Raw genomic sequence first — 142,920 nt, 5'->3', positions numbered from 1 at the left:
TAATTTGGTTCCCGTTAATTTGACTTTCTTGCCTACATTAGCTTAACCTAACCCAACTCAACTTGATTTCACGTAATTCTCTTTTTACACGATAGATCATAGATACGTTCCCAAAAACTTGGTGTAGCAAAAAAAAAAAGAAAGTGTAAAAAGAGAGTTAGGTGAAAAAAATTAAAAAAAAAAAATGTTTAAAGTTCAATTAAGAAATTATTTCGTACTTACACATTTTAATTCATTAAATATATTATAAGAAATAAACTATTAAATTATTATTACTATTTTTATTATAATCTTAATTATTGGTTTATATCACGAATGAAACCAAGGTATATTAAATTGATCTAACTAACATTATAAATAATATAAATAAAATAGGATTGTAGTTAATTATAACATTTGATTTGCATTCAAAAAGTATTGAATTTTCAATCTATCTTATTAAATCTATTTATTTAAAACTTCAAGAGAAAAGAAATAACTTTATCATTAATCCCCAAAATTAATATTTTAAATAAACTACCTCCTGATATTATACAATTAACTTTATATTCAACAACATTGATTTCTAGTCTTATTTTTATTCAAATAAATCATCCATTAGCAATAGGATTAATATTATTAATTCAAACATTACACATTTGTCTTCTAACTGGATTAATGGCTAAAAGATTCTGATTCTCATATGTATATTATTATTTTTAATTTTCCTAGGAGGAGTATTAGTATTATTCATTTACATTACATCCCTAGCATCAAATGAAATATTTTCAGTTTCAATGAAAACAGCCTATTCATTTATATTAATTTTCATTTTATTAATAAGTAAGAGCAAAATCTACTGGGTCTCAGTGAAATGTTGATGGATCTGTAAAAAGTAAAAAAAAATCTTGTAAAATAAAGTTTTAATTATAGTCTGAATGAATTTTTGAATTTCGAAAAATTTTGCAATTTTCGGCATTTAAAAAAAAAGTATGCGCTTTAAGTAATAAATGTCACACTTTAATTATGTTTATAAAATTTTTTAATAGAATATAATTAATAAAAATAAAAATATTTAATAAAAATATCAAAAATCCGGCTCGACAGACTATAGTGAAAACACATTCGAATATTTTAAAAATTGTATGAGTTATCATGCAGACCACGCCGGAAAAAGTAGTTTCTTGAAAAACGAGTTTAAACTTTCAAGTGCATTTTCGCTCGAGGTCGTCAGGCTGTTACATTTTCTACCATAACTTTGTATATTGTATGTGGGGAATTTTTACAATCGACTTCCACAGAAATACGCCTAAAACTATAAAGAATATGGTAATAATCTAATAATAAATAAAAAAAAAATCTATTTTTCTTGGAAATTCTGGACGTATGTAACCCCTTAAATCAAATTCGTGTAAAAAGAGAATTAGGTGTATTTACAATATTTTTCTAATAATAACCTGTTAATCAAATTCGTGTAAAGAAAACTCATGTAAAAAGGGAATTTTTGTTTACAATTTTTTTCTAATAATAATCTGTAAAAAATGGATTTTTTGAAAAATCTGGACGTATGTGACCCTTAAATCAAAAAAACTTATGTAAAAAGAGAATTATGTGTATTTACTACTTTTTTTACAATATTAATAACCTGTAAAAAAATCGATTTTTTGAAAATTCTGGACATACGTAACCTCTTAAATCAAATTAGTGTAAAAAATTCGTGTAAAAAGAGAATTACTCCTACTTACTAATTTTTGTTTACAATATTTTTCTAATTTGGCACCCTTTTTATTAACTCTCTCTCGCGCATTTCATCTAAAATTGCGTCACATCAAAGTTATGCTCACTTTTACGTTTCACTCGGCTCAATCTTGCATTCTATTCGTATCATTCTTGGTGAATCAGTAGTGCTGCGGCACTCATTGGGTTCGAAGTGCTTAACGACAAGTGGAGGAGGTTGTTGGCGAAAAGTTAAGTGCATTTTAAATTTCAAAGCGAACTAAGGTGAATTATAAAGAGCAAACAGAAAGGAAAAAACATAACAAAAAGTTTATACAAATTCTTTAGAAATGTATGTTACAAAAATATATTTTTATTAAATAAAACTTAAGCAATCAACCAAATTATTTTATTTACTTTCATAACTCAAAATGTTGACAAGCCTTAAACAATCTTATATACGAGATTATACAACTATTTTAAACATATTTTAAACGTGTGTGTTGGTAAAAATCTGCGCGAGTAAATAAGTTAAAGAATAAAGTGAGGGTGATAGTTTAAATCCAAATTTAAAGGCACTAAGTTTACTTTTGAATCCAATTGATTTAAAAATCAACTTCCCTAATCGCTAGCAATCAAGGAAAAGTCTTTCGGTAATTTAGTAATCCATCATCATTAACAAATTTGTCTGTCTGTCTGTTATTAAAATAGTACTCGTGCTTAACACTGTATGCATGTATGTATGTATATCTATGCACGTGTATGCATGCCAATGTGAGTATTTACACACAAAGCTCGTTATCGATTTTTTTTAATGGTGACCAATGCCAATATTGACAATTAAGTACCTCTGTACTGTTGTAATGGTCACCGTAGCCGAATCTTTGTGCGTGTCTATTATTCGGTAGAGACCTGGTTCGAAAGCCACTGTACGCATGGCAAACCAAATGATGGAAAAAGTTTTCCTAATAACCAGGCCGGCAAGCAAACCTTCACGAAAAAGCATGTTTCCCATATGTGCCCATAATTATGAAAGTGGTCTAGGTCATGTATTTATTGTTTCGAGATATTTAATGAATTGCGCTTGGATAAGTTAAAAAATATTTTTATATTTTGCGAGATTATAATTTATAATTTTCTTAGTCTTGATAATGGAAATTTATTATCAAAATTAAATTTTGTATGAATTTTATACGAAAATATTGGTTTTAAAGTATAATTGACTTAGACCATTTTCAAAATTAATTGAAGGTCCTGTAAATGACTTAATGCAACTCATAGTTCATGAGTTTTATTTGAAACAGTAACTTTAATGAAATAATTCATGAAAATTTATTAATAGTTTTGAAAAAGTAAACCATTTTATAATCTTTTCAAGTTTTTAAAATTCTTAAAATATTCATGTTAAAATGGATCCCGTACATCCCGTATGGTAGTAAACACATAATCTATAATACAAAAATGAATCGCAAAATGTGTTGGTAAGCGCACAACGCATGGACCAATCTTAACAATTCTTTTTTTAAAATGTTCCTTGCAATCCAAGGATGGTTTGTACGGCGAGAAAAAATCGAATAATTTCCGGGAAAACACTAAAACAGCCCTTTTCTTTTTCCCTTACAAATATTGCGCGTTCGTGTGTGTGCGTGGTAGAGTTGGAGGATCTAATGCGTTCACACAAGAGTGATAATATCGTGAACCCGACCAAATTGAAACGTCAAAAAATGTAAGAGCTATAGATTTGATTGGCCTCGCAATATTCTTTTTTTTGTTTCAGTTTCAGAATGAGTTAAGGAATGATTTCCTTCACTAATAATAAATGAAAATAGTTAAGTAAATTCTAAGAATAATCATGCAGGGCTGGACAAATCCAAACATATTTTAAGAACACCAAAAGAAAAACAAACATTATTAATTAATCTAGAAAACCCATGTTTCTCACATGGTCAATTGTATGTTGCCTGTTCCCGTGTTGGAAAACCATCAGATTTCTTTTTATATTCACCAGGTAATCAAATAAAAAACATTGTATATCATGAAGCACTGCAATAAAAATAAAATTGCAGCTGACCCTTTTCTTTAATTCTCCGTCAGAACAGAACCGTCACCATGATGATAGGGCGGTGTGTGAGGGTCAGCAGAGTAAAATCTATTTGACAGAACGAAGTCTGTCGGGTCAGCTAGTATCTTTATATTTTTCTTCCGTTACTGGCCTAGGGGTGCGATATAATGGAAGTAGTTTAATATCTTCGTATATTTTTGGTCTTCCTCTTTTGGGTGAAAGATCCAAAACGTGGAATTTATAACGTGGAACATTTTATGAGGTTAATTTTTCAAGAAACGCATCCATTGAATTTTCATTCAAGAGACAAATTCGCCCGCAGTATATTTTACAATACTATTTTTGTTTGTGGTTCTTCTAGTGACTTCGTCGAAATAAAATCCGGCTGTGAGATTCGTTTTACCGAAAATGGTTTTTTCCCTACACTTTTTTGTCAATTCATAATAATGCTTGTATAAGTAAGTTGTTTTTTTCTTTTCATTTCTATCAAACCGAAATCACGGTCGTTCGGTAGAAAGGAATATCCCGATACTAAAAATTTGTGGTCTACCGTTTCAACGTTATTATTATTTGACTGAGCAATTTTCGTCCATGTTAATGCTGCATTAATGTTACGATTTTGAGTTACGTCATTGTAAGCTATTACGTGTTTTTGAGTAATAATTGTAAAAGTTATCGCTGTTTGTAAGGAGTCCGTTTATCCAGAAGTTCCTTGTGGTGATCATCACAAGTCCTTGGAGATTCATCTAAAATCAATCGGGCAAGAGAATCTGGTGCTTGATCGAAGCTTTTCTTTTTTATTTGTTTCAAAATTATCAATATGGCGGCCTCAGGAAATATTTTTCAGATTTTCGAGACAACAACCGACAATTAATTGATTAAAAAAAATCGAAATTTTTGAAAAAAAGACCTTCGATCAGACAGGAGTGCTTATGTTTTTCAAAAGCAGTATACATTTTATTGAAATCTACCAAGTAGTTTGTAAGTTACAGTGATCACCAGTTCAAAAAACAAAGTTTTGAGAAAAACGAATTAAAAGTTTTGCTATCTGCTGCGGAGCTCCGAAGCGCCCTTCGTTAATTGTTGAATAACTCGAAAAGTATTTGTCGGATTCACTTCAAATTTTCACACAATATTTTTAAGAAAATGGAAAAAAATCCAATTTTCTGAAAATTCTGACTACACCTATGCAGTGTTAAAAATTCATGGCGCTATCTACAGGTATAGTTCACAAATTTAGGCATAGTAAATTAAGCACTTTGAAACCGTTTTTCTCACATTTTAGATTTTTTCGGTTAGTTTGAAAGTAGGACTTTGAGAGTAGGTAACACACAAGAATGATAGAAACAAGACTGAGAGTGCGTTACGTTGGTGCAGTTGCATGAGAGACTTATGAATATGCGAAAAAGAATGCTGGAAGAAGAAGAAGTTACACAAACACCGCACGAACAAATTGCACAAGTGCGACGTCACAGCAAGAATGATAGAAACAAGATTGCGCCCATTAGAGAGTGCGTGACGTCGTATTAGCTTAGTTGTGCAGTGTTGCCAACCGTTTGCTCTTCGCAATAAATGTAGTGGTTTTTTATACCCAAAATGCGATATTTTTTAAGTTTGGTGTTTGTTTCGTTTTTTTTATAATTCAAAGCTACCGAAACTGTAAGTTAAAATAAAAATGTATTATTAAACAAAAGAATGTTAAAAAAGGCCACTCTGTGAAGATTTTAGTGTTAATGAATATTTGTTGGTTCTTATAAAATTTGATATTTTGAAAGTGAAAATTAAACTTTTTGCTCCTTTTAAGGTTATGCAAGAATATTAAATCATCTTCTCTCGACTCTTCTTAACATTGAAGACCATTCTACCTTTTTAAAAAGCGTTTGAATTTACTGAATGCGAATAATTGTTCCACCGTTTCCACGGCAGTCGGTTCTACGTTACCGAAACGACCCTTAGTGGGACATAAGACATCAAGAGGTGTATTCATAGTTAAAATAAGCAACAAAATACCAGAAAATACTGAAGAAACCATAACGACATTTTTACAAAAAGAGTATCTTATCTTGTTACATAACCTCAAATATAGCAAAAAAGTTGTTCTCTTAACAAAAAACTTATTAATTAAATTGTACACAACCCTAATACATTTCTTAAAAAAAGCGCACATTTTTAAGACAATTTGTCGCGCATCCAAAGTTCTTTAAGAAATTCAATAAAGAGGTGGTATTTTATTTTCTTTAAATGTGCATTTTAGTGCGTTTTTATATCCAAAGCTAGGCAACATCTCAGTAGCGAGAGAGATATTTGCTTGCTGAAAGGAGAAGAATACCAACAATAACCGCAATCGCGAGCAATGCGACCAGATGTTACAAAAAAGTAAAGCTAAGCTGAGTGAATTATTGACCTAATGTTAAAAAAATGTATTTTTTACAAAATTATAAACATTACTTTTTAATTTGAACAGGCTCGAAAAATGTCATGAAGAAAGAAGTACAACTTCGAAACTAAATAACAAAAAAAAAAATGCTAGATCAAGTTACGAAAATGGTAATCTGGCCATACTGGTGCTAATATGACGTCACTCATTGTTAAATTCGCTGAGAGCAATGTAACGGTACCACGATAGGCGCCATCTCATTCTTTCCATCATGACGTCTCAGCGACAGCGATTCTGTTAAATTCGCTGAGAGCAAAGTAGCGGTACCACGATCGGCGCCACTTTAAACAAAATGTAATACTACATAGCTTTCACATGTAAAGTGCTTAACTCGATCGAACAAAAGACTCAAAAGCTGCGTACTGATGTAAAAACATGCTTTTTGTATTTATATAATATAAAGTTGGCCGAACTTATTCACATCTTTTGTTGTCATACATTTTTCATGCTTATAAAGATTAACATCACACCTGTTCGCCTTCAAACACTAAAAATTATGATTACTCACCTTAATGCGATGGTGGAATGTTAATAACAGCTTCTGTTGTTGAATTTGTTGAATTTTCAATTTTATCGCTCACATTAACTAGATCACTAATGCATCACCACCTTTCCAATTGTTGTCGAGTGGTCAATTGCTGAGGTGCATAGTTAGAATAAAAATAAAAAATAATAAAATTAGCAGACCTATACAATGGGTGCATGTCAACTGAAATGATTGCAATGAATAATAAATATGAAAATATGCAGATATCTAGAATTGTTGGACAATTGTGAAAGCAACAATCACTCCTCCGTGCGCGTATTACGTCCAAGTTTAAAAATAATGACCATTAGGTTCTAGTGCGCTTTTCACTGCACAAGATAACTAACCACATAGTCGCTTGCAAAGAATATTTAGTGAAATAAAATTACATATATTACATACATACATTTGTTTGTACTTTGGCCTTTTGAAGCATACAAAAGCTCTTGACTATTGACAATGTAGAATGAATGTACATATGTATGTAAATAACAAAAATAAAATCTATGAAAAGATAAACCGTGATAAAACACAAATCAGTCTCGAGGTAATTGTTCGTAGGCAAACATCGCCAGCCATTTAGTGCACAAAGCAGTTCGCTTGCTTTCTTTAGGCGTGCGGCAGTTTTTGTGCGTTCTATCAACAATATTTGCGTAACCGTTGAGTTGGTTAAATAAAATAAATAGTGAAAATAACTTTAATTAAAAAAAAAAAACATTTTTTATGTAAGTGTAAATAAGTGTATTTCTAGTAATAATGTAACATAAAAATAATTAAATGAACGTAAACGCAAAGCTAAGAAAAAACATCTTTGTGAGTCAGCTGTAGTAATTTATATATAGAATTTACATATGTATGCATGCACAGAGACACCTTATAGGCAAGTATGTTGAGGTAATCGCTGTGTGTAAGCTTAAACGGACCTCAAGGCTAACACCGGCCAAATTCCAGTTTGTATTAGGTAATTCCAATCTAGACTTATTTTTTTATACACATTAAAAATGTGTTTGATACGGAATCAGCACGCAATCAAGAGCGTGAACATATGTGTGTGTCAATGCACAAGTAATGTTTTAACTAATTGTTTTTATGTAAATATAAAGCACAAAGAAACATATGTTTTTAAATAAATATATACTCGTATACTTTAAGACCTAACGGGGCTTACATTGCAAAACTTTTGTTGTAAAGTTGTTTCTAAATAAGCTCTCAGTAAGCACAAGGAAATCCTAGAGAGCCCCAATTAAGTAAAATAAACTTTAAAAACCTTTATTCAAAAGAAAAATTTAAAATAAAAGCAGTGTAAGCAGACCTTCGTTGTAACAATCCAGCAGCGTCAGAGAGAATTTAAATTCTTAGATAAGGGGTTAGGTGTAGTTAGAGGCCGGCCCAAAAAATAATGATTTTCAAAAATTTGTTTTTTGCTAGATTGCTTTATTTTACAAAAATAAATACATAGCATTACTACTTCATATTACGACTTTAGTAAAATTTCAAACAAAAAAACTATCAATAATTGTAAAAGTTATCGCTGTTTGTGTGGAGCCCGTTTCTCCAGTGGTCCCTTGCGAGGATCATCACAAGTCCTTGGCGATTCATCAAAAATCAATCGCACAAGAGAAATTAGTTTTATTAATAGACAATCTTGTGCCTGATCGAAGCTTTTTTTCTAAATTAACAATATGGTGGCCTCAGGAAATATTTCTCAGATTTTCGAGAAAAAAACCGACAATTAATTGTTAAAAAAATCGAAATTTTTGAGAAAAATTCTTCGATCAGACACGAATTTTTTATGTTTTTCAAAAGCAGTATACATTTTAGTGAAATCTACCAAGCGATTTTTAAGTTACAGTGATCACCAGTTCAAAAAACATAGTTTTGAGAAAAACGCATTTAAAGTTTTACTATCTGCTCCGGAGCGCTCGAGCGCCCGCCCTTTGTTAATTGTTGAATAACTCGAAAAGTATTTGTCGGAATCACTTCAAATTTTCACACAATATTTTTAAGATATTATACTTTAAGAAAATCCAAATCAATTTAACAGTAAAAAATTTTGACTACCCCTCACTCCATAATTAAAAAAAATAAATAATTGGCACGTTAGGTGTTTGGTGTGCGTCTTGATGTTGTTCCACAAATGGAGGGACCTACAGTTTCATGTCGACTCCGACGGCAGATATTTTTTTTATGAGAAGCTTTTTCATGGTAGAAATAAACTAGGCTTGCCTTTGCCTGCTAAGGGGCGACGGTTATTAGAAACAACTTTTCTATTATTTGATGTTTGTGCCACGGAGATTTGAACCTACACACTCCCGAATGGTACTCACGCACCAACCCATTCAGCTACGGCAGCCGTCTTAGATAATTTGCTTGCTGTGGTGGCTGAGAGTACACAACGACCGCAAAGGGTTAAAGCGAAATCTGAAAAGTCATGCTCACGCACATCTACGTACTTCGGTTTTGCTTGATAACGAATTTGCTCATATCTCTGGCGAATCAGCTAACTTATTTCCAGTATTTTATAGTTAAAATTTTGGTTTACTTCATAGTTCATCTGAGGGGACGATTGTTATCAAACCTTCTAAGCAAACTGATGCAGGCTGGAGAGCTCAGTTGACATAATCTTTAATAAATGCTTCAATCCAGGTACTTTCCTGTTTTTTTGAGTGAGTTAGGTAGGGTTCTAAGTGCCTTCGCACCTACAGCGACCGTCATCTACTGCATTGAGTGGTGTGGTCACTAAAACAATCCCTGTGGTCACTAAAACAATCACTAAAACAATCCTCTCCTAGGTAGACACCCTTCCCGGAACTACTTTCTACATTACTTCGGGAGGGCCCAGAGCGGCGACTATAGAATGGGCCAGTTTCTTTCATCCACATCTGGGTCTACCATATTTGTAGCCAGCTGCATGCTATGAATCATCTTTTTATGTCTCTGCCTGTGTGGCTTCTCTTTGTTGTACTGCGTCGAGGTCTATCTTTTTTTTCGTAATACGTTTTCAATGTATCTCCACCGCATTCCAGCTGCCCTCGCGTTCAAGCACTTTACATATTAAGGGCAAACTGAGGTTTCTTTTGTTGCTCGACAGCCTCCCATCTATTTAGCTGTTAATAGTAAATTGTGATGGTATTTTTACAGGGTTTCAAGTTGAGTACGGAAGCTATGTAGAAACGATTAAAATAGATTAAGACATTTCATCGTCGATCTTTGACCAGGCAATTTTACTAAGATTCCATGAGGGAACTGCTTTCTTTCTTTAATGCGTGTTTTCAACCGTGCACCATGGATACCGTTATTTAAAGTATCATATTAGAGATATCTGGAATAATGAATCGCTTGAAGACAATGAGTGCACGGACTCAATCCTCTATACGAAACTGTTGACCCAAAATATTAGATCTACTGGATAAACCAGAATTCGGGAAGTTAAATTTGAATGAATATAAACACTGATTTCAAAGACAAATATTTGATTAAATTAAAATTTGCGAAAAACGGGCGTGATTGTATATAACCCCTTAATGCAATTCACTCGGAAGTGAAGAACAGAATCTGCCCGATTAACCAGCCTAACACTTGTGTGTTCTACTTCACTAAACACTTTTTAAAAGGCAAGGCGGATTGAGCCTTGCTTTCTTGGAGAACCCATGAACTTCCCATGACTAATCCTTCGAGAATTTTTTTTTAACGTGAAGGCATTAGAAATCCTGTGAAGATGCTAATCCGGTGAAGGTGCTAAATCCAATAAATATCGAGAAATCATCATTCTCGTTTCTTTTGGTATACTCAACAATTTTATTTAGCAAAAATTAGCACTCTAATTCGAACGAAAGCTATGGCTGTACTTATTTGCTTACAGAAGGGAGAGGAACACATTCGAAAGAGAAGACTTCACGCTAAACAGCTGGAGGTCACTGGGTATTGGGTACTTCCTTAGCAACGTTAGTTATTTAAGCGGTTATATACAGTTAGGAAGGATGGTTCCATGTGTAGAAGTCCACGCAAGTGGGGAAAGTTACTGATCGCCATTCACTTGGGAATGGCCAGGACGATTCTTCTACATATGGTTCAAGCAGCTCACAACGGCCGGGATTAGCCCACGTATCCTCTGGGTAGCTTCCGAACACCCGTTCGGGAGTGAGCTAACGTGAGAAGGCGAAACATTCCAGGATAGCTGGTTGTGTATTGGGTTTGGGACCCGCCACTTAAAAATCCCCCCCAATGAAAAGTTTAAAAAAGCCTTCACTTGGTGTGTCCAACTGGCGCCGGTTAGCACGAGAAAGAAACGACTGGCGTGCTTTGTTAAACTCGGCCAAAATCGCGTAAGCGGTTATAGCACCAATTAAGAAGAAGAAGAGATATACAGTTAGAAGGCCGAAAAAAGCGAATTTTCCAGAATTTTTTCTGAGAACCCATGAACTTCCCATTGATTATTGATCAAAAAATTTGTACACATATTATGTCATCTTTTAACTGTATTTTAAGACTTAGTATTGAGCGGCAGCCATAGCGGGATGGGTTGGTGCGTGTCTACCATTCGGAATTCACAGAGAGAACGTAGGTTCGAATCTCGGCGAAACACCAAAATTAAGAAAAACATTTTTCTAATAGCGGTCGCCCCTCGGCAGGAAATGGCAAACCTCCGAGTGTATTTGTGCCATGAAAAAGCTCCTCATAAAAATATCTGCCGTTCGGAGTCGGCTTAAAACAGTAGGTCCCTCCATTTGTGGAACAACATCAAAACGCACACCACAAATAGGAGGAGGAGCTCGGCCAAACACCCAAAAAGGGTGTACACGCCAATTATATATATATATATATATTAGTAGAACATATTTATTTGGAAAGGAGTTACAGCTGATCTCCGGAAGCTCCTCTCAGAAAAGACGTTTTGCGGTGACCACTATATCTCTGAACTGGATCCTCTGAATTTAAAACACCAAACAGATTTCGTTAAAGTAATGTTAAATCTAGTAATTAGTCGAAGGAATAGGCAAAATAATTTTTTTTGACAAAATGGCCGCTTCGCAAGAAAAATCGATTTTCGACCAACATTGTTTATAAAAAAAAATTATCCGTGAGAAAAAATCTTCGATTATTTACTAAAAATATATTTAAAGAGCACGTGTTAAAATTTGAGACTAATCGGTTTAGCCGTTTTCGAGTAATGTTGGTCACCGACTTTGAAAACACCATTCTGAGAAAAACGCGTTTAAAGTTTGAAAAGCACTTTACTTAGCATAATTTTTTTTTAACTTACATGGAGTTGTCTATTCCAGGACCATATAATACACCCTTCACCGCTTCGGTAGCTTCTAATAACTCGAGCTAATGTTGTGTGCGGAGCATTCTTCCATCTCGGGTGCTCTCACGCGCTCTGAGATCGAAAACGTTCACGCGCTGCTCAACTTCTTTTTCGGCATATGAATGCGCATTGGGCCCAAGCGTAATTTCTATTGCCTTCATATAATACAATAGTGATGCTATTTTGTCATTAAATATGCCGGCTGCTATGTTGGCAAGGATTTCCACGTATGTTAAGAGATTTTCTCTGTTCTCTGGAAGATTTCATTTTCACGAAAAAAATTACAGAAAAAAATGTGAACGAACTCACAAGTTTTGCTTGGCTTAGCTGCTTATACTGACTAACACTTTTAAATATTTTCTAGAGAGAGAGGGGAGAGAAAAATAAAAAAATACCTTTCAGGTATAAAAAAAAATAAAAAAACGCCTTTTCAAATTTGCGTGCAACTTCGAAAATATTCACCGGAACGATATTAAATTTTCTGTGCGTATTTTTAAATTTTTGTACATTAAGAAAATAAAAAAAAAATCGATTTTTTTAAAATTCTAACTGTATATAACCCCTTAATAGCCACAGATTGCAATTAGTGCACCTATAAAGTAAAAGTATTGACCTCTTTGGTTTACATTGGTTATTTTAAAAATATAGTGGTTTTTAGTGAAAAATGTTTTGTGTCATATTGATAAAAGTTATATACTAAATGCAATGGCTTCTACGATTCATAAACACTTCTGAATCGTCGAACATACAACACACATACACACTTCTGTTAGGTGTTTGTGCTGTGCGCCTTGATGTACCCTGTACCGGTTGCTGGCTCATAAAAACGAGCTATTACAATGGAACAAAAAATGGTCTACTTCTAATTACATAACGGCTTATGAAGAATGAAAAAAAAACTAATATTTAATCGCTTCCCCATAAAATCTCTCTTTCGCCTGAAATAATTTGCATTGCAATTAAATATTTGTATTCTATGCACTATTTATAAAATATAGACGCTGTAATACATATTTTTTCTTATAGATTCAGATATACTCCTATGAAAAACGTAAGCTTACCGCTCCGAGAGAGTTTCCACAAACAGACCAAACGCAACATGTTCTACCCAATGTACTGCTACCTATCGAATATTCCACGCTGGCATGCACTGGCTTTTGCGTTGGGTGCATACGTTGTCTACTACTTTATACAGGTGGTTAAGGTAAGTGTTTCAGATTCAAGATTTTAATAAGCATGCACTCACAAACAGCTCTCTCCTCTGCTGACAGCGTCCAATACTTGCCTGTGCCGATGGCCCATTCAAAGAGTTCCTACAGCGTAACGTGCCAACGTTAGAAATGAAATTTTGGCCCACATTCTGGTGTGTGGAGAGTCGAGCGCAAACTGTTTTTGCGAGTATACTAAGATCGCAAATTATTCCCAATATTAACTATAGAAGGTAATTTAGATCAAATATTTTATAAAATGTATTAGGTCAAGTAAAAAGTTCGGAGCGTTTTCTGCTAGATGTCTTTAGTGAGCCATACCAACGATGGGCATTGCATCGAAAGATTTGTGAAAAGATTTTAAGGGGTGTGCTCTTTAGCAGACCTTATTCAGCTCTGAGCGAATTAGCTGAGCAACAGAATCAGCTGATAGGCTGACATCACTTGGGATGTTTTTACAAAATAAACTGAGATCGTGTTGGTGATATACGAAAAAAATCAAGCAGTGACACTCCGTTGCTGTATGAACAACACCTGATTGGACGAGTGTGTGAATGCATGTGAAATGATCGTGCAGAATTCGGTTGAATCTCCCAAGAGACGTGGCACCCGAAGTTCCCCTCACAATTTGCTTTTTTACCATATGTACTTAAAGAGCAAATTTGGTAAATCTATTATACTTGTGCGAATATATGTGGAATGAACGTACAGAATTCCATGGTGAAAAGATTTAGCAGACCGTTATTCTGTTCTGAGCGAATTTGACAGAATCGGCTTCGGCATCTGAAGTGACGGGGCAGCAAAAAGTCCCATACAAAATTTTTTTTTCCATAGTTATCAAGCAAACCTTGATGTCTCTGACCATCCTTGGCTGAATTCGGCTGGCGAATGTCCCCGTGACGTGGCAGTCGAAGTTCCCCTCACAATTTTGTTTTTCACTATAGTTAAAGCTGGTAAAAGATACCTTACACTTAAAAAAAAATCGTTAGCGATTTTGTGTTTGGTGAAGCCAGTGGTTTCGATAGCACTACGACAAAGGGGTATTCATAAGGAGGTGACTTCATCAGACCAACAACAACACTTAGATTTATTTTGGTAGTTCGAATGTCAAAATTTCATTAAGAATGAGGCAACAACTAAGAAGCAGGGCAATTTAATATTCCAAACAGCAAATCGGAAGACATAAGCAAATCAGCTGCTCTAAAGTATAAACAGAACTCCGTCGGATGAAAGTTCGCTGGCAAAGCGACGACGAAGTTCGTTTGACGAATCGTGAATGGATTTATTTTTAATTTTGCCGCTGCCGCCGCTCGACAAAATCAGCTATCGGTGGAAAACAATGATGATAGAATCCAAGATTGTGCCGAATTCGCTGTGTCGTCAGGCACCATGAATAAACAAACAAAAGAAAGGGGAATTATGATACTTACTTGTGCGGCGCCTTCCGCATAAAAACGCAAACAAACTGCATTTGGAGGCTTTATATTAATTTGTGTTTTTACACTTTAACACACGGCACTTCGTTTTCATTAGTTTGATTAGTTTAAATCTCACAACATTACTAAGCCATCGCTGAATTTTCACAAACATTTAATTTCTCCTCATTTTTTGTTTCGTTCGTTTGTTTTGGATTGCGAAGGGAGCCTGACGTCAGACTTGTCAAAGTCGCAAAAAATGCGAAGTAACTGTTTTGGAAAGCCGCCATCTTCAGTACTCAAGTCGCCTTGAGTTGAAAGTGTAAACAAATCTTCTTGCAAATGTTGCCCTACTTGCAGAAATGCCTTGCACTTCATAAATAAAGAGTTTTTAATAAGAGGTGTTATTTTGATATTCAAAGAAAAATGCTAATTTTTAATAGAAATGATCGGATGTTTATTTCATTATAAAGAGGAAGGTATGCCGTTAATAGTGGAAAGTAACATAAGGCAAATGACCACCACGACCACGCTTACAGGACAATATCCTTTTCATGAAATTTTCCATAACCGTATTGCAAAGTTGCCCTATGTCCTCGATAGCCTCACGAATTCCATCTGTGAGGTCTTGAATCGACCCTGGGCTGTTGGCGTAGACCTTCTCTTTTACGTGGCCCAAAGAAAAAAGTCACAAGGTGTTAAATCACAAGATCTCGGTGGCTAATTGTGATCACCTCTTCGAGAGATAACACGGTCCGGAAATTTTTCCCGTAAAAGATCAATGGTTACGTTGCTTGTGTGGCACGTAGCGCCGTCTTGTTGAAAATAAACGTTGTTCAGACCAATACCATCCCATTCCGGCCATAAAAAATCGTTAATCATCTCTCAATAGCGCAATCTATTCACCGTAACTGTTGCTCCAGCTTCATTTTCGAAAAAGTAAGGTCCAATAGAGAGGCTTTTCAACAATAACTCTTGGATTTTCTGAGCCCCAGATCCGAAAATTTTGCTTGTTGACGAAGCTACCGAGGTGGAAATGGGCCCCATCACTCAAGATGATTTTTCGATGGAATTCCGGATCATTTTCATGCATTTCAACGACCCAATCAGCAAACACACGACCTTGTTGATGATCGGCCAGCTTGAGTTCTTCTGTTAACTGGAAGTTTTAAGTCCCAAATCTTTATGCAAAACACGGTGTAATGACGTTGGTGGAATGCCTAATTCCAAAGAACGACGAGGAAAGGGGCAAACCTGGGTTTTTTTTGCACTTTCGGCTACAACAGCAATATTTTAGGCTGTTCTTGAGCGACGTGCACGGGTTTTATTCTTCACATCACTAACTTGTACCAACAGTTCGAATTTTTCCACCAATTTCTGTATTGCGATCCGACAAGGTGCTTCACGATGACCCAAAAGTGTTCGAGTTTTACGAACTATCTCTACAAAATATTCACCATTTTTATAGAGAATTTTAATAATTTCAATGCGTTCTTTAAGCGTGTATCGTTCCATTTTTATTAATGGCGTAGTTTCTACTTGTCAAATATTAAAAAATGACAGTTTTAAAAGTGGCATCTACCGAAATAACGGGGTATCCAAAATAAGACCTGTTATTGGAAAACCCTTTAGTAGATTTTTTTTTCAAATTACTGTGAATACAATTTGTGAATTCAATTGTTTTTCAGGTGAACGGCAACCTGATTTTTTCTAAAAAAAAATTTAATTCAGTTTTTACATCAGCTAAATTATGTGTGAACGATAAAATTACTAGTACTACATAAATTGAAATTGTTTACAGTCGTGTATGCTCTGATCCTATTTTTGAGTTTTAGAAAACCCCCTACATATGATTTATTTCACAAATATTACTTCTATTCATATTCCTTGGTTAAATTATCTTTTTCATTCATCATAAAAATCTAATAAAGAAAATGACGTTTCAATTCAATAAATGTATTATTAATCATTCATCATGATAGTTCAAGAATTTATTTATCTATAAATTTAAAACTTGAATTAAAAAATTTAGTGTTCTATTACCATTAGGATTTATTGATTTAAATGTAAAAATAAGTTGATTCGACAAAAGTCCACAGAGATGTGCAATAACTCGTTAATTCTTATTTGTTATCATCACAGAGAAATTCTTACACTGAAAGATGGCGGTGAGGTCGCCTTGGATTGGATGGAAGAAAACTGTGGTGATGATGCGCCCTGCATTATTATTCTGCCCGGTTTGACAGGAGAATCGCAAGCAGAGTACATAAAATGCCTTGTCATAGCCGCAAATAATGTGGGTATGCGTGTAGTTGTGTTCAACAACCGTGGTTTGGGTGGCATAGAACTCAAAACACCACGTCTTTATTGTGCCTCGAACTGTGAAGATCTGTCTGAAGTTGTGCGCCATGTAAGAAAAACCATACCGGCGCATTGTAAATTGGGTGCAACCGGTATTTCGATGGGTGGCTTGATTTTAGGTAAATCGATTTTTTTGTTTTTTTGCATATTACTAAAAAAAAAGTATTTAATTATCTTAAATGTATGTATGTACAAATGTATTTTGGCACTTTTCTTAGGAAATTACCTCGTACGTAAAAGTGAGGAGTCACGCAAGTGTCTGTCGGCTGCCAAAATCATTTCAGCGCCTTGGGATGTCCATAAAGGTATTTTAGAACTTGCCTACATAAAATTTTGAAGCAATTAAATGTACTGGCTTTCGTCTATAGGAACTGCTAATATAGAAAAACCGATATTGAATAATTTATTGGGTCGTCATTTGGCTAGCAGTCTTTGCCGCACACTCGATAATTGTAAAATTTACAAGGATCAGGACATCGATTTGGATCGCATTATGTCGGTAAGTTGAGAGAAAAATATTCAGTTGTTAAGAACATAATCGCGACCTCGGTAGTCTAGCGTAAGTGCACTAACCTGCCATCCCAGAGGTTGTGGGCTTGAATCCCACGTGAGTTACGGTCCACTCACTTTTTCAAATTCACCTACTTTCCCTCTTTCGAATGATTTTCCAGCCCAAAAACATTTTAAAACTCACTCCTCAAACCCAAACTTATCCTTTCCATCCTCACTCCCGCTCATAGTCAGCGCATTATTTGCATTGTGGCTGGTAAAATAAGCAAAAACAAAGAAAAACACACATTTACACAATGCATCAGTGGCGCCAGCAAGCGAAGTCCTTTAGCGAAGTCCTCAACCATCTGTGCGATCCTTCTGGCAGAAAAATGTAAAACGCAGATGGCGCTCCAAGTAATAAGAAGGTGTTGTTCCTAAGTTTAGGACTGGTAGCGGCAGGCTAATCACCTACCCTGTCAGAAATCAAATAGATTAACGTAGCCAACGCAAGACAAATGTCTTGTCGAGGCCCTATGCTCCCGAGAGAAGTGAACAAGGGGTAAAAAAACCAAGAATATCAATATTGCTCTCTTATAATTTGTTGAAAATAATTTCCAAAATCCTCGAATTGCTAGCTTCATTTGTGCAATACTAAAATTTGATCACTGCCAACCAGGGCAGAAATGGTGATTCACTAGGAATCCAATTAGCATTTCCGCATCATTTTGTTGCCACTACTCGTTGTTAGCGGCCGCCGTGGTGCGTGACTACCATTCGGAATTCAGAGAGAGAACGTAGGTTCAAATCTCAGTGAAAGATCAAAATGAACTCCCTTACTCTATTCCTGCCGTCATGGAAAGCAGGTGGCAATGTTCCTGTTGAAAGTCACCGTGGAAACGATGCATCAGTCCTCCCCGAAGTGAACAGAGTTTTTCGCATTAGTAGACTGGCATAACCATACGTTTTTTTCCTTCCTGCGACCCGCCTCATTTAACCTAAATGCACTCATGGTTGCAATCCTCTTGATATGGAGATCTCAATTGCCTACTTAGTCCAAAGTAACACTGGTTGGCAAGAGAGATTCTAGTTTTTGATGTTAAGGTTGCTGTTCTTAGATAAACGAAGTCTTATGCTCTACAGGATAAAATATCTTTTTTATACCTACGCAAATAATAGTTGTTTCTTTATGGTAAGCCCACTTTGGGAGCTCTATACCGAGTTACTGAAATAATGCATCCATGTCCAATTCTACTGTGAACAGTTCAGATAATGTCCTTATATTTAGTTGCTACAGTAATCCATTCCCTTTGGTACATTATATTACATCTTAGATTGAGTAAAAACTGCCATTATTTGTGGAATACGATTTAGTTCACGGGACTGTTGCCGCTGGCTTTTTTAGTACCGCATCCAATCAAGTCAGTTTTCACTTGACGGTTTCTGTTAATGTCTTACAAATGGTTCGGATAATACTCGCCTTAAGGGTCTAAACCATTTCAAGATTGTTCATTATCATTAATTTAGGAGAACCACACAAAAAACCAGCGGGGTTATATCTCCGCGCCAAGTCATCTAATGAAAATCGCTAAGACGGGTGATAACCCAATCATAGAATTCAAGATCTTACTGAGAAGCCGTGCAACCTTTGTTAAATGTTTGGCCGAGCTTCTCCGCTGATTTGTATTGTGCAATGTTGTCCTGCAAATGGAGAGATTTTCAATTTTATGCAACCCTCGAATTGCAGATGATTTTTATGAGAGACTTTTTTATTGAAGAAAAAAATTCGGAGGTTTAACAATACTTGCCGAGAGGCGAACTGCATAAGAAAAAATTGTTGCTTCATTTGATGTTTGAATTGAGCTTAGTGACGCTTATGAGGAATTCATTCACACGTAATCGAAACAACCCGGATTTATATCCGGCCAAAGGCTGATATTTCAGCAGCATTCTCCGTATATGTATGGGTAATATTTATGCTGCTACAACAACAACATCTATGCTCCAAATTATATCATTTGGCATTGAAATAGGGCGTGAAATTTTCAATCATTGAGTTGCTTGTCCGTTATAAGTTTGGCTTCTGTTACTTTGCTCTGCCTATGTGGCTGAGATTATGTAAATTTTCAATTACAAATAATGGTATGATCTGCCGACAGCCACTTTAGCTAACCAAATAGTATTGTAATTAAATTATTTTAAATATATTGGCAAAAAAAAATTGTTTAAAATTTTTTAATTATGTAATTTAAAGAAATTTAATATTACTATTATTTTTGTAACCTGAATAAATATTTAATTTTTTAGTGTAAAACAATAAAGGAATTCGATGCATTATTCACCTCAAAGCAGTTTGGTTATGCACATGTCGATGACTATTACAGCGATGCAACTCTACACAATAAATTGCATTATATATCAGTACCTTTACTGTGCTTGAGTGCTGCTGATGATCCATTCCAACCATTGGACGGTGAGTACAAGAAACAAACAAACCTAAATATTTCAACAAACATACAAAAAATCGCATACCTATTTGAAAATCTAACGCCTTGAACAGAATTGCAGCGGGCAGCGCCTTGACGAGTACCCGCTTCCAAAATTAGAACACATTTGATGCCATGAAATTGCACAGGATTGTGGCTGGCAAATATCGATGATTTCCAATAAAAATAATTTTTTTTTTTTAGTAAAAAAGGAATTTCAACGAGTTGCTCCACAAATATAGCAAACGAAAAGATTTCACGACAAAATTAATTTTATTGTCACCCCAAAATGTTAGTTGAAAACCGTCCCGACGCAATTGTATTTAACCGACCGAATTTTCCGACTGAAGTGGATCAGCTGATCACCACCTGTCAACCCGCTGTTACGCTGCAATTCTGTTTCGGACCTAATTTAGGAAAGTTCGGCAACTACGGTACTAATTTTTAAATGCAAAGCGAAACCACCGTTATCATCTGCTGAACGGATATGATCCAAGGCGCATTCATTAAAGCTGATGGCACTAGACCAACAACAATATTCTGTACGTTTGATTGTCAAAGCAAAGTATAGGGAAACTATAGGGTTTTTCAATTGGCGCGGGTCGATTTTGGCGCCATGTGGTAGCCATTTTGTTTTGGTGACATCTATCAAATCTTTTGTTTATTATTCAGTTGCTTATGCCAAATCATCATGGCAAGTTACACGATTGAACAGCACGTTCAAATGATAAAACTTTATTATTAAAATGAGTGTTCATTAACGCAAACGTTGCGCGCATTGCGCCCATTTTTCGGTAGACGTGGTGGCCCTTCAAAGTCGACTCTTCAACGTTTGGTGGCCAAATTTGAGACGACCGGGTCAGTAAACAATCAGCCAATACCCGTACGTTCAAGGAACGCAAGATCAGCCGAGAACATTGCCGCGGTCCACGAAAGTGTACAGCAGAACCCGAGGCAGTCTATTCCTCGCCGTGCAGAAGAACTTGGCCTTTCGCAGACTTCAACTTGGCGAATTTTGCATCGGGACTTGGGCCTACACCCGTACAACATCCAACTGACCCAGGAGCTCAAAGTTGATGACCATAGACAACGCCATTTGTTCGCTGACTGGGCTTCGAATCGTTTGGAAGGGAACACCAGTTTTGTGCGAAAAATCATCTTTAGTGACGAGGCGCATTTTTTGATGAATGGCTGTGTTAACAAACAAAATTGCCGTATATGGGACGACACCAATCCACACGAGATTCACCAGGTGATAATGCATCCTCAAAAAGTTACCGTTTGGTGAGGATTTTGGGCCGGCGGCGTCATTGGTCCGTGCTTTTTTGAAAACGACGTTGGTGAGGCGGTCACCGTCAACAGCGAGCGCTACACAACGATGATAACCAATTTCTTATGGCCCATATTGAACCATATGGACCTAGACGACATGTGGTTCCAGCAGGACGGCGCTACGTGCCACACAGCAAACGCCACGATTGACGTTCCGTACATCTACCCGCTCTTATTGAAAAATCCTTTAGAAATCAAATAATGAATTCGCTGATTGAATTAATCTTGAGCTGACAACCACATGAACACGGCGTAAGAAAAAAAGCAAATCAGCTGATTTACCAACACCACCATTAATAGATTCGCATTGATATAAGCTCATCCAGTAAAGATGTGGATTAACAAGTAAAGATGTGTCAAAGCTTTGACGGAACCAAACTGCATAAAGAGTTTGAACAATTTTCCATTTTCGATTACTGAAGTGTTACATTATTTGCATTTTTGAAAATTCCTATATTATCAAATTGGTCCGCGACTACTTCCATTAATGGCTATCGAAAGTGGCTGAAAACTCCATTGCTGATGTATTCACAATCCACAAGGATGATTTGGTATATTTTGTCTTTTTCACAGGGTCCGGCAGTCGAAGTGTAACCATCTAAAAATGCCATAAATTTAGTTTGAAAAATTACTTTTATTCGATTCAAAGTAAAAAACGTGTGAAAATAATACAAAATTAAAAATCAATTTACTTTTGCTCGATATGACCACCTTTTGCCTTGACTATGGCCTTGAGACGGTCCAGAAACGAATCGCAAGCTGCACGAATGTGACATGCAGGTATTTTGGCCCACTCGCGGACTATAACTATTTTCAGCGCCTTGAGACTGGTGAATGTTTTAGTTCAAACTTTGCTCTCCAAAATGGCCCAAAGAGAATAATCCATCGGATTCGCGTCTGGTGAATTTGAGAGCTATTGTGTGGACGTTATGGAGTTCGGAACGTATGAGACGGTGTCGAGTCCTGTTGTAACGGCCATGGTCTGCCACCGAAATGCTTGTCTGGCCACGGCTTCAAAGTAATCTCCAGAATACTTTCCCGATAATATTTCGCATTTACCTTGACGCCAGGCTCGATGAAAACGATTGGAGAACGCCCATCTGCGGTTACAGCGGCCCGACCTGTGGCGGGTGCTGCTTCCTGGTGGCCAATCGATGACTCAAATTCTCGCATGAATAGATGGTCACATAAACCCTATCGTTTTGGGAGTTGACGAGGTGATCAATTTAAAAAATTTCCGCGTCAGAAAACACAAGGTTCGGAAATTGATCGCTTTCGACCAAACGAAGCAACTCCTTCGCTCTCTCAAATCGGACTTTCAGTTCTTTCGCCATTTGATGGGCACTTCGTCGGGGATGTAGCTAAGTCGCTTCTTCACTTTTTGAACCATTTCACGTGACGTTGCAGTCTTTTGATGACCACCTCCATGACGTTTCGCGATGCTACCCGTATCTTTGTAATGGGTAATGGTGCGATAAACAAAAACTTTATTCACTTTAAGGTGCTCGAGCTCTTGAACAATCGCTTTTTGTGATTTTCCAGCCAAATATAATGCAATCTTCTATAAAGTTTGCAATCCATTACTTTTTTCGCGCTTACTCTCGGCAAAATACTTCCGCGCGCTTGTAAATACTACTCTGGAATTTTATTTAGCCAACTAACAGACAGCCGATGCCTGTGCCTCAGCTGCGCGAGCGGTCTGAAGTTGGTTACACTTCGAGTGCCGGACCCTGTAATCAATATTGAAGGAAGTGGAATATTTAACATTTTTGGTCTCAACCAAACTTACGACAAGACTCTGCCTTCTCTATTTTGTAAATTTTGAAATATAGTCAAGCTCTACAAACTCAAACTTTAACTGTTTACAGCTTCTTTGATTGTTTGGACACAAAATATAACTTCAGTAAATTTTTTTTAAGCATTCGAAGCCTTTTTTCAGCTGTTAATTAAGGTCCACAATTCGAATATGACTACGAATCTAAATATTTTAATTTTTAAAACTTTCTATAGCCCTTGTCAACGGCGCGCCAAGTCTTATTGTGCAGAATTCTCAATAGTTTCACTGGTTCTAAACAATTTTGGTCGTTAGTTAATGATAATGCAAATGTATATGTATTTGTGAATGCAAAACTTTTTGAAAGTATACTACACTTTAATCTAAAGATAAAAGCTATTAACTGTTTTATTTGTATCCATTCCTTGTAGCCATTCCTATTAAAGCCGCCGAAGAGTGTACTCATGTAGCAATCGTTGTGACTGCACGCGGTGGGCATATCGGTTTCCTAGAAGGTTGGTGGCCCTCACCAAAAGAGCAGTATATGGGCCGACTTTTCTCCGAATTCTTTACAAAAGCACTATTCGATGAAGATGGCCATTTCGAACGTACACGGGATGAATTACACCAACGTTTTGATGCCAAAAATATTGCGCCTCTACAAGCACCAACACCACTGGCAATTTCCAAAGCTACCACAACGTTACTGAGCGCAGAAGAGTTTGTAGAAAAATTCATGGAGATGTAGTTAGAGCATAGACTGTTTAGAACGGAGTTCGACAGCGCCACAAAGGTAACGAAAAAAGTGATGGACCTTAGTAATCACGGTTTGGACAAGTGATGAGGCGTGGCAAGCGAGTTGCGCTTGCCTGGATGATAAAGTGCAATTAAAAAAATGTGATTAGAAAAAAAAGGAACATATTCTAAAATTACATATCAGTGGAATTTTGACAAAACTGTAATATTTATTTGACGCTAGTGGTTTTTAATTCACGATAAGTAAATCCTGATAGATCATAGAAAAGTTAAATACTTCAATTCAACTATTATTGATATAAACTCTTTAAATGATTATCATTTTAAATATTGTATTAAAACCCAGTGATTTAAAAATAAACAAGTAAGAATGCAAATTCGCTTTAAGTTATTTTGTCAAAAATCCACAGATATATGCAAGTATGTATGTAAGTATGTGTAGGTAACAAAACAAAACGTGTTATTAGTTTAGTGAAATTATGCTGTAACAAATTAATGATAAAAATGTATTTATATTTTTCTTATTAGATAAATTATTAGTAGAAAATACTATACAAAAATATAATTTATAACAAAAGAAATTCTAAATAGCAGCTTTAAAGTGAAAGTAGTTATAGATAAATGACTGCAAACAAAATTGTGAATTGAAATCGGTAGTAAGCTTAGTTTAGTAAAGGAAAAATCGATTGCCTTGAAGCATATGCACATGTACCTAATTCGTCGTAAGAGAGTTGAAATGAAATTTGTTAAACTAAAATATTTCTAGCAGTTCTAAATTAAATTATTCATATATTTATAACAAATATAATAGTTTTTAAAACCTAAACGCTTTTCCCAGATCGGCCGGCCATTTTGTGGCGAACATTACACGAAGCCTTTGTTCACTTGTTGTTTTTTTTTTTTTTTTGTTTAGATGACGTTTTGTAAATTAAATCAAGTTCGCGTAATAGAAAATGTAAGATAAGATCTACTAATTGTAAAACGCCGTAAGCACAGGGTGTGCATAATTGGAAGCAAACGCGTAAAAAGAAAATATTTAATTTGAAATAAATTGTTGTATATCATCTCCCTATCAAGCCAGCGAAGCGGTTTGCAGATTTAGATAATGTCATAAAAAATAAAAATTGATAAAACAAGCACTTAACCGCACAAGGAATTTCTTTATTTGCAAAATCATGGTGTAATAAACAGGTGAAGTATATATGTAAGTACGCAGCTTTCCTTTTACTGGTATTCAGCCGCCTCATAGAAATCATGCCGCTTATTGGAGTTTTTAGTGAGCTGCATTGCTTTTAATTTGGTAGGTTAGGTTAGGTTGACCTGGCTGGCTGAAAGCCATCACATAGACCTACTGGTCCTTAGTGGTACCAGATGGAACTTGTAGCAGACTTCTTGTAATAAGCCTGCGTTTTTTGCGAATCTAGGTAGGTAGGTTGGGTGGTTGTCGTAGCGACACACTTAAGCAAGCTCTGCGAATCTAAGTAAGCTCTGAAGCTCTAACCCCTAGAGAGATTCTAAACTCTCACATTGTAGAGCTTCTAAACATTTCATTCGGGTTCTAGCTAACGCAGGGCAAGAACATAGAAGGTGTTCAAGAGTTTCCCTCTCTTCTAGTTCATTGTAAAATTTGCAGCTATCATTATTTGCAATTCCCATCTTGCATGCGTGTGCCACTAACAAATTGTGGTCGCAGCGATGTCATTGTATACCGTATTTAAAGGAATTCTATGTAAACAGCACTTTTGGCAATCTCGCCTACAATTTCGTTTCCTGCAATGCCCTTAGTATGTCCGGGTACCCAATAGATATGCAACCGTCTGTCTGCGGCTAGTCTCTCTATGGCTTCCCTGGTCCTGAGAACGTTTTTAGATGAACTTTCATATGAGTTTATTGCCTTTATTGCCGCTTGTCTGTCAACGGAGTTGCTCGATGTCTTTGCTAGTGCTACTTATTTCTGCAGCCTTTCCTACCGCATAAATTTCTGAGGAAAATAAAAATTTTACACATCGATTAAAGTAACAAAAGTTATATGTTCATTACAGAATTTAGAACTTTTTTTAATACATAAAGCAAAATTTTTAGCAAAAACGTATTCTCAGGTGTTTCAAAATGATAAGACACTGTTTAATTAAAGTGATCGTTTAACAAAAGTATACTTTTTTCGAACTTTTTTTCTGTCGTCTAGAACATTTAAGTATTATGGAAGCACCATTTGCTTTAGCGACACAAAATAACCTTTTTTCATCGATTCTGCTTTAAGTAAATTTACATCTAGAGAAGCTCATTCTGCCTTAATTGCCGCTTCAAGCTCGTTGGTATTGTCAAATTGGCAATTGTTGGCGATAGTTGGAGTAAACTCTTCTGACTAATATACCCCAAATATTTTCTATTAAGTTTAGATCCGTGTGAATGAGAATTACTTCTTAAACTGTGTGAGTCGTAGATTGGATACTTAATCTACTCGTTGCACAAGAAAATGTTCAAAACTTTGTAGTAGTACAAGTGTCTCACGGGAAGAATATTCAACATTTTTAAAAAGATTCATAGAATGAGGCACTTCTGCAAAATGAATAGCTGACGAATTTTAGTAGTTAATGCAGCTATACCATATCGTAATTTAGATTGCATTAGCCCATAGCAGACCATTTCAGTACTCGTTTGAACACAATTTTCTAAGACGATAATATGAAGAAAAAGAAATCCATTATTTTTGCGTACAATTTTTGGGCAAATGGTTTAAAACTTTTTTATGGTCGATCTTGCACTCAACAAACTGGCCACTCATAATCAGGCCTCACTGATTTGGGTACTAGGACATGAGGGACACGAAGAAAACGAGAAGTTTGCCTTATTTTATGCCAAAAAAGGGGCAGAAGGGCTATTTATTGGGCCAACCCTATTTTTCGGCTTTAACAAAAATAATCTAAAACAGGAAACCAAAAAACGGATCCAAACTAAAATTAGGGAATACTGGAACGGCACAAGCGGCCTTACAAAAAGTTTTTGAACTTCAATGCCAACAGAGCAAAATCTGCTCTAACCCTAGATAAAAAGGGTCGTATATTACTCTGCGGAACACTTACAGGCCACTTTGCCTGCAATAAACATTTCAATACAATAGGACTATCTGGCACCAGTTTATGCAGGTTCTGCTGTGATGAAGAGGAGTCTATGGAACACTTAATCACTAACTGTGAGGCATTAGGCTACAGGAGACACAGAATCCTGGGCCCGTAGCTACTAGAGGAGGAAGACCTACAATTGCTCCCTCCTGGAGGAGCTGGTTCGATTCCTCGGCATACTATTTATTTCTGTGATTTTATCAAAATTTTCGACATTATCGACATTTTTTTAACACCAAAAATGCCTGAACAGAATTAACGAAACCAAAATTGCATGTAATTAGCCGCTATAATAACGGCACCATAAGCCCCATTCACAATTTCAGCGGCCTGGTTTGCATTTTCGTCTTTATCAAAGAAAAACTCAAAACTGTAAAATGTACCGAATTTTCTCTTTGTTGACTTCCGTTGTTAACACCCTGTAACTCACAACTGAATGGAAGAAGGAAAAACAGCAACATATTTTTTAGTGTGAAATGTCACCTTGACAACGAGCATAAAAATTTTAAATTGTTTAATCGTTACTTTATGAGCAGCCCGGAACATTTGCGAAATCTATGGAAAAGGTATCATAGGCGAGTCTACAGCACGCAAATTGTTTGCAAAGTTCGAAAATGGCGGCTTTGACAACGATGACACGTCCCGCAGCGGGAGGCCATCTGAATTCGATAAACGATTATCTCATTCAATAGGTTTTATTGAAAAATCGGGAGCCTGGATGCCTGACGAGCTCACCGAACTCAACGAACTCAAAGAAAGTCGCCTTCAAATTGCTTCTCAGCATCTCCATCGAGCAACACACGGTCATAAACAGCGTTTTTTGTACCGAATCGTTACGGGGGATGAGAAATGGTGCTTCATTCAAAGAAAATCATTATATGTGTTTGGTGGGACTGGGAGGGCATGGTACATTGGGAAATGCTCGAAAAGAATGTCACGGTCAACAAGGAGTTGTACATTGCTCAGCTACACCGTGTGAATGAAGATATTCCGCTATTTGACTGAAAATACCTGATCGACATGGTATCATGCGCCGTATTTTCCGAACCTTGCACCGATCGATTACTATCTTTTCCGCTCTCTGTCAAACCATATGAAGGCAGTTACCTTCGATAACAAAGAGGTCCTTAAGAACTGGCCCGACAACTTCTCTAATACCAGACCAGGTGATTCTTGGCGGAACGACATCAACAAATTGGTCGAGAGGTGGGAAGAGGTTTCAAACAGTAACGGCGAATATATAATTAATTAACTTATTGATATAATTATTGTTTGTTATTTAAATAAGAGTCTATCAGTATCTATAAAATGCATTACATAGGCGTAATATTTTAATACCAGTTGTTCAAACCAACCAGTAATTTTTCCAACATTTTACATAATATTCCTGCTCCGTGTTTGACGTCAACAAAGAATAATTTTACGGATACATGTATTTGTATAGATTTATACGCCTGCAATTTGTCTTTCAACAGTTTTTTCTACAGTCCCAAGCACCCGTAAATGGGCCGGTGGTTTTCAATGTTTTCTAGGTGGAGTGCACTTTGAAATAGAATAAAAGACCTTGTGGCTAACGCTGTTTTTTACATGCGCATATATTTATTGTAATAAATAAATACAATACGTAAATGAGGAAATACAATGTACGACGTGAAAATAAGGCGGAAGTCGATAAAGAATAATAACAAATAATTTTTAAAGCTTAGCTGTTTTCCACTTAAATAAATTGGTATTGTTTTGTCTGTTAATGTTAGGGTAGGACTTAGGGGGATAGCACATCAGCTATTTTTCCTGTTTATTTGCAGGTCAAAATTGGAAAGGTCACCTCCATTGATATTTAAGTTCTTATACATTTGTATTTATATTTTTAAAGACCTCCTAGAACCACTTGATTTGATATTAGGAGGTGGCCTGTACAAATTACTTTTACTTTGTTACTTTTACTTTGTTCATCCTTTTTGGATGTTTGGCCGAGTTCCTCCTCATATTTGTGGCGTCCGTCTTGATGTTGTTCCACGAATGGGTAAACAAATATCGAAGGACACCAAAAACACCATGATACGATAATTAAAGATTACCTAAAGTTTGGCAACTGATTTTTCACGCTACTTATACAATTGATGCAATTTGGAAGTAGGGGGAATAGGGGCATAAGTTTTTCCCCTTTCTGAGAAGGTAGTAAAAAATTAAAAAAATAGAATAGTCAGTGCAAACCATAGAATAATTTTATGTTATTTTATGAATGGCACTTAGTTATTTATATTTTTAACTTAACCATTCCGTGGATTTGTCACATGTAATGGTGCACAAATTTGCTATGATTTTTTCAGGTTTTAGAAAGCTGAATATCCTAAATCCAAAAGCTTGCAGTTTGACAAACAAATATGCAACCAAAAAAAACGCTGTTGAAAAACAAAATGCCAGCGAATAAATATATAAATACGCATATATCCGTAAACTTATTGTATGCTGACGTCAAACACGGAGCAGGAATATTATGTAAAATGTTGGGAAATTTACTGGTTGGTTTGAACAACGGTATTCAAGTATTACGCCTGTGTAATGCATTTTATAGATACTGACTTTTATTTAAATAACAAACAATAATTATATCAATAAGTTAATTAATTATATATTGGCCGTTATTGTTTACAACCTCCTCCCATCTCTCGACCAATTTGTTGATGCCCTTCATATAGTTTGACAGGGAGCGGAAAAGATGGTAATCGGTCGATACAAAGTGAATACGGCGGATGCTGAAGGACCTTCCATTCGGGCGGAGTGCGGCTTTGACGACTTGCGCAACATGGTGGCTGGCGTTGTCGTGAAGGTGTATGGTTGCACCATGTCGGTCAGGCATTTTCAGTCGAATAGCCTCATTCACGCGGTGTAGCTGAGCAATGTTGACCGTGACATTCTTTTCGAGCATTTCCCAGTGCACATGCCCTCCCAGTCCCACCAAACACATATCATGATTTTCTTTGAATGAAGCACCATTTCTCATCTCCCGTAACGATTCGGTACAAAAAACGCTGTTTATGACCGTGTGTTGCTCGATGGAGATGCTGAGAAGCAATTTGAAGGCGACTTTCTTTGTTTTTTTCGTTGAGCTCGTTGAGCTCGTGAGGCACCCAGATTCCCGATTTTTCGGTAAAACCTATTGAATGAGATAATCGTTTATCGAATTCAGATGGCCTCCCGCTGCGGGACGTGTCATCGTTGTCATAGTCGCCATTTACGAACTTTGCAAACAATTTGCGTGCTGTAGACTCGCCTATGACACCTTTTCCACACATTTCGCAAATGTCCCGGGCTGCTCATAAAGTAACGATTAAACAATTTAAAATTTTTATGCTCGTTGTCAAGGTGACATTTCACACTAAAAAATATGTTGCTGTTTTTCCTTCTTCCATTCAGTTGTGAGTTACAGGGTGTTAACAATCGAAGTAAGCAAAGAGAAAGTTCGGTACATTTTACAGTTTTGAGTTTTTCTTTGATAAAGACGAAAATGCAAGCCAGGCGGCTGAAATTGTGAATGGTATTTATAGTGCCGTTATTATAACGGCAAATTACGTGCAATTCGAGTTTTGTTGATTCTGTTCAGTCATTTTTGATGTTAAAGAAAATGTCGACAAAATCAGAGAAATAATTGAAGTTAAGTTGTTAGTAGTCGTAGCATCGCCCAGGAGCTAAAGATCGACCATAAAAAAGTTGTAAACCATTTGCGCAAAAATTGTACGCAAAATAATGGATTTCTTTTTCCCCAAAGGAATATGTTATCCATTGTACGTTCATATTATCGCCTTAGAAAATTGTGTTCAAATAGTGTACTGAAAATGGTGTGCTATAGGCTAATACAATCTAAATTACGATATGGTATAAGCTGCTGGGGTAATGCATATGCTCATTTTCGTTTATTCGTCCGCTATTAATTTTGCAGAAACTCCTCATTCTAAGAATCTTTTTAAAAATGTTGAATATTCTTCCCGTGAGACACTTGTACTACTACAAAGTTTTGAACATTTTCTTGTGCAACGAGTAGATTAAGTATCCAATCTACGCCTCACACAGTTTAAGAAGTAATTCTCATTCACATGTTGCAGTAATATCTTGAATAATATATCTTGTATAATATCTATAATATCTTGAATACTTTTTAATAAACTTCCTAAAGGTATACAACTTATTAGAAGATTATCCGTTTTCCTAAGAGAGGTGATTTCCAAGTGGCTTCAAACATGAGGATATTGAAGTAATGTGGGCGTGACAGGCGCTTAACTTATCTTTCATTTAAAACAATTCCATTATATTGTCCTGAGTTTGCTTAATGAATTTCCTTTCATTTCCTTATACATACCTTTATTTGATTTTATAATGCGTCCCACAGCACTTGGCATCCAATGCTATATATAATACTTAAACAAATGGCATCACCACTGATGCAGAACGTTGGAATGCAACCATTGCGTAAGTTGTTTTATTGTTTATAATCCAATAACAGGTGTTATCTATCGCTACCGAGAGCTGATTAACGATTTTTTATGCCCGGAATCGGATGGTATTGATCTGGACAACGTTTATTTTCAACAAGATGGCGCTACGTGCCACACAAGCAACAAAACCATTGATCTTTTACGGGAAAAGTTTCCGAGCCGTGTTATCTCTCGAAGAGGTGATCACAATTGGCCACCGAGATCTTGTGATTTAACACCTTGTGACTTTTTTCTTTGGGGCCACTTTGCAATTCGGTTATGGAAAATTTCATGAAAAGGATTTTGTCCTGTAAGCGTGGTCGAGGTGGTCACTTGCCTAATGTTGTTTTCCACAAATAACGGCATACCTTCATCTTTATAATGAAATAAACATCCGATCATTTATATTAAAAAAATAGCATGTTTCTTTGAATATCAAAATAACACCTCTTACTAGATAACCCTATACTTATATACTCACTATATCATTAAAATATGCATTACGGAGAATGTGTTGATGTAAATTACATAGAAATATTAATTATGCAGTAAAAAGGGTTAATTTCAATTTCCGGGAAGTGTGGCATTTATATACTCTCGTAAGTAAGTAAGTACTGAAATTCGTAGTAGATACGAAATGCATTCGCTTTTTATACAAACTAATTTAATTGTATTCCACAGAAGGCAGCATCAAGAATTGGGAGAGCCCAATTTATTCGGGGATTCATAAAACTATCTTTTATCAGGAGCGTCCAATGCGCACACTTCTTCCATTGGCACAAGGGCTGAAATCTATCGCATTTTAGACTGCGCAATTTTTCCCTTTTGCGTAGCAAATTTTGTTCAAAGTATTTTGACAACATTTGAATATAAGGTACTACTAAACCATGTCTATTTTTAATAAATTTTTATTTAGTAATTTAAGTCGATATACATACTTGTATGGCTGGCTGCTTGCCTTATAGAAGTGCTGTTACAGAGCGGCATTTTCCTGTTATGAAAATCATAAAAATCGAAAGTAGAAATCAATCAGTCAAAAACTAAATCCCTAAGTGAACATACATTTGTTAAGTGGTTTTATAACAACTGTAAAATTTGATTGAATGCGATGGCAATATTTTAAGTATGGGGAAACGTCAAATTTATGAGCATCGCCACAGAAACAATTGGCAAATTTTAGCAAGGAAAGTGTTTTAAAAAATATTAATACACATCTATACATATATGTATTATACATATTATATATTGCATATATATTGAAGAAGAATTATATGTATATTGCCACAAAAAAGTATAAAGAAGATTCCCTTGCATTATTTACGAAGGCGTTTCGCTTAAAAATGCCATGTGTTCGGGTTATTTGAACTCAAACACATCACTCGCAAACCAACTGTCAGTTTTCTCTGAATTTTCAAATGACATGTGCATTTTAATGGTGCTCACACTCACCAACGTCAACGTTCGCCCGTACGCCCGTATCAGCTGACACGATGACACAACGATCTACGATATTACGGAACGGAACGGTGGTGAGAATTCATTTACATGGGGCTCTTATTTGTTTCTTCGTGTCAGCTGATGTGGGAGATCGTTTATGTTGCGGCTGTGCGCAACATAAATAGATGGGAAAAAAATATTGCTATTTGGTGTTTTCACGCCGTGAATTGAGTTCTATCATACTTTGCCGTGATCTATAACACATGAGCTGAAAAAGCTTGGGCCTAACACATAGATGGCACTAGTTTTATTGCATTCACCTCTTTTTCAGTAAGTACTATCCTTGAAATGGCAGCTGTTAACATTTCACGATATTCTATTTATTAGTTCGCGAGTTATTGTGCTAAGAGTGACTCTACTTTTGTTACTTTCAAAAAAATGGAGCAAAAAGAATTTCGTGTTTTAATTTTAAACTGCTTCTTGATTTCTTAATGGGGAAAAATATCGTTTATGCAAAGTGTTATGGGGACTCCGCTCCATCAGAAACAAAGAAATAACAATAATGGTTTACTGCCTTCAAACGCGATCGTAGAGACACCGATGATAAACAACACCAGAAAACATCACAAAAATCCACAAAATCGTTTTGAATGATCGAAAAGTGAAGCTTACTCACGCAACTGACATTGTAAAGATATCAAGAGATCGTTTTGACTTTATATTGCATGAGCATTTCGCTATGAGAGAGCTCTCCTCAAAGTAGGTGCCTGGTTTGCTCACTTTCAAGATAGCGCACCGTGTCACAAGTCAATCAAAATAATAGCAAACCTACATGAATTGAACTTCGAATTGCTCCCACATCCACTGCATTCGCCAGATTTGGCTTCCAGCTACTACTGGCTGTTCGCAGACTTAAAAAAATGCTCGACGGTAAGAATGGAGAGGTTGTCGCTGAAACTGAGGCGTATTTTGAGGCAAAAGATAAATCGTTCTACAAAAGTGGTATATGAATTATTTGAGCGGTGCTGGAATGATTGCGTTGCTCTTGATGGAAATTACTTCGATGAATAAAGCTAATTTTGAACAAAAAAAAACGTGGTTTCTTTGTTAGGCCTGAGACTTTTCAGCCCATGTGTTAAATTATCAAAGATGGTGTCACTGTAAGCTTCACAAAAAATACCAAATGGCTGTCAAACATTCAAAATGAAAGCCCATTGCCTCACAAATGTTGGCAATATATGACTTAAAATATTTCATGATATGAATTGCTAAATTCGTTCAATTTACCGTCTCGATTGGCAATTTCATCAAAAGGAATAAAAAATTTAGTGTCGAGATGTCTAGTGACAAATCTGCTTAATTTTGTGCCCCCTTGTATCATTTTTAGGTAAAAAAAACGAAGAGAAAAACGGATTCTTCTTTTATAAGTTTCTTATAAATTTTACGGTATTATACAGATTATGGAGTACATGGAAAAATTTATCAAAAAAGACACGTGCCATTCGATGCGTTTTGACCTCAGTACTAATAATATGACGAAGCGATATGATTTTATTTCTCCGTTCAAAAATTATTAACACAAAGCACTATTAAAATATTGCTTTTTTCAAAATTTCACTTTCTCTTTACAATATTTGGGTGCAGAACGAAAAATTAACTGAATGATGCTTACTGCATTTATCGTCATTTATAAGTTTACGTATTCTAAAAAAATTAAAATATGCCCCACTGTGGGCATGAAACAGCAAATGATTATTTGTTACCTTTATAGCCGAACTCTATACCTTTAGCAACTTGTAAGATGCTTATAGACCGCACAAACCGACTGTTGAAACTAAACAGGAAAAATATGAAAAATCTCCTCGGGGTCCTGACAGGGCATTGTTTGATTGGCAGGCATGCCAGCAGACTGGGAGCGCCCTATAACGACTATTGCAGAAGCTGTAACGACATCAAAGAAGAAGAGACTATAGAACACTTTCTATGCGGGTGCTTAGCTCTGGGTAGAAGAAGGTTCAATATTTCAGGAAATAGTTCCCTGAATAGCTTGGCAGAAGTAGCCAATATAAAAATAACAAGTCTACATTGATAGAGTGAGGAGTTATCACAATGGGCCTACAGCAGGCCTAGGTGTGTCAATCGACAACCACTATACCTACCTACCTAGGGTTTCATACCCACAGTGAGTTTCGAATCAGATCTGTTCCGAATGGTCACAACCTCTGCTCACTACTTCCATACTGCCGAGATATTCTGCACTATTCTTCATTGGAAGCATTGCGCCTGGCTTGTGTGCACTACTTTTAAAAGTAATGATAAAATGTATTTTACACCCCTAGTATGGAAATAAGCACTACGAGAGCAGGGACACCGGATTTAGAAGGATTTTTAAAATCCGCTTATCAGAAGTTGATAATTAATATGTATATGTATATGTGTATAACACGTAGTTCACAGATAGATATATTTTAGTTAAAGCTTAGGACTTTTCAACCCATGCGTTACAATTCAATTTCAGAATTTCAATTTCCATTTCAGAATACTCCAGAAAAGAATCTAATAGGAGAAGTTACGCGTGATAGATAATCTCAACTATTTTTTTTTACCGTAATTGCTCCTAAAACAGGGCGAAAAGCAAAGCTTACCGCATAACGTTGAACTACGTTATGGTTTCAATTACAATAATAAGAAAGTTCATATGGGTTCACGGGGGTATGTATGCATACTCTACTTCCTCTTTGCGAATGCCAATGGATAATTAGCATACATTTTTCAACACTTTTTGTTCATACTAACTTCAAGGCAGCCATCGTTTTTATAGATATGCATCTACTTGCAATGTTTTATTCAGTATTTTAAGAGAATTAAATTGTATTGTTATTTTTTCATTTAAGAAATTAATTCCTTTTTTTGTTATCATACAGTCATACCCAACACAATTTTTACTTATTGCTATGCTAAGAATGCAAGAATTATCTTTCAACGAAACCCACTATTTCTAGATGAGTTGATTTAATGCCAGCTATCACATGGAAGACTTACTCGTACAATGGCTGGTCTACTACAGAAGCTGGGTCATGGTCACTCGGAACCTCTGGCGCAAGTGCCAGTGCCCATTGTTACTCACGACAAGCACCAGGAGCTCTTCATTCGCGAGAGGTGGGAATTGGTCTCCAATAATGACATTCGCCTTGAAGGCTGACGGGGTCTTTTATTTTCTAGTGCATAATAGTGCATATAGCTGAAGATCATAGACTTCTTAAGTAAAATAATAATTGATTAAAAATAATGCAATAAATCCTATAATTAGCAAAATAATAGGCGGTATTATCAGTCTAGCAACGATAAGCTTTTAACCTTTGTCCAAATTTTTGAAATTGAAAGCAATGATGTGTTGCAAAATAGAATATTATTAAACACAAGTACTCCTACATATGTAAATATGCTATGCTGGAGGTTTATCTGAACTATATTTATATATTGAAAACAGATATTTAGTTTCCCATGAATTTCCCATGATAAACAACCTTACTTACCAACCTACCTTATATTTGATTCCAGATGAAAACATTTCGAAATTTGTACACACTTTGTTTCTGTTGTGCATTTAAAGTAATTTATGGAAATAATTTCCCGCCTCAGCCGAATGGAATTATGCCTGACTACCATTTGGCAGGCCACGGATTCAAAACCTAACCCCATAATGTTTGAACATTCTTGTTTTTCATAGCTGTCCGGTCGATTTTTTTTAATGGCTCATTCAGGTTTGATAGCTGATGGCAATAATATTCAGCAGTTATCGTCTGGTGTGGCTCCAGAAGTTCATAATAAACAATACCGGCCATATCCCACCAAATAGACAGGAGAATCTTCTTGGGATGAAAGCCATCTCTAGGGGTTGGTTCTGGTGTTTCATCTTTGTCTAACCATTGGCGGTTGCGAACAGGATTATTGTAAAGGACCCAATTTTCCTCACCAGCAACGATGCGGTTCAAAAGTCTTTAATTTTCAAGCCGTTGCAGCAGCTGAGAACACACATTCACTCTCTGCTAAAGGTTGGCGACGGAAAGTCTATGCGGAACCCATTTCCCTGCTTTGAAACCTTTCCCAACTGAACCAGGTGCCTGTGAACTGTTCCATGCGCTGAATTTAACCTCTGAGCTATCATATCGACTGTGAAATTTGGCTCAGCTCCCACGAGTTCGAGCAAAGCGTCGGAGTTAAAGACTTCAGGACGACCAGTGCGTAGGGCATCCTCCACGTCGCAGTTACCACTTCGGAATTTTGAAAACCACTTTTGCACAGTCCTTACACTCACTGTATCCTCTCCGTGAACAGTGTTTATTTCTGCATCAGCAGAAACTTTCTCCAACTGAAGAGCAAGGCGAATCTATTAAAGGTGGTATCGGTAAATCAGCTGCTTTATTTTTTTTCTTTTGCCGTGTCAATGCCGCTGTCAGCCTAGAATGAAACAAAGCCAATTCATTCTTTATTTTCTATTTTGCCAATGATTTGTTTGACAATCAAACGTACAAAACATTGTTGTTGGTCTAATGCCACCACCTTTATTGAATGCGCCTTTTTCAGCAAGGCTACCAATTTTTTTAATGTCTAAAATTGAACAAATGTAAAAGTCAAAAAATCATTGCCCAACTTTTAAACGTTAGAGTGGCTATCCCAAGGCGTATCTATAGAAGATGGTTTGATTAGAGTAGTTGATTTCCTCCTCTTCCATTCGCCTTTAATTGAGAAATGCCAGTAAAACGGAATGACGAAAAGTATACAAACTAATTTTATCTATTTGTCACTCATTCCATTCTTCTATTATCTTTCCCTTGACAGTTCTAATTTAAATTATGCTGTTTTTGCTCGCATGCCAACATTTTGAACAGATTCGCCTTAGGCCATCCTGTATTTAAAAGATTTAATTACGATCTTATTATTTAAATATTATTTCGAGCGGATTGCTACCTTAGCTGCTGCCGATTCCAATTTTTCGATCAATATAAACTGGCGGCCGCCGTAGCCGAATGAGTTGGAGCGTGACTACCATTCGGAATTCAGAGAGAACGTAGGTTCGAATGAAGAAAATGAAGGAAAAGTTTTTTCTAATAGCGGTCGCCCCTCGGCAGGCAATGACAAACCTCCGAATGTATTTCTGCCACGAAAAAGTTCTTCATAAAAAATATCTGCCGTTCGGAGTCGGCTTGAAGCTAAAGGACCCTCCATTTGTGGAACAACATCAAGATGCACGCCACAAATAGGAGGAGAAGGTCTGCCAAACACCCAGAAAGAGTGTACGCGCCATTTATATTTATAAACGGATGCTGCAACCGAACTTTATTTAGATTTGCGCTATCGATGCTTGCAAATAAAACCTCGTTGGTCACATTTAATTCCAAAACCTACTCCATTGCTTACAACATTGGCCTCAGCGTCATTGAGGCATAAGTGAGGCCCAGTAATGCCACCAAAAATAGTAAAAGTTTTCGCTATCGTCGAAGGTTAATTCTATTTGAAACGTAAGCGAGATGGTAAACTTAAACATTCTATTGTTGGCGAGGGGCTAGCTTTTTTCTCAGAGAGAGAGGCAGACCAGATTCCCGACTTTGCTTTTTTTTACTACGAAATTAGGTCTTATATGTGCACAATTAATCATCCAATTTTTTTTTGAATAACTTTTTTATCCAGAAAAAAAAAACTTTTGAACGTAGGAAATCTTAATTTTAACCTTTATGCGACCACTGAAATGGTTGAAAAGCCAGTCTGGCGCTCCTTAAGTAGCCTGTTTTTATTCGGCAGCTGTCTACTCCACAAGTGTCAAATAGGATTGGTGGATGACACCATTTGAAAAAATTATAGATCCTCCGATAGGGTTATTAATTTTGTGCCACCTTATGTACTATCTATGCAGAAATTAAATGAATAACGTCTGTATATTAATAAATAAACAAAATTTAGATCCCTGTTTAATGAGCTGGGAGTTGAGCAGAGAGAGAAAGTATGAGTTAAATTCCCGGAAATCCCGTTGCAAATAAATTAACAACAAAAGGTTCTCTGTGATGCGAAACGAGAAACCACAGCCAATAGAAAGTATCAACAACTGCATTTATTTACCAATGGGACCGTAGGTGACTTATGGCGTCAGACTACAGAACAACCAAACATCAACAAAAATAAAAACATAGCATTAATACTTCATATTACGAATTGACTTTAGCAAAATTTCATAAAAAAAAATTAAAAATTGGAAAAGTTATCGCTGTTTGGGTGGAGCCCGTTTCTCCAGAAGTCCCTTGCGGTGATCATCAAAAGTCCTTGGCTTCATCTAAAATCAATCGCACAAGAGAAATTAGTTTTATTAATAGATAATCTTGTGCCTGATCGAAGTTTTTTTTCAAAATTAACAATATGGCGGTTTCAGGATTTATTTTTCGATTTTTGAGAAAAAAACCGACGACTAATTGTTAAAAAAAAATCGAAATTTTTGAAAAAAAAACCTTCGATCACGCACGAGTTTTTTTATGTTTTTCAAAAGCAGTATAAATTTTATTGAAATCTACCAAGCAGTTTGTAAGTTACAGTGATCACCAGTTCAGAAAACAAAGTTTTGAGAAAAACGCATTTAATGTTTTGCGAATGCTTCGGAGCGCCCGAGCGCCTTTGTTAATTGTTGAATAACTCGAAAAGTATTTGTTGCATTCACTTCAAATTTTCAAACAATTTTTTTATGATAGAAAAGACTTTAAGAAAATGCTTTGAAATTTTCGTGAAAATTGATGGAATTTTTCTTTGTGCTATATTTTTTCGCAGGCTGTATATTGGCTACAAAACTTTAAGAATTAAAATGTGTGTTGGGTTTACAACGCACCGCACAGCATTTACTCAACAAAGTTGCTCTATTTCCTGTTGCATCAGCATAAGTAATAATTTGAATCGATATGAGTAATATTGAACCATGCACATTTGTAAGTTGGAACTTTCTAAATCAGTATCCGATTTAAATCGAAAGATTGAGCACAGCATTTAAGTTATAATTTTGTTTATCGTAAAAAGGGACTCAAGCAACGCCTTACGCATTCGCACAAGATTTGTTATTAAGCCGCGAACTCTTAGTTTTGAAATTTGTTTATGTAGTGGGGTGGTTTGGTTACTTGAACAAAAAGTATTTGAACAAAATAAATATTCTATTCATAAGCCTTTGAGCGATGTATTTTGAAGTCCTCAATACGATTTCTTGGTGGCCTGCATTCTTCGCGGCAGTTAATATTTTCTTCTTTTACTATTTCACTCAAGTCGTACAGGTGAGAATGTTGCCGATTGAAACATAAATGCAGGAACTCATAAATCTGCAATATACTCGTCTGCTATGTATTCCAGCGCCCGCGTCTGATTAGCGCCGATGGACCACTAAAAGAGTTTCTGCGTTATAATGTTCACACAATTAGTGAAAAGTATTGGCCAACGTTTTGGTGCTTGGGTGGGGGCGCTCAAATGTTGATTGCGAACGCGATTCGACAATTAGTTTTACCCAAAATCAACTATAGACGGTGAGATCATAAAACTATATCGCCGAATAAATTTAAAAGAAAAATAAAAAAAAATTAAATTCTTAGGGAAATACTAAAATTAAAAGATGGCGGTGAACTTGCCTTGCACTGGTTGGAGGCAGGATGCAGTGAAAATGCACCCTGCATTATACTCATACCCGGCCTTATTGGAGGACCTCAAACTGACTATGTAAGGAGTTTAGCAACAATCGCTAATAAGGCTGGATTACGGGTCGTCTTGTTCAATTACCGTGGCTTGGGCGGTGTAACATTGAAAACACCGCGATTTTACACACTAAATTGCTATGAGGATCTAGCGGAGGCGATTCGTCATGTGCATGAGAAGTTGCCAAAAGATTGTAAACTTGGTTGCGTAGCCCTTTCTCTGGGCACTTTCATGTTGGGTATGTAAGAAGAGTAAGTTGTTAGGTCAAGCCATAAGTTCTGGCCATTTTCCACCAGAAGTTGTTTAGTGAGCCACAATGTACTCTCGCATATAAAGCATTGCATCTGGTCATATTATAAGGCGATTCAAATACGTCATTATACTTCAGAAAAATTTCTTCGAAAGTGTTTTGTGGGTTACAACATTTCTAATGGAGGTAAATATTATACAAGGTGAAGTCCAAAATAAACAAGACTGTCGTCATAAAAATGTTTTTGAAGCCGCCATCTTTTTAATGAGTCAGTGCGTTTGAAGTTACACCCATAGCTGACTTCCAGTGAAAGCTTAGTAACATTCGGTTCAGTGGAAGCGAAGAATTTGCGTCTAAAGTGTCAGTATATTTGTGTCATCGGTACAAAATTGAGTTTCGAACAAAGAGCTAATATCAAATTTGGTTTTAAAACCGGTTAACACTTTTACCGAAACATTTGAATTGATGAAAAATGTTTACACGTCTCAGAGATGGTTATGAGGACATGACAATGAACATACGAGCCCCCCAAAATCAGTAATCACCAAAAACTCCATCGAAATTGTTCGTAAATTTATCAAAAATGAAAAAATCATCGTTGAAATTCATAGAATCGAAGTTGAATAGCTCGATTCATCGCATGATGATGATTTGGAAAGAAAAGAGAAGAAATTCCTTTACAACATTGTAACTGGGGATGAAACGTGGTGTCAAAGTGCCGAATGGAAGGCCCCAGACGAGCCACCACACAAAAATCGCGTTTGGAGAAGTCAACAATCAGTCAATTGTTTTGATGATTCCAAGGGAATTGTCTACAAGAAGTTCGTGCCAACGGGTCAAACCGTCAATGCAATTTTCTATATTGGGGTTTTGAAGCGTTTGTATCATCGCATTCGTCGAATTCGCCCTGAATACCGCGAAGAAGGAAGCTCGCACTTATTGCACAATAATGCATCGATCAACTTTTGTGACTAATTGTTAGATTAGAAATGGCATTTTAACCACCAATCACTCACCGTATTCACCTGATAAGACTCCCTGTTACTTCTACTTATTCGGAAAGTTGCATTTGGCCATGAAAGAAAAACGTCTTGCGTTCGTAGAGGCCATCATTCCGGTCAACGACCTGAAACAGTGTATCGAGGCCAGAGGGGACTAATTTGGAAAAATAAACTCGAAGTTATTAGAACAAAGCTCCTGTCGTTTCTATTTAAGTTCAGTCTTGTTTGTTTTGGACTTCACCTTGTATTAGAAAATTCTTCAAATGGTGCGTGACTACCATTCGGGAGTACGTGGGTTCCAATGTCCGTGCATGAAACAGTAAAATGAGAGAAAAGTATTTTCTATTAGCGGTCGCCCCTCGGCAATGGCAAGCCTTCGAGTGTACTATATTTCTGCCACGAAAAAGCTCCTCATAAAAAACTATTTGCCGTTCGGCGTCGGCAAATAGCCTGCTAAAAAAATGTTTACTGTGAATATGATTGTTCCAATGAATCCATTTTGATAATATGGATGCCAAAGCTGATGTACGCTCTGTCGGGTATGTCGACAAAATCACAGAATTCGTGGTGTTCCATTATCTAGGAACTGAAGATTGGCCAAAAATCGTTGGTTAGAAGGTTATATCCTTAAATCGATAAAAAATTAAATTTTAGTAAGCTACCCGGAAACTCATGTCGTTAGCTATAATATAAATACGTTAAATTCTCGACCAAAGTCGAAAAAGTATCGGGACTTGTCAGACAAAAGCACCTTGAGTTTGGAGGAAAGATTATTTCGCATCCGCCACATAATCCAATCCTGACATACCGTGTTCATCAAGCATATTGACTACTTTCTCAGCCCTTTGGGGACGGAGCCGCTCGATGGGTGAGTGTCGTTGAGGACGAGAAGTATTGGAGTACGCAGTAAAGGAAATAAATACGTTGAACTTTATAAAAACTAAGGTTTTATTTAACACAAGAAAATTTGTTCATAAAATCAAAAAATAATTATAAACAAACTGCTATCACTGCTAATGTTGAAATGCCTGAGTGGATACCTTATTGCACGGATTTCACTTCCACTTGACGAAGTAATGCCGCCATCTTCCGTCTTATCAGATTCAAAGTAATATTCGTCAGAACTGTCACTATCTAACGTATCATCTCTAGATCGCCAGCCATCCTGCGTAGGATAAAATATAAAATATTGTATATAAAAAGCAGGTTCCTTTGGCAGTGACTCAATCGAAAAACCGAAATTCGTTCTGACTCTACCGTCGTCTCACTTCGTAAGTTTACATTATAAGGAAGATAAGACTTCATCGCTAATGGACAGACGTCGCGAGTCATGCAGCTACGAACTAATTTGGGCGGCTATAGTGGTGGCCGCCGTAGCCGAATGGGTTGGGGCGCGACTACCATTCGGAATTCACAGAGAGAACGTCGGTTCGAATCTCGGTGAAAACACCAAAATTAAGAAAAACATTTTTCTAAGAGCGGTCGCTCTCGGCAGGCAATGGCAAACCTCCGAGTGTATTTCTGCCATGGAAAAGCTCCTCATAAAAAATATCAGCCGTTCGGAGTCGGCTTGAAACTGTAGGTCCCTCCATTTGTGGAACAACATCAAGACGCACGCTACAAATACTCGGAGGAGCTCGGCCAAACACACAAAAAAGGTGTACGCGCCAATTATATATATATATATATAGTGCTGGTTTTAAGAGAGTCTGGCGACAATGAGCAGGCGCGAGGACATCTTCTAACCCGAAATTGTGAAGCTGCCTTCAGAACAGACAAACTTAATCGAGTAAAACGGCACATGCGAGTATTTGATCTAAATCGCATAATCCTAACTATGTTGATTTCATCGTCGCAATAAAGCGAGCAAATGTTCAGCACTTTTTACTGAATTTTAATAATCCTACGAAATAACAAAGTTCGGCAGAAGGCAAATATTTTATATCAGCGTGGCGTTGTCAAGTCTGTTGAAGTACACAAATATTAATTACAAATTCATTTTTTTCACTGAGGTACAAAGTGCATGCTCGAAGAAAAAGCCTAGTGCCGCCAACAAAAAAAAACGACCAAAAATCAACGGTACTAGGTTAGTCAATAAGTTTTGCGGCTCGATAAGAAAAACACAATTTTATGGTTTGAAATATTTGGTAAAATCTCGCTGAACATCAATAAACTTATTCTAATGAGATTCCAATTTATGAATTCCAGCCCTGAAGTGAGAATCTGGCAGGGCTGCAAAATACGCTTCCACAGCTGTTATGACCTCATTAGTTGATGAAAAATGCTTTCTACGCATGAATTTTTGTAGGCCTGAAAACAGATGAGAGTTGCTGGGGACCAAATATGGTGAATACGGTGGATGCTCCAACGATTCGAACTTTAATTCATGCACGCTTATGCCTTGAAATTATATTTTACTGTGTTCGTTCGCTCCAGGTTGGAATACGACGCCTTTACATAAATTTTTAATTAACAGGATCGAACGTGTACAAAAGGTGTCTCTGAAATTTACTATATACTAACATCAGTAAAATTTTCTGATCCTATCCCATCTTACGCATACGTTTGCTTTTGATCAACCCGTAGACCTTGGAAAGTAGAAAAACGATTCTGTCTCTCTCGTTTGTTTTCCATGTTATTAAAGGCGACATTGATTGCCAATTTGTGCTTCAAAGTATTAGTTTTCTTACACTTCCCAGAATTCTTCGTAATGCTCTTCCTTTCTACTTAAATAAGTTCAATAAAAAATATGCTCGCAATGCTCCTATTGAACGTGCGCTTCGTGATTTTAATGAGATCTCGAACTGTAACGTGTTAGATTCGGCATTTTCATGAAAAATAATTTTTTTCTTTTGCAAACTGGGTCTTTTTCACGAATTTTTTCCTTCAGCTGGTCTGAAAGGTTACAAATAATATTCAGAATTTTTTGTTTTACCAGTTTGCAAGTAATCCACAAACGAAATTTCTTTCGCATCCCATAAACTTGATGCTAACACCTTCTTGGCCGATTGCGGATTTCTGGATACGAACTCGTTTCGGAGCCGAAGAACCAGATTCACACTACTCTTTAGCCTCTTGTTCCGATTTAGTATCACGGTGATAGCTCCTTGTCTCATCCATAGTGATGAATCGACACACAAAATCCACTTTATCCCTCCGAAAACGCTTTAAATGTTGCTGAGAAAGTTGCATGCGAATGTGTTTTTGTGCCATTGTTAGCGAATGCAATCCCCATTGTGCATACAGTTTTCTGAAACCCAGTACTTCAGCCAAATATTGCTTAGGGCTTGAGAATCCTGGGGCTTCTACTAAATCTCTTTCAGTCACTCGACGATTTTCCAAAATATATTCTGTATTTTTTCTACGACTTCTGGTGTTGTTGCTGTTTTTGGACGTCCTTGACGTGGATCGTCTTCAAGGGTTGTACAGGGTTTGATTGAAAAGTAATGAGCCTTCCCGGGCGGAGCGTCCTCCAAGCGATCAGCCGAATCGGCTGGTGGGGGAAAATGATCGTTGGACCTTCCCCTTCCACTAGGAACCGGTCCCAGTTCGCTGGCAACAGCGGTGCAGTCAACATCGCTCCGCGCGTGAAAGCTGTTTTAAAAGTGTATAAGGATTTTGCAGTGGCGAAAATGCAGCGATCGTTGGAGCAACGTTACTCGATCAATTTTTGCGTAAAGCTAAACAAAACGAGTACCGAAACCATTGGGCTACTCAAGGAGGCTTACGGGGACCAATCCCTGTCCAGTGCCCAGGTAAAACGGTGGCACAAGTCGTTCAAGCCCGGCTTCGGCCCGACCTCGTCAACAATTGGACCCTTCATCACGACAATGCGGTGGCGCACACCGCCTTCCTCTGCACTTCTGCATTGGCCAAGATGGGGGTTCCGGTGCTTCCCCACCCTCCCTACAGCCCAGGCCTGTCCCCTCCGGACTTCTTCTTGTTCCCGCGTCTGAAAAGTAAGCAGAAGGGAAGCGTTTCGACTCCATCGAGGCGATCCAAAAAACTGTGACAGCCGAATTGAACGCGATTCCGGCGGATGAGTTTAACAAATGTTTTCTGCAGTGGAAGGTCCGCTACCAGCGGTGTGTTGACGCTCAAGGGTCCCAAAGTATTGGGAAACTAGAAAACAAATAATGAATTCACCTTGTTTCATTCTGAGCTGACAGCCACATGAACACGGCGAAAGAAAAACAAAAAACAAATCTGCCACCTTTAATAGATTCGCCTTGGTACCAACATAACAAAACAAAAAAATGAGGCTAGTAGCAACGCCCTCTCTTATCGAACCGCAAAACTTATTGAATAACCTAGCATTTTGTACTACACTTGAAGCTTGCACTTTGTTATACTAAAATTCAGTGAGCTTTAAAAAAACTGCGCACCCAGAAAAATTCTGGGAATTCTGGTTAAAAATTTAAAGTTTTTATAAAATTTTAAAAACTTTTGTACAAAGTTTGAAACTTTGTACGATCTTTGTTGTAGCATGCACTAATATTTGTAAAAAATAGTGTTGTGTTTATAATTTTGCAACGGGGTGTTTGCGAGAAGAAATCGTTGGGGTACGAATTAATAGTGGTTGAGGAAAAAGAAATTCATTAGACTTACATAAACCGCATGCTAAACGCCTCATTGGTAGCTACCAGGCTGGTTTTCAAGAGGGAAGATCAACGATTCGCCAAATTTTCGTACTAAGACAGATTTTAGAAAATAGTCGCGAATACGACATGGCGACGTATCAGCTTTTCATAGACTTCAAAGCAGCTTACGACAGCATAATTAGGAGCCAGCTCTTCTTAGCGATAGCAGAATTCGGTATTCGCGATAAGTTAATACGTTTAACACGCTCGACCAAGCAGAATGTAAGGAACGTAGTAAGAGTTCAGAACAATGCGTCGCGAGAGTTCGCCACCTTTCGGACTCCTCTTTAATATTTCCCTTGAAAAGGTTATCATCAGGGACTCTGCCGTAAACACAAAGGGAACTATTTTGTTTAAATCGGTTCAATTGCTGGCTTACGCGGACGACATATGTAGACATAATCGCCTCCTCGCTGCCGAGTTGAAAAGAAGACTTCGCAAATATTAAGAGAGCAGCAAAATGTATGAGTTTAGAAATAAACGAAGCCAAAACTAAGGCGCTAGTTTCAACTACATCGGACTCTGTCAGACACAATGTGGGCCAAATACTAAAAATCGGTGACTATGGCTTCGAATTAGTGAAGGAATTTAAATACCTTGGAGTAATCATTAATCATGACAACAAAATTTCTGCAGAAATCGGCCACAGAATCCTTATGGCTAACCGCTGCTATTTTTCGCTGTGTCAACATCTAAAGAGTCGCCTCCTATGTAGACAGAAAAACAAAGATTTCACTGTATCGCTCAATTATAATTTCCATTTAGCTATATGGTAGTGAAATGTGGACACTCAAGCGCACCCATCTGTGATAACCACAATCATGGTCAACAGATTGAGATGGGCAGGTCACATATTGCGGATTAACACGGATTACCCACCTCAACAAATACTCTTCGGTAAATGCCACAGACAGCGAAGAAACGGCCGCCCGCCGCTTAGATGGATTGACGGTGTAGAAAAAGGGCTTCTTGGGATTTCGGGCACAGGCACGAAACCGAGACAATTGGCGGCATATAATACAGCGGGCGAAGACCCGACCAGGGCTGTCTAGCCAATAATGATGATGACGAATATCCATGAGTGAAAAATATCTAAAATCAACAGAAATATTTCTCGACAAAATTTATTATTTAAGTTTCGAAAATCTTTGCCTTATTGAAATTTAATTATTATCTTTAGGTGCATATTTGGCGCAAGAGGAAGAAGCCAGTAAATACCTCACTGCTGCTATGATGATTTCACCGCCTTGCGATATAAAATTTGGTGGGTGTATACATTTCTAATTGTTTGGTGTTAATTTAAATAAGAACAAAAATAGCTCGAAGAGGAAAAATGTTGAATACGAAAGTGATTGCTATGCGCGTTCCAAAGTAAACAGAACTCTATGAAAATATTATTTTCAGTAATAAGTTCGGTTGTCATGAAAAAATCCATCTTGAGGTTAACGGGGCTGGAATTTAGAATAATGTCTATTGGGCAATTTTTGGTAAACTATAATGTCTTTATTAATGAAACTTGGTGGAGATGTTAGTGAGGTGTTAAGGAACACTCTTTATAACTCCAAATTATTCGGGAATTAATAATTTCGTAATTATTTGCCTTGAAAATGCCCTCGGGAACTTCACTATAATTTGCCACATTATACTATATATTTTTTTACACTTCACTAAAATCCACCAAATATACACTCACACGCGTGTTTTTACTTATTTTTATCCTTATATTCGAATTATTTTGATTAAAATTAAATGCAAATGCATTTGAACATACAATCACTTTACAATTTTAAACGCGAATAAGAAGAAGATTGGAATGACAACAGTATGGTGTTGCCGGATGCCTGCAAATGAAAACAAAAATATGAACAAAAATTAAGTATTTGAGTTTAGTGTTAATGATGGGGATGGGGGTTATTGTGCCTCCTTACTAAATACACGCATATGACGTTTTAATTTTGGGTTCAATGGTTTTAACACGGAAAGGAGTTCTACGCAAAAATACTGTGGATTGCGTAGCCGGAGCTGGGTTGATGAGGGTTATTTTTTTTAAAAGAAGTGAGTTTTTTAATAAAGACAATTAATAGACAACTACGACCACCCTATTTGTTTTGCAGACATGATAATCGAATTTTTGCGGAGAAAATCTGTTTATAAAAGGCATGAGGACCCGTTTGTAAAACTGATCGAAGCAATACAACACACTTATAAACCGTAATTTTTGGCTTTTGATTAATTTATTATTTTTTGTGATACGCTTAATATCATTGTTTTTAAGTTTCGATGCGTTGTATGTTTTTATTTTCAAAAATATTTCTCAATTTTAAATTACAGCAAAAAATACTGCAGTTTTACAATGAACCTTCCACTGAACATCCCTGCACACGGACTTGGTTTTTTTTTCAGGTGTATGGCAACACCAACTTTTCGCTAAATTATAGAACTTTAACATTAAATTACTTAAAAACTATAAGCCTCCGGCAGGTGCGGTTTTCAGTTTTAAGATGGGGGTACATCCCTCTATCCCCCCCTTTTAACCTTTTTTTCAAAGCGATAGACATTATACTAAATATTTCCCGTTAACGGACTTGAACTTAATCAAACGCATAAATATCTTTTTCCTCATATTCATCATAGAAGAAATACGTTTTTCCAAAAAATGCATTTGAAATTTTAGCACCCTAGAAAGAGCTTATAACCCTTTTTGGACGTTCTCCGCTTTTATCTACATATTGGGTTCTCCGGAAAGTAATTGCCGATTTTACATATAGACGGCGTTGATAATTGTTTCGAACAGCTTTTTACAGTTATTATCTGTCACTTTTAGCTTGCTTTAGAAAAAAGTGCGCGTACTTTTGTTTATATTTTGTCATTTTTACTTTATTATTATATTTCCATAAAGGAAAAAGCGCAGAGAAGGTTGCTAAAAATTTGCGTGATTTGTATGGTGATAAAGCTTAAAAAAAAGGCAGTGTCGAAATTGATTTATCAAATTGCGTTCTGCAGATTTTTCACTTAAAGATGAGCCACGTTCGGGTCGGCCAAGTGATGCCGCTGAAGGTGTGATCAAGGCTTTAATCGAATTGGATCGTCATGTAACTTTGCGTGAGATTTGGAGAGAAGTTAAATATACCAAAATCAACCATTCAGGACCATATAAAGAGTCTTAGACTGGTAAAAAAGCTTGATATTTGGGTACCACATGAATTGAAAGAAATCTCATTTAACAAACCGAATCAACGCTTGTGATATGCATCTTAAACGCAAAGGAGTTGATCCGTTTTTGAAGCGAATTATCACTGGTGATGAAAAATGGATTGTTTATAATAACGTCACTTGAAAACGATCATGGTCCAAGCATGGTGAAGCGCCACAAACAACTTCAAAGGCTGATATTCACCAAAAGAAGATTATGCTGTCAGTTTAGTGGAACTGGAAGGATTTGGTATAGGTATTTTGAGCTGCTTCAGAGGAATCAAACGATTAATTCGGGCATCTACTGCCAACTATTGGACAAATTGAATGCAGCCATCGACGAGAAGCGATCTATCGTAAGGGTGTCATATTTCATCAAGACAACGCTATACCGCATACATCTTTGGTCACTCGCCAAAAACTGAGAGAGCTTGGCTGGAAACCTTTGATGCATGCACCAAATAGCCCTGACCTTGCACCGTCAGACTACCACTTGTTTCGGTCTTTGCGGAACTCCTTAAATTGTAAAACTTTCGGCAATGACGAGGCTATAAAATCGGACTTGGTTCAGTTTTTTGCAAATAGAGGCAAGAAGTTCTATGAGCGCGGAATAATGAATTTGCCGGAAAGATGGCAAACGGTTATCGAACAAAATGGAAAATATATAATTGATTAAAGTTCATTAGAAGTTTTAATAAAAATGTATTTATTTTCTTTTAAAATATCGGCAATTTTTTTCTAGACAACCCAATACATCGCGTCTCGAGTCATGTCTACTTTGGAAAACATAGTTCGGAATAATTTGCATTTAATTAAATTAATTAATTTACAAAACAAAAATATATATGTATTAAAGTAATTTTTGAATATTTATTTTAGGTGTAATAAATTTGGAAAAGCCTTATTTCAATAAGATCTTCAATCATTCAATGATGCGGGAAGTGTTGAAATTGTTCAAACATTATTCGATTTTAAGGAGATCAAATATCGATGTAGACTTAGTGCTAACGGTAAGTCATAAATTTAAAGTTTTCATTTTTCAAAAAAAAATCTATATGTAAGTGTCAATATATACGCAGAGTAAAACATTAGGTGCCTTTATAAACAACCTATTAGTGAAAAGTTCAGTCTTTGCCAGTTTAGAAGAATGTTACGAAGACGCAAAATTACATAACAAGCTGGGAAATGTCTCTATACCACTTCTGTGCCTTTGTGCCGCCGACGATATATTCCAACCAATCCAAGGTACTTCTTACATTTTGACATTTGCTAATGTTTAAATTATTTTTTATCCTATATTTTGCAGCTTTGCCGCTAGAAATTGTAGAGAAAAGTTCAAATGTAGCAATGGTTCTATCGGAAACCGGCGGCCATATCGGCTTTCTCGAAGGCTGGTGGCCTTTTAGAAGGGAACAATACATGGAAAGACTTTTTGTTGAATACTTTACTAAAGTTCTGTTCGACGAAAATGGTTCATTTCAAAGGCTCAAAGAACAACTAAACAAAACCAATTAACTACCAAACTAATTCTGTTAATTTAATAGGAGGAGATGGTGAAGTTCTTATAAATAACAGGAAATAATGTTCAAATAAATATTGATTTAATATTTGTGTTTTTTTTTTTATATTTTATTTAATTTTTTTTTTAATATTTTATTTATTTTTTTTTTAAATATTTTATTTAATTTTTTTTTAATATTTTATTTAATTTTTTTTTTTTTTGTAATATTTTTATATTTAATTTTTTTTTTATTTGATTTTTTTTAAATAATATATGTATAAACAAAATAAAATATTTTATATAATCAATTATGCGCTTAGTAATATTTATGTTCTTTAAATATACTAACACATATACATAATAACCGTTTTTAAAACATTAGTAATACATCAGGCACGTTATACCCTAATCCACGATCAGTTTTTTAGAGTCTCTATGTTGCTGATGAATATATGTTTGTATAATTAGTATTTGTACGCAATATGAAAATAACTCTGAAATATGCTCCTAATCTGGGATCTCCAATATACGAGTATAGTTTAAACAATATACACCTTTGGCCAAATATTGTCTCACTAGCTATGCCTACGTACGTATATTATATTAAACGTGTTCTACCATATTATATGGGCTTATAAAGCAAAGTGGTAACATATTTCTTGCGATAGCGATGAGTTGCACTCAGCACCATAACACCATCTTTGATAGAGAGCGCATACAGATGATTAAGCATAACATGATTAGGTTCTGGAAGCAATGTTGGCTCACACTGAAATAACGAAAGTTTGTATTTCATAATATATATTTGAATTATTAACAGTTGAATGGCAATGCTCACCGATAATGGTGTGTCTTTGTTAAGTATCACTTGCAGTAGATGTGGGGGCAACACTGGTGGCCCAGAAACCTTCTCCCATGGCTTGGGCTGTGGCACTTCCTGTGAGTACTCTCTTTCTGCATAATTTGGCGCATTTTCACTGTCCTTGGCGAGTGCCTGAAACACTTCGAAGTCCGACTGACGCACCGAAACCAAATTGTTCTTGATGCCATCATCATTTTCGATACTTTTCTGGAAAGATTATTGAAAAATAACGTATTAGAATTAAATTAATGAACTTCTCATGATTTTGTGTATATAAAAGTAGTGAATCTCAATTTGACGTCGGTAAAAAAAAATTCAGGCAAACAACGACATATCTGAACTTAGTGCAAAAGAACGTCACAAAAATGTATATACCTACATGCATACGTCAGCGAAACAAATAATGAAACAACCAGTATTTTTAAGAAATCAAAATACGTACACTTTTTTTGGAATCATATTATGAAGGACATTAAAAAGGAAGCAAAGGACAAGGCTTTGAGGACAGTTTCATAAAAATTCATTTTATATTTTATAAGTGTAACAAATGCTTCTAAAGTTGATAAAAGAAAAAAAATTCACCAGTCTCGAGGCGCTGAAAAAGGCCATTGTCCGCGAGTGGGCCAAAATACCTGCAAATCACATTCGGGCAGCTTGCGATTGGTTTCTGGACCGTTTCAAAGCCATAGTCAAGGCAAAAGGTGATCATATCGAGCAAAAGTAAATTGATTCTTAATTTTATATTATTTACACACATTTTTTTCTTTGAATTGAATAAAAGTAATTTTCCAAACTAAATGTATGACCTTTTTAAATGGTTACACCTCGAGTGCCGGACCCTGTACGTATCGCTCTTTTATTTCAATAAAGAGTTTTTCAATTAAATATACGAGGATCACTGCTGAAGTGACAGGCGTTGACCGGATATGAAACCGGGTCGTTGCGGTTTCATATGGCCTCTGGTGACGATACAGCATGCTTGACTGCGCTTTGTATGTGTTAGTGCAGTCGGGTGGCGTCGTGTCACACATACTTGTTGTCGGTAAAAATCAAAAATTTTAGATATTAGCGTCAAGCACCCGACACGCACACATATAAAGTTCTTGTCAAACAATGCTTGACCGTCACCAGAGGCCAATAGAACCGACAGCCTTAATTTTACTTAGGGAGGCATATTGAAATAAATGAGGGAATGACACCAGTCACATTTGCTTTATATCGGAATCAGTAGAAGTCTGCGTTTAGTACATTTTGAAAAGCGATAAAATAGTATACTATAACTATCTCGGCCAAAAACGCATAAGCGGTTATCGCGCCAATTAAAAAGCAGAAGAGTATATCCTAGCACGTAGGACTTGTTACGGAAAAACGAAAATATTTATGTAGAAAATTCAGAGAACGTAAATTCATAGAGAAGGTTTAGTCCTGGCCCGTTCCTCATTTTGGGCAGTAACAAGGGTAAGAAATTCAACTCAAAAATTACTTCACCACAAGTACATAATATATAAATTTATGTTCTGTGGAAAATTGTACACAGGGATAATCATATTCTTTTTTTTAATTTTAATTAAATTGACGGGGTGAAAATCAACGAAGCGCCAGGGACATCTAACTGTAAAGACTGCAGCTTTTTGTTTTTTATGGTTTCTATAGTCTTATTTTTTAAATTATGTTGAAGCATTTTTGTATTGAATGAATGGTTTATATTTCTTTTTTGGTATATTCGTATATATTTGTTAATGGTCGTTTGTTAATAATCGTTTGATTTTGTGTATGTTTTTATGTTGTCTTGGAAGTATATTAATTTCAGCGGAATTTTCTTGTTGTTTTATTTATTTTTAAACTCGTTACAGGTTCTTTAGATAGGTTGTTGCACCTACATATACGAGTATGCAGCAGTTGTTTGTTTTTATAGTAATCGGGTAGCCATTTTGTGACTGGATAATCATATTCAAATGTCATTTTACAATTTAAATTTCGCGAATATATGTATACAAGTACACAAGTATACATATGTATATGAAAACATAACATTTTTAAGTGGTCTGTCATTGGTCTTTGCGTTTTGTGAACGAAAAAGTGAATTTGGCAATTTTTCAAATGTCTAATTCTATTGAGCAAGAAGTTGAATTCATTTTCGTTTACGCAATAAAATTTCCAATATCAGTTCAAAACATTTGGTATACTACTGAAGGCTTTGTCCAAATAATTGTTTACAAGTGGTAAACACAACTCAAAGGAGACAGAGACATTTATCAGAAATATGCTGCTGTTGTTGTTGTTGTAGCAGTCACTAGTCCCTGCCAATGCGGTGTAGTCACAAATCGCCATCGCCTAACTCAACTAACGGTAGGCCCAGGAAACGTGCTGCTCTGATAGGTTGGTTCCATAGGGAGAGGGGTGTTAGGTGAGTGGATTTGTGAATGGGCATGTAAATAGGTAGTTAGTATCGTACGCGGTACCTTCGCATGCCGGACATAAATGGAATATGTCAGGGTCGATTTTGGATAAATAGGGGTTTAACCTGCTACAATATTCAGGCCGTAATTGAGCCAAAGTTAAGCAGATCCTACAGGGCAACTGAAATTCTTCGTCTGCAAGGTGGTAGTTTGAAGGTGATAAAAGTCTCCCTGTGAATGTAGTTTAATGTCTGTCTATATGTATGCTGTCCAATCAAATAGCAGGGGTGATTCCTGCGGAAACACCCTAACAGGAATTGCTTGCTGATCATTTTTCTGTGCTCCTTGACCGGGAGCATGAAAGCTTCATTGTGAAGGTGTTGCAGAGGAGATACTAGCAGTATTTTAAACTTTTTCGTGGAATCATGCAAAAGGTAGCTGAAGAAAACTTAAGCTAGTCGTTTCTATTTAAAAAAATAAAACGTGTAAAAATATCCATGTCAAAAATCTAGTATATTCAGAAACTATGGGTACCTATCTGCTGCGCCAGATAAACCTTAATCTGAACAAATCGTGCGACTCATTAAACGAGACATAGTACACGCATACACACATATTGAAGAGAAATTAGAGCAAAATCACTAGTTTTCATTCTCTATTTCAGTTTATTATCTCTATTTAATGAAATGAAATATAAACACAAGAAATACTCGTAGATGCAGCTTAGTACTTTGCTTTGCGAATAGAATACTTGGAATCTTGGTATATGGAATCAACAGCAGTATGTAAATAAAAAATAAAATATGTAAATAAAAAGCGATCAAAGGTCCGGCAGTTAGAAGCAAATAAGTTAAATTCCCTGTTTTTACCCTAAACACGAGTTCACTTTTAACTTACATACATATGTACTTGTGTACCTTTTGTATATACATATGTAAGTTCTATATTTCACACACACATTATTTAAATATCATATCCACTGAGAGGAGTGTTCACTAATTAGTATAAATTTATAGTGTTATCCAGTACATTTTAAAAGCGATTGCACAACAGAGCTCCTTCAACCCCTATCAGTAATAATCAGCAGCAATAACAATAACACCGGGTACGGTCAATTAGTTTATATCACGTCATCATTATTGCGTCTCATTCAAGCATCTAAATATGTCCATTTGTACATGTACATACATATATAAAGTACTCACATATGTGCGTAATTTACTGGATATTGATTTTTCACTACACAGTAATACTGAATGTTACCTAAGGCTTTTTTGCTTTGACACTTACCAATTTCGGGTCATGCTTCCATTCGCCATCTACACAGAATTTATATTGATGGTCTCCCTCTGGAAGGTCGATAATAGCCACGAAGTTTCCATGACTACGTGCCATAGGTAAGGGCTTCCATTTGGAAAACGTGCCCGAAATTGTAACATTCTTACCGCCTCCATCCCAGCGCAAGACAGTGGGCAATCCCGAGTTCCTAGGTAGCTCCTCGGTGGAGCTCTCCTCTTTATCGTCATTGGAATCAGCTGCTGCTTCCTTCACAGACATAGTACTACCAGAATTGTTGCGTAGCGGTGTAGAACTGCCTTCTGAAACAGTATTAGCGCGTTTGCGCGGGGTGGGTGTGACGGTTGTGTCTGTAGTAGCTGCGCTACCGACGGGCTTCGTATAATACGGTTGATCTTCGTCTTCTTGCGAGGAACCGCCGAGCAAGACTGAACGCACGTTCTTGTCATTTGTAATGTTTTTGTCAAAAGTAAAAGCTTGTACACTACTGCCGCCAACACCACCGACCGCACCAACCCCAGAAGCTGATGCAACAGAATCGCCACGGCCGGGCATCTCTCGAAATGGGGAGTTTGGTGTTGACAGGTCGCTGGACTTATGGCGCTCACGATGCATGCTGGTGCTGCCTGCATTTCCCATAACTGTAAACGGACACCACCACCCCTCTTTTAGCTATAAAAAAAAATTTTTATAATCCGAAATATTTCGAGATAGACTTGCGGTGAATATGTACGTATAAAAGCAGATTTATGCGTAGGAACTTGTTAAAATTGTTGCACTTTTTTGATAAACATGGACGTCTGTGTGTTTTTGGCAATTTCGTCTCTACATATATTTGGCACTATTTTGGCTGTGCTATCGATGATAGCTTCTTCTTAATATTCAATGTCGATGACTCGTGGAAGGCTTTGTTGTTACTTTTGTTGTTGTGGTTTTATAAGTTATTGAAAATACTTCCGCACTTGTTAATTTCTTTGTTCAATTCGAATAATCGTGCAAATTGAATAATCCGCACTTTTACAAGCCTTTTTAGAATTTCGTTCCTTTTTATAAAAAAATATATATATCTAAACTGAAATTGTATGTTTTAATAGTATTTTTATAATATGTGGGTCGTATAAAACAAAACTGACAGAAAGAAAATTCTACGAACAGTTTTCACGAATACCATCGTATTGTTTTCCCCTTGTTTACCTTTGCAAAGGTGTCAACGCAGGGTTGCACAATTACAATAATTTTCAATTTAGTATTTTGAATTGGATTGTATAAAATAATAATAAACATATTAAAATTTATAAGGTATGTCTATCGGCACATCTAGAAATTTTTTAATGATTATTAAGAGTACACAACGTCATTTTTATTCATTCATTCTTTCAAGGGTACACAGATACGTTTTCTGCAGAACGCGGGAGTGAAGGAAAATTGGTAGAGTATTGGATATTAGTAGGTCGGTTGGTTTACGTATGTTTAATATGAAGAAGATGAAGAATCTTCTGATCCAATTAATACATTTTTCGGATAATTTAAATGCCTAGAAATCTGTACAATGGTCAACCAAAAAAATATATCGGTCATTTTTTAAGATAAATGATAAACAAAACAGAAATATTTTTGGAATGAATTTTATTTTATTTTATAATTTAATATTACAATCTAGACATTCGATCCGTCCAATTTTCGTTACATTTTCCAAAAAACCCAAATGTCGCCGATGTTTAGCTGATTAGTTTGTGGAAACAAAAATACCGTCAGCGAATTTCGATAGCACTCGCTATTAACAGTAACGGCAGCCCCTTCCATATTTGGAAAGAAATAAGGACCAACGATGCCACCAGTGCTCAATGAACTTCGCGAACATGTTTTTTTTTTTTTCAAAGTAAATTTCTACAAATCGGTTCCGTTGTTCGCGTGTTAAAGAATTCGTGGCGACTTGCCAAACCCTCCTGAACAGAAACGTCAACACAGTTTACCATTCTGAGCAGTCAAACCATAGTTATCGATTCTCATGCAGCAAAAACCCCCTATAGTATGCATGTACATATAAAACAAAGCAACCCTGATGATAGCAACTGCGTTCCCACGACAGCCGGTTCTACGCAAGGCGAATTTATTACAGGTGACAGCAAACACATATAAGTAAAACCAAGGCGAATTTATTGCTGGGTGAATGCTGTCACCTTATTAAATCCATCTTGGTTCTACGTTACCGGGACGACCCTGATTTATATCCGACCATGGACTGTCACTCCAGTAGTATTCCCCGTAGACGTTTGGGGAATGTATATTCTGCTACAACAACAACAAAGCAACTGCATCAAATGCAATGTAATCAAAATAAACTCGCCGTTAACGTTTTAAACAAGAAATGTAGAGATCGTAGAATCGCCAGATAAAAAATCGATTTTTGGATCAAATCGAACCACAATATCCCGAAAAAACTGTTTATAAGTAGATCTCATCAGATCTCTTTCCTTTCTTACTGATTCAAAAAACTGTATCTTAACAAGCAAAAGATCAGAAAACTAAAGTAGCATTAGTAATATTACGAATTCTAGAAAATGAATAAAACCATTGGATATAATTAAGCCTTGGGAGCTTGCCATGATCAAATATATTCTTTTTAACACAAAACACATGTAATTTGCGTTGAGGCAGGTACTCTTTTAATAACTTGTTCTCAATTTAATAAACATAATCTCAATAGAAAACAGTAATGCTTAGCTAATTAAATGTATCTTACTAAGTAGTTTGTAAATATTAAATTAATTGCATTCAGTTATACAATTGCAAATATAGTTAATACATAAGGTTTGCTATTCTCTTGTGCTAAAGTAAACAAATCATTAAATTATCACGATTTCCGTCTCCTCCTTTTCTTCCAGTTTTCTCTTTTTTAAGGCGGATGTTTCAGAAATTGGATCTATTTCTTTCAAAAATAGTCCCGTTTTCAACACACCACCTTGATATCCGGGATAAACTTCTCTTATGTGTTGAAGGAATGTCGTTATTCTTTCCCCATCGGTTTCAAATTTCGCCAAATAATGGCGTCTACAAAAAAAATATATATATATCGTAAGCGTATAAAAACTACAAAAATAAAATTGTAGGTACCTGTAAAAGGCTGCACCCATATTTTGATGACTGAGTGGTGGTGTCTTCTTAGCTGAGGAAACACTGTTTAAAATTTTTCCCTTATGAAAGGCGTCTTCCAAGCTATAATCACTTTCCTCTTCGTCGGAAAAGACATCGTTCTGTGGCTTTCGTTGGTCTACAAGTTCGGCGATATACGGCCACAAGTTCTCTATGCTCGTATGATTAATTTTAAAAAAGAGTCCCGTTCTATCTTCCTTACAAAATAGACCTACCACATTAATGGTCAGCTCTTCGCTAAATCGGCCTCGATTGTACTTTCGTTTTGCTAAAAATGTTTCATCAAATAAGACTATTCTGCCTAAATTACCCAGCTCGAGATCAGTATGCGATGAGATGATCTCTGTCACCTCTCGGCAATGGCTATAATAGTCAGTGATAGTCCCAGTGCTCAAAGACGTTGCATCACCTTTGCGCTGACGATAAGCATTCAAATGTTTCAGTGCAAAAATAATCTATTGAAAGAGACATATGAAAGAACATATCAATTTTTAACTAGCAAACAAAAGTTTATTTTTCATATATGGTAGAATTAGTGCATGCAAAACTAATATTTTTTACGAAATATGAATGGACAACACCATTTTACTAGGCCTTTGGCAAAATAATAATCTACTGCATGTTATCGTACTCTACTACTATATGTTACTGTTGGTTATATAAACTGCTTTAATCTTTTTATGTTGCAATTATTTTTAGAATTTGTTTTAAGATAACACAGTCATTTACATACCTACTTAACTTTCGTAATTGTGGTAACATTTTTATTTTGAAATCTCGATGAAATATTTGTAATCGTCACTCAATATATATATAATATTAAGAGATGCATATCAAAATGATGAATCACGGACCAATACTAGTTGACAACAAGATCAACATAATTCGATATGTCGTGCTAATACGCCTAATAGTAAAAAAAAAAACAAAAAAAACTTGTTTACATCACCATTAGAAACGGGAGGTCAAACAATGAAATCATTTGAAAAATTGTTGATGATGAAATTGCATGAAAAATACAAGCAACCACTCACCCTCACATCCATTACGAAGCAAAATAAGATGGCTAGTGCATCAGAGATCGAAATATGACAAAATTTACCTAGAAATCACATTACCATTGTAAAATATTTTTAAAGGTATTTGATATTAAGAACTTACCATCAAAAAAGGATCCATCGCTTGGGTTTAAGATTTTACGACAGTTCGAAGCGCTTCCTTTACTTACAGAAGATCTGCAGCGCCACATCCAGCCCAATTTTCTGCGAATATCATTCTCCACTTTCATGGGAATACCGCAACATTGTGGAGGAATTGATTTTTTTGAAGGTACTAAGCCCGACTCTTCTAAAAACAACAATGCAGATGTGTTGTCTCCACAAATTTCCATCATGGAAAATACGCTAATCGACTTCAATTTCGGATGTATTTTATTGCTGTACATTATAAATACGCTCTAAATATAAGGCACTTAATTTAAAAAATAGCTTAAAAACTCCGAGGAAAAATATGTAAAAAACGAACAAAACAGGTGTTGGAGAAGAATTCGAGTACTATGAAAATAGCGTTTGTTGATATTTATGAAAGATATCATTATGCATTCACAATAGATTTCGTTACAAACATTGTACCAAAAACAAGTAAAAACACTCTTCTTCTTTCTACTCTGGTGTGAGTGCTGGTAATAAACGGTTCCCTTGGCATGGCTAGTTTACTGGGGCGGCAGCCCTTGGTTGGGAAAAACTCGAGTCATTTCGGTAACGTAGAACCGGCTGCCATGGGAATGAATGAGTGCTTGTCTTTTTGCTTTGCTGTAAATTAAGGGGGTATTCTAGTCTAGAAATTTGAAAAAATCGAAATTTTTTTTTTTCAAAATTCGATAGTTTAGGTATTCAAAAATATTTCCCTAAAAGGATTTTGCAAAATTCGAATTATTTTCGAAATTACAACTATTTTAGTGACGCGACAGCTAGACTGGTTTGAGCGGACGGCGAAATTCAAACGCGTGTTTCTCGAAACTACTTCGTTCGATACGGTCGATATCTCAAGTTCTAATCAACCGATTTGCTTGAAATTTGTCATGAATATTCCTTAAATATATCTCTATCGTATGAAGCTCGAAAAACTGGAAATATCAATTTTTTAATATGTGTAAACAATTCAGAAAGCTTAAAAATAAGAGAAAAATCGACCTGAATTTTTTGAGTAGCCGCCAATTTATGGAAAAATTTTTTTTTTCCGTTTTTTCTGGTTCATACGATAATGACATTCATATTAATTAAGAATTTGTATTTTTTTTTTTTCAGATGACCACAAGGGTAGAAATCGTGACGACGGGGACACTGCCTTTTTTCCCCCTTCCACTTCAAGGACGCATAACTCCATGAAAATTCATTTTTTTTTTCAAATTTATTTTGTGTGCTCCTAATATATGAATAAATAAATGATAAAAAAATGTATCTTAAAAATATCAATAGCTTTTTTTTTATTCATCGTCAAAAAATGCTCGAAATTCGGGCCTCTAGACTAGAATACCCCCTTAAAATTTTGATGGTAACATTAAAAGCAATAGAATATCGACAAAAAAAACCAAATATTATATTATCATTTCAATAAACAAATTTGCAACTTTACAACAACTAATATTTTCAATATACATATTTCTTAGCTAATTAGTGAGGAAATATTGAATATATTGAGAAATATCCGAATTTTTACGCCACTTGTGAGACTTTTGGATACGACTTTGATTGAAATTTAATCATTTTTTATGCAGCCATCTCACATAATAGTTTGTTTTGGAATCAAATGACCTCAGATGTGGGAATTTTTTGACAACCAGCTAAGAGTGTTTTTACTTATTAATCTATATAGTGGTTACAAATTAGGTTTTAACTCAAAAATTATGAGCAGGAATTATTTATCTGAATTCGAGAAGAAGCATATGGGAATTTTAATTATTTTCAATTATTTTTATGTTATCAAACTCGAAGTCAACACATTGACCTTTTAAATTAAACATAATATTTTAATCAAAAATATTCGAAATCTGCTGTTGAAACAAAACAATATTACTAATATTTGCTAAAAGGATATTTTTATGCACTAAATATAAATTATTCCTTTATTTATCAAATGTACCCTAGACAGGCGGCTGCCGTAGCCGAATAGATTGGTGCGTGATTACCATTCGGAACTCACAGAGAGATCGTTGGTTCGAATCTCGGTGAAAGCAAAATGAAGAAAAACATTTTTCTAATAGCGTTCGCCCCTCGGCAGGCAATGGCAAACCTCCGAGTGTATTTCTGCCATGAAAAAGCTCCTCATAAAAAAAAAAAATATCTGTCGTCCGGAGTCGGCTTGAAACTGTAGGCCTCTCCATTTGTGGAACAACATCAAAACGCACACCACAAATAGGAGGAGGAGCTCGGCCAAACACCTAACAGAAGTGTATGCGCCAACTATTTATTTTTTTTATTTACCCTAGACGCTTTGGTCTCTTATGGCTTACTATTAAATGTAATATCGAATTTCGTAAGCGTGTCAGTAAACTTCGCTTACGGTTTTCCTCCAAGTGTTTATTACTAGCAACCAATTACCCAATTAACTTAGTTATTCCTTCTCCTTGCCTTTTCTTCATTACATTAATAATAATAAAACAAACCAAAAGCTCCAAAATATTCCCCCAAAGCAATTTCTATGTGAAAATCCTTTCAAAACAGCACCGACAGCTTATTGTCAATTTTGCAGGTAATCTGCCATATGTGAACGGGTATATTAATTTTGTGGATTTATTGATAATTACTAATATGTGAATATACTTGACATGCCGTTGGAACATGACATTAGAGTTGCCTAGTGAATCATCGATATCGGCAATTCACGTGTAGGACAATCGATTGTATATTATTTACTTCTCACTGTATTTCGTATTTTTAATTGTTCAACATACATATTTTTTAGTATTTAGTGCAATAATTTTTAGTAAAATGCCCATTAAATGCAAGACAAATTGTGGTAGAAATGCAGCACTTAAGGTAAGCTATGAGTAAACGCAAATTGTAAATGAACTGAACTTCTATATCCATCTCCCAGCGCCCTAAAACGGCTGATGCACTTTGTAAGGACTGCTTCTTTGCTGCATTTGAGGCAGAAATCCACTACACAATTATTACTAATGAGCTCTTTAAACGTGGAGAAAAAGTTGCAGTGGCGGCAAGTGGAGGAAAAGATTCGACAGTCTTGGCTTATGTGCTGAAGTTGCTCAATGAGCGATATGATTACGGTCTACAACTAATACTACTATCCATTGACGAAGGCATAACTGGCTACCGAGATGATAGCTTGGAGACAGTCAAACAAAATCGTGATGACTATGAAATGCCTCTGAAGATACTCTCATACGATGAGCTATATGGTTGGACTATGGATCGCATTGTTGCCCAAATTGGGCGTAAGAATAATTGCACTTTCTGTGGTGTTTTTAGACGACAAGCATTGGATCGTGGTGCAAAACTACTTGGAGTGGATAGTATAGCTACTGGGCATAATGCGGATGACATTGCAGAGACCGTTTTGATGAATATTCTACGAGGAGATACTGCACGTTTAGGACGATGTACGGACATACGTACTGGGGGTGGTGAAGACTCAATACCTCGTGTAAAACCGCTTAAGTACGCATATGAAAAAGAAATCGTAATGTATGCCCACTTTAAAAATTTAGTTTACTTTTCTACGGAGTGCGTTTTTGCACCAAACGCATATCGAGGACACGCACGTGCATATTTAAAAGACTTGGAAAGAGTGCGACCATCAGTTATAATGGATATTATATATTCTGGTGAGCAACTCAGATTTAAAAGCACTGTGAAAAAACCGACTCGGGGAACATGTGAACGTTGTGGATTTGTGTCATCTCAACAACCCTGCAAGGCATGCATTTTGTTAGAAGGCCTAAATCGAGGTTTACCTAAGCTTGGTATTGGTAAAAAATCGAAAGGAGATCGCATGAGGTCTAAGCAAGATAGCGAAATCGCCTTAAGAGAACGTGCAAATTTGGTGAAAAACGATTTTTAGTGACAAATAAAAGTTTTAAATTTATAAATATAATACACAATTATTTATTTCGAAAATTTTCAAGTGTACACATTTTAGTTTCATATGCAACGATAACTGCAAATCCTTGGCGTAATCCCATGAACACCAGCAAGTTCATCTAAAAAAGAAAAATAAAACTAATCTGTTAATCCAAATCTTTACATATACACAGAATAAAATTGAAATATACGCTCAGTGCCTATATTTAACCATTATCCATAACCGGTTCAACAGAACGCACTTATTCCAAAAGAATATTGGAACAGCTTGTCCAAAGTTGAACCATTATATGGTTGTCTGTGAATGGTTTATAATTTCATCATAGAGAAATTAAATGGGGTATTTCTTCATTTATATTTACCTCATGAAATGGTTTTCCAAATTCATTCTGCATTTCCTTGATATTCGCTGTGTTAGGGGAAAAACACCCTTAATGAACGTATTGCCCAACTGAAAAATAGAACCTATTTAAATCACGGCTCATACTAACTTATAACAATCATCATAGTCGTTTACATATCAGTTAAATTATTGAAATCAAATTGATTCATAAGAGATGTCAGAAAAGTAAATATAGATATAAATCATCAGTGCCATTCTATAATTCAAGCAAAATACGTTTATTCATTCACCTTTGAACTCATTGAGCTGAAATCTTCTCATCGCATTTCTGCATGCACGTATTTTACGGCATTTTCATATGTGCGTTGAATATTCTCCACATATTCCCCAATCTGAAATTGCATTAAATTAAAAAAGTTAGAAAAAAAATTATAAACAAGCGTTAAATGAAGACGAATAGATAATATAAATTTAAATGTTCACTTCGCGAAAAAATAGGCACCGCAAATTCGCAAGAAATTTTGGGTTATGCTTGGGCGAAGAAAGTTACTTTGCGAGCAAGTAAAAAGCACTAGCAGAAGTGGAATATTCTTTCTTCAAACCAGCGACTCTGTGCTCGACTTTCCTATAGCAAATTTGTAGGTTATGATTGGGTAGTGTACTTACATGTATTTCATGTCTCGTATTTATATTTTACAGCCGACTGCAATGAAGAACAAATATTGTAAAATAATTAACGAAAAGTACATACATATGTATTGCACGATAGCTACAAGTTTTACAGAAGCACGTGTTGCAGAACCTAGACCACATAGTTAACGAATTTAATCAACCACATGGCGATAGTCATTGCACGTACTATTCATTTGGCAGAATTACAGAGTTCTACAATATGGCATATATAGACCGTATTGCAGTTATATAGTTCTGCCATTTAATTATTGATTGAACTTGTAGCTGAAACCTATGGAGCACACGAGGGTTATTTCCATCGAGGTTCCTCAAACGACAGCACATTTATTTGGCAAAACGTTTGTCCTTTCATGAAAATAACAACTACTACATCAAAGGTATATAAATTTTGCCATTGATATATTAAAATACCGCTAATGCTCACCCAAACTTTACTGCAATACGCCGCGATGAACATGTTTTACCTCCAAAAAGATCAAGTAACGCCTTCGACATGTGTCCAAAGAATGAACAAATTTCCGGAAACAGCACCTACATTGATAATGACATCGGGGAACACCGCGACATCTAGTGTTAAATACGTACCTTAATGCTGCCACCGTCTACATTTTATTTTTCGGAGTGGTTGTTAGGGAAAGTATACACGCTCCAACCTTTTGCTTTGATTGGCGTATTGGATAAACGGTTGTGCCACATACGATTCAACTCATTGCTCAACATGTCGGGGTTGGCGCATATATACTTTGCCTTAGGTATATACGCAAAATTGGCCCAGAAGTGAAGTATTATAAAGCATTTTTAAGTCGGACATAATATAACTTAAAATTTTTTTAAAATTTCACCAGCCACTTTTGGGGCTAAATTAGGTTCTCTTTACATCGCGAACATCGATAAAACTATAAAAATAAAAATGTAACAATTCGCCTTCAAGTGATGGATTTTGATGCGACTAGCGACGAGAGTCCATAATTAATGCAACAATATATCCAGCTGATTAGTTTGTTCTAGATTAAAAACGATTTGCACATTAGAATGTCTCGACAAAGAAACGCAGAAAAAGAGAAAAGGACCAATTGCATTGAACAGCCGACATACCCTCGGAGTAAAAAGCATACGGCGATGGTGCGAATGGAGCGGCTTTTCGTCATTTCATTTTGTGGTGGCACCTTAATGTACACTGCGAAACAGAAAAACAATTCAGCAACTCTACAGATATCCAAGAATGATAGAGAAACATATTGCGCCTTCCGAATTCGCTTTTTCCGTCATCCGTATAAAAAAAAAATAAATTGCATTTGGAGGGTTTATAATAATTTGTACTTACACTATTTAACACGCGGTTCTTCGTTTTCATTAGTTTGTTTAGTTTAAATCTCACAAACAACAGAAAAACACTTCACTGAATTTTCCCAAACATTTAATTTTGTTTGTTTTGTCATTTATTTCGTATTGGAAAGGAGCCTGACGTCAGACTTGTCAATCAAAATCGAGAAGAATAAAGTAACTGTTTTGGGAAGATGCTATACCTTCAGTATTCAATTCGCACACTATTTTACAAACAAATGTAATTTTAGTCTTCTGATGAAAAATTAATAAATAAAATTAGTTTGTCGCGTATTCACAACGCAACAACACCTTTCCGCAATTATATTTTACTGTAATTTCAAAGTAAAGACGAGTGGAAAAATAAGCAATCAGCTACTCTAATCATATCAACTTCTATAGATAAGCCTTGCGCTTGGCGAAAAGAGGAGACTCAAAACGTATCTATAGAAGGTGATTAAGGTAGTTGATTTCTTTTCCTTTCATTCCATAATTTAAAAATGCCGCTATGCCAAAGAATAATGGAAAGCTGTTGCTGCGTTGTGAATGCGCGACGAATTAATTTTATCTATTTGTCATTCATTACATTCTTCTATTCTCTTTTCCTTGTCAATTCTAATTTAAAAAAATGTTTTTACTCGAATGCTACCACCTGGAATTGATTTGCTTTGAAGAGGCTTATTAAAGTCCCCATTGACTTCAGGGGGAATCGAGTATCTAAGGTGGAACTATTAAGAAACAGTTACTTTATTTTTCGCGATTTTGACAAGTCTGACGTCAGCTCCCTTCGCAATACAAAACAAACAAAAGTAGGAGAAATTAATTGTTTGTGAAAATTCAGTGAGTGGCTTGGTAGTTTTGCGATTTGTGAGATTTAAACTAATCAAACTAATGAAAACGAAGCGCCGTTTATTTAATTGTAAAAAGACATATTAATAAAAAAGCCTCTAAATGCAGTTTGTTTGCACCGTAGCAAGAAAGTGTGTGTGCTTATAATTTCTTTATTTGGTTGTTTTCATTACTTTCACCTACTCTTCTCCTTCACATACAAGTAATTCCTCTTCCTTTTGCTTGTTTGGTTATGTACTCTTAGGACACGGCGAATTGGGATGGTGCAATCTCTTTCTCTATCATTCTTGCATTGATTTTATACGGCCAGATTTATTGGACATTGTAGTCAAAAATTGGATCAAAGGATATGGATATCATATACAAAAATGTATGCCAGAAAATTATCGTTTCCACGACAGTCGGTTCTTCGTTGACGAAACGACCCGGATTTATATCGGGTCAAGGATTGTCACTCCAGCAGCATTCCCCGTATGTAAGTATGCGGAATGTTTATGCTGCTACAACAACAACAACAACAACATAAAAAAAATTCATTCCAAAAATATTTTTGTTTTGTATTATCATTTTAATTTCTCAAGCTCTTAAGCACACTCAACATATTCGAAACAATAATCAACATAATTATTCAGAAATGGTGGCAGCCTGTTTTACAGATATGTTTAAAAAAATAACGGTATCAGCAAATGTGAAGCGTCACTTCAATATCTCATGTTTTTTGTTCATCACAAATTATTGTAATTTGATTTCACACTTTGATAGCGTTGGTGTAAATTAATAAATAAACTTTTCAGAAGTGTTTCTGCTTGTTGAAGCTTGCTTAAGCGTTAATTTAATTCAATTGAAAGCAAGAAAAGTTTTCGATGGCCTCCGAAATGGAAAATTTTTTGGAAATGTCTCTTGGTAATATAAGCATTGATTTTCAAATGTTAATACTGATGAAATAACTTAAACATAAAACTTATTAGATGAGTACATAGCAACAAAGAAAAGTGGTTTTCGCAACATTGGTAAAAACAGTGGCGGTGCTGTGTCTAAACCTTCGGACCATACCTCACCTGTCTTTAAAGATGAGCGACGAAACTCTAATGAAGTTAATGAGGAGCTTAATGAAGACAAGCTTATGGATAGTGATCTGGAACCACTAGGTGAGCGATCTCTGCTGAATTCCAGTGGTAAATTAAACAAGTCCTTTGGGATTTGGCGAGGCCCTAGTGCTGAAAAAAATTTCATTGATTTGGATTACATGAAGGATGAATTCGATGAGATGTTCAATGATCCAGAGCTACAGAAATCATGCAAAGATAAACAACTAAACCCCCAGCAACAAAATCACGGAACGGATTTACGAGAAAGACTTAATAATAGCATAAATGCAAACAACAATTGTAGTAGCATTAACCAGCAGCAGCAACCATTTGTTCAGCCGGCAAAAAAATCAAACAATAGGGACACAAATGCTAAATTGAGATCAAATATGCAAACGCAACAAAATTCTATGTCTTTAACAAGCCTTAATTCAGATGGTAGCTTTAGCAGAAATGGACAAAATCATCGACGCTGGAATGGCAAAAGGAACTTTCGGAGGCGGAATAACGACGGATGTGGGAATAGCGGAAATGGATTTGTGAATAATAGTGGTCAAAATTTGAATAGGTATAATAATAATCGCAATGGAGGAGGTTGTGCGGGAGTATATAACAACAATAACATTTCTATGAATAACAATGGGCGAATACAACGTTTTAATCAACGCAACAATCAAGAGAGTCTGAAGTATAATAAAATGAGTATATTATTAATCAAAGTAGTGTAAAGTTATGCAGACATAAATGTTTATATTACATTTTTGTCACTTAAAATCCGACTGACATAGCTGCTTGTCTACCATTCGGTGGGACCGGGGTTGAAACACTTAGAGTGGATTATCAAATAACATAAAAGTTGTATCAAATAGAGGTCGTTCCTCCGCAGGAAACGGCTAATCTTCGATTTACATGAGAAGCTTTTCATGAGGTTTGCCATTGCCTGCCGAGTGGCGCCCGCTATTAGAACCAACTTTTTCTATCGTTTTGGGGTTTCATGCACGAAGATTCGCACCTACTCACTTCCGAATGGTAGTCACGCACCAAACAACTCGGATATTACGGCCATCCCAATATATGGTATCGTTTAAATTGCATTACTTATACTATGATTTTCAGCAAAAGAATCAAAACTGTTTTGGATCAAATCAACGGCACAAATTCAATTTATGTCAATAAGCAGGTGGGCTCTGTTCCTGATTTGACTATTGAATGCCCAAGTGTATCATTCCCAGGACGACTAACAACAGGAGCTGTACAAACTGTTGCACAGCAAACTCTACAGTCACAAGCAACGCAAACGCAAAATGATTTGAAAGCTTTGCTCGGCGTTAATGAAAGTAACTTCAAAGCCGATACGATGGCGATGTTGGCTGGAAAATTATTGGACTTGTTTCAATCTAGCCAACAGCAGACAATACACAAGCCTATCTATGATATGCAAATTCAAAAGGAAATTCATGAGTTGCAGGTGGGTACAAAGAATGAAAACTTATAAAAGAAATTTAGACTAATGCTATTTTATTTAGGGCAAATCTTTATTATATAAATGTCCCAGTGGGGAAGTTGTAAGTTCTGACGGAACCGGAATCGATAATTGTAAAATTACACCGAGTTCGAGTGGTGTAACACTCAATTATAGATTTGGTTGAAAAGAAAAAGATCTGTCAGTGTTTGTAGATGCACAAAAACAACAAGAAAATTCAATAGGAATATGGATTGGTTTTTTTTTTTTTTACTTTTTTTTTTTATGGAAAAACAAGGTATTTTAAGTTATATGCCAGCTCATTTGTTATGCATTCACTTCTGTATTATTTTCATTGAATTATAAAAGAATTAAATTAAAGTTGAATTGCAGTATAATTAGCTTTTTTAAATTAAATTTGAGAGATGAGAGTATGAGAAGCCCTGTATTTTGGAGCAAGATACAATATAATAGTTGAACAAAGCTTATTTAAAGAATGTAGTCCTGTTAACGAGCCACGATGCTATAGATCGAGCAAATCGCCACGCCAGTGTTTATCTGAAGGCCAATTCGTGCAAGTGAGATTTATTTTATGTTGATCAGCTGTACCTTATTTACTTTGGAGGCAATGCGTTTCCAATTGAGAAATTTTGGTATTATTGGATCATCAAAGCAGTTCATAAATAAAACACGGATAAATCCAATGTGTATCCATGTAAGGGATACGAGTAGTACAAAAGCAAAGTTTAGATGTCAAAGTTTAGCCTGAATGTAAAATTCAAACAAAACAACAGGATCTGCACACAGACCGCTTTAACATCATACCACCAAATCGCAAGAAAAACAAAAAAAAAAAAACAAATTAGATGTTTGTATTCGCAAATTGACTGCATTCACCGGGGAATGCTGCTGAAGTGACGTGATCATCATTGGCTAGATACACATAAATCCCTGTAGTTCTGGATGCAGAACCGACTGTTTTGGGAACGTTGTTATTATTGTAATGGCATAAACACCCATAAATGGTTGGGGAATGCTGCTAATGTGACAGTTCTTGTCCACATATAAATGCGGGTCTTGGTAACTGTGAACAAACTTTCGTGGGAACGCTTAATAGCTAAATTCCATCACAGACTTTTCTTAAAATTTTTCTATCGCTATAGAGAATGATGTTTCACGTTTTTAATAATTGTGTTGCTGTAGGCTTTAAATTAAACTTCCGCATGTTACAAGGCGTATTTCTTGAAGGTGGTGGCCCTATACCAACAACAATGTTTTGTACGTTTGATTGTCACGGCAAGGTATTGGCGAAGTAGAAAACAAAAAATGCATTCGCCTTGTTTTATTTTGTTCTGACAGCCGCATGGACACACCCATGAAGCAATAATTAAAGGTGATGTAAGTAGCCTAATTTTCACCCTGTGTTAGCCATCTTGAAGCTACTTAATAAATCCGTGTTGTCCTCTTGGAAAAGCTACTTTTTATTTCAAAGCAAATTCTAAAGAAAAAGTACTCAAAAGCGTAGAAATTAAAACTTTTACTGAAAAAGTTAGCAGGCAATATTATTTTGCCTATTCCATTTTACTTAGACTTTCGCATCGTTAAAAAATCAAATGTATGATTAGCGGACGTGACGAAATAAAAGTGGTTTTTCCTCGTTAAGAGTTTCCACTATCCTCAAGCTGTTTTATTTATTACTTAAGTGTAGGTTTACAAGTGACACATATAGATTCTAATCCGATGCATGGTCAAAATACATATATACAGGGCCCGCCATCAATCGTTACGGATTTGAACTAGGTATTATTTGAAGAATGTTAACACTTAGCTGTCATCTGATTTGACAGAAAATTAGTTTTATTCTTCCGCTGAACGAAAATAGTTGTGTATACGCTCAAAGAACGCTGGGAAATATTGCGACATTACCTTGAAAATCATGGTAATGTTTCAGAATGTGTACGAAAATTTCGTACGGCAATGGGAAGAAGAAATTCTGATATCGTTTGGCCGCCTCGGAGCTGCGATTTGACGCCGTTGGATTATTATGTTTGGGGTGCCGTCAAAGACCAGTGTTATGCGAACACACCAGCAACAATTGATGCACTCAAGACCAATATACGCGATGTCATAGCTGAAATACAGCCGCATACAATCGAAAATATGTTGAAAAATTGGACCGATCGTATGGGATGGTGCATGGCTAGCCGAGGCAGCCATATGAATGAAGTTGTGTTCCATCATTAACCGGAAGGATTGTACTTAAAAATTAAAAAACAGTTAGGAAAAATGTTGAGTAGTTTCTTTTTTATAGCATTTTTAATTCCGTAAAGTTAAATGGCGGACCCTATATATGACACAAATCCATGAGAATAGCTAAGTTAAAAATATAAATAATTAAGTACCACTTATAAAATAACATAAAATTAGTCTATGGCTTACAAGGACCTTTTTCAATTTTTTACTACATTTTCAGAAAGGGGATAAACTTATGCCCTTTTTCCCCTTGCTTCCAAATTGCATCAATGGATTAAGTAGCATCTGAAATCAGTTGTCAAACTTTACTTAACCTTGAATAATTGAATCATGGGACACACCGAAAGAAAAAAATAACAAATTAGCTGATTTACCAACACCACCTTTAATAGATTCGCCTTGCTATGTTGTGACAATAAGTTTTGGTAGTCTTTGAGATATTTTTGAACGAATACAACCTACTACGATATACCAAGGCGAATTTATTACAAGTGATGACAAGTCATATTCATTAAAGGTGGTGGCACTAGACCAACAACAATGTTTTGTACGTTTGATGGTCAAAGAAAAGTATTGTAAAATAGAAAACAAGGAATGAATTCGCCTTGTTCATTCTGGCCTGACAGCCACATGGACATTGCGAAAAAAAATAAGTCAGCTGGTTTACCGATACCAACTTTTCACCTTGGGTGATGGTAACCGCAAATAAGTCAAGCAAGGGAATACTTGCCCCTACTTTCATTAAGATCATATTTCCTCCTAATCGCAGCGCCGGCTGTGAGTGAGGATTTCATACAATTACTTGAACCAAATATTAACTCCACATTGGAAAGTCAATTGCTATAAGACCATATGCTGCTGACTTAGCTGCCAAAAAGCTAATGGACAAACGTACATAATCTTGAATGTAATGTGCTAGTAAGTGACAAATAAACATTCACAAAATATAAAATTCAATCAGACATGTGCGTAACAAAAATATGTAGATAAAAAATTAATTAGTAGAAGTATTTGCAAGCACACGAATATAAACAAAAGAAGTCATTATGACATTATTCTTAACTACGGCAAAAAAATCAGCTGGGTGAATGCCATCACCTGTAATAAATCCCGCTTGCGATATACGATACAAACGACTTGATCAAACTTCATCATAGTGGACAAAAAATAAGCGGTTTGAAAATAATGAAGCTCTTTGTAGTTTGACATTCCGCCGTCTCTTTGGCTTTTCGTATATTTATGTAAACGCACCTTAAACCATTTTATTGTCATCTCACCTATTGTAACTGTACCTTTTGCTAAGGAGAAGCAATATAGTATGTATGTATGGATATGTAAATAAATAAAGTTTAATAGGCAGCTGAAAATCGACACGCTTATCACTTATCACTAAAGTGGCAATAGCAAATAATAATGCAAGCTCCTCCCGAGTGTCCAGTGAAATGATAAAAGTAATACCTACTTGAAATAATGAAAACATGTACGTTCATATGCAGCTGAATTTAGAGAGACCAGTGTTGAAACCAGTGGTGTCTGAGAAGTCAAAGCGAGAATATGTTCGTAGGAACCGGTAAACAACCGAAGAAAACAAGTAAACATCAATTTGTGTGAGACGTGCATATGTTTAGATAAGAACAACAGCGATTATATTTTCAAAGAAAACATTGGGAAAACTTGCGAAATTTTACAAAGTTATTGTGCCCTTGAAATGCGCTCGGCTGCAGTAGCAAAAACGGTAGCTTTAGCAAAAATCTCCTTAATAAATAGGCGAAGAAGTAAAGTGAGGGCAAAGTTCACTAGTGGCGCTCCATAAATACGTACATACATACATACGTATATATATATATATTCGTGTGAATGTCCGATCTCCACACACATTAGTAAGTTTTTGTCCGTTTACTTGGAAAAAGGAAAGCAAAATAATATTTGTCAGTAAAAACTAAATTGTTATCTGGAAATCGATCTAACGGTAGATGTTGTTGTAGGCTACGAACGGTGGGTATTTTACATTCATTGTATTGAATTTTTTAGAACCGATTTTATTATAGTTGAATGCGCAAATATATTTCTTCTGTATTCAATGACTTGTTTTACAACTGGAAAGCCGCAATCGCGATCTACTGATGTGCTTATATGATTTAATGGAGATATAGCAGCTGTATTTGTTTACGAATTTCCGGAAAGACCAGAAAGTTATAAAAGCTATTTTATAGTAACACAAGCAGCGGCGAAGCAAATAATTTTATGACCAGGATCAATTTGCAATCTTTGAAAGAAGACGACCGTTGCTCTGGAGGAAATAAGGGAATTGCTGAGCGTGCAAAAAAGCTGTTATCACCACAAACAAAATACATTCGACCACAAACATGTTTAAGTCGAAAACCTTGACTTATCAAATTGCGAAAGGTAAATTTAAATTTATTTTTCATATTGCCGTACATATTTTTGTATTTTGATTAAATTCGTTATCTCGTTGCTAACTTGAAAAGTTGTTTACACGATTCACGTTTCGCAGGCGATTTTTAGAATGTGAAGGTGATTCAAAAGTTGACCACCCTGCTTACACGAGTAGGTTTTGAAATAATGCTATTCGATTCCAAAAACTTTGAAATATTGATTTTATTTATTTTAGTAGGTGTAAGTAAAAAATACGTACTGTTTCGTAAGAAAAAAACCAAAAATGAGATTCGCTAGAAAACGTTTTGCTGATAATAACGGTGCGAAAATAAAGGCTGATCTCAAATTGATCGGATTTTAAATTGAAAGAAAAGAAGTTGATTGGGCAATTTTTATTATTTTTGTGTAGAAGCATTCATGGCCTTTATTTTTTAAAGATAATCCCTTTCAAATGTTGGCCGCAACTGCGCCGTAATTAAGTCATCCGTAAACAATTCAATTTCAATTGTCGGCAACAAAAAGTCATTTGTCATGGTGCGATATCGTTCGCTAATCACAGTTACATTGGCGCTAACCGCGACTTTGAAGAAATATGAGCCGATGCTTCCTCCAGCCTATAGGCTGCATCAAACGGTTGCTTTCAATGGATGTAATGGATTTTCTTGAATGATCTCGGGTTGCTTTTCAGCCCAAATACGGTAGACGTAGTCATTAAGCCAGAAATGGACCTCATCGCTGAATGGTTATGTACACCATAAGTTGGCCTGAGCGCGCGATGAACACTTTTCACAGAGCGTCGATTTCCGTAACACAACGTACGATTTGTAAACGTTGTTGAGGCTTAAGCCCTTCCATGATGAAACGTCAATGAATACCTTAAAAAAAATTTATTTAGTTTGCCAGTAGTCGTGCGTGATCTGTCAAAATATCCCTATTGGAAAAAGTACCTCCAATCTGATCACCCTTTTGTGTACGCTAATTGTCAATGCACGATATTTCCAAGGTTAACAGTAAATTTTATACATTTTAAAAACGTTAATATCCCAAAAACTACTTGATCCTCTATAAAACCAAGTACATCATTGTGAAGGTAACTAAAATACCTTTTGATATAATAACTTCTTTTTTTGTACCACTTTTTGAGCAAAGGGCTCCACCTCCTTTTTGTGGTGGGCATCTTGGTGTTGTTCCACAAATGGAGGGACCTACAGACCGACTCAGAACGACAAATGGTTTTTATGAGGAGCTTTTCATGGCAGAAATACACTCGCAGGTTATGAGTTTGTTTTATTCTAAAAATTAACAAAAACGCACGCAAATTTCACTACAATGCACTCAAATTTCTTCAAAAAATTTGCTATAATTTTATTGCTTGCGAGGAAAGAATTGAACATTCGAGAGGAAAAAATGTTCTCATATGTAAATATAAATATACGAAATACGTAAATATTTATGGATTTTCTTATACTACTTTACTTTTTTTATAAAAAGTGAAAAAAAACTTTAAATTAAACATGCACATATACATACATATGTATGTGTACAAAAGGAAAAATAAAATTCAAGTTCAATGTTCTAAAACAAAAAAAAAATGATAATAAAACAAAAAATAAACATTTTTCTAGTGAAAACAATTAAATGTAAATCACAATGGGACAAATAAAGACAAGTAAAACAAACTACATACATATAAACTGATTTCGCCTTGTCACTTTTTTTTAGCAAATTTACCTAAGGGGCTTTCCACCGAACAACGTATTTCTTAAATATATTTTGAGTTGACGAAGTAATGAAAATGATTCTCGCAAGCTGTTGTGGGACGAGTTGCTAGAATAGTTAAGGCAGTTGTTGTTGTAGTAGTATAAACATTTCCTATACATGTAAGGGGAATACTACTGAAATGACAGTCCTTGGCCGGATATAAATCCGGGTCGTTTCGGTGACGTAGAAGCGACTGCTGTGGGATCGTGCATTCGGCAGTGTATCTTTTCGGTATATTTCAATATCATTGAAAACTGTTTTTGGCCTTCTCTTGGGCTTCATATTGCAAATTATTTTATACCAAAGATTTAATTGCAACTGAACTTCTTAAAAAACCCCTCTAAGGCATCTCTAGTAGACCTTACGGTACGTTTTCCACTGAGAGCCGAATAGGGCAAGGTGATTGTAAGATACGATATTGAAATCTACACTGACGGGTCTAAGATGAACTGTGGTGTGGGAGCTGGCTTCCGTTCGGAGCTGCTCAACCTATCTCAGTCAATTCGACTTCCTGACTACGCCAGCGTGTTCCAGGCAGAACTACTAGCAATCAGAGAAGCATGTAAATCACTAAAACTCTACAAGGAAGTTGGTGTAAGAGTAGCTATCTTTTCAGACAGTCAAGCAGCTATCAAGGCCTTAGTCTCTAACTCCATTTCAACCAAACTAGTCTTACAATGTAGAGAGGAACTAGAATTTCTTAGTCATTGGCTTGAAATTACTCTGATATGGGTTCCCGGTCATAGGAACATACGGGGTAATGAGATAGCGGATGAGCTAGCAAGAAAAGGTCCGGCACTAGACATAACAGATTGCTTGACACTATCATGCTTTAGCCGAAAGAAGGTGGAAGCAATTAACTACATGTATTACAACAAAAAACACATTACCGTCGTACAAAAGCCAAAGGACGAATTACCTGTTAGGATGCTCTCGACCAAACATTTCACGCATCACTGCAACCCATACAGGCCATTGGAAGGTGGAAGGGGATCATGCAGCCAGACTAAACCTCCCTTTCAATCCCATCTGCAGAAGCTGTCAAGCGGAAGAGATGAAGGAAAGTCTTTTCCACTACTTATGTGAATGTCCAGGGTTAGCTAGGGCACGACTTCGCTCTTTCCTTAAGCCTTTCTTACAGAAAATTAATGAGATCTCAGACAACGAGATAAAGAATTTGCTGCTATACTTGGATCTCACAAAATGGATCTGACTTAGAAACAAAAAAAACAAGACACAAAACATCACACGAGAAAAGTGTTAGTAAGACGGTGCTGGTCGCTAATTAGGATTATTTCAGTAGAAATACTCATCCACTTCAACAACATGATAAACATACATTTGTACCTACATATATATATACATATTCGAATATTCCAATTGATACTGTATCGTGTCGCAAAGAATACACTCTTTTTCTAATTTGCCTGTGGAAATTAGTTGTGGAGTTGTCGTTGTTGTAATAATGAACACGCTTTTTTATTGATAAGAAGAAGTGCTTATACGCACATAAAATACTATTTTCATTCAAACTAATGGCATGAAAAAACAATTTATTGTAGGTATACTGAAAGAGAAAGGGATGGGAAGTAAACAATGGAAAAACGTGGGCACTGGAATGCATCTAAAATTAAAAGTCTTATCAACTAATGAATTGATATCAGCATGTGTTTTCAGCTAATCGGAATATATTTATGTGTTGTTCAAGAATAGTATATTTTTTGAAAAATTAGCGCCCATTTGTATGTATGTATGCAATGTGCCTTAAAATAATATATTTATATACATATATACTTTACTGTAGTTGCGAGTGACAACTCAATAAATAACGGTTCGCTATTCTCTATGAAATGTTTACCACACATTTGATGAAAACGAGGTCGGAAGCTTTCTGAATAGTTCTTAATGATCTCTAAAAAACTGTAAATTTTCAATCGAAATGGTCACCATTTGCTTTTAGTCAAGCCTTCAAACAATTAAGCCATTCAGCTATTGCAGTACGCACGGTTTCCATGGATAGTGACGTCGCTGCTCGAACCAAAGATTGTTTGAAATTCTCAAAATTTCTGTGAGGCCTTCGATAGGACATGTTCGCCAAGTCTGACCACAAAATGTAGCCCAATGGATTAAAATCTGGTCTTCCGGACGGCCAATTTTCTGCGGCTAGGAACCCAGGAATATTGTTTTTTAGCCACTGCTGGGTGGTTTTTGCCTCATGGGCTGGAGCGCCGACTCTTGCTGGGAGATCCAACGCTCTCCATTGAAGAGAGTACTGCTCAACTGCTTCACCACGTCTTCTAAAACATCCGTCTGGTGCACTTTTGCCCCAGTCTTGACCTGTTTTTCGTAGAAACGAAGAGATATAACGCCTTTACAACGCACTTCCTACCAAACCATTACGGAAGCTGGATGGTGGCAACGCTGAACCCTTGGAACAACATTTTTTGCGTCTTTAGAAGTTTCAACACTGAACATTTTCTCATCTGTGAAAATAATATTTTCATGGCCATTGACCGCGCGCCACTGAAGAAGCTGCTTGCATCTGTCGAGTCTAATTTTCTTCAAGCGCTGAACAGTTGAGCGACGGAAGGCTTTCATGTAGAGATCATCTCTAATTAGTCTTGACATGGATCTGGTCGACACATTCGTTTCCCTGGACATGATTTTCTGCTTTCTAAGTGGATTTCTGCGAATTCTTTCTCGAGCGGCTTTTCTTTATTTTTATTTTTATTGTTTATTATTTTTTTAATTTTTTTTTTTATTATTAATATATTATTATTATTTTTTTTCTTTTTATATTTTTTATTATTATTATTGTATATTTTTCTTTTTATTTTTTTATTATTATTATTTTTTTTTTTCTTTTTATTTTTTTTTTTTTATTATTATTTTTTTCTTTTTATTTTCTTATATATTTTTTCACTTTTTTTACTGCAGTGTGATTTTCCTTAGCTCCTTACTCCATCGCTAACAAGCGAAATTTGCCACGAAACTGAATATAATTTATGAGTAGGCAATGTAAACGAACAAAAGCAAAAATAACGGAACTTTTTTTTGCGAATCTGTTCTCGCCATATGCGTTGTAAAATTTGTCACAGAATTTAATGCAAGACTAAGTACTAAGGACTACTTTCTGAGTTAAATTCTTTTTACTAATTCTTTCAGAATGCCGCACATGGCGAAAATTCAGCAGTCACAACAAAGGCAGTGGGAGTATGGCTAAATATCCACCACCTCAGTTCAAATTACAACGTGCGCTAATCATAGCGAAATTTTCGAGATACGAATTCGAACAGATGCGCTATCCAAAACTAAATCGAGAGCAGCTGGAAAAGAAGCTGCGGCATCGGGGCACCGACTATGAGATGTTAATGTATCTGCATAATATACACAAGGACTTTGAGCGAAAGGTGGTAAAGAGTTTTTTGGATGTGGGCTGCGAAGTTAAGGTGGCTAATAGGTAACGGTAGAATTGAATCTGAGTGTTGAATGCTATTTGTACGTTTCATGCAAAAGAATTACATTATTTAGCGCATACATATGAATGGATTGACTTACAAATGCATAGCCATTAAAATTTGATTTCTCAATTCGATAACAAAGCCTTTCTACAATTTTTTTTAATTTCATTTGGGATTCATATGCAAAAAACATGCCAGCGTTACATCTTTAATTTAAATGTTAAAAAGTCCGGAAAAACACCCTTCAATTAATTAATTTCAGTATTTCAGGAATTATTTTCATTTTGAATTTTTTCGATTGGATGCATTCTATTATTTTATAATAAAGGAATGGAAATAATGTACAATTCATATAATAATACTTACATTCCACACATAATACATACGTACAGAGATGCCTACATACAGTATTGGCCAAAACTATAGCACAGCACCCCCCTAGTACATTTTTATGATTGCTGCTTTTCTCAAAATAATGAGATCAGAAATAAAAAAAAAAATTAGAAGGCGAGCAGTTAAAGCTGGCTTGTTCAGTCGGTGGCCGGCTGAAATATAAAAATATTAAGGCCAGACTAGAAATTTGGCCCCATAAGAATGGATGATGGTACCTACTGAATTCGATTGAGCTCTGAACTGAACGATCTAACTCAGAACGAGAGAGCTGTACGTTTTATTAAAGCGCAGCGCATAAGATGGTTAGGTCATGTGATCCGTATGCTTGCTGACTGTACCGTGAAGAAAGCCTTAACAGAAAAGCTAATGAGCGTAAAAGCCAAAGGCAGACCGAGGAACCGTTGGATAGACGCAGTGGAACACGATCTTAAGAAGTTGGTAATACGTAGCTACGAAGCAACAGCTCAAGATAGAACGCATTGGAGAAACATTTTGAAGGAATCTTTGGCGTACCCCGCGTGGTAACGCTATGAAAGAAGAAGAAGAAAAAATTGCGAAAGCTCTCCTTGATTGTACGGCCCAAACATGGAAGATTGGTTTATTCTCGGATGAATCGAAGTGTATAAAAGATACCGATGGTATAAGACATGTGAGAGGACCAAAAGGGCACAGACTCTAAGAATTGCATTGCTACCAATACCAAAAAATGATATGGGGATGTGTTTCTGGCCAAGGGATCGGAGCAATCCGTCGAATAATAAGAATAATGTACATTCATGTACTCCAACATTTAAAAAAACGGGTTGCTGCCATACCCTGAAGAGCAGATGCCATTGAGATGGAGGTCCCAACAGGACAATAATCATAAACAGATGTCTAATCATTGCAAAACTTGGCTGCGACGTAATGGTATAGACGTTTTAAAGTAGAGAGCTCTGCCTCTTACCTCAACTCCATCGAGAACTTATGAGAGATCGTTAATGTGAAAATTAATAGCGAAAACTGTAGGACCAAGAACGAATTGTTTGAAGCTGTATAAGGAGCATGGGAAGGCTTATCGCAAGATGTTGGTAATATAAAGTATTTTCTATAAAATATTAGCATAGCAACTTATTTGTTTACACCAATATAGGGGTGCTTTAGTTTTATCGATTGAATTTTTGACTGCTACGAACTATTTTGAGTTAAACTTTTGAAAAAAAAAAAAATGGTCACAAGTAATGCTAATTTATTAATAGTAAAGGTATAAACAAAAGTAAAATGCAAACAATTTTTATTTCTGATCTCATTGTTTTGAGAAAATCAGCAATCGCAAAAAATGCACTAGGGGGGTGCTATAGTTTTGGCCAATACTGTATGCGCATACATTTGTATACATACATATCTACATATCCACACATATCTACATATACATACATGTAAATCAAAATTTGCCAACTTTTGGTACTTGAAAATTTATACTCCATACATACATATGTGACTGCGTCTGTTTGAATGATTGATGAATGTTTGAATTTACTAAAATTAGAGTCGAATTTAGAAGCTCCCTAAGCAAGGAGATCATGAAATGGGCCGATTTGATTGTACCGGTGGGCGGCGATGGTACCTTTTTGCTGTCGGCGGGACGTGCCAGTCCACTTTTTGCGCAGAGTCAACAGAAAACACCCATTGTTGGCTTCAATTCAGATCCCCAGCGCTCCGAGGGTCGATTAATGTTGCCAAAGCATTACACGGAGAATACAGCAGATGCGGTGGCCAAAATAAAGAGTGTAAGTAAACACATAAAATTGTATGTACAGCTGCGGTCAAAATAATAGTAGTGGATAGGGAATGATTAAGATTTAATTAAATGAAAGGATCTATGATTGTTAACAATAAAATCATGAAAGTAAAATTAGAAAAATAATTCATTATAACATTAGAAAAATTAAATTTCATACGAACTTTTGCATATGGGCAGTCAAAAAAATAGTAGTATGGGTTTCTTGAACAAAAAACATTTAATTGGTGGTCCGCGAACTACCTGAGCGGTCGGCACTCGTCAGTGATTTTTCGAGATCAAATGTCAAAGCAGAGGAAGATTAAGCAAGGCGTACCGCAGGGTGGTGTCCTTTCACCCTTTTTAACTTCTACATCTCGAAGCTCCCCCAACCACCAGCGGGAGTTTCCCTGATCTCATACGCTGACGACTGCACGATAATGGCGTCGGGCAATGACATCGATGGCCTGTGTTCCAAAGTGAACAACTACCTCACCGACCTTTCTCGCTTTTTCACTGCGAGGAATCTCCAACTTGCCCCCACTAAGTCCAGGGCGACCCTTTTCACCACCTGGACAAAGGAGGTCAAGCTGTCCCTTAAGGTAAAAGTCGACGACACACCAATTCCGACTGTGAATAACCCCAAAATTTTGGGTGTAACCTTTGACAGCTTGCTCTCCTTCTCTGCGCACACAACCGCAATTGCCACTAAAGTCCAAAATCGCAACAAGGTCCTCAAATCGCTGGCCGGCAGCACTTGGGGCAAGGACAAAGAACTGTTGCTTTCGACATTTAAGGCAATTGGCCGGCCGGTTCTAAACTATGCTGCGCCTGTCTGGTCGCCTGGTACTAGTGATTCGCAGTGGATAAAGCTTCAGACATGTCAGAATACCGCCATTCGGACAGCGACCGGGTGCCTCCTGATGTCACCCATACAACACCTGCACAACGAGGCACAAATGCTCCCAGTCGCGGAGCACAACAAATTGCTCAGCAAGCAGTTCCTGCTGGGGTGTTACCGCAGGTTTCACCCCTGCAGACACCTGCTTGAGCCTGAGCCGCCTCCCAGGCACGTCAGGAGACACCTCCTCGACTACGCTGACGAACTCCAGGACAAAACTGACCGAGACCTACTGGACCGGACAGTATTCAGACAGTCAATAAACGACATTCACCGGGAGTCCGTTACCACCTTCATGAACTCCCGTCCCGTGAATGCCGTAATCGGAGTCCAACCACCACCCATTGCAGATGAAGAGCTCCAGCTTCCCCGTGAGACTCGTGTAACATTGGCACAATTACGTTCTGGATATTGTAGCAGGTTAAACTCCTACTTATCCAGAATTGACCCCGACATACCAAACACATGTCCGGCATGTGAAGGTACCCCGCACGACACTAACCACCTCTTCACATGCCCCCTTAATCAGACTCATCTAACCCCCCTCTCCCTCTGGACCCAACCCGTCGAAACAGCATGTTTCCTGGGCCTACCACTAGATGAGCTAGACGAAGACGACAGATGATATACCTACACTGACAGGGCTAACTATGCTGTTAAAACAACAACAACAACAACGGCGGACCACTTCCTGTTGTTAAGAAGCGACCACCTTGGCTTCTTGGCAACACAAGATCTATCCACATTTCTTCGGAGGTCGAGTAGTAGTTAAGGAAAATTAAAAGGGAATCCGAGTGCAGTACAATGGACTGAATGTGTCTGAGTGCTGTACTTGCTAGTTGTCCCGACAAAAAAAAAACACAACACAACGCCGTTAGATGAGTATCAGCAACTCCCTCCTTCACATCGTACCACAAATTCTCTATTCCATTGAGGCCATTTCATAACCTTAACCCTAATTCTCTGAATTTGCTTGTATGCGCCTTTTAGTTAGTAATTACACTTTTCTTGGGCTATGAGCTACCAAGTTGTGTTCCCGCAAACGTTTACAAATAGTTTTTACGCTTGCCTCCAGCTCCAGTTCGCTTTTAGCTTCAGTAGCAGGTGCAAAAGGAAATAATCCTTGAATACCTAACCACACAATTAATCGATTTAACAGTCAGTGACGCCGTCCATTTTTTTCTGGTTGGGCTATATATTTTAAAGCGTAACAAATCATTGTCGGTGAACAGGCCAGTGCAGTACTGAACTTTTACATTTTTGATACAAATAAATATTTTATATGATTTTTTTGGCATCCCACTTCTTGCAATACTACTTATTTTGACTGACTCATTAGCCAATACACTTGAAAATAAATGAAATTACAACACCAAGTGCTAACATACACAAATATAACGTCATTTTTTTATGGAACTATAGCTATACAACAGTATCTAAGGCGAATAATGCCCAAAGAAGACAACGAAAAAAAAAAAAAATAGAAATATTAAACTATCTGCACTACTATTATTTTGACCGCAACTGTATGCAGCATATATAATTGGCGGGTGCACCCTTTTTTGAGCTTTTGGCTGGGCTCCTCCTCTTATGTTGTTTCAACAAATGGAGGGACCTACAGTTTTGTGCCGCCTCCAAGCGGCAGATGGTGGCTTAAAGCTTAACGAGGAAAAAATTGGTGTATTTGGTATATTTTGTGATTTCCACCACGGCATTTTTGGGTTAACAGGGGTATTTTTTTAGAAAAAAACTAAGAGATTTCATGAACTCTTTCGACACCTTGAATTATTGAATTAAATCAAATTATCTTAAATTGAAAAAAAATCATAAAATATACCAATTTTTATGACTTGGAAAAACAACACATTTTTTTGGGTAAGCCATCTTAAACCTCTGTTGGACACCTTTTCTAAAACCTTGAATTATTGAATTGAATTAAATCAAATTATCTTAAGTTAAAAAAAAATCATAAAATATAGCAATTTTTATGATTTGGAAAAACAATACATTTTTCTTTGGTAAGACATCTTAACCCTCCGTTGGACACCTTTTTTTAATCCTTTAATTATTGAATTAAATCAAATTAACTTAAATTAAAAAAAAAATTATAAAATATACCAATTTTTATAATTTAGAAAAACAAAAATTTGTTTTTTGGGTAAGCCATCTTAAACCTCTATTGGGCACCTTTTTTAAACCCTTGAATTATTGAATTGAATTAAATCAAATTATCTTAAGTTAACAAAAAAATCATAAAATATACCAATTTTTATAACTTAGAAAAACAAAAATTTGTTTTTTGGGTAAGCCATCTTAAACCTCTATTGGGCACCTTTTTTAAACCCTTCGGTTGAGCACCCGGCTCTGGCCTTTTTTCGTCCTGTTCGAGAATACTTTTTAACCTGCCTAGAAGCTCAAGTCGTTAGCTATAATATAAATATGTTAAATTCACGCCCAAAGTGTAAAAAGTCTGGCCAGACCCAACTGCCTAATGGAGAGTTAATACATACAATACATAGATCAGTTTTAGATTTTTTTATATTCCAAATTTTTATATTCGCACAACAATTTTAGGGTGATTTCCAGTGGATGTATCGTACACGCATCCGCACCTCTATACTGGGCACTAACGGCAAAATACCCGAGTCCACTGATTTATATAGGCATACAGTGACGAAAATGGAACAAGAAAAGATTGAACCGGAATATTTGAGCAAGGAATGGGCATTGCGATATAAGGCGAAAATGAAGCGAGTTCTGCCCTATTTGGCGCTTAACGAGGTCAGTATCTTAGTTGCTATGCTCGCAATTGAGATTTGTAAACAACTTTGTTTTTTTGTTTTATTATGTAGGTATTTATTGGTGAACAACTTTCGGCACGTGTTTCACATTTGCAATTAGTGATAAATCATGACGATATCGACAATAAGACGAAGTGTTCAGGATTATGTGTGAGCACTGGAACGGGATCGACTTCGTGGCACACGAGGTAAATACGAGTAAAGACTATTCTGAATAGTTGAAACAAAAAGCGTATACACTGTGCATGCTTTAGAAATGGGCATATCTTTTAGCTTCTTCGAATATAATATTAAACAAAGCTTCAATGCCAATTTTTCATTTGCGTACTTTTAGATCCATATTGAAAACCCCTATACTTCCTTCGTTAGTTAACGGCGTTTTAATACAATATTTAAACTTAATCTGAATAATTTTTCTGAACTGTACCTTTGCAATCCTTTCAATTAAAAGTTGATGAAAATATTAAATATTTCTATGAATGAGATTTATTTGATTAAAAGCAATTAACAACTAAAATCAAATAAGTAGTTTAATAAAAATCCTACAGAAGCGCATGCGGTCGATTGAAATAAAGACTGCTACTTGCTTAATAGGGTAATTGAAATTTGTGCTTTTATTGGTTCTTGCAATATAAAATTTCAATGTATTTTCCAATCAACAAAAAAAATCAGTCTAAGAAGTAATTTAACAATGTTATTATCTAATCATATTTCAGCATAAATCGTATTACAAGCCAACAAGTTGAGGATCTGGTACGCATTTTGCCTATCCCAGAGCCTGCTGAGGGTAAACCAATACCTGCTTTTGATGCAGATGAGATCGCTACTCAATACAATCAAAATTTACGTTTTGCGCCAGGTAATTAAATCAATAAATATTCATATGAAAAACCGTTATTTCAGTTAATTTCTTGTTATCTACCTAGATGATCCACGTTTGTGCTATTCAATACGCGAACAGATTTGTGTAGGTGTTTGGCCAATCCCAAAGGATTTCAAGGCGCGCAGATTTGTAAACAGCCTATTTGTAAAGTCAAGTTGTATCGATGCGAGTAAGTAGCTGATAATTTAGCCATCATAGTTTATCTTTTATTATATTTTTTATATCTACTAATAATTGGGCTTACAATGCTTTGCTTTTTGACGGCCTCTTTGTATTCTATACATAATTTAAATACTCATAGAAACGCAACACTTGCAGCGTTAATTTACTTTGTAAAGAAATCATAAATATACCAACCATAGAAATGGTGAGAAATAAGTGAAAGGGCACCTCCAAAAGGTACATGGTCCACACAATTTCCAAAATATTTTCCGCTACGGCAGTAATGCTATAGAAATTCCAAAGTATACATGGCAATAGGAATTTGCGATTATTTCGTTTCTATATGAAAAAAAAGAAAACCAAATGTATTAAAATCGAAAATTCTATGCATCGAATTGAGATTTCTTCATGTTTTTAATTGACTACCGGACTAAAGATGACATTTACGGCGAGCGTGTTTAATATTATTGTTAGCAGTCGAAAGCAGAATCCAAATTTCGACAATATAGTCGGTTCGATGAGTTCCTGGCCGTAGCGACTTGCTATTTCCATACCTGCAAGCAATCAACGAGGCAAATTAGCAGCTCAGCTGTTGATCAGCGGCAATCACCACCATACAAACCATTGAATTTGTAGTTCCAGCCCACTTCTTGATTTGCTATAAGTAGCACGATGGCATAGTTGTATACAAGCAGTTTTACTGTTTCGGTTTGAAATTCAAATAGCAAACTGGTATTCTGCGCAAAAGTTTAAATTCAATTTTAATTTCTTACTACATTCATTCGTTTGATGTTGACACTCTGCATCGCTTGGATGAGTGGCTTACCCTAAATAACGACTTGCATTTACTAAATGTTGACTGCTGCTCTGGTTGTTTTTCTAACATGTTTTTAATTATTCAGACAGTTGTCAATCATTTTCACATTTTTCTCAATTGTTTCTTATATTTTGTGGCCTGTCTTTTCAGGTGATTAAAAAAGCATTTCATGCTTCAAATAAGTTGAATTTTCTTATCATATTTTGTTATCATTATAATTATAATTGAATCATGTTTTGTTATAATGTACATTTTAATTTTTATTTTCATGTTATTCTAGCGCTAATTGTAATATCATCTTTCAGATCTTGTAATCGATGGCAGCATTTCCTATCCGTTCAACGATGGAGCGAAGGCGTTGTTGGAAGTGCATCCAGAAGATGCACTACTCACTATTTCTCTTGACTAAGCTGTAGCATTAGCTGTTAAGTTTGTCGATATACCTATATATTTAATATGTATATACATAAATTGTATTTACACACATACCTAGGTATGAAAATAAGCATGACATTTCGATTCATCATCGATTTTATATAATGGATATACTTACATAAATTAATATTTTACACATACATACATACATATACATGCCTAATTGGTAATTTGTTTTGTGATCTAGGCTTACGATAAGTTTAACTGTAAAGTGTGCCTGCCTAGTGTGTAATTAGAAATTTTTGATTGTTATTTTTTAAATGAGTTGAAATACTGAGCTTTAATAATAAAAAAAACTCTAAAACGCTATGTTAGGTCTGTTCGTGAAGCAAATAATTTGTAACAGATAATTTTAATAATAGAAAAACTAAAACGCAATATTAGGACTGTTCGTGAAGCAGATCATTTGTAACAATTGCTACAAACTATCAAAATTTGGTGTTCGTGCGCGCAAAAAACTTTCAAAGTAGGGGAAAGTGAGAGAGTAAGTTACATTTCATTTTGAGGGGAAGTTGCAAATGTTTACTTGCACGAATTTGCGAGTCGAGTCAAAGTTCTAAACTTGAATAAAAATGGAGAATGTAAGTAAATATTCGTGTATTTTAGATAAAATGTATAGTTTATTTAATTTTAAAGGTATGTTTTGTGTTTTGTGCTTGTGCTTCTTGGTTATTAACTAATTTGGCAATATACATATGCACATTCATACATACATACATGCACAGATAGAAGCAAAGAAAATATGAAGAAAGCTGTGATTGCCACAACAGTACAATTGCTAATGGGATGTGCTTCCTCTGACGGCGTAGATGAAATGAAACAAATTATTGTGAACAAAATAAAATCATGTGATGATGCCTAAGCTCGCTATTTCGCATTTTATTCGCTTCATTTTTTTTTTAATTTAATACGAGGAGCTCAACTGAAGAAATTTTTACTTTATGTAATTTTTCCCGCCAACAATTTAATCAGCTGTTCGTAAAACTTGTAAGCTGTTACTTGCACTTTTTTTTAACTTTCTCTTTGAGTGAAAATTCTAGTAAATTAAGTTACTGGATAATTTTTACATGAACAGACCTATTAGCTGTTTCTCGTCTTCTAATGAGAGGCCCAGAAAACGTGCTTTTCTACGGAGTCGGAGTAAAGTGAAAGTCATATTTGGTCGTACAGTGCGAGAGCTTCGTTCAAACTAGTTTTACAGCGTAGAGAGGAACTAGCATTGCTTGGTTATTGGCTTCAAATTGCTCTGCTATGGGTTCCCAGTTACATAGGAATAGAGCGGGTAATGAGATAGCACATAAGCTAGCTAGAAAAAGTTCAGCACTAGGCTTGACAGAGGTGGTGGCAGTTGCTACCTCATGCAAAACAATAAAAACATCCATTCCTTCCCACTACTATGCTTTAGCTCAAAGAAGGTGGAAGCAACTATATTAACTATAGTACATGCGCCACAAAAAGGAAAACATGGTCGTCGTACGACCTCCAGAGGACGAATTACCCGTTAAGGTACTTTTGCCCTAGTATATGATGTATCACTGTAATCCTTACCGGTCATTGATAGGTAGGTGATCATGCAGCCAGACTCAACTTTCCTTTCAATCCTATCTGCAGAAGCTGTCAGTTGGAGGCGGTGAAAAAAAGTATTTCTCACTACTTATGCGAATGTCCAGGTATAGCTGGAGAGCAAGAATTCGCTCTTGCGGTAAGCATACTGGATCTCACGAAATGGATCTGAAAAAAAAAACATCACACGAGAACAGCGGTAGTAAAACGGCGCAAGTCGCTAAATACTCAATCACTTCAACTACAACAACAATAGTATGAGACTCTTTCACATACAATGGAATCGCGATACTTTGAGTCCCTTTAATTTAAAAATCTCAATAAGTTGCAATAAATCGTTAATCCCTCGAAAAAATTGAGTTGACTCGCAAATTTTCATGTCGTTAAATCCCTTCCGATAGCATGTGGCATGTGTTCATAAAATACTTATTACTGGTTCTTGTATTTAGGCGTTCCTTGGACCCTTTTTTTAAAAGCTTCGGTTGGTCATCCGGGTCTGTCCTTTTTTCGTCCTGTTCGAGGATCATTTTAAAAAGGTTTTTAAATTTTAGGAAGCTACCTGACAACTCAAGTCGTTAGCTATAATAGAAATACGTTAAATTTACGTCCAATGTTGAAAGAGTCTGACTAGACCCGGGTGCCCAACGGAGGCGTAAGTGAAGATGTGTTTTGGTACGCTTATGTGACGACTTATTAAAAAAAAAAATCGATTGAACAGAGCAAAATATCATGAAGATATTCCTATCAGGTTTATGTTGTTGTAGCTCTGCCAGTGCGGTTTAGTCACCGATCGTCATCCTCTAGCTCATCTAACGGTAAGCCCAGGTAACGTGCTGTTTTGACAGATTGGATTCAGAGGGACAGGGGTGTTAGGTGCGTGGATTTAAGAGCGCACTTGAATAGGTGGTTGGTATTGTGCGGGTCCCACGCACGCACGTTTTCAGCGCCTTATGGCTAAGTTCAAAGTGTAGTAACAGGTTTTTTGTTGTTTATTATTGTTGCAATAGCATAAAATATTCCCTGTAAAACTTTGCTGAAAGCTTCTTATATGACCGGCTTGCTCCGGAATTCGCGATAAATCTACTTGTTTCTTTTATAATTGAAGAAAAAAAATTTAATTTATTTTTCACCAATTTTAAATATTCCAGATATTCTAAGCCGCTTGTTTCTTTTTATTTATATTAGCTTTGTTTTTGTTTTTAACAATTAATTGTTTTGCGTTCTTATTCAAATTATTTTTCTTAATTAGTTTTGATTTACTTGCTAATTGCAATCCTCTATTTGATTTACCAGCCATTGTTTCCCCACCGTTCCCCTTTGTTTCATTTCCTTTAATAGGTTTAGATTTTTTATGTTTCTCAAACCGGGTAGCATCGACAGTTCGGAAACGCTCATCTTGCGTGAGCGTTTTTTCCTTTTCCGCCCATTCTTTTTGGCGTTCCTTACGTTGGCGACGCGCCTCACGTAGTTTATCTCGTTGCTTTTTTCGAAAACTATAAGAAAAGCAATTATTTCGAATTAATTTATATTTATATAGGCGTAGACTTCATTAATAAGAGCTACATACGCTTCTTCCATTGCATCGGGATCTTTGCCCTCTAAGATCCACTGTTTGCGTCTGTAATTTTGAGCGCGTTCATCAAAATCGTTATTATCCAATTGTATTTCTGATTCACGCCGTGTCACATTCACTTGCATAAAAATGCGTTCTACCATGCGTTCTGCAATGTGGAATTGTCCAAAGTTGTGCATAAGTACAGATAAATTAAAAAAAAATTTATACTCACGATCAAGAGGATGCTCTGTTAGTTTCGTATTTATTTCCGCTTCAATCTCACCGAGCAATTCCAAATCCCGTGGGAATCTAAATATAGAAATGGCCATGCCTTTACGGCCTGCACGAGCTGTGCGCCCAACTCGGTGTATATATTCTTTCGGTGTACGTGGTAGGCGATGATTGATCACCAGTTGTACACTGGGTATATCCAGTCCACGTGCGGCCACATCAGTAGCGATGAGCGCCCGAATATGGTTCGACTTAAAACGATTTAATGCGGCAACTCGCTCCTTCTGACGCAAAAACCCGTGCAGGCAGACATTCTCAATTCCCATATTGTTCAGCGTCATAGACAGAAGCTGGCAGTATCTAGAAGCATATAAAATAGAGTAATTCTTATAACTTGTAAAAGCAACCACTCGTTTTTGGATTTTACTTCTTTGTGTTGGTGAAAATCATGACATTTGAATTTTCATTTTCTTCGCGGTATTTTCGCAAGGCTTCAATTAATACCATATCGCGGTCGTAGTCGGCACACAGCATGTAACGTTGATCAAGTGTATCCACTGTTGCTACCTCAGACTCCTCTGACCATTCGAAACACTAAAAATTATGACCAAACTTCAGCATCTTCTGACTTGAATCCATAAAAAATGTCTTACGTCTTGTGCGATTGGAAATATACTTGATTCCTTCATGAAGTCCTTCATTGTGGCTGAGAAAAAAAGGTTTTGCCTCTCTTTGGGCAGGCAACGTTCAATTACAGCCAAACTTTCGTCGAAATCCCCATTCAACATACGATCTGCCTCGTCTACCACCAAATATTTGAGGTTATCGAAAGAAAAAGTATCACAACCCGTAAGATGGTCAGCCAGGCGTCCAGGCATGGCAACAACAATGTGGGGGCGTTGCATAAGTTTTTGACTTTCGATCATTTGATCCGTTCCACCTGAAACGACACATACACGCACCCCCATGGGCTGGCCTGCAACCAGGAACTGTTCCGAAATCTGAAGCGAAAAAATTGTACTTGAAAATATCTTATTTACAATTTCTTATACCTGCATTTACCTGATAAGCAAGTTCATGTGTAGGCGTCAGTATTAATGCAAAGTGACTGGTCGGTTCCTCACTCAGTTTTTCAAGTATGGGTAGAGCAAATGCGAATGTTTTACCAGATCCCGTCTTCGCAGCTCCAATGCAGTCACGTCCGGCAAGTATTGCAGGAATACAACTTTGCTGTATAGGTGTAGCAGTCTTAAGCCCTATAAGTAAAAATAATATTGTTTGAATGTTTATATGTGGGTGTGTATAAATTCTATTTACCCAATTTTTGCAGCTGCTTGGTCAACCAGGGCCGTAAGCCCAATGTGGTAAAAGGACTTATATCCTTTTTAAACATTGCGGGCGTGGATGTTAGTTTTTTAATTTCTTGAGAAAAAATGTAAACAAAACTACGTTTGGAATCAACAGCTGACAATGCACATGGCTCGGCGAATTCATATATTTGGCATGCTGGGAAGGCAAGGCGAATTGAATGGGAAGGCAAGGTTTTAAGAGTTGCCAGATATTTTGCATTTGTAACTATTCACGACCTCTGTTCAAATTATTATATTCACATAGAAAGTAGACCATGTTTTGTAGTGTGTGGGTTAAGTTTGAATATGAATATAAAATATTAATATTGATTCCAGAAATTATGCCTCCCATTTATTATATCAAGCTTCCCAATTCATTTCATATTTATAAAAGCGGGGCATTTAACAAACAAGTGATGGTGGGTATTATCTGAGGCCATTAAATCGGTAAAAAATTAAGCAATAAATATGTATATTAGGCCGTGTCGATGTGTGGGGAGGCAAAAAAATCGCCCATTGCTCTGTGAAAATCATATTGTAGGGATCAAAATAAGAAACTTTGCCGAAGGAACCATACCTCTACAACGAATTCTGACGTCCCCCAATTTGGGTCCAACTTTTTAGTTTCTTTTCTCATGTAAAGGCCAAAAATGGTGATATTTTGAAATGATTGTATAGGGAACCCCCCAGGGGAGTTCCAGGGGGTGTGCCACTGGCATGGGTGGATCGGCCGTCCAAAAGTTAGTGGGGGTCGATCATACATTTGGACTCGATTGAAGCACTCTAAATGGGTCAAAGTGGGATTTTTCGTTCGACCCAAATTGGGGGACACCAGAGTTCGTTTTAGAGGTATGGTTCCTTCGGCAAAGTTTCTTATTTTGATCCCTAGAATACGATTTTCACAGAGCAATGAGCGATTTTTAAATCGACCCGCCCTAATGTATATGCAAGGCTCAGATACCAACCCGCAAAAATGAGTTCGATAGAAATTTCAGAGTTTAATGTAACAGTGCTAAAATTTTTTTCGAAAATTAAAAATGTAGGACATATCGAAGACCAACTTACGTTCTCACGACAGTCGGTTCTACCTAATCGGAACGACCCGGATTTATATCCGGCCAATAACTGTCAATTCAGCAGCATTCCCCGTATATGTTTGGGGAATGTTTCTGCTGCTAAATGCTTTTCATGCGAGTTTTTTTTTTTCAAATTTATATAACGGCAGATGTTTTTTAAGAGGAGATTTTCTACTGAGGAGCGATCACCATTTGAGCAAACTTTTTCTCTCAATTGGTTTTTCGTGCTCCAGCTTTCGAAACTCTGTACTTCTGAATGGTAGTCATGTGCGAATGCATTCGGATACGCCGGCTACCAAAAACCTCGAGTAGTCATTTTAATAAATTTAGTTTAATATAATTTTATAACTTGCAATTCGATCCTTATCACAGGCTTTCATGTGCTAACCCCTTTTTATTTAAAACTATTTATTTTGTTTGGAACTGATAAAAATCACCAGAAATACGTTTTTATGGGCTTTTACCCACAATACATATTCTCAAAACCATGAAGAGAAAGATACCTTTGAAGGCAAACAGTAAAAAATAATTCTGTAGACCTGTGAACCCAATAAGTTATTTCAAACGGACTTGGCCAACCAGGCAAAATATTATGCGAAGAAATTGTTATGAACGTAGTTCTCATAGATCATCGAACACGGAGATCTGTAACGTAGTCGTTCCCTTTTAATGAGAACATAACCTAATGTTTCTATATTTTAAATGGACAACGTGGATGGCCAAGTCTTCTTATAGCTAGAGCGATATATTCACGTCCGTGTTCTATTTGCCTAAGGATAAATAAATATAATTGGTGCTTTTTGGTTGGTTGGCCGAGCTCGTTCTCCTAATTGTGGTGCGCGTCTTGATGTTTTACACAAATTGAGGCCTATAGTTTTACACCGGCAGCAGTATACCCGAAAGTTTCCTACTTTCTGTCGAAGAGCGACCGTTACTAGAAAACCCTTTTTATCATTTGGTGTTTCATGCTCGGAGATTCGAACTTGCACACTTCGGAATGGTAATCCCGGACTAACCGTGCAAATTTGTAGGCTGAACAAAGACAAAATATAATACACGCCAATATCAAATAGTAATTTAGCCATACGAAGGCCGCAATCATGCTAATATCTATTTCTATATCGAATGAATAACCAGTTCATGCCACTTTTTACTTTCAAATTGAAGTTTATTTACTTAAAAAATTATAGAAACAAATGTGTCCATACGCCAATCATCAATAATCTGTCCATATGCAGATCAATTCAAAAGTAAACAAAGTATAAAACTATATCCGTTTTGATTTGTTGATATAAAGCATGAACATACGTGCACCCTTGACAAAATTTGAAGAAAGAAACTCTTGGAATATATGGAACTGCATCTGCTCCTGTTTTTACTCTATGCTGAGAATTTACTTCTTGGCGGATTGACCGATCTTTGACTTGGCAGTACCACGCACCTTCTTCATTCTGTTGCGGCGTTCCTTACGCTGTTTACGGGTCTGTTTCTTCTGTTCGAAGAGTCCATGACGCGCAAGACGGTATTTGGGTTCGAATTTCTTGGCATAGTCTAATGTATCGTAGATGAGAGCGAAACCAGTCGAGCGGCCACCACCGAAGTTGGTGCGGAAGCCAAAGACAAAGCAGACATCGGGTGTTACTTTGTACATAGCAGCTAATTTCTCACGGATATCTTTCTTGTTGACTGAAGATAAACCGGGGTGCAAGACGTCGCAAACCATTTGTTTGCGGGCAAGCAGACGGTTTGTCATGAACTTGCGGGTGCGAATAGTGGCGGTTGTACCAGACATTGTTGCGGCTGTTCTATAAATAAAAGTAGAAAAACTATGAAAAAGCTACCACAAATCAGCAAATAAAATAATCTTGTGTAAATTAACCACTGCGCTACATAGGCAACATAACCTCGAAAGTTTCGTGTTCCGCGTTTCATATTTGACATTTGGATGGGCGACACAGACTCAGAAATCCACGTGTGCTCCATTACACTAACTTAATTAATTTATTAAAAAAAATTCACATACTACACGCAACGCAGAGGCAACAAACACATTCTAGATCATTTTATAACAATGTTTTTAAGATTTACCTGTTAAAACACTTAAAAAGTATTTAAACACGTCCTTAACACAGACACGAATTTTTAGTAAAGGAAGACATTTTCTTTGTTTTTGCGTCAAGTTGGCAGAACTGAAATGTCAAACTGACATTTGTAATTACAGAGCTGTTTTATGTGTAGGGATGATATAAATAATAAAAACGGAAAATACCTTAAATTACAATTGGCAGATGCATACATAATAGTACGCCTAATTTTCTCTATTTCCAAATTTTCTATATTTGAAGAGTGCGCAAGACTCTAGCTTTCTTTCTTAACGGTATGTTACTCACGAAAAAGTATGCTTTCAAACGTCCAACTCCATCTCGATTGCTAGAAAATAAAGTAGAAGAGAAGCAAGATTTTCAACCTGGTGAGGGTGGTCACTAATACAAATTCGGGCAATTGATATAACTCAAGAATGATAGAAATATGATTGCGTTCATCAGAGAGTGTGTGACGTCACATTAGTGTAGTTGTATAGTGGGGCCAACCCTTTGTTTGTCGCAATAAATATAATGCTTTCTTATATCCAAAATGCAAAATGTTTGGGTTTGGTGTTTTTGTTTTTTTTAGGTTAAAGATACCAAAGTTGTAAGTTAACAAAAAATTGTTTATTTAAAAAAAGAAAGCTAAGAAAGGCCACTCTTGCCTTGAAAGTTATTGAAGAGTTATTGAAAATGTGTTGATTCTTTTTAAATTTGATGTTTTGAAAGTGCAGATCCAATTTTTTGCTGCTTTTGAGGTTACGCAAGAATATTGGATCTTCTTCTCTCAGCTCTTTTTAACATTTAAAACCTTTATGTAAATTTTAAAAAGTCTTTGAATTTACTGAATACGAATTAAAGAGATAGGGAAAAAACCAGACAATACTGAAGAAACCATAACGACCTTTTTGAAAATATAGTAAAAAAGTGTTTTTCGGCCTTTTGTTTTAATTTTCTTAACATAAGTTTGAAAGTTATTAAAAAAATGCACATAGTAAAGAAAATTATTCACGAATATAAAATTCTTTAAATAATTAAATAAAATTTTGGTATTTTCTATTCCTTAAATGGGCATTTTAGTGCTTTTTTATATCTAAAGCCACCCAATCGCGAGAGAGATTTGACTGCTCGATGGAGAAGAACAAACTTTGAAAAACATGTAAATAAGGTGAAAAAACGTCACACACAAATAACAAACGCACAAGGAACACACGAATAATATCCAACACCAACAATAATCGCAATCGCCAACAATGTGACCAGATGATTAAAAAAAAGTAAAGCTAAATAGAACTGAGTGAATTATTGAACTAATTTTTGAAAATTATATATTATATTTTACATCATTATAAACATCACATTTTAATTAGAAGAGGCTGGAAAAATGTCAGGAAGAAAGAACGTTCTCCGAATTTCGAATGGTAGTAACGCACCAACTCACGCTGGCTACGGCGGCCACCGACAGCGCTGGAATAGAGCTGCCTAAAATTAAATTTGTTTTTGTAAAATAATGGGCTGTATCAGGTTTATGAGGCATAACCAAGATTGATAGAGAAAAGGTATTCAATTCGCCTTGAGTTATAATCAAACTAGTTAGCGGCGAATCTTGCTCGAGAACTTTGTTGTTGCTTTCACAGGCAAGTTTTTCGTTAGTCGAGAATAGAAGTGGCGTATATAGGAGATCTATTGCCACATTTGCTTGCGCAAAGCAACGGTATTACAATAGGCGCCACCTCATTATACGCTCCATCGTGAATGTAATTGAGGTTGCTGCTAAAATCAATTGAAGAAATTAGTTAGCTGTTCATTTTATGTGAAAGTAGATAAAATCAAAAAACAATCTTAAACTGTATTAAGATTAATTTAATTTATTGCGAATTAAATGTTTATATTACGTATTATTGGTTACGCTATTTTTTTAAATTAAATTAATTAATTTTTTTAATATACTTAAGTTTATACAATTTAGTTTTATATAATTTTATTTTATATAATTTTATTTCATATGATTTTATTTTAGAGGTTAGAATTTTCAAAAAAATTTTCTTAAAGTATAATATTTTGAGAATATTGTGTGAAAATGTGAAGTGAACCCGACAAATTCTTTTCCGAATTATTCAACAATTAACAAAGGGTGCTCGGGCGCTCCGGAACGTTCGAGAGCAAGTAGCTAGCAGCGGCTGCATGTTACCGATAGCAAAACATTAAATGCGTTTTTCTCAAAACTATGTTTTTCTAACTGGTGATCACAGTAACTTAAAAACTTCTTGGTAGATTTCAATAAAATTTATACTGCTTTTGAAAAACATAAACTCGTGCCTGATCGAAGTATTTTTTTTTTTAAATTTCGATTTTTTGTTACAATTAGTTGTCGGTTTTTTTCTCGAAAATCTGAAAAATATTTCCTGAGGCCGCCATATTATTTTAATTAATTTTGAAAAAAATTACGATCAGGCATAAGATTATCTATTAAAAAAACTAATTTCTCTTGTCCGATTGCAAGGGACTTCTGGAGAAACGGGCTCCACACAAACAGCGATAACTTTAAAAATTATAATTTTTTTTTTGAAATTTTGCTATAGTCAAGTCGAAACATAATGTACTAATGCAATGTTTTTATTTTGTAAAATACAGCAATAGACTAGCAAAAAAAAAAATATATTCAAAATCATCGATTTTTCGGGGCTCTGACTATCCCTAGCCCCTTAATTTACTTCGAATTAATTTAATATAATTTTGGGATTTAATATAATAGGACTATGAATAAGTTCGTTACGGTTTTACAACAGATGGCGTAACTTGATTATTATTCCATCGATCCACATTTCCAAACATTCATTGGAGAGCTACTGTCGTAAGGCACAAACGTCAGTATAAGTTTTTTATTTGAAGCGTAAACAACAATATTTTTTCCACACTTGAAAATGTCGAATTTCGTGCCAAATAATGTGTTTTTGCGGGGAATTCTTCTTCATTATTTTAATATGAAGAAAAAAGCAGCCGAAAGTCATCGTATCTTGGTGGAAGTTTATGGTGAGCATGCTCTATCTGAGCGAACGTGCCAGAAGTGGTTTGCACGCTTTAAAAGTGGTGATTTTGGCTTGGAAGACGAAGAACGCGAGGGTGCGCCGCCAAAGTTCATGGATACCGAATTGGAGGAATTGCTCGATCAAGATCCGGCTCAAACGCAAGAAGAGGTTGCAAAAACTTTGGGAGTTGATCAATCAACCATTTCCAAACGTTTAAAAGCCATGGGAATGATCCGAAAGGTAGGCCATTGGGTGCCGTATGAATTGAAGCCAAGAGACGTTGAACGCCGTTTTATGGCATGCGAACAACTGCTTCAACGGCACAAAAGAAAGGGTTTTTTGCATCGAATTGTGACTGGCGATGAAAAGTGGGTCCATTACGACAATCCAAAACGTCGGGCAACGTATGGATACCCTGGCCATGCTTCAACATCGACGTCGGCGCAGAATATTCATGGCCTGAAGGTTATGCTGTGTATCTGGTGGGACCAGCTGGGTGTTGTGTATTATGAGCTACTGAAACCGAATGAAACGATTACGGGGGATGTCTACCGACGACAATTGATGCGTTTGAGCCGAGCACTGCGAGAAAAACGGCCGCAATACGCCGATAGACACGACAAAGTTATTTTGCAACATGACAATGCTCGGCCACATGTTGCACAAGTGGTCAAAACATACTTAGAAACGCTCAAATGGGATGTCCTACCCCACCCGCCGTATAGTCCAGACCTTGCGCCATCCGATTACTATCTCTTCCGATCGATGCAACATGGCCTGGCTGACCCGCACTTCCGTAATTACGATGAAGTCAAAAAATGGATCGATTCGTGGATTGCGGCAAAACCGACCGAATTTTTCACAAAGGGAATCCGTGAATTGCCAGAAAGATGGGAAAAAGTAGTAGTAAGCGATGGACAATATTTTGAATATTAAATTTGTAACCATTTTACGTCAATAAAGTTTCAAATTTCGAAAAAAAACCGCACGAACTTATTCATAGTCCTATTAAAGTTTGATTAAAATTGTTGTAGTTGTAATATCAAAACGTTATTATGTTTATGCTTTAATATACGTTAATAAGATAAAAAATAAAAAATGCGTATAAATTTATTTATCATAATTAAATTATTTTAATTGTATTTTAATCTACTTTAATTTAATACAATTTTAATAATTAAAGAATTTTGAGTTATTTGCTTTTATTTAATTTATATTTTTTAATTTAATTAAATTTTTCAATTAAACAATTTTTTAAATTTAATTTAATGTTTTAATTAAGCTAATTTTTCGATTTAATTTAGTTGTTTAATTTAATGTAATTTAATTTGTTAATTTAATTAAATTTTTTTATGTAATTTATTTTTTGAAATTTAATTTAATTTAATTTTTTTATTTAACTAAATGTTTTGATGTAATTTAATTTTTTAATTTAATTTAATTTAATTTTTCTATTTCATTAAATTTTTTGTTGTAATTAAATTTTTTAATTTAAATTAAATTTATATTTAAAATTTTAATTTAATTAAATTTTTTAATGTAAATTCATTTCTTAAATTTAATTATATTTTTTATGTAATTTCATTTTTTAAATTTAATTTCTTAATGTATGTAATTTAATTTTTTAATTTAATTTAAGTTAATTTTTGTAATGTAATTTAGTTTTAAATTTATTTTAATTTAATGTTTTAATGTTATTTAATTTTTAATTAAATTAAATTTTTTAATGTAATTTCATTTTTTTAATTTAATTTAATTCAATTTTTTAATGTAATTTAAGTTTTTAATTTGGTTTAATTTAATTAAATTTAATTTTTTTATTTAATTACATTTTTTGATGTAATTTAATACAATTTTTTGATATAATTTAATTTCTTAATTTAATTAAATTTTTTGATGTAATTTAATTTAATTTTTTAATGTAAGTTAATTTTTAATTTAATTTAATTTAAATTTTTTATTTAATTAAATGTTTTAAATAATTTTTTTATGTAATTTAATTTTATATTTAATTTTTTAATTTAATTTAATTTTTTAATGTAATTTAATTTTTTTAATTTAAGTTAATTTAATTAAACTTTTTAATGTAATTTAATTTTTTAATGTAATTTCATCTTTTAAACTTAATTTAATTTAATTTTTTAATGCAATTTAAGTTTTTAGCTTAGTTTAATTAAATTTTTTAATTTAGTTTAATTTTTTGTTTAATTTAATTTTTTGATGTAATTTAATAAAATTTTTTGATATAGTTTAATTGGTTGGTTGGTTGGTTTAAGGGTGACCCCGCATCGGAGTACCACATAGACCGCAAGTTGGGTCCGTTGTGTTGCCCTAGAGCTCATTATTTTGAATGATTTCCCCACCTAACCGAGATTTTTATTGTAGATTTTGATCAAAGATATTAATTCGTTTCGAAAATTTGATGAGAGATTCGATTTTCAGGTCCGAGAGTACTGAAAGATTGTCAATTGTTGGAGAGCCTAGAAGAGCGAGTCGACTTCTGGCTAGACCCGGACAACTGCACAGCAAATGTCTGCTCGATACTTCCTCATCTTCGTCCTCGCAGTATCTGCACAGGTCGTTCTGAAGAACCCCGAGCCGACGTGCGTGAGTGCCCAAAAGGCAGTGGCCGGTGATAAGAGATGTTATATGCCTTAGTTCGTGTTTCGAAAGACTTATAAGGGTTATAGTTTAATTACTTAATTTAATTAAATTTTTTGATGTAATTTAATTTTTTTACGTAATTTAGTTTTATATTTAATTTTTTAATTCAATTTAATTTTTTTAATGTAATTTAATATTTTGAATTTAATTTAATTTTTTAATGTAATTTTATTTTTTAAACTTAATTTATTTTAATTTTTTAATGTAATTTAAGTTTTTAATTTAGTTTAATTTAATTTTTTAATTTAGTTTAATATAATTTTTTTATTCAATTTAAGTTTTTATTTAAGTAAAATTTTTTTATTTAATTAATATAAATGTTTTGATGTAATTTAATTTTTTCATGTAATTTAATTTTTTATTTAATTTAATTTTTTAATGTAATTTCATATTTTTAATTTAATTTAATTTAATTTTTTCATGTTATTTAATTTTTTAATTTATTTTAATTTAATTTTTTTATTTAATTAAATTTTTTGATGTGATTTAATTTTTTAATTTAGTTTAATTTTATATTTAATTTTTTAATGTAATTTCATATTTTAATCTAATCTTTTTATTTAATTATATTTTGTTAAAGCTGCTTTCAATTCTTTATTATTTTCACTTATTTACTTTATTTCGTTGTACTCCACTTTTTTGCTTAAAATCAGTATTTATTGTTGTATAAGTAAGTATAAATTCGTACATATATATGCATGTATGTATATTAAGATGTATAAATCTCATAATTTACATTTAATGACTCGCGGTCTCTCAGCCGTCTAATTGTCTTTTATGCAATTTCGTATGAAGTCCCGTTTCTTACTGCATCCCGCCACTTTATCATTCCAGTAGCTTTTTGGACACGAGGTAAACATTTCATTACGCACGCAAAACCGGATGATTTCCGGTAAAGGATGACATCCATGGCGACTGAAACGTTTCACTATGTTTCCGAGTACATCATTAGCTGCAGCGGAGAAAAATATACTTAACTTATAATAATAATAATTTACTTCAACGGATGCATACATATGCACATGTGCATGTACATACATAGTTTATACTTATATGTGTATGTAAGTAAATTTCAAAATTACTGAAATTTGTGTAATCATAGACTAACCTTTCGCAATGCACTTCTTGAATGCGCGCTTGTAAATGTCTTTAAAAGCTGATTGCTGCAGAGCAATTTCGCGCTCGAGGTAATCGATGGCTCGTTGGTAGCTGCATTTACCCTGACGACAAATGCCCGATCTGTTGAAGAGGCATTCGACGAAGCACTAAATGCAAGAAAAAAAACAAATTTACTTTGCATGTAAAAATTCACAAATAAGTGGTTGCTTATATTTGTTAATACACTCGTATATATTTATATATATACTCGAATAGTTTTTATGTCCGTAAACATGTTCTACATATTTATTACCTGCCCAATGTCACTATGAAGATTGTAGCACTCATTCAAAATTGGATTCTGAAATGGTTCCGGAAAGCGACAGCAACTTTGAGGCGCCTAAAATAAAATTGTGCAGATACATACATACATTTATGTATCTCCAACAAAAACTGCCGTAACTTACAATTGATTTAGGTAACTTAGAACAATCCGTTGTGGTCTTTTGTTCTGCGCGACACTGCAAGAAAAAATCAAGTTTGCAAATATTTTTGTTTTTTTTGGCATCATAAAATTCTTACAATTGCAGCCAATAGCCACACAGTAGAAAAAGTAATTGTAGGTAACATTTTTGCGCTCAAATGCATTTTAAATATTTTAAACAACTTAACCGCCAAAATATTTACATCCACAAAGTGCAACTGGTAATTTACTCTATGCGAAAAAAAAGCTGTTCCAGTGCAAATGAACTCAATTGTTTTGCTCCGTATTTCTGTTCCGTTTTGAATGCTGCTAATTTCAAGCTCCAATTCTGAATGATAACTGTCTTTATCGCTTGCGCATCTGATCGTGTGCGAATCGCTGAGAAATCTTATGAATCTGGCTGGTGGCGGTTAATTACTGTGTTTTCTGTATGCAAGTGTGTAAATGTGTTTAGTTGTGAGTTCTGCTGTTGCGCTTATTGGACGACTTACATCAGTCCTGTGACTGAGCTTGTGCTAGATAGAATTGAGTAACTACAGCTGGCAAATGAAACCCTGCAGGGAAAATATCAACTAGGGAATTAGTACACAAATAGTGCAATTTTGGGCAAGAGTGAACTGTTCCTGCAACCTCTAGATCGTTAGAAATTGAAAGAAAAATTCCAAATTTCCAATTATATACTTATGTATGTGGGAACAACATCAAGACACACACCACAAATAGGAGGAGGAGCTCGGCCAAACACACAAAAAGGGTGTACGCGCCAGTTATATATTTATTTATTTATTTAATTCAATTAATAGTCTAAAAAATACAGTATTTCTTACAGACTATGAAAACAGATTAATGCTAAATCATTAATCAAAGTAAAATTAAACTTATAATTAACGAGCTTCAATTGTAATGAGTAAAAGAAAAATATAAATTTTCTTATAACTTAAAGAGGACGATTATTCATTTTAGTAAGACAAGAAAATACAAAGTTTCTTACAGAGTATTTATATTATAATAGGACTATGAATAAGTTCGTTTCGGTTTTACAACAGATGGCGTAACTTGATTATTATTCCATCGATCCACATTTCCAAACATTCATTGGAGAGCTACTGTCGTAAGGCACAAACGTCAGTATAAGTTTTTTATTTGAAGCGTAAACAACAATATTTTTACCACACTTGAAAATGTCGAATTTCGTGCCAAATAATGTGTTTTTGCGGGGAATTCTTCTTCATTATTTTAATATGAAGAAAAAAGCAGCCGAAAGTCATCGTATCTTGGTGGAAGTTTATGGTGAGCATGCTCTATCTGAGCGAACGTGCCAGAAGTGGTTTGCACGCTTTAAAAGTGGTGATTTTGGCTTGGAAGACGAAGAACGCGAGGGTGCGCCGCCAAAGTTCATGGATACCGAATTGGAGGAATTGCTCGATCAAGATCCGGCTCAAACGCAAGAAGAGGTTGCAAAAACTTTGGGAGTTGATCAATCAACCATTTCCAAACGTTTAAAAGCCATGGGAATGATCCGAAAGGTAGGCCATTGGGTGCCGTATGAATTGAAGCCAAGAGACGTTGAACGCCGTTTTATGGCATGCGAACAACTGCTTCAACGGCACAAAAGAAAGGGTTTTTTGCATCGAATTGTGACTGGCGATGAAAAGTGGGTCCATTACGACAATCCAAAACGTCGGGCAACGTATGGATACCCTGGCCATGCTTCAACATCGACGTCGGCGCAGAATATTCATGGCCTGAAGGTTATGCTGTGTATCTGGTGGGACCAGCTGGGTGTTGTGTATTATGAGCTACTGAAACCGAATGAAACGATTACGGGGGATGTCTACCGACGACAATTGATGCGTTTGAGCCGAGCACTGCGAGAAAAACGGCCGCAATACGCCGATAGACACGACAAAGTTATTTTGCAACATGACAATGCTCGGCCACATGTTGCACAAGTGGTCAAAACATACTTAGAAACGCTCAAATGGGATGTCCTACCCCACCCGCCGTATAGTCCAGACCTTGCGCCATCCGATTACTATCTCTTCCGATCGATGCAACATGGCCTGGCTGACCAGCACTTCCGTAATTACGATGAAGTCAAAAAATGGATCGATTCGTGGATTGCGGCAAAACCGACCGAATTTTTCACAAAGGGAATCCGTGAATTGCCAGAAAGATGGGAAAAAGTAGTAGTAAGCGATGGACAATATTTTGAATATTAAATTTGTAACCATTTTACGTCAATAAAGTTTCAAATTTCGAAAAAAACCGCACGAACTTATTCATAGTCCTATTATATAAATATAAATAATTAACAAAATCAAAGCTTAGAAAACTAAATTAACAAAATATACTTGGTAATTATTTAGAATTCTTACAAAGGAAAAAATTTTTTAATTGGGATTCAAGGGGGGAAGCTGGTCTAGAATTTTGAAAAAATCGAAACATTTTTTTTTGTCTTAAAAGGTGCTTTAGGGTCTTAGAAATAATATACCAAATGAGGGATGCCAGCAAAAATGTCTAAATGCCCAAATTTTTCATTCGACGGCAGTGCCTCGCAGGTATGCCCCGAACGCTACTTACAACTTTAAACGCGTTTTTCTCGAAATCACTTTTTTTAAACTGGCCGAAGACATAACTCGAACAAATCTTTACCGATTCTTACGAAATTTTGACAATACATTCGAAATACCTTTCTCCGGAGACGTAAGTAGGATTTTTTATTTATATTACATAGTTTTTTTTTTAATCAACAATTTTATGTCGTTCTTTATAGTGAAAATTGTAACTTTTTGTTCAAACGTGCACCATTTCGCGAAAAAAACAAAATATCGAAAAAATCCTACGTACGTCTCTTTCTGTTGCTATATAGAAACTAAAAAAATTTTATTTTTTGATCCAGGACAAAAATTAAGGAGTTTACGTCTTCGGCAATGGACCCACTAGAAAAAAAGGCGCCTTAGGAGAACTGCTGGACAGCGGCCATTTTGAAATTAATTCAGACGAAAAATTTTGTATTTGTACCATGAAAGCTATATTATTAAACCTATTTCACAGATTTTCGATTGATTCCTTTGTTGAGTCAAAATAAATTCATAAAATATGCTCATTTTTTGCGCTCTAGACCAGCTTCCCCCCTTAAATACATGTTTCGCCCTGGAAAAGTCTAGATCCAAAAGGGAGGCGAGATAGTTAATGTCAGACAGCGTTCTAACAAGAGGCGCTTTGGAACCATATAATGTCCTCCTAACGCCAACATGAAAAATTTTGACACGGCGAAAGTTCCTGCAAGGAACATTAAAATGTATTCTTTCTAGAAGAAACGGGCAGTCAATTAGTCCATTAACGAGATCGAAGATAAAAGAAACTGCCTGGAACGTACCTCTGTCACTTAATGGACAGAGACTAATCAAACGACAGCGTGAGACGTAAGACGGTTTGGGGTCTGAGAAATTGAGTGAATGTAGCGCGAAACGCACAAACATTTTTTGAACCCTCTCCACTCGATTTATATGAACTGCATGATAAGGTCTCCAAATAAAAGAGGCATAATCTAATTTGGACCGCACAAACGCAGAGTATAAAATCTTAAGAGTATATGGATCAGTGAAGTGCGATGAGTGACGTCTAACAAATGCGAGCATAGCAAGAGAATTGGAAACGGCATAATTTAGGTGCGTGATAAAATTAAGCTTTGAATCAAAGAAGACCCCTAAGTCTTTTATCACATCAGACGAAGCAAGATATGTATAATTGATATGATAAGAGGTGCTGAGGGGGTTTTGAAGCTTAGAAAATGTGATTTTATGACATTTTTCAATGTTAAGAAATAGACGATTAATAAGGCACCAGGAAAATAAATTATTCAACTCAGACTGTAGGGCGGCTGAATCACTATAATTTCTTATTTCAGCGTACACTTTTAGATCATCAGCATAGAGAAGAAAATTAGCGAAGGAAAAACACGAATAAATATCATTAATAAACAAAATAAATAACAAAGGACCTAAAATACTACCCTGAGGTACCCCAGAGGTGGCAGTGTAGTGTTTCGAAGAAACACCATCGATAACTACAGTGCAGCATCTCTTTATTAAATAGGACCGAATCCAATCGAGGAAAGTTGAATGAAAACCAAGACAAGCCAATTTAGTTACTAAAATTGTATGGGAGATTTTATCAAAGGCTTTAGAAAAATCCGTGTATATCGCGTCAGTTTGGAAACCATTCTGAAAGCCTGCGTGGCAATCATCAGAAAAAACGGATAAGTTGGATAAGGTAGACCTGGCAGCTACAAAACCATGCTGACGTGGATTAATTAGACGTTTAACACTAAAATATAACTTGTCTTTAACAACGCATTCAAAGAGTTTAGATACAGCAGATAATTTGGAAATTGGTCTGTAATTTAGAATATTGCTTTTATTACCGCTTTTAAAAATAGGAGTGACCAAAGTCAGCTTCCAATCATCGATAAATATTCCTTCGGCCAAGGATTTGTTAAAAATCAGTTTAAGAGGTTGAACTATGTATATATATATACATACAAGTTCCTATCGTTCCGTTAAGAAGCAAACGGCCGTTACAAGTTTTTTCCAAGTTGTTCTGTCGTTTGCATGAGTTTCGATCTCGTTCCAACTTAGCTGGAGATTGTCTATTTCGATTTCCAGCTGCCTTCTTCAGGTATGAGCGGGTCTTTCCGTATGTGTGCTGCCTTGTGGGTTCCATGTAATGGATCGTCTAACGATTTTGTCAGATGGTTTGCGAAGTATATGGCCAATACAATTCCACATACGTTTTTTAAGTTCTGTATTGATCGGTTGTTGTTGTGTCAAGTGCCACAGGTTGTCATTTGTTATTGTATTGGGCCAGAAGAACAAATTTTCGATTTTCCAATTATTTAAATCAAATCGCAATTTAGCTTAGCGCATTTCTTGCTTCTTAAGTGCTATAAAATTTTGAAAAAAAGTTATATACGACTAAAAGGACGTACAAAGATGCGATTGCTTTATTATTAGACATTTGGTATTATTGAACAACTCTGGTCAGGAGAGAAGTAGATTGCTACGATTACATTGGAAGAGGATAAATTCCCTGCAGGGCAAGCATTCATTTGAATTAGGGATGACCATCCCAAATTCTCGGGATTTCGTTTTTCACAAACTTATATCCATAAATCGATAGAAAATTTAATTTTATGAAGTTCCAGCCGTTAGCTATAATAGAAATATGTTGAATTCACGTCCAAAGTCGAGCAAGTCTGGCCAGACTCGGGTGCCCAACGGAGGGTTAAATTACTATCTAAATTAATCACTGAGTAAAAAGGGAGTTCCCGCCAAGATAATTCGCCTCATCAAAGCCCTCTACGAGAACTCCGAACTGGCAGTGCTTCACAAAGGCGATATCAGCGATCCATTCACTACCAACGCAGGCGGAAGGCAAGGTTGTCCCCTGTCGCCCCTTCTCTTCACCATCGTTCTTGATGACATCATTAGCCAACTGACCCTGCACAAAAAAGCCATCGTCTGGAGTTTCACCAGACATCTTGAAGACCTGGACTTCACCGATGACATCTGCTTCCTCTCTCACAAACTCTCTGGCAGGCAAGCGAAGGCGGACAAACTAGTCGCGCTGGCACGCACTGGAGGTCAACATCGCCAAGAGCAAAGCCATGAGAGTTAACCACAATAACGAAAGGCAGATATTGGTTGACGGATGCCCGGTGGAATTCGTCGAAAGCTTCTGCTACCCCGGCTGCATCATCACGGCAGATGGTGGAGCAGATGAAGATGTCAACTGCAGGCTAAACTCGGGCGACTGCATACAGTATGGGGGAGTTTGCAAATCTCCAGGCGCACTACGCCACGAATATTCGAACCAGCCATGAAGTCCGTATTGTTGTAGGGAAGCGAAACATGGCTGGCCTCTAATACCATCACACAGCGCTACAATCTTTCATCAAGATTAACGAACGAGGCAACAAAACATTGAGAAAACCACCAGATAGCATCACGAGAATGCCACTGGACTGGAACCGGCAAGGGAGCAGAGGTCGCGGTCGACCGAGGCATAGCGCACATAATAATTGAATCTTGATTTTATCTCACCAATAGGAGGCGGCCGCCGTAGCCGAATGGGTTGGTGCGTGACTACCATTCGAAATTCACAGAGAGGTCGTTGGTTCGAATCTCTTTGAAACACCAAAATTAAGAAAAACATTTTTCTAACAGCGGTCGCCCCTCGGCAGGCAATGGCAAACCTCCGAGTGCATTTCTGACATGAAAAAGCTCGTCATAAAAAATATTTACCGTTCGGAATCGACTTAAAACTGTAGGCCCCTCTATTTGTGGAACAACATCAAGACGCACACCACATATAGGAGGAGGAGCTCGGCCAAAACACCCAAAAAGAGTGTACGCGGCAATTATTGTATATATATATATATAATGGGAGGTGGTTAAACTCGGCCAAAGTCGCTTAAGCGGTTATCGCTCGAAACAAGAAGAAGGAAAATAGAGGAAGGACCTAGAGTTCTATGCTGCTATGATGAGAGATGCGTTTGGACTGCTTTTAGCCAAATAAAAACGTTTTAAATTTTAACGCCCGTCGGGGATCGTATCCAGTAACCTGTGTGGGAGTTTCTCTAGCAAATTTGACTTGGCAATTGCTAGTATTTATATCTAAGATTTCTAGTTTAAATTAGTTCAAACTCTTCCGAAAGAGTTTGAAAGAACTTAGCAGACTTTCAGAAATAGTCTTGTTTGTTGAGAACTTCCCTATAAAGCGAGACTTTCTGATAAGCATTTACATTCTGTCTCTTTCGATTTGGGAAGACTAATATTTAAAAACTCGCGTAAGCGGTTTTCGCGGAGGGGAAGAAGAAGATTTAAAACTATATGACTCAAAAATATAAATCACCAAACATCACCAAATATTTTTCGTAGGATTTTACGCTCTAAAGTCTTGAGTTTTTGCTCTTCGTATAAAAGTTTCTTTACAATATTTAAAAACTCGTTTACATTCATATGGTTGCATCGACTGGGTTTGCAGGAGCTCATCTTTTGAACTCAATTGTCCACTATTCTGCTGAAGGTTTCTCGCTCTATGTCCCGAATGGTTTAGTTGCTATTCTTCTTATGTACCTGACACGACCTTTCAGGGTATCCCATAAAACAAGTCTAACGGAGTTGATGATATGAGGGTTGTTATTTATATTTCTGACCTTCTAGGCCCATTAGAAGGCCGTGTTGTCTGTCGTCCATAAACGCAATCAGAACGTTTTGATGCATTGGCCTTAAAAGTGCGGTTTAAAATGGTTTTAAAAATTCATTTCGTCCAAAAACCGACAACTAAACCAAAACCAAATTTGTCCGATTATATTTCGCAATATTCAACGTGAACTTACAAGATTCGAGACACAAGAGAGCTCTGAGGTAGCCGGTGAGATGATACGAGGGGTGTTACTTATATTTGTCGACTTTTTCAGGGGAACTCCATGTAAAATAAGTCTAACAGCGTAAAATCGTAGCTCCAAGGTGTCCGGGGAGATGTGATAATGCGATGAAGGAGGTAAGCATAAGAAAGTTCGATTGTTTGATGGGTTGTGTGGCATGCAAAAATTATGCTGAAAACAATTATCGTTTATGACCAAATCTTCAATTTCAGTCCAAAAGGTGATAGCTTGTTTTGTTAACCAAAATACAGTTTCCGTCAGTATATTCAATAATAAAAAATACTGTCGTAAGCTGGGTGATGACAACTTTTCTACTATGAATAAATAAATAAAATAAAAAATCTCCCTTAACGGGATAACATCTAAAAAAAAAAAAAATTAAAACCGGGATTCCGAAGTTTCATTAAGAATTCATCCGCCGTCATCGGGCATCATTGTTAATAAGCCAATTGTTGACGACGTCTCTGGTACGCATACATAGACATATTAGTTAGTCATACCCGACAATGAGTCCAACGCAATTCTGTTTTGTTTACAATGCAGTTGAAATGGGAATTAAACTAAATTTGTGCCCACTCGAAGTTGTTTGAAGTGAAAATCTGGTTAAAACCAGATGGATTGTTTGCAGTGATATACGGAAATATTACAGATGGGGGACAAGTAAATTTATTTGCAATTCAAGTCTCATCCATGGCTAGAAAAAATAGATCTAATGAATTACAGTAAGACTTAAAAATTGGTTGTCGGTGAAATGAACTATTCGTTAGTGATATCCAGCTTATTTTAAGGATTACAAATTACTAATGCAGTAGGATGGGCTATATGACGGCCGCAAGCAGGATGCACTTGAAGGAGCAAAACGGAGAAAAAGAAAACGGGAAAGGAGAGGCAGTAGTAATATGAAAATCATCGCATGCTAGTACGGGGCGGCAGCCTCACTAATCGAAAGGATTGGTGCATGACTGCCATTGGGAAGACGTAGGTTCGAGTCTCCGTGAAACACCAAAATGAAGAAAAAGTTTTTTCTAATGACGGTCGCCCCTCGGCAGACAATGGCAAACCTACGAGTGTATTTCTGCAATAAAAAGCTCCTCATAAAAAATATCTGCCGTTCGGAGTCGGCTTAAAACAGTAGGGCCATCCATTTGTGAAACAACAGCAAGACGCACACTAATTACTCACACGTTGTTGATGGTGTTGTTGTTGTTGAAGTGGTTGAGTATTTCTACTGAAATAATCCTAATTAGCGACCAACACCGTCTTACTACCACTGTTCTCGTGTGATGATGTCGTGTTTTTTTTTTGTGTAAGTCAGATCCATTTTGTGAGATCCAAGTATCGCAGCAAATTCTTTATCTTGATGTCTGAGATCTCATTAATTTGCTGCAAGAAAGGCTTATCGAACATTCACATAGGTAGTGGTATATAGGTACTTTCCTTCACTCCTTCTGCTTGACAGCTTCTGCAGATGGGATTGAAAGGGAGGTTGAGTCTGGCTGCAGTGATACATGAGAAGCTTGGGCGAGAGCATCCTATGTAATAGGTAATTCGTCCTTTGGATTTTGTACGACATGTGTTTTTTGTTGTAAGATATGTAGTTAGCTTCCACTTTCTTTCGGCTAAAGCATGATAGTGTGAAGCAATGGCTTTTATTGTGCTGAGTGAGGCGGGGTCTGCGATGTCTAGTGTCGAACCTTTTCTTGCTATGAACGTATGTTCCTATAACCAAGAAACCATATCATAGTAATTTGAAGCCAATGACTAAGCAATTCCAGCTCCTCTCTACACTGTAAGACTAGTTTGGATGAAATAGAGTTAGAGCCTAAGGCCTTGATAGCTGCTTGACTGTCTGAAAGGATAGCTACTCTTGCTCCAACTTCCTTGTAGAGTTTTAGTGATTTACATGCTTCTCTGATTGCTAGTAGTTCTGCCTGGAACACGCTGGCGTAGTCAGTTCATCTTAGACTCGTCAGAATAGATTTCAATATCGTATCCTCCAATCACCTTTCCTTTGCTCCGTTCGGCTCTCGGTGGAAAACATATCGAAAAGTCTGTCTTGAAGTTAAGGTCGGGGACTGTGTAGTCTGATTTGTTTTTGAGCAGCGAGGGTCCCTGTAGAAGGATTTTGCTGGGACCATACGATCTTGTTGTTCAGCTTCCTCTGTCTCTGAGTCTCACCGCGCTGCAAGTAGCGATTGTTTTTATGTGTAAATCTAATGGTAAAGATGTGTTAGTACGTTGAGAGCTTCAGTAGGACTGGTGCCAAGCGCTCCTGTAGTTACAGGCACATGCTGTTCTTTGTATCTTGTTCAGCTTGATTTGGTTGTATTTATTTTCTATTGCGGGCCATCAGACTAGTCTTACAATGGCTGTGTAGGATTTGGATAGTTTTGGCTGGAGACCCCATTTTTTACCCAACATTCTCTTACACGTGTAAAGTGCTATTTCTTTAACCTGTACTCTACGTTGGACAACCAGCTGAGTTTGGGATCTAAGATAACACCTAAGTATTTTGGCTTTTGGGTTAGCGTAAGACTAACGCCGTTTAGTTTTGGGGGATTAAAGTTTGGTTACTTGGTTCTCTTACTGAATAGCATCAGTTTAGTTTTGCTCGGGTTTACCTTTAAACCTCAGTCTGTGTTTCAATTGCTGAGTAATCCTAGAGCTCCTTCTATACTCTCACTGATTATGGTTGGAAACATTCCTGAAACCATAAGCAATATGTCATCCGCATACGCCACTGCTTTAATTCCCTTACGGTTGAATTTGGTAAGGATATTATTGACAACTAGTAACCACAAGGGGATGAGACCCCTCCCTGAGGCGCTCCCCTGTTGACAGAGCGTGCTGCTGCCTACTTCACCGATGATTACTCTAGTTTTAAGCATGTACTGTATCCATTCGTTGAGACCTATGTCTGTCTGTGCCTAACATATGAAGAGCCTCAATTATGGATCTTGTGCTAACATTGTTAAAAACCCCATCTATGTCGAGAAAAGCGATTAGTGAGTATTGTTTGTGTTCTATGCTCCTCTCAATCGTACTTACAACCTTATGAAGAGCTGTCTCTGTAGATTTTCCTTTGAGGTATGCATGTTGGGCATGAGGCGGCCGCCGTAGCCGAATGGGTTGGTGCGTGATTACCATTCGGAATTCACAGAGAGGTCGTTGGTTCGAATCTCGGTGAAAGCAAAATTAATAAAAACATTTTTCTAATAGCGGTCGCCCCTCGGCAGGCAATGGCAAACCTCCGAGTGTATTTCTGCCATGAAAAAGCTTCTCATAAAAATATCTGCCGTTTGGAGTCGGCTTGAAACTGTAGGTCCCTCCATTTGTGGAACAACATCAAGACGCACACCACAAATAGGAGGAGGAGCTCGGCCAAACACCTAACAGAAGTGTACGCGCCAATTATTTATTTTTTTTTATGCATGTTGGGATGATGAAATTGTTGTGTTTGTAATCTTCTCTCTGAGACATACATCCAACAATTGCTCGAGAGTTTAAGGAGGATAAAGGAGAATAAACAAATGGGTCTGAAATATTTCGCTATATCATGACCGCGTTTACCAGCTTTAGAGATAAACATCGCCTTAACCCTCCTCCAGCTTTTTGGAATATGTCCTAGCGTTAGACTTTTTTTGAAAAAGACCTCCCAGCCACGTAATCGTCGGGTCTCGAGTGTTCGACAGCACGACAGGGAATATCCCATCTGGCCGGCTGCTTTGTATGGTTCAAAGTTTTTCATGATGTGGTTGATTGTATTGGATGACAGGTTGGACGTTTGAACACTATTACTATTGTTCTCAATCTTATCTGGTTTTTTTTTTGGCATGCGGACCTTGGAGGTGGAATCTTCTAAACATACGTATGAACCGACTCATACGTATGCCCGATTCACATGCGATATTCCCCGGCTCTTTTGAACTGAGTTTCGTAGTGCCTGCGGACTAGACCACCCCATCGCCTCGCTGTTCTGCTTTTTGCTCTCGGTATTACCAGTTAAGATATTCCTTCGAGGGGGCAGGGGTGTTTATTCGCTCATTTGTCTGTGTTCCTTGTCATCGTGTCTCAGCCTTCGCATAATTGTTGAGGCTACGTTACAACCGTTTCTTTAGATTCTTGCATATATTGTACTAGGCTGGCAGCTGTCATGCTCTCGCCGATATTTGAGCGCGACGTGCTTCGTTCCCCTTCAAATCTAGAGCACTCCAAAAGGGCATGCTCAGGCGTTTCATGTTTTTCTTGGCAGTATAGGCAAAATGGGGAGTCTGTGTGCTTGTATTTGTACAAATACGGCCTGAAACAGCCATGCCCAGTTAAAAATTGTGTCAGCATGAAGGTAACGTTTCCATATGTTTTCCGGATTCATTTCTGTATGTGGGGGATCATAGTGAAAGTGGTTCTTCCCTTCCCACTATCGTTCCATTTGGTCTGCCAGTTTTGTAGAGCGGTATCATCGATCCTCTGTAGGGCGTCCCTCAGTGAGGCTTTGTCACCAGATACCCACGCGTGTTTTGCATGCTGGTATTTTTGTTTCATATCATACATTTTGCCTTTATATCGAGGGGGATTCTGCCTGCTATTACCCTTGCTGCTTCGTCAGATGTGGTCCTATAGCCTCTAATGATTCTGACATTGCATAATCTGTACACCCGTTTAGCCGGTCTCAAATAGCTGGAATATTTCACTACGTCGCCTCACACTTCCACAGGATAAAACAGGATCGTGTTGCAGACGCTTGCTAACAATGCTCACATTTGTTGCCTTGGTCCACCCACATTGGGCATCAGTTTGAGCCTTCTGTCGATCATTACCCCTAAATATTTTATGGTATCTGTTGATGTTATATTGTGACCACCAACCTTTATTTGAATGTTTTCAACTTTTCGCTTAGAACTTATGAGAACCAGTGCGGTCTTATGGTCTGCTAGTCTAAGCCCAGACGATTGCAACCATTGCTTAATTTTATTGATGGTGTCCTCTACCCTTCTAATGTATCGGCCGAGGATTTTGTCCATTCCCCGACTCACACATTCATGTCATAAAATTATCTGTCAAATGAAGTCAGTTCCACTGACATTAAAATTTTTTTTCTACTTTTTATTTCCATTTAAGCTTCGCGCCTCTAAAAAAACGCCCTTTAGTACACAATAACAACCCATTTTTTATAAAAGAATGTGAATAGTTTTTGAAATTGTGAAACCATGTGAAAAATGTTCTAAGTTATTTTGCTAATATCCGTCTCAAATGGCGATTTCCACCATATTTTATGGTGAAGTGAAACGAACAGCAAAAACATTTCAGTCACATTTTGCTCTAGATTTTTATCTTTTACAGCCCAAATATATTTATGTGTATGTATATATTAATTCCATTTTAGTATAACAATTAAAGAGTTGGCTTATAGCTGTAAATAATATGCAAGCGCTTCTCGATTACATCAGCTTCGAGTACATCTTTTCTATTTCACGCTTCCTCAGCACTACCAAGGCTCCGTAGAAGCCACCCACTAGCACTCCAACGATTAACAATGCCACCGTAAAATAATAAATAAACAAGTCGAAGAGATGCAACTGGCTGGATGGCATGCCAATACCAAGAGTTTTCAACTGTGCACCACCATGATGACGCAACACATAGTCCATCCAGTACATGCACGTCTCCACAGCGCCCAGCGGCCGATCACGAAAAGCACTAGCAACCTGACGTATCGTCAATGGATATGTGTGGTCTTCTTTTAGCGCCTGCAGCGCCCAATTAAGTGACACCTCCGTTAGGTTATCATGACTTAGTTGAATGGCTACACCCAGGCGCACTGCCAACGCCATATTGTGCACTTCGTTGCGGAATATGGGCATACCAATCATGGGCACATGCCGTACTAAGCCATCCTGCAGGCTAAGCAAATCACCATTCATGAGAAATGTGCGCACATGTGGATGCGCCAATATGTCGGCTTGTGCCACGGCATGTTGCACCATTATGTTGGCAGGTAAATCCTTCAACTTCGCATGATCATGACATGTCCACACCACGCGCTCTTTCAGTTTGCCCAATGTGTTGAGCAGCAATTGCAGTGTGTGTTGCGGTATATCTGCGCAGAGTTGTTCATTGCCTAAATTCATGTAGATGACGCCAGCACGCGACTCATCTAGAAAGCGGCGTATGGGCCAGGGCAATTCGCGTGGCGGTCGTATGTGCATGCCGCCGGCAGCGATTGTGTTCGCCAGCAGTGGTCGTGGTGTCATCAGTGGGATGTGACTGTTGAGCAGCAGCATGGCCAGTTCCGCCTGCAGCGTAGCGATGCTAAGTACATTCGCACCTATGGACGTATACAAAATGTGAATTGATTACGTGAACTTGATTTATATATACAAAGTCCAATGCAAGTTATTTTTACCTTCAAAATGCGCAAAATGTTTTCGTATTAGTTGTTCCTGCGCACCCCAGTTGGCCTTCACAAATTGCTTGCGGCGTGACAAGCAGTTGCGTATGACTGTCAGGCGTTGCCAATAGCCCAGCTCCGGTTGGTATGTTTCGTAATCGTTGGGCGAACAGGCGGTGGGCACCATTTGCTCCAGCACGCGTTGCATATAATTCTCGAAATTGGTGCTCACAATACCAATTGTGGGTTTTCCGTAGAAATGTCCCACTGCTAGTAATGCTTCGGTGTAGAATAAATCGACAATCACCAAGTCATAATCGAATTCTTTGACAGGTAAATTAAGTAATTTAGTTACGGCTGTGTGCGACAGAAAATAATCGACGGCAGCGGCGCCCACAGTGGCCAGTGACTTTTGCATTGCTGCCTCGTCTAGTTGACTCAGTTTCAGGAGACCACCTGCCTCGCTGTTAGTGACTTCTAACACTGTGCGGAAGCGAATTCAAAGTAAAACGGAACGCATGTGGAAGGAAAGAAAACATAAATGAAGTTAAGTAGGATTGTTTAGAGAATACAAAAAAAAAAAAAAAAAAAATATTACAATACACTATGAATATTCTAAAAAGTTTCGTTTAATAATAAATAAATAATTGGCGCGTACATTATTGTTAGGTGTTTGGCCGAGCTCTTCCTCCTATTTGTGATGTGCGTCTTGATGTTGTTTCACAAATGGAGAGACCTACAGTTTTATGCCGCCTCCGAACAGCAGATGGCTATGTTTTTTATGAAGAGCTTTTTCATGGCAGAAATACGCTCGGAGGTTTTTCCATTGCCTGTCGAGGGACGACTACTATTAGATTCTTATGATTTAGAAGTCTCGTAGGTAGTTTGGAGGTTTTAGAGGTAGTGCAATGGATAATACTTGGGTCTATCACCATGATCAAAAAAAAGAGCGAAAGTGTGGTGTGCACCTGGCTTCTCAGCTCCGAAACGAATTCGTTTCCATAAATCGGCCAATAAGATGTTACAAAGGATCTTTCAACAGACCTTGGTTTCGTTGCGTTGGTTTCGCTAATCTATTTGATTGCTGACTGGGTAGGTGATTAGCCTGCTGCTGCCAGTCCTAAGTGGTGGAAATGCCCACCTGTCGTTGCTTAGGAGCAACGTCTTCTTACTGCTTGGAGCGCCATCTGTGTTTCATATTTTTCTGGCAGAAAGATCGCACAGTGGCTTGAGCGCTTCGCTAAAGTTGATGTGCCTGTCAATTACCGCGGTTACCCGCTTCCTCTTGCTGGCGCCACTTGATGCAATGTGTAACTGTTTTTGTTTTTGCTTGTTTGGCAGCCACCATGGAAATAATGCGGTGACTATTGTTTTGTGCGGGTGTAAGGATGGAAAGGATAAGTTTTTCTCATCCCTCAAGATTTTTTTTGTTTTTTTTAGAAACAGGAAAAGTACGTAAATTTGGAAAAGTGCGAGCACTATGCTTTACGTGGGATTCGAACCCACAACGTCGGGATGGCAGACTAGTGCACTTACGCTAGACTACCGAGGCCTAAAACAATAAATTTTTAATATTATTGTGACCTTTTAGACCAGAAAAACTTCGTGAAAAAAGATCCAGTTAGCAAAAGAAGAAATTATTTTTCATCAGGACAATGCACGGTATCACAAGAGAATTTTGACAATGGCTAAAATCCATGAATTAAATTTCCGTATTCACCAAATTTGGCCTCTAGCGACTTCCATGTATTTCGACACCTAAAATACAGTCTGTGGCAGAAGAAACAAAACTGTGTTTTTCTTGTAATTTATATAAGATATATTTCGTTCTGCTTTTTGCTGCGTAATAGTCCCACTCAATGCTGGCTATGATGCCAGTGCTAACTCAGGTTAGTGTCGTTCGAAACTTTCCCGTAAACGCAACCTAACAAAAAGGGGCCGAAATTATCTTACGCCGCGGCTGCAAAAGTAATTAAAAAATCAAACAAGTTTATTGTGATTTGGAATCAGTGGTATAAGGTGTACAAAAATGTTGATGATTTTCTTCTTTGTGACTACGCCAAGCACGATCAGTTTCTGCTAAAACGGGAATAGATGTGAGTATCAACTCCATCGAATGTCGACTAAAGGAGGCGAAAATATCCTACCGTCCCACATCATTAAAACCACTGCTCTCAGAAAAACACATTGAGAAACACCAAAACAAGAACATGGCGTTAGAGAATTGGACTGGCCCTCGCAGTCACCAGACGCAAACCTCACTGAAAATGTGTGGCGAACTATGAAAACGCATCTTGCCGGAAGGCCCATCCACGATTAAAGCAACTCGTGCGTCAAGTTCGCAAAATCTAGCTCCTGCGTGAAGTCCGTATTGTTGTACCGAAGGGTAACAGGGCTGGTCTCAAACAGCATAACACACCACCTTTCGTCAACAAATTTCCCTTGGTCGGGAAAACCCGAGTCATTCCATCCACGTAAAATCGGCTTCCATGGCAATGGCACACCAGCCACCAGAGGGAGTCTCCCTGGTCTCCTACGCCGACGACTGCACGATAATGGCGTCGGGCAATGACATTGATGACCTGCCTCAAAGCCCACGGCGACCCTCCTCACCACCTGCATAAAGGAGTCAAATTGCAACTTAAGGTAAAAGTCGATGACACACCAATTCCGACGGTAAACAACCCCACAATATTGGGAGTCACCTTTGACACTTTGCTCTCCTTCTCAGCGCATACAACTGCTATTGCCACTAAAGCCCAGAATCGCAACAAGGTTCTCAAATCGCTTACCGGCAGCACTTGGGGCAAAGGCAAAGAAATGTTGCTATCGACATTTAAGGCAATATGCCGACCGGTTATGAACTAGTGGCACGCAGTCAGACTTGCCAAAACACTGCCATTCGGACAGCGACGGGTTGCCTCCTGATGTCCCCTCTTCAACACCTTTACAATGAGGCACAGATGCTCCCTGTAATGGAGCACAACAAACTGCTCAGTAAGCAATTCCTGTTAGGGTGCTACCGTAGGTGCTTGAGCCAGAGCCGCCTCCTAGACACATCAAGAGACACCTATTAAACTACGCCGACGAGATCCAGGACAAAACTAACATACATTTACTGGACCAGACAGTGTTTAGACAGACATTCAACGACATTCATCGGGAGACCGTTACCACCTTCTTAAGCTCCCGACCACCGAATGCCGTAATCGGAGACCAACCATCACCTACAGAAGATGAAGAGCTCCAACAACAACAACGTGCTGTGGAGGACAACTAATGATGGCAAATCACACGCTCAGAAAACCACCAGTTAGCATCACGAGAATGACACTGGACTGGAACCCCCAAGGGAGCAGAAGTCACAGTCGGCTAAAGATCACTTGGAGAAGGTCGATGTTGTACGAGCTAGCGGATGCCCACCAGATGGCGTAGAAGAATGTACGTCGAAAGAGTCTTGTCGAGGCCTTATAAAGGGTGGTTAAATTTTAAGGGCCGATGTTAAATGTGAACCACACCTAAACGTCAAGTTTTTTTCCGCATTTCATTGACATTTTTCAATTTCAGACTAACTCAATTTGAACAATGGAAAGATACACAATCAATCAATGGTCAGAATGGTGGCAGGAAATGGCAACAGTGAATGACCAATTTTCGAAGAAAATCATCTTCAGTAATGAGGCACATTTTCACCTCAGTGGATTCGTCAATAAGCAGAATTGCCGCATTTGGGTGAATGATAATCCAAGAGTGATTGCCGAAAAACCAATGCACCTACAAAGAGTGACTGTTTGGTGCGATTTATAGGCCGGCGGCATCATTGAGCCGTATTTTTTTCCCAAAATGAGGCCGGTCAGGCAGTTACTGTGAATAGTGTTCGCTATCGTGAGATGATAACGAACTTTTTATAGCCTGAATTGGAAAATATGGATGTGGACGATATGTGGTTTCAACAGGACGATGCCACTTGTCACACAGCTAACGAAACAATGGCTCTTTTGCGCGAAAAATTAATTAGCCGAATAATCTCACGTCGCGGCGATGTCAATTGGCCGTCAAGATCATGTGATTTGACACCGTTGGACTTCTTGGGGGTTATTTGAAAGAAAAGGTGTACGTCGATAAGCCAGCATCAATTCATGAGCTAAAGGATGAGATTATTCGGCATTTTATCATAATAAAGAGAAATGACAATAATTTCCTAAAAAAATTGTATTTTATTCAAAATCAACACCGGCCCTTGAAACCCCTTTACTAGCGAGCAGTGTGAGTATGGAAAAAGAATGCTCTTACGATTAAAAATTTCTCAACACTGCCCATAACTCAATATCTACTGCTTAAATTTGGTACCAAATTTTACATACATACATTGCTTCCAAAATGGAAATTCCGGTTCCACAACTATTTCCTTTAAATTTTCCACACGCTCATTGAGTCGATGACTGCTGTAAATCGTCACCTTAAACGAAAAAAAAATCAGAATGAAAGTAGATTTAAATATTTTCAACGAATTTCAATAACAAAATATTTTGCCAACTCACATTATGATCTCTCTTGGCCAACTCCAACATTAAACTTTGCATTACGCTGAAATGGCCTTCACTAGGATGTGCAAACAAGCCAAGAATTTTAGCCGCATCCACTGCTAGTGGTAACCATGAAAACTGATGCAGCAACAGCAAAATAATTGGCAGGAAAACGACACGGTATAGTTGCTTTGACTGTAAAAAGAAATGAGGAAGTAAGTAAGTACCAAAAAAGGCATAGAAATATTGTGCGAGTTATTATTGCCCTTCCAGATGTTTTGCATTAGTAGTTTGTATGTGTAAATAAATATGAAGTTATGTAAGAAGACAAAAATCACTGCGTCTGTCAGTAACTAAGTGTACCTGTATAAAAAGGGTCTTTCAAAAGACGCGCCTACATGTTTTTTAAAATAAAACATGTAAAAATTTAGATTTCTTTTATTCAAAATACGGCTTTCAACAATTGTATGTGAAAAATGAAATCATTTAAATATCCACCACCAGGTAAAATCCGCCAAACAGTCGATTAGCGAATGCCTAATTGTTGAGAACGTCGATGCTGTATATTGTTCAGCAATATTTTGCGCTACAGCAAAAATACTATCAACATACCGTTCAGTTTTTGTCTTCCAGTGCTTTCTCTATCCTCGACAGAACCAGTTTCGTGAAAATTTTTCATCAATCTTTGAATTGTCGACTCATTCGGACGATCACGAATTTTGCGATTTGCTGTTTTTAAAGATCGGCCGTTTTCATAGATAATAACACATGAGCTGAAAGGTTCCGGGCCTAACAAGGAAAACACGTATTTTTGCCTTGCCGAAGTTCAAGGCACCAACATCAGCGATAAGCTCTTCATTCAAGCAAAAATTCTTAGGTTAGGTTAGGTTAGCCTGGTTGGCATTAGGCCACGCATATACCTTTTGGTCCCTAGCGATACCAGATGGAGACCGACCTCTTTGAATACTGAAAGTAGACATCATGTAGGATGTCACGCTTTTGGCAAATCTAAGCAGAGCTGGGATATCCGCTTTTGAAACGTCCTCTAGACCCTCCAACAGTGCGGCTCCTAGGCATTTTAAACGCTTTTTAATAATGACGGAAAAACGTACAGAAGGTGTTCTAATGTTTCCCCAACATCCTCTCTGCATTTCCTGCTTTTCTACAGCAAAAACTTCCGCTTGAAAAATACTGCTCTGGTCTGGCAGCTTGATAGGCTACCTAATCGGTAGTTTTGAGCAGTAAATGCAAGCTCCCACTCCATCTAAAGTTTTAGAGCCGCCTGTGTAATCCTATGGCCAGGCTTCATGCCTTTGTGCCATCCCTCCTCTTCAATTGTAGTACGAAACCTTCTCTCCCAATTAAAGTACGGAGTCATGCAGTCTGTGCAACCTGAACTCTTCTTTCCTATTGAGCTATGTCCGAAGGTTCTACAGGTGAATACTCCGGCAGCCCCTAACCTCCCTGCGGATTTCGTTGCCAGATTTTCCGCCTTAAGGTCAATAAGAGCAGCGAGTCGCTGAATCCTTTCCAGTGGCATTAAGTATGTCAGCGAAATTTTTTACCGGCGAGCATTTTTTTGAGGTCAGTAGCCACTGGGAGCCAAATCTGGTGAATACAGTGGATGTGGGAGCAATTCGAAGTTCAATTCAAGTAGTTTTACCACTGCTGAGAATCATCACCATGATTTTGTGTTTGGTCAACAGGGCGCAAACGCAGCACCCACTTTGAACAGAGCTTTCTCATAGTCAAATGTTCATGAAATACAAAGCCAACGCCTTCTTTGGATATCTTTACGATGTCAGCTAACTCACGCAGCTTCACTTTTTGATCATACCACCTCATTTCGACGCCCAGATGCCCACGGCGTTGTGCGTCCTCGGTGTCTCTACGACCTCGTTTGCTAGCCAGGAAAGGTACTATTCTTCCCTTCAACTGCTTAGTGATAGAAGTACCATTGGGATACCCATGGCCACGAGCAAATTAATCATCAAAAACAACATTATCCGAGAGCCCAATAGGTCATGGAGAGATGAAGGCACGCGCGTAACAGCTAGGCTACTGTGGCCGCAAATAAATAAGAAAAAGACAAAGGAACTGCTCTGCCTTTGAAGACAGGATATCTTGAAAGTCGTTGCGAGCATAACCGGTCATGGGCTATTTGGCAGGCATTCCTTGAGACCAGGACTCGTCTCCCACGATTATTGTGGAAGCTGTAGAGATAAAGAAGAAATCGTTGAGCACTTCCTTTGCAATTGTCCTGCCTTAACTAAAACCAGAGCAAGTTTTATAGGTAAATACTTTTTCAATTATCTTACGGAACTATCCGGCGTGGGGTTTAGACCAATCCCGCGTTTCATAAGAGCCACAAAATGGTACACGAATCAAAACAAATGAGGTTCCCGTGTCGAGGAGTGGTATCACAACGGACCTGTAAAGTCTAAGACCGACTACCACCATAACCTAACCTGTTCTATCATTTAAAATTGTAAATCTGTCTACTTAACAAACGTCAAAGTTGCCATAGAGAAGAGGTATCGTCTAGAAATTTTCCACTCTTGACATTTAGGCGGCACTTTGGACAGAGCCTTTATGTGAATGTACATGTGCACATATATCCTAATACTTGAAAGTTCAAACCTATGGAAGGCAGTGGTTGTAAATTTGCTATGGGCGCCATCCATTTTCTGCCCCTTTTTATGACAATAAATTTTTGTAAGGCTGCTATGAGTTTAAGAATTTTCATTGTGTTGGTCTTTTCATTTTTATTTTTCCTTATCCTGTTCGTTGCTTTATGGGCGATTTCAATTTAATTTTCTATCAAAAAAGCGAAGCTTAGTGCAAGGAAGAAGACAGCCAAGAGCAATTCATGCAATTTTATTTGGGCCAGAGTTGTAGAGCTTCCAAGGAGATGAAAGACTGAATGAAGAAATAATTTTGCTACCTTTTTAAAATGTGAATCAAGTATACCGAAGTATGTTCTTTATTCAAAATATACAACAAAAAAAAAATCATTTTGAATATTCACACATTACACAAACTGGTTATAGTCTTCGCTTTAATTATCAGAAAGCCTTGTGTTATTATATCCATACGAATTATTGTCTCTAATCAAATGAGTCGGTCTGTATGTCACCAATATTTTAGAAATAAATGAATTCTTGCGTAAAATGTACGAAGCAATCAAAAATGAAATCCGTTCCACATGCAAATATTTTTTGGCAAATAAATCCGTATCCAAGGGATTAAATTAAAATCTCTCAAATGTATTACGCCAACAATTTGTTTTGCTATTATTATTTACATTCACAAACATATTTACATACACTGAAGAGCAAAACTGTAACAAAATGTAATACTTTCTATTTCAACACATTTTTTTTTAGACATGTTTTAACAAATCAAATATTTTTTTTGCATAACTTTATTGGCATGTATGTACTCTCTCTCTCAAACCGGTTTGGTGTCAATGCAACAACAACAACACTAGTAGCAAGCAATAATGCAAATAAAGACAAATGTTACAGTTTTGCACTCACTCTTAATTTTCAAATTTTCCGTTATTTTTCTCGTAATTATATATTTGGTGGATTTTTAATTATTATAAACGTGACCGTGAATAAGACAAAATGTTAAATCGGGAAGTACAACGCCAAATAATTGATTTGCTGAAGAAGGGCGAGTCTATAAGAAAAATAGCTAAAAAATTCGAAGTGAGCCACATGGCTGTGCAAAGGCTGCGGAAAAATGTACCAGACGCTGTTCCCAGTAACAAAGGAGGCCGGCCAAGGAAGATAAGCGACCGCGATGCCCGCCATCTGGCAAATTTGGTAACAAGCAGCAAGGCGGTCACTCCCAAAGAAGCACTAAAGATGCTGGATATTGATGCCAGTCAGTGGACAGCCAGGCGCAGCCTGTCAAAACTGGGGCTAAAGGCAGCGGAGAAGAAAACTAAGCCAATGCTGACAAAAAGACATGTGCGGTTGAGGCGGGATTTTGTTGCGGCTCACCAAAGCTGGACAGTTGAAAATTGGGATCAGGTACGTCTTTATAAATGGATTATAAAAGACCTTTTTTCACAAAATTTCAAAACGATTGCAGGTTATTTGGTCTGATGAAACCGAAATCAATCGATTTCAGTCAGATGGTCGGGCCTGGTATTGAGTTAAAGACCCAAATGCAGTCCAGCCACATCACATCAAGCAGACAGTAAAACATGGTGGTGGCTCCATTATGGTGTGGGGCTGCATTTCCAAAAATAGTGTGGGTCCTTTAGTACGAATAGACGGTATAATGCGGAAAGAGGAATACCTGGCCATATTGCAACAAAATCTGCCGGGTGTAGTGGAAAGTATGGGTCTTGCTGCTGAAAAAGTAATTTTTTAGCAAGACAATGACCCTAAGCACACCGCACATGTTGTACGAAATTGGATGCAACGCCAACAATTTCGTAACTTGAAGTGGCCTCCACAATCACCGGACATGAACCCAATCGAAAATTTATGGAGTCATGTAAAATCGAAGCTTGCCGAATATTCAAGTCCGCCCAGTGGAGTTAATGAGCTGTGGGAGCGAACACGCGATGTATGGGATGCTATTCCGACTGACTTTGTCTTGAGGTATACACGAAGTATGCCCAATCGTATCCACGAGCTGAAAAAATCCAAAGGATATTGGACATCTTATTAATATTTATTTTATTTATTGTAAAAAATAAAAAATGGGTTGAGTGCAAAACTGTAACATTTGTCTTTATTTGCATTATTGCTTGCTACTAGTGTTGTTGTTGTTGCATTGACACCAAACCGGTTTGAGAGAGAGAGTACATACATGCCAATAAAGTTATGCAAAAAAAATATTTGATTTGTTAAAACATGTCTAAAAAAAATGTGTTGAAATAGAAAGTATTACATTTTGTTACAGTTTTGCTCTTCAGTGTATGTCTTTTGCAGAGAAAAAAATTACATTGTCCATACGTTACAAAAGCAAGCGCACAAACACGTAAATATTAATGCACTGAAGCACTCGCATTTACTTTTATTGCGACCAAGCGATGGCGAGTTGTAAATGGGAGGCAGGTGATATTAGTACTGAAGAATAAAACAATAATATTTAACACAAAAAGAATTGAACACAAAAAGTTCGTTGTCAGGTGCGTGACATTAAAATGGCTTAGATGCTTGATGAAGTGCGTGAAATGATATTAAATTACTATAAAGACGGCAAAAGCCTACGAGGAGTCATTGAATTGGTTTAATTAAGTCTCGGCACTGTTCATTATCGAGCGTTAAGTGGCAAAAATTGCAAGCAAAATGAATAAAGCAAAAACTACACATAACAAGATTTTCAATGACAGTGATTCTATAATACAGGGTGGCTGATGAAAGCCGCTACCAAAAAAAAATTGAATAACTTTTTTCTTTTTAAGTTATCTGTTCCATTTTTGTTTTAATTTGCAGATTGATCTTTAAAATTTATTAAAATGAATAACTGGGACACGCAAACAAGAATTTGGATAGTCCGCCGCTATCACGCACTGGAGTCCGTAGTTTTGGTACAGAGAGAGTACAGGCGGATGTTTGGCGGCGATCCCCCGAGCAGATGGACCATAATGAGACTGGTGAATAATTTTGCTGAGCAAGGAACAGTCGCAAGAAGGCCTTATCATCGAAACCCACCAGTTCGGACGGAGGAAACGATCGCTGCTGTAGCTGCAGCTATACAAAGCAATCCAAGGGTTTCAACAAGAAGCTTATCTGCTCAACTTGGTGTCAGCCGACAGTCTTTGCAAACAATAATGCACAAAGATTTAGACTTATTTCCCTACAAAATTCAAATGGTTAACAAACTGAAAGCAGCAGACTTGCCGATTCGCTTGGAATTTTGCCAGAAGATCCTGCAAATGGTGGAAGAAGACCAAAACATGTTAAACTGCCTTTTCATGTCTGATGAGGCCCATTTCGATTTAAACGGCAATGTGAACAAACAAAATTGTCGAATATGGAGTATTTCTAACCCACAGATACTCCACGAGACGGAATTGCATCCTCTTCGCGTGACAGTGTGGTGTGCGGTTTCTTCACGCTGTATTGTCGGGCCTTATTTTTTTGAAGAAAATGGTCACACCGTTACGGTTACTGGAGACCGTTATTTGTTATTGTCGCAACTCTCAAAGCAGCAATGAACAACTTTTTACTAAGATGCCACACTTGTGTCAACGAGCATGGGGGGCATTTAAATTCAATTATTTTTAAAACTAGTTAAGCTACATGTAATAAAATTTAATGACCTTCAACTTGAAAACAAAAATAAATGAATTCCATACACTAAAAAAAAGTTATTTGAGTTTCTTAATGTAGCAAAATTCATCAGCCACCCTGTACAATAGATGGATCTTATGATGCGTGGAAATTCACATGAGACGCTCCAATGATTACCAATGAATTTGAAAAATATCTTGGCAAAAAGTGCCATTCTGAAGCTGTCCGCAGAGACCTAAGGGAAGTTGATTTCCATGGACGCACAGCCCGCAACAAGCCATTTATTTATTACAGCGCAGTTGCGGCCAACATTTCAAAAATATTGTCTTTAAAAAATCGCAGGTTCTCCCCTGTCGCCCCTTCCCTCCCCGCCATCGTACTTGATGACGTCATGAGCCAACTGACCCTGCACAAAAAAGGCATCGTATGGAGTTTCATTAGACATCTTGGGGACCTGGACTTCGCCGATGACATCTGCCTCCTCTCTCACAAACTCTCTAACAGGCAAGCGAAGGCGGACAAACTAGTCGCGCTGGCACACACATCGCCAAGAGCAAAGCCATGAGAGTTAACCACAATAACGCAAGGCAGATATTGGTTGACGGATGCCCGGTGGAATTTGTTGAAAGCTTCAGCTACCTCGGCTGGGGGAACAGATGAAGATGTCAACTCCAGGCTAAACAAAACAAGGGCGGCATTCAGGCGAACGCATGAAGTATGGGGGAGTTCGCAAATATCCTAAACTACGAATATTCGGCTCATTCATGAAGTGCGTATTGTTGTACGGAAGTGAAACATGGGTGATTTCTAACAACCACATACAGAGACTACAATTCTTCGTCAACAAATACCTCCGCAAAATCTGCAGAATATTCTCGCCAAACACCATCAGTAACGACGCACTGTGGAAATTAACGAGGAACCCATCCTTGGGCAAATCAAACGCAGAAAGTGGGTCACACATTGAGAAAACTACCAGGTAGCATCACGAGAATCACACTGGACTAGAACCCGCAAAGGAGCAGAGGTCACGGTCGACCAAAAAACACTTGGAGAAGGTCGATGATGTGCGAAAAAGTAGATGCCGACATCTCATGGGACGGTGCAAAAACAACAGCACAGAACCGTGTACGATGGAAGAGTCTTGTCAAGGTCCTATGCTCCCGAGAGGAGTGAACATGAAGAAAAAAAATCTTTAAAAAATAAATGTCATGAATGGATCTACACAAAAATAGTAAAGATTGCCCAATAAATTTGAATTTTCAATTTAAAATCCGATACCTCTGAATTGATCACCCTTTAGTTTCGGCGGCATACTCTACTTATATATGGCCCAAGTAGGCTGATTTCCTGCGTCTAATGCGTCTTAGAAGCTTTCTTTCGCTATTAACTCTTCGTAGTACTTCAGAGTTGGAGATACGCTCGGTCCACCGAATTTTCAGTAGCCTTCTTAGTATCCACATTTCGACTGTTTTTATACGATTCACACAGAAACTTTTATCGTTCAAATTGCCGAGTCATGTAACAAAACTGGCAACATTACTACTAACTACTTTGCTCGAAAATAAACGTGCATCAAAATATGAATTCATCTAATGGTATTTCGCAGCAGTAAAACTTCAGCAGTTGTAATATTGATCCCGATTTATTGGTACACTTGAATAGAGGCACTAACTAAATAGGACAAAATATTAACAAATATAGGAAAGAAAGTTAAATAAATAAATTTAAAGCTAATGAGTTTAGAAATTCATAAAATACATTCTTTCACACCGGAAAGTCAAGTGGAATAAATCTGAAGGTCCGGCACTCGAAGCGCAACCAATTAAAAAGTCCATAAATTTAGTTGGAAAATTAGTGCAGAAACGAATCGCAAGCTGCCCGAATGTGACTAGCAGGTATTTTGGCCCACTCGCAAACAATGAATTTTTGTTTAGCCTTTCTTGGTTCCCTCGAGCTTTGTGAGACGGTACCGAGTCTGACTTGTTGCTGCTTTGGTGTGAGATCATGCACCTTTTGGATCCAATCAGACTTGACTTTGAGATGATTTTTCAGTCGGCGGATGCCAGTCAGATATTTTCAGTTCTTTCACCGTTTGATTGGCACTTCGTCGGGGATTTGGCTCAAGTCGCTTCTTCACTTTTTGAACCATTTCACGTGACGTTGCCAAATCTATGTATATATAATATAATGCAATCACACTATTTCTTTTGAAATCCATTATTAATTTTCTTTTTTCGCGTTTACACTCGGCAAAATGCTTCCACGCGCTTATAAACAATTCTCTGGACTGTCATTTAGCCAACTAGCAAACTCAACTGCGCGAGCGGGCGGAAGTTGGTTCCACTACGAGTGCCAGACCCTGTATGTAAGAGCATAACGCGCATAATTCGTGCTAAGCAATTTAAGACGAATCTTGGACGATGACATTATCCGATGGGGGCAAGCCTTGGAGTGTTTGAGGGAAAGATTCTGCGGAAAAGTTTTGGACCTTTGCACGTTGGCAACGGCGAATATCCTAGGCGATGGAAGAATGAGCTCTATGAGCGGCTTAGATGGTTGGGTCGTGTCGTCCGAATGGATACAAATGCTCCGGTTCTGAAAGTATTCGATGCGGTAACAGCTGGTTCCGGTAGAGGAAGGTCTCCCTTGCGTTGGAAAGATCAGGTGTGTCCAACTGGCGCCGGTTAGTACGAGAAAGAAACGACTGGCGCGCTTTCTTAAACTCGCGAATCAAGAAGAAGAAGAAGCTAAATTAAATCTCAGTGAAATCAAATGGACAAAATATGCACAAAACTAGATAGGAACCAGTCTTGAAGGGAATTAAGATACTCCGGCTCATATGCTCTATTTCCATTTCCATTCTCCATTCCATATTTCTTTGCCCCACTTGCTGGTAGGAATTTTATTTGCGCTGGATCGGTCACTTTAAGTATTTAATATTTTATTATTTATTATGACTTTTATATTATTATATACTATTTTATTACTTTATTTTTTATTTGTTCTATGCACTTTTTATTTATGAGAAAAAAATATATAAAAATTTTCGAGCATCAAATCATCACAACAACATAATTTTAACCGCCAAATGGTGCGCACAGATGCTATCCGTACAACTACAATAAACATACTCTTACAAACACATATGTATGTACATACGCACATTAGGGTGCATCATTTTCTATACAAAAAAATTAATACTGTTTTTAATCCGAATTACAAAACTTATTATATGTTAAGACTTCCGAAAAAATATAATATTTCGGAAAAGTATTAAGACTTACGTGAGCTGTGCCGATTTCAAAATATTTCCTAAATTCGCTTTTTTTTCAATAAATAAAATTAGTACAAAAATAAATAATAAATAAATAAAAATATGTTTTCCCAAAAATCATCTCAGACCATAGAAAAGTTCAAGGTGCATTCATTAAAGGATAAGGTCAATCTAATATATTAAAGGTGGTACCGGTAAATTAGATGACTTATTTTTTTTTTCTTTCGCCGTGCCCATGTAGCTGTCAGCCCAGAATGAAGCTAGGCGAATTCATTCTTTGTTTTCTACTTCGCCAATACTCTGTTTTGACAATCAAACGTACAAAACTTTGTTGTTGGTCTTTGATGAATGCGCCTTGTTAAAGGTGGTGGCACTAGATCAATAACAACCTTGTGTACATTGGAATATCAAGACAAAAGAAAGTAGAAATTAAAAAAAGAAAAGGACGAACTATGTTGCACAGCCGACATGAAGTTGAAGCTAGAAGCGTACGACGATAGCGAAAGAAAAAAAAACAAATCAGCTGATTTACCGATACCACTCAAGGCGAATTGAGTATCTCAGGTGGCGCTATTAAAAAACGGTTCCTTTATTTTTCGCGATTTTGACAAGTTTGGCGTCAGCTACCTTCTCAATACAAAACAAACAAAAGTAGGAGAAATTACATGTTTGTTAAAATTCAGTGAATGGCTTGGTAGTATTGAGGGGTTACATGGGTTTCGTGGGTTCAAAAAATCGATCTTTTTTTTGGATTATTAATTTAATTAATTACAATATCTCAAGAATATTATCCTAAATTTTCAAGTCGATCCGAATAATAGTCTCGGAGATACAGCCTTTGGGAGGCGTGCGTTCCAAACGACTTTTATTGTTACTCAAAACTTTAAACGCGTTTGTCAAATGTTCTCGAAAACTACTCAACCGATCTTGATGAAATTTTACACAGGTGTTCGAGATACAATTTACTCGTGCTTGGATGAAGGATTTTGTTTTTTTTTTCAATTAAAACTATTTAAAAAATTTCATTTTTTTAGAAAAATGTCTGCCAAATTCCAATTTTTACTTTTTTTTTTCTTTCCTTCGTTCAATCACGAGTTTATGGTTTTAACTAAAACACTTATTTTTGTTTTTTCATTTTTGATGATCCTGTCAGGAGTTATGCTGACAACGCGGACGCTCCTTTTTTCAAGGGGTCACCGTAATTGACGTCACAATGGAGGAGTTTTAATTTTTGTTTTGAAAATTTCAGAAATTATTCTTTAAATATGTATCTATAAGACAGAAAAAAGTTTGAATTATATAAATAATTTTTTGCATAGAAAAAAATATATTGAAAATAGGCCATGTAAACCCATGTAACCCCTTAACGGTGGTGGAACTATACCTTTTCAACTTCAAATTGGGACTAAACACATTCAAATTGGGACCAAACACATTCAAATTGGGACTAACCAACTTCAAATTTGGAATAAACACATTCAAATTGGGACTAAACAATTTCAAATTGGGAATAAACACGTTCAAATTGGGAATAAACAATTTGAATGTCTTTTAAACTTTAGTCATAAGGATTGTAATTAAATAAATAAAGAATGCTGTGCATAAAACCGATATTTTTGTTGAATTTTGTTTTTCTTATTTTATTCATATTTTATTAATTAATATGACACCGTGAAATGGCTTACATTAAAAAAATTGAAGCTGATAATATTAAAAAACAAATTCAAGCAATGTACAACAAGAATGAAGATTGGAGAGCACTATCAAACACATTAGGAGTAAACAAGTCTACTGCATATATGTAGGTGGGTTAAGGAAAACCCACAAAGTGAAAAACAACGTGGAGGAAAAAGGAAAAATAAAATAACAAATGAACATCATTTTTTAATGGAACAATATATTGAAGAAAATCCAAAAATAACACTAAAACAACTTAAAGAAAAATTCCAGCACCATCATCACGTTAAAGCCTCTACAGAATGTTTCCGCAAACATTTAGATAATTTAATCTATACATTGAAAGAGATTCGAAACGAACCTGAAAGAGCAAATAATGAAGAAAATAAAAGAAAAAGATGTGTGTATGTTCAGAAACTTTTAGAATATCAATCGGAGAATAAACCTATTATTTATATGGATGAAACCAATTTTAACTTATTTATATCCAGAAAACGAGGCCGGTCCAAAAAAGGAAGCCGTTGTACGTTTATTTCAGCTGGAAGTCGTGGAGCTAATATTCACTTAATTGGATGTATAGGAAATCTGGGTTTAATTCATCATGAAGTAAGAAGAGGTGCATTTAAAAAAGCAGAAGCTAATTAGTTTGTTCGTCGTTGTCTTCGTAATGCTCGAAATATTTGTTGATCACCGCCTGCTGAGATTAAGTCCATACAGCCCAACGCTCAACCCAATTGAGCTTGCCTGGTCAACCCTGAAAGCTGGTGTAAAACGTGAGCTGGCAATTGAACTGCCACAAATTTTGGCTGGCGAAAATAGAGTAGATATGACTCAAACTGAGTATCGCCTGCAACGGCTAGAAAATGTAATACAACCGAACATCGCCAAATTAAATATAGCTACTTGTGCCAAATATGTCGCCCATGTCCAAAGATTTATACCAGATGCGTTAAATATGAATGACATGTCTTTTTAATCATATGTAATAATTATTTGTATTAATCAATTTAATTTGTTGTGTTATTATATATATATACCTTTTCAATTATTAGTTGTGTTATTTGTTATGATGATTTATAATGTTTAGTATGTTACAATAAATAACTTCAAATTTGCATCAATTTAAAAATGCTTAATTTCTACTTAAAATGCTAAATTCCAACTTAAAATTCTTATTACTAAAGTTGAAATTCTTTATTCCCAATTTGAAATTGTTTAGCCCCAATTTGAATGTGTTTAGTCCCAATTTGAATGTGTTTAGTCCCAATTTGAATGTGTTTAGTCCCAATTTGAAGTTGAAAAGGTATAGACCAACAACACTGTAAAGAACAAATAATGAATTCGCCTTGTTTTATTCTGTGCTGACAGCCACATGGACACGGCGAAAAAAAACAAGTCAGCTGATTTACCAACACCACCTTTAATAGATTCGCCTTGCTTGATTATTCATAACTCTTACGACACGGCGAGTTCAGAAGTCGCAATCGCATATTCCATCATTCTTGAATACCACCTTGAATAGATTCGCCTTGGAAGAATTTTAAAACTGTGTGAATGGAATTGAAATAAAGAGTTTTTTCGTGCTATTTTTTACTTCTTTTTTGAATCATAGGTTTGAGAAGAACTTGAAATATTCAGCCAAAAATGGGAAAAGTTTGAAAATAAACCCATTCACGATCTAATTTTTCCGTCTATATCAGCACACCTCCGTTCCGAGGTGTGATTCCTTTGCAAATTTCTTTAAACATTTTTATGCAGACCAAAAGGTCTTAAACAAACAAAAAGCTTAAACAATTCTGCCATCTGAGTAGTTTTTTTTTTTTTAAATCTTTACAAAGAGTAATTTTAGCTATCAAACTCTCGATTTTTGGAAGTATTTCACGTAAATTCTAATATTTTTCCGAAATATTTTGGCACAAGTCCTCGAATACATAAAATTTTATAATTCCGTTGGGAAACACCTACTTTGTTTTAGGTGCAGCACCCTAATATACCATACATACATACATACATACATACACATATTGTATACATAAAATGTGCATGTGAGTGTTCATATTAAGAGATACAAATGTATGTGCGCACAGATGCTTGGCTACAGAAATCTATGCCAGTCCTATTTGGACACATCAGAGGCGCACGCACACTTTTTTGGCTTATCACCACCCCGCACGAAAGTCGGCCTCGATATTTGTCGATAGTGTACATTATTAGAGATTCATTATTACTTGTGCAGCTTTTTTGAAATCTTCATTAAATATGATAATAATAAGCAAGTTGGCTGATTTTGATTTCTCTGCTACTTTAAGAAGTTGAAATTTACCATTTTATTGTAGTTTTGATTTTCTGAACTGTCTTCACAACTTTTTATTTGAAAATTTTGTTTTCTTTGTGCTACGTATTTTTTTTTTTTTTGTAAGTCTGTATGTATTTTTGCTACACTTGAGACACTTCCCGTTCCGTTCGCGACATTATAAAATTAGCCTTCAATTAAAGCATTGCCGCTGTTGGCTCTCGCTTCGACCCGGCGTAGAGAACTAAATTGTGGAGAATTGATCGCTTAATGCTGGACTCCAGAGCGCCAGCCATTGTAGACATTCCTATTTTTATACTTACATACATACGTACATATGTACATACATACGTACATATGTACATACATATGCACATGCATGTTTATGAATTTTGTGTAATGGAATTGGTCGTCATATGCGAAGCCCCTCTTTTACATACACATACACGCATGCCTGATGTGACTTTGAGGATAGTTGCTCTCATTTCACGCTGTTCATATTGGGTGCATATGTATGTGAGAGTTTGCGCTTTTATCGCTACCGGTAGTCAATTGCGCTGCCGACGATCTTGTTGCTTCTCATGTGTTTGGGAGTCGTACACTGTATTGCTGCATTGGGGATTACTATGGTTTCATGTGGCATGGTCATGCATAAAAATTATATTCATAATGCAGCCAACACTGTCCGAACTGAGTGCTGCCAGAAAAAGAATTTGCATACGTATGCGTTGGAAATGCAGAAGCACATTTAAAAAGTATCATATACAAATTTGCATATAGCAGCAAGAGCAGAAAATAAAAAGCTCTGAAAGTTGCTGATTCGCAAAAAGGAAGCTTACTTAAAAATAATTTTTGCGCATATATAAAAATATAAAAAAAATATGTTTGTAAATATTTAAAAGAGTCTATCATCCATTTGAATAGTTCGCTATTGAAATTTTCCTGCATTTTCCAGCCAAACAGCCACTTGCTATTTAAATTGCCATTTGCCCAAATTATGTATTATGCCAATACTCGCGACTGCAAATAAATCGCAAAAATTAAAGCAGAGCTAATCCAAGAAAATCCACAAGACTAGCATCAGCAGCCGCTTAAAGTTTAATAGCTTTTATATGGGCAAAAATTGCAAATCAGCATGAAACTCAACTTGTGGGTTAGAAGGCAGTAAGACAGAAAGTCTTCGAAACTTTTTACAGCATGCGAAAGAGGATAACTGTACTTGGCGTAAATAAAGCTAATGTATCTTTTTGCGATAACGGTACTTCGGTTTTTTATAGGCAAACAGCTATTTTCAAATAAAACACAAAGTAATCAATGAAATGGCCAATAATTTTGCTTTGATGTTTCTAAATAAGTTTGGCAGCATAGGAGGAGAGCGAAGGAGGCGGGCTCAATTGAACAGGTAAAAAAGAAAATGTCCATTGCGGAATTATTGAACACGATTAGGGATGGGCAAATGAGAGAAATAAAAGAGATATTTGGACGATGGCGATTTGCGTTTGAAAAGGCTGCGTACTAATAAGAAAATGTGACAGCCGCCTAACATCCCACTCGGAAAGCTCTACATCGCTAGTTAAAAAGTGAGTGTGAAAATATCTGAACTGAGATTGAAATGAACTTATCCATATTCAGTACATCGCACCCAAACAACCTAGGTCTGATTCTAGAAAACGCCGGACAACTGCAGAGAAAATGTCTGCAGTGTCTTCATTCTCACGGCAGGATAAGCTTAATGGGTCGCCAATGATTTCCATGGTAGCCGCATGCTGACCACAGGTGTTGTGCTATGCGATTACCCCATCAGTACTCTCAGGTGCTTCCTACTAAGTTTTCGGAGAAAGTTTGATAATTTCTTGTTTGGTTCTTTCACAAAGCACGTGGCTACTCTGCAGGAGCCTAACGCAGACCAATGGGCTACACACAGCACGGGCTTCAGTGCATATTGTGAAGAAAGCGTTTCCTAGTCGTGTAATCTCTGGTTTTGGCGGTTTGGCATGGTCAGCAAAATCGATGATGCAACCATCCCAGACTTCTTTCTTTTGGACTACTTCAGACATTCGCATGATCACTTGTCATGATTTTCACTTAACAGAAAGAATTTTAAAGGTCCAAATAAAGGCCTCCATGAATCAAAATAATTTTTTTTATTTTTCAAGAACAGTATCAAGGCGAATTCATTAAAGGTGGTGGGACTAACAACACTGTTCTGTACGTTATCAAAGTAAAGTATTAAGAAAGTAGGAAACAAATAATCAATTCGCCTTGTTTCATTCTAGGCTGACAGCCACATGGACACGGCGAAAGAAAAAAAAAAACAACTCAGCTAATTTACCAACACTACCTTTAATAGATTCGACTTGAACAAATTGGATTATTAATATTACGTAAATACAACTCCATACTCAAATATTTTATTTACTGATAATTGAAAAAAAAAATAATTATTGTATAATTCAATATAAACAACAAAACAAATAAATCAATTGTAACAACACGGGATTTAACAAAAGTTAGTTCAATGTGCCAATAACAGAGGGGGAAAAATCGAATTACGGTAGTATTTTTGCAATACCATTCACGTGAACCAAAGCACTGATGAAGGAACGTAATTAGAGCGTGCAGACTGTCAATTATGTAGCTGAGCGAGGGACGACAATAGCCTCTGAAAAGTCAAAAGCCGTAAAAAGTATGCACAGAGGAGGACATAAAATGAAACAAACCAAAGCTCAATAATAAAAAAATGGAAAAGTTTAGCACTGAACTATCGCTGAAATATTGAAACGCTGAAAATCGCACGGACTGGGAAAAAGAACAGCAATTCATTGGAGGATCAAGTGGCGTCGACCAATTGTATATTTGTGTGGAAAATCTGTGTATGAATATGTGTGAGTATGTATATATGAGTACGTGTGTATGTATGTATGTATGTATGTATGTATGTATGAATATGTCAGTATGTAAGTTTACAATTGACCTTCTGCCAACAAGTGGAACAAGGCAATGCGATATGGCTAATAATATGTTGACCCCTGTAAACGCACACACATACCTTTGCATGCACATACACATATAATATTGTAGAGGGTGTTTTTTTTAGAGGTTAGGTTTTCAAGATGACATAAAACGTATATAATTTAATGTTATGGCCAAGAATTTAGCTTTATTATTAAGATAAGGGTTTGCCATTATGTTTTAAAAATGATTTCGGGCAAGTGGCCGCCGCGGCTGGCTCGAATAAATTCCAGCCGAGAGGCCTAATTTTCGACCACTTTTTGCAGCAATTGGGACCGTATGTCAGCAATAACGCGCCGAATATTCTCTTCCAAGACGTCAATCGTCTCGGGCTTATCTGCGTAGACAAGCGACTTCACATAGCCCCACAAGAAATAGTCCAGCGGTGTTATATCGCACGATCTTGGAGGCCACGCCACAGGTCCACGGCGCGAGATAATGCGCTCACCAAAAGTTTCCTTCAATAAATCGATTGTTGCGTTGGCTGTATGGCATGTAGCGCCGTCTTGTTGGAACCAAAGGTCGTCCACATCAACATCGTCCAATTCAGGCACGAAAAAGTCATTAATCATGGCTCTATAGCGCTCTCCATTGACTGTAACATTATGGCCGGCTTCATTTTTAAAGAAATATGGACCAATGATTCCCTCTGCCCATAGAGCACACCAAACAGTGACTTTTTGAGGATGTAACGGCGTCTCAGCAATGGCTTGTGGATTATGTTCACTCCAAATGCGACAATTTTGCTTATTGACATACCCATTCAACCAAAAGTGACGAACCATTATTTTCGTAATAAATTTGCACGATTTGCAAACGTTGTTCAGGTGTAAGTCTATTCATTATGAAATGGCAAACCAAACTGAGCATAAATCAAGTGACAGCTGTCAAAAAGACCATCTACGAAAAAAGTAGTGCTAACTTGAAAACCTAACCTCTAAAAAAACACCCTTTATAAATGCATACATGCAAACATTTCATTCGAACTGCTGCGTGTTTTGGCACAAATCTTCTATTCCAGGAATTGAAATTTTTTCAATGTAAAATAATGTGCACAAGTTTTCTTTTTTCTCCAGCCTTTAGAGCGCATTGACATTTTTTAGTGGAAGTAGAAAGGAATAAAAAACACGAAAAATAAACCATATTTGGTCATTTCATGGTTCACTAAAAAGCCAAAGTGTGTTTGAACTTTGCAAACTTGCATTTCAAGCGCATATTTTTGAATATTTGTAAACTTTTGTGATTTATGCATCGTCGCACTGTTCGAAGGGCCAACGGCCTTACCAATGCACTCTAAGTAGCGGGTGAATTTTGTTTTTTATAGGCCCTTGGAGCTCTTCCAGAGTCTATTAATCATATGACTTTAATTCCATTGGACATACACATTTTGGCATAACTGTGCATGCATAAGTTTAGAAAAATCTTTTTGGCGCATTAATCTCAAGCGTGAATAGTCATCGAAATTCATAAATTTGTGAAATGGCAGCTTTGTGAAGAAGGTGTTTGCGCATTTTCGTTTATAAATATGAAATGTGTTGAAAAAGTAAGGTGACTTTGAAAATTTCACGGGCAACGCGAGGGTGGCAGATTTACAAGGTTTGCTATTTAATGTCAAGGATGATAGATACCAGGTTTGCTCGTTACGTATGGTGAAAAAAAATTTTTTTGAGGGGAACTTTGGATTCTACGTCATTTCCTTAGCTAAAGCTAAATTTTGTGAAACACAAATCGAATGACGTCGGCATATCTGCCAAAATTCGCTCAGAGCGGAAAAACGGTCTACTAGGTTGTACACCTCTAAAAATCTTTTCACCGTGATTAACTGTAATGAAAAAGAAAATTGTGAGGGGAACTTTGGCAGCCGAATTGTGCACGATCATTTCACATGTATTCACACACACTCGTCCAATCGGTCGTTGTTCAGATAGCAAGAAAGTAATATGGGCGAGAACCAAGGCGAATTGAATACTAAGGGTGGCGCCTGAAAAAAACAGTTACTTTAATTTTGCGATTTTCAGAAATCTGACGCCAGTTCCCTTTCCAATACAAAACAAATGAACAAAATAAACAAAACAAACAACAGGAGGAGAAATTACATGTTTGTGAAAATTCAGTGAATGACTTGGTAGTATTGAGATTTGAACTAAACAAACTAATGAGAACGAAGTGCCTTGTGTTAAATTGTGAAAGCCGCAGTTTGTTTGCGTTTTTAAGCGAAAAACGCTGTGGCAAAAAAGTATGTGTGTGTGTGTATAATTTCTTGCGTTTAATTATTTCCATTGCTTTCGTCTACTCGTCCTCTTCACAAACTCTTCCTCTTCACGAGGATTCGTTCCTTCTACTTGTTTATTTATGGGCTCTGACGACACTGTAAATTCGGAAGGTGCAACCTTGTATTCTATTATCCTTCCACTCATCCAATCAGTCGTTGTTCAGACGGCAACGAAGTGTCATTGGTTGATTTTTTTTGGAAAATCACCAATACGTTTTCAGTTTTTTTGGAAACACATCAACAAATTCACTCAGCGAACAGCGATCTGTTATAGAGTCCACCTGTAAACATTTTTTTCGATTTTCAATTTTTTTTTGGCATTCGATTATTATTAAACAATTTTTTTTTGCTGATACGTCCTCTTTTTTAAATGTTAGCTTTAGAGTACGATTGGTTTTATTTTGAATTAAGTAATTTTTGTTTTACAATAAATTATGAAAATTAGTAGAAATCGTCAATAAAATTTGAACCAAGCGCTGAAAGTTAAAAATTGCCGCATGATGAAATCAAGGCGAATCTATTAAAGGTGGTATAGTAAGTTGTAAGCTGAGTTGCTTTTTTTCCTTCGCCGTGTCCATGTGGCTGTCAGCCCAGAATGAAAGAAGGCGAACTAATTCTTTGATTTCTATTTCGCCAATACTTTGCGTTGACAATCAAACGTACAAAGCATTGTTGTTGGTCCAGTGCTACCACCTTTGGTGAATACCCGTTAGATGAAATTTTGAATTTACGATTTTCCACCAAGTGTCGCCTACTTCACATCAATAAAAAAAATGTTTCATGTATGGAAACTATTCTGCAAATCATTTTTAAAACTACTTATAGTTTGTATATTTTAAGCTATTCAAAGAGATGCAATATTGTAAGAATAATGTAATTCAATAGACTCAGTAGACAGGTTGTCCAACATAACGAAACATCGATTCCAAACACTACTCGTTTAGTACCTGTCATAATTTGAACAATCGAAAAAGTTCGGGTGAATATTTTTTTGCAGTCGGGAGACCCTCTATGTGTGCATGCCTCACTATTTTTAAGCGTCTTTAGCCTGCTTATGCGGTTCGTCTGACGTACATATTCCACACTGTGCCTGTTTCTTCTTGCGACTGAGCGACTAGGCCCGAGAATTGGATTTTGACCTCTGCTTGTGAACGTCGTATCTCGTTTTCTGTTTACTCATCAAAACTCTCCGCATCAGTACGCCGTCACATAAGAGAACCACTTTCTCGTACTCTTCGGCAACTTCCATCCGCGAATAAGATACCGCGTCACGTATTCCTCATTGGTCTACTAAGTTGTTCAATAAGTTTTGCGGTTCGATAAGAGAGGGCGTTTCTACTATCCTCAATTTTTTTTTTTCGTTTTGTTGGTACACTCTTCATATGAACGCACGTGAAGTCTCATTTCAATCAGTCAAACCATTCTTTGTATTCAAGCCATTTACTATCGACGTGTCACAGTATTTTCTATAAGGAAAAAACTCAAGTCGCGTGCAGTGATTGTGGTTTAATTTTTGGAAGGTTTAAAGGCAAAAGAAATTTATGAATGAATGTTAAAAATGTATAAGGGCTTTTCGCCATTAATCAGTAGAGTAGAAAGATTTAGAGCATTTTCAAAAGGTTAAAGTGGATTTTGTGCCTCGATTCATCATTATGGATAAGACTTGAGTCTATCACCATGAGCCTAAATCAAAAGAAGAGGCGAAAGAGTTGTGTGAACCTGGTTCTTCGACTCCGAAGCGAGCTCGCGTTCAGAAATCGGCCACGAAGTTGTTGGTGTTGAAGAAGGTGAAGGTGGATAAATTTTTTGCGTCTATATTCACGCGTTGCCAATATACAGGGCCGTCGAGGTAAATCCGGAAAACATTTCGAAAGCTCTGGAGCAGTAGCGTTAAGTCTAAGACCGCTGATAAAGGGACATATTTTTAGTGTATTGTTTCCTGATTGGCATTGGAGTGCCGGAGTAAGTGCTAGTGAAACGATGAGTCGAGAGCAGGACAGAAGAGTTGCGATACTAGAGTCACTTCGCGCCGGAAAAAGCTCTAAAGAGATAATTGAGTGGTTTGGTTACAAAAAACGCAAGTTGTTAAACCCTGGATGGACCGCGTGGCTGCTGGAAGGAAATATGTGTTTCAGCAGGACTCCGCATGTGCTCACAAGGCAAAGAAGACTCAGGCTTGGCTCCAGAATAATCTACCCTACCACTGGTCACCAGATTTTTGGCCACTTTCAAGCCCAGACTGCAATCCTTTTGATTATTACGTGTGGGGCACAGTTGAAGCAAAAGTTAAAGCGAAGCCTCATAACACTAAGGACGCTCTGAAGACAACCATCGAGGAAGTGATGACCACAATGGACAAAGAGGAGGTAGCTCGCGCATGTGGGCGCTTCAGGTCCCAGCTGGAGCAGGTAATTGCACGAGATTGAGGTTACATTGAATAATTTTCAACTATGATATGTGTACTCACATAATACAAAGTTAAGTGCAAATAAAATTTTTTTTGAGTAAATATCCAATAGTTTTGTTTTTAAGCTCAACATTCCGGATTTACCTCGACGGCCCTGTATATACACTTGTACACAAATACTTTAAAATAACTCCAAAGTAGTCACAGCAAAATCAATTACAAACTATCATAAAATAAAACTGTTATTGGGTATGAATATGCATGCCACTGCATATTACGGGGAAACCCTGTTTTCATGTGTACGGAAACTTTTTTTTATTTCGTTGAAGTGAAGTTTTTTGTTTTTGTTTTGTGAAATTTTATTTTTAAAGCTGTACTTACGAAAAAATGTATAGAAATTGTAGAAAAATTACTAACTAAACATTTCTCATAAAAGTTTAAAATGTTTTAGT

General features: G+C 36.7%; 12 protein-coding genes and 1 long non-coding RNA gene across 19 annotated transcripts; 5 read left to right on the top strand and 8 right to left on the bottom strand.

Annotated features, from left to right (window-relative positions):
* The first annotated feature begins 1,877 nt into the window (after positions 1–1,877).
* LOC128868635 (protein ABHD1-like) lies at positions 1,878–24,617 on the top strand. 5 transcript variants are annotated; one of them, XM_054110939.1, is made up of 8 exons: positions 1,878–1,980; positions 13,055–13,232; positions 13,300–13,469; positions 16,794–17,131; positions 17,231–17,317; positions 17,381–17,511; positions 19,809–19,974; positions 23,525–24,617. In XM_054110939.1, the coding sequence occupies exons 2-8, from the start codon at positions 13,071–13,073 to the stop codon at positions 23,839–23,841; spliced, it is 1,371 nt and encodes a 456-aa protein (XP_053966914.1). In that variant the 5' UTR covers positions 1,878–1,980; positions 13,055–13,070; the 3' UTR covers positions 23,842–24,617. The 5 variants fall into 5 exon arrangements, with proteins under 5 accessions (XP_053966914.1, XP_053966911.1, XP_053966912.1 ...); XM_054110936.1 differs by having other exon boundaries at positions 1,881–2,047; XM_054110937.1 differs by lacking the exon at positions 1,878–1,980 and adding an exon at positions 6,811–7,267.
* Positions 24,618–39,866: 15,249 nt separating this feature from the next.
* LOC128865749 (phospholipase ABHD3-like) lies at positions 39,867–51,286 on the top strand. The gene is made up of 7 exons (XM_054106066.1): positions 39,867–40,184; positions 40,261–40,430; positions 40,497–40,834; positions 47,668–47,751; positions 50,559–50,689; positions 50,759–50,924; positions 50,986–51,286. Exons 1-7 carry the CDS (start codon positions 40,089–40,091, stop codon positions 51,192–51,194), a joined length of 1,194 nt encoding a protein of 397 aa, XP_053962041.1. The 5' UTR covers positions 39,867–40,088; the 3' UTR covers positions 51,195–51,286.
* A 166-nt stretch (positions 51,287–51,452) lies between these two features.
* Positions 51,453–56,890, bottom strand: LOC128865750 (5'-AMP-activated protein kinase subunit beta-1). The gene is made up of 4 exons (XM_054106067.1): positions 56,471–56,890; positions 55,732–56,409; positions 52,019–52,249; positions 51,453–51,949 (listed from the first exon to the last, which is right to left on the bottom strand). The coding sequence occupies exons 2-4, from the start codon at positions 56,374–56,376 to the stop codon at positions 51,803–51,805; spliced, it is 1,023 nt and encodes a 340-aa protein (XP_053962042.1). The 5' UTR covers positions 56,377–56,409; positions 56,471–56,890; the 3' UTR covers positions 51,453–51,802.
* A 1,457-nt stretch (positions 56,891–58,347) lies between these two features.
* On the bottom strand, positions 58,348–60,461 carry LOC128866086 (uncharacterized). 2 transcript variants are annotated; one of them, XM_054106583.1, is made up of 4 exons: positions 60,052–60,461; positions 59,925–59,992; positions 58,852–59,345; positions 58,348–58,788 (listed from the first exon to the last, which is right to left on the bottom strand). In XM_054106583.1, the coding sequence occupies exons 1-4, from the start codon at positions 60,332–60,334 to the stop codon at positions 58,584–58,586; spliced, it is 1,050 nt and encodes a 349-aa protein (XP_053962558.1). In that variant the 5' UTR covers positions 60,335–60,461; the 3' UTR covers positions 58,348–58,583. The 2 variants fall into 2 exon arrangements, with proteins under 2 accessions (XP_053962558.1, XP_053962559.1); XM_054106584.1 differs by lacking the exon at positions 58,348–58,788 and having other exon boundaries at positions 58,954–59,041; positions 59,106–59,345.
* Positions 60,462–62,771: 2,310 nt separating this feature from the next.
* Positions 62,772–64,002, top strand: LOC128866084 (cytoplasmic tRNA 2-thiolation protein 1). The gene is made up of 2 exons (XM_054106582.1): positions 62,772–62,927; positions 62,986–64,002. Exons 1-2 carry the CDS (start codon positions 62,880–62,882, stop codon positions 63,967–63,969), a joined length of 1,032 nt encoding a protein of 343 aa, XP_053962557.1. The 5' UTR covers positions 62,772–62,879; the 3' UTR covers positions 63,970–64,002.
* On the bottom strand, positions 63,983–65,573 carry LOC128866085 (uncharacterized). Its single transcript, XR_008454912.1, has 5 exons — positions 65,450–65,573; positions 64,999–65,035; positions 64,623–64,724; positions 64,352–64,440; positions 63,983–64,108 (listed from the first exon to the last, which is right to left on the bottom strand). It is a non-coding gene; the product is annotated as an uncharacterized LOC128866085 (long non-coding RNA).
* Positions 65,574–67,882: 2,309 nt separating this feature from the next.
* LOC128866083 (putative uncharacterized protein DDB_G0286901) lies at positions 67,883–70,145 on the top strand. Its single transcript, XM_054106581.1, has 4 exons — positions 67,883–68,100; positions 68,166–68,973; positions 69,402–69,753; positions 69,812–70,145. The coding sequence occupies exons 1-4, from the start codon at positions 68,061–68,063 to the stop codon at positions 69,932–69,934; spliced, it is 1,323 nt and encodes a 440-aa protein (XP_053962556.1). The 5' UTR covers positions 67,883–68,060; the 3' UTR covers positions 69,935–70,145.
* A 3,177-nt stretch (positions 70,146–73,322) lies between these two features.
* Positions 73,323–88,079, top strand: LOC128866409 (NAD kinase 2, mitochondrial). 2 transcript variants are annotated; one of them, XM_054107117.1, is made up of 9 exons: positions 73,323–73,995; positions 74,049–74,406; positions 79,324–79,618; positions 81,553–81,781; positions 85,247–85,453; positions 85,525–85,661; positions 86,190–86,332; positions 86,400–86,525; positions 87,641–88,079. In XM_054107117.1, exons 2-9 carry the CDS (start codon positions 74,367–74,369, stop codon positions 87,742–87,744), a joined length of 1,281 nt encoding a protein of 426 aa, XP_053963092.1. In that variant the 5' UTR covers positions 73,323–73,995; positions 74,049–74,366; the 3' UTR covers positions 87,745–88,079. The 2 variants fall into 2 exon arrangements, with proteins under 2 accessions (XP_053963092.1, XP_053963091.1); XM_054107116.1 differs by having other exon boundaries at positions 73,325–73,995; positions 81,541–81,781.
* On the bottom strand, positions 86,533–87,514 carry LOC128866410 (uncharacterized). Its single transcript, XM_054107118.1, has 4 exons — positions 87,345–87,514; positions 87,141–87,255; positions 86,945–87,072; positions 86,533–86,857 (listed from the first exon to the last, which is right to left on the bottom strand). Exons 1-4 carry the CDS (start codon positions 87,402–87,404, stop codon positions 86,633–86,635), a joined length of 528 nt encoding a protein of 175 aa, XP_053963093.1. The 5' UTR covers positions 87,405–87,514; the 3' UTR covers positions 86,533–86,632.
* A 2,387-nt stretch (positions 88,080–90,466) lies between the features above and the next one.
* Positions 90,467–92,605, bottom strand: LOC128866106 (probable ATP-dependent RNA helicase Dbp45A). Its single transcript, XM_054106605.1, has 7 exons — positions 92,437–92,605; positions 92,182–92,375; positions 91,773–92,120; positions 91,547–91,713; positions 91,121–91,479; positions 90,901–91,054; positions 90,467–90,826 (listed from the first exon to the last, which is right to left on the bottom strand). Exons 1-7 carry the CDS (start codon positions 92,510–92,512, stop codon positions 90,487–90,489), a joined length of 1,638 nt encoding a protein of 545 aa, XP_053962580.1. The 5' UTR covers positions 92,513–92,605; the 3' UTR covers positions 90,467–90,486.
* Positions 92,606–94,687: 2,082 nt separating this feature from the next.
* LOC128866124 (40S ribosomal protein S24) lies at positions 94,688–95,734 on the bottom strand. The gene is made up of 2 exons (XM_054106627.1): positions 95,633–95,734; positions 94,688–95,349 (listed from the first exon to the last, which is right to left on the bottom strand). Exon 2 carries the CDS (start codon positions 95,334–95,336, stop codon positions 94,938–94,940), a length of 399 nt encoding a protein of 132 aa, XP_053962602.1. The 5' UTR covers positions 95,337–95,349; positions 95,633–95,734; the 3' UTR covers positions 94,688–94,937.
* Positions 95,735–101,910: 6,176 nt separating this feature from the next.
* LOC128867577 (uncharacterized) lies at positions 101,911–103,382 on the bottom strand. The gene is made up of 5 exons (XM_054108944.1): positions 103,002–103,382; positions 102,887–102,940; positions 102,733–102,819; positions 102,430–102,586; positions 101,911–102,273 (listed from the first exon to the last, which is right to left on the bottom strand). Exons 1-5 carry the CDS (start codon positions 103,065–103,067, stop codon positions 102,086–102,088), a joined length of 552 nt encoding a protein of 183 aa, XP_053964919.1. The 5' UTR covers positions 103,068–103,382; the 3' UTR covers positions 101,911–102,085.
* Positions 103,383–115,468: 12,086 nt separating this feature from the next.
* LOC128867767 (UDP-glycosyltransferase UGT4) lies at positions 115,469–135,036 on the bottom strand. The gene is made up of 5 exons (XM_054109244.1): positions 134,808–135,036; positions 121,286–121,465; positions 121,113–121,203; positions 116,760–117,227; positions 115,469–116,681 (listed from the first exon to the last, which is right to left on the bottom strand). Exons 1-5 carry the CDS (start codon positions 134,808–134,810, stop codon positions 115,795–115,797), a joined length of 1,629 nt encoding a protein of 542 aa, XP_053965219.1. The 5' UTR covers positions 134,811–135,036; the 3' UTR covers positions 115,469–115,794.
* Between the last annotated feature and the right edge of the window lie 7,884 nt (positions 135,037–142,920).

This window comes from Anastrepha ludens, chromosome 6 (assembly GCF_028408465.1).
Source record: "Anastrepha ludens isolate Willacy chromosome 6, idAnaLude1.1, whole genome shotgun sequence".
Taxonomy (NCBI): Eukaryota; Metazoa; Arthropoda; class Insecta; order Diptera; family Tephritidae; genus Anastrepha; species Anastrepha ludens.
This window is presented reverse-complemented; position numbering and strand designations above follow the sequence as displayed.

Bases quoted from the DNA above. Each gene is read 5' to 3' on its own strand.
- LOC128866124 (XM_054106627.1), bottom strand. From the start codon at position 95,336: ATGTCTGGTACAACCGCCACTATTCGCACCCGCAAGTTCATGACAAAC.
- LOC128866086 (XM_054106583.1), bottom strand. From the start codon at position 60,334: ATGTACAGCAATAAAATACATCCGAAATTGAAGTCGATTAGCGTATTT. The intron at 59,346-59,924 runs GTGAGTGGTTGC...CTCTTTCAATAG, and splicing joins GCTTCGTAATGGATGTGAGG to ATTATTTTTGCACTGAAACA. The intron at 58,789-58,851 runs GTACCTACAATT...TTTTTTTTGTAG, and splicing joins ATGGGTGCAGCCTTTTACAG to ACGCCATTATTTGGCGAAAT.
- LOC128868635 (XM_054110939.1), top strand. From the start codon at position 13,071: ATGAAAAACGTAAGCTTACCGCTCCGAGAGAGTTTCCACAAACAGACC. The intron at 13,470-16,793 runs GTAATTTAGATC...TTATCATCACAG, and splicing joins CCCAATATTAACTATAGAAG to AGAAATTCTTACACTGAAAG. The intron at 17,318-17,380 runs GTATTTTAGAAC...TTTCGTCTATAG, and splicing joins GCCTTGGGATGTCCATAAAG to GAACTGCTAATATAGAAAAA.
- LOC128866084 (XM_054106582.1), top strand. From the start codon at position 62,880: ATGCCCATTAAATGCAAGACAAATTGTGGTAGAAATGCAGCACTTAAG. The intron at 62,928-62,985 runs GTAAGCTATGAG...TCCATCTCCCAG, and splicing joins GTAGAAATGCAGCACTTAAG to CGCCCTAAAACGGCTGATGC.
- LOC128865749 (XM_054106066.1), top strand. From the start codon at position 40,089: ATGTATTTTGAAGTCCTCAATACGATTTCTTGGTGGCCTGCATTCTTC. The intron at 40,185-40,260 runs GTGAGAATGTTG...TATGTATTCCAG, and splicing joins ATTTCACTCAAGTCGTACAG to CGCCCGCGTCTGATTAGCGC. The intron at 50,925-50,985 runs GTACTTCTTACA...TATATTTTGCAG, and splicing joins TATATTCCAACCAATCCAAG to CTTTGCCGCTAGAAATTGTA.
- LOC128865750 (XM_054106067.1), bottom strand. From the start codon at position 56,376: ATGGGAAATGCAGGCAGCACCAGCATGCATCGTGAGCGCCATAAGTCC. The intron at 52,250-55,731 runs GTAAGTGTCAAA...TAATCTTTCCAG, and splicing joins GGAAGCATGACCCGAAATTG to AAAAGTATCGAAAATGATGA. The intron at 51,950-52,018 runs GTGAGCATTGCC...TCGTTATTTCAG, and splicing joins ACAAAGACACACCATTATCG to TGTGAGCCAACATTGCTTCC.
- LOC128866083 (XM_054106581.1), top strand. From the start codon at position 68,061: ATGGCCTCCGAAATGGAAAATTTTTTGGAAATGTCTCTTG. The intron at 68,974-69,401 runs GTATAATAAAAT...TATGATTTTCAG, and splicing joins AACAATCAAGAGAGTCTGAA to CAAAAGAATCAAAACTGTTT. The intron at 69,754-69,811 runs GTGGGTACAAAG...TATTTTATTTAG, and splicing joins AGGAAATTCATGAGTTGCAG to GGCAAATCTTTATTATATAA.
- LOC128866106 (XM_054106605.1), bottom strand. From the start codon at position 92,512: ATGTTTAAAAAGGATATAAGTCCTTTTACCACATTGGGCTTACGGCCC. The intron at 91,714-91,772 runs GTAAGACATTTT...CATAATTTTTAG, and splicing joins TATTTCCAATCGCACAAGAC to TGTTTCGAATGGTCAGAGGA. The intron at 90,827-90,900 runs GTATGTAGCTCT...CTTTTCTTATAG, and splicing joins CCCGATGCAATGGAAGAAGC to TTTTCGAAAAAAGCAACGAG.
- LOC128866409 (XM_054107116.1), top strand. From the start codon at position 74,367: ATGTTTAAGTCGAAAACCTTGACTTATCAAATTGCGAAAG. The intron at 85,662-86,189 runs GTAAATACGAGT...ATCATATTTCAG, and splicing joins TCGACTTCGTGGCACACGAG to CATAAATCGTATTACAAGCC. The intron at 86,526-87,640 runs GTAAGTAGCTGA...ATCATCTTTCAG, and splicing joins GTCAAGTTGTATCGATGCGA to ATCTTGTAATCGATGGCAGC.
- LOC128867577 (XM_054108944.1), bottom strand. From the start codon at position 103,067: ATGCATTTGAGCGCAAAAATGTTACCTACAATTACTTTTTCTACTGTG. The intron at 102,820-102,886 runs GTAAGTTACGGC...ATTTTATTTTAG, and splicing joins CTAAGTTACCTAAATCAATT to GCGCCTCAAAGTTGCTGTCG. The intron at 102,274-102,429 runs GTTAGTCTATGA...TCTCCGCTGCAG, and splicing joins CAAGAAGTGCATTGCGAAAG to CTAATGATGTACTCGGAAAC.
- LOC128867767 (XM_054109244.1), bottom strand. The intron at 121,204-121,285 runs GTGAGTTGGCAA...TTTTCGTTTAAG, and splicing joins TGGCCAAGAGAGATCATAAT to GTGACGATTTACAGCAGTCA. The intron at 116,682-116,759 runs GTAAAAATAACT...ATACGTCCATAG, and splicing joins ACATTTTGCGCATTTTGAAG to GTGCGAATGTACTTAGCATC.
- LOC128866410 (XM_054107118.1), bottom strand. From the start codon at position 87,404: ATGTTAGAAAAACAACCAGAGCAGCAGTCAACATTTAGTAAATGCAAG. The intron at 87,256-87,344 runs GTAAGCCACTCA...ACTTTTGCGCAG, and splicing joins AATGCAAGTCGTTATTTAGG to AATACCAGTTTGCTATTTGA. The intron at 86,858-86,944 runs GTAGTCAATTAA...TTTTTCATATAG, and splicing joins TAAATGTCATCTTTAGTCCG to AAACGAAATAATCGCAAATT.